At 42.1% G+C, this 144,179-nt stretch overlaps 2 protein-coding genes across 2 annotated transcripts; one reads left to right on the forward strand and one right to left on the reverse strand.

Moving 5' to 3' along the window:
- Window positions 1–31,188: 31,188 nt before the first annotated feature.
- On the reverse strand, window positions 31,189–31,980 carry LOC121858967 (fibrous sheath CABYR-binding protein-like). The gene has a single exon (XM_042355625.1). It carries the CDS (start codon window positions 31,978–31,980, stop codon window positions 31,189–31,191), a length of 792 nt encoding a protein of 263 aa, XP_042211559.1.
- A 6-nt stretch (window positions 31,981–31,986) lies between these two features.
- LOC121858968 (aspartate and serine-rich protein-like) lies at window positions 31,987–101,432 on the forward strand. Its single transcript, XM_042355626.1, has 4 exons — window positions 31,987–32,027; window positions 100,228–100,503; window positions 100,768–100,870; window positions 101,163–101,432. The coding sequence occupies exons 1-4, from the start codon at window positions 31,987–31,989 to the stop codon at window positions 101,430–101,432; spliced, it is 690 nt and encodes a 229-aa protein (XP_042211560.1).
- Window positions 101,433–144,179: the final 42,747 nt, after the last annotated feature.

Here is a 144,179-nt window from a genome sequence, read left to right on the forward strand (position 1 = left end):
AACAAAGACAACAGCATTATGAACAAAGACAACAACAGCTTTATTAACAAAGACAACAACAGCTTTATGAACAAAGACAACAACAGCTTTATGAACAAAGAAAACAACAGCATTATGAACAAAGACAACAACAGCATTATGAACAAAGACAACAGCATTATGAACAAAGACAACAACAGCATTATGAACAAAGACAACAGCTTTATGAAGACAAAGACAACAACAGCATTATGAACAAAGACAACAGCATTATGAACAAAGACAGCATTATGAACAAAGACAACAGCATTATGAACAAAGACAGCAACAGCATTATGAACGAAACAACAACAAGCACATTAACAAAAGGAGCAACAACAGCTTTATTAACAAAAGAAGACAACAACAGCTTTATGAACAAAGACAACAACAACAACTTTATGAACAAAGAAAACAACAGCATTAAAAGACAACAAGACAATTATGAACAAAGACAACAACAGCATTATGAACAAAGACAACAACAGCGTTATGAACAAAGACAACAACAGCGTTATGAACAAAGACAAGAGCATTATGAACAAAGACAACAGCATTATGAACAAAGACAACAGCATTATGAATAAAGACAACAGCATTATGAACAAAGACAACAACAGCATTATGAACAAAGACAACAACAGCATTATGAACAAAAGACAACAACAGCTTTATGAACAAAGAAAACAACAGCATTATGAACAAAGACAACAACAGCATTATGAACAAAGACAACAACATTATGAACAAAGACAACAGCATTATGAACAAAGACAACAACAGCTTTATTAACAAAGACAACAACAGCTTTATGAACAAAGACAACAACAGCTTTATGAACAAAGACAACAACAGCTTTATGAACAAAGACAACATCAATAATCATCATCACCACAGCACCACAATAACAGCCACCATCCCACTCACCATTTCCAGGACCAGTTTCAAAAGCACACTACCACCACAACCACTACCACCTCCACTACCATCACTATCACACACCATCACCACCACAATACTACCGCAACTACTACCATATGCAACACACCACTACTCTAAGCCTTAACTCACCACCACACACCATCTCCATTTCATCCACCACCCCATTGCACAAAGCACCACTACCTCCTCCTCACCCTACCACCGTCCCTCACCACCTCCGTCCCTCACCACCACCTCCTCACCACCATCACCACCCCCTAATCACCACTTCCCCCTCAACTCCCAGCTGCCAGGTCTAGGACTCAGCGCGACAAGACCAACAGTTCAGCTTCTGCCGCCGGCCGGGCCACACGTGTAGCACCAGCCTCTCTTCTGTGGTCAGTGGTGACGCGGGAAGACGTGTTGACGTGTGGGCGCGTGGTATGGGCGTGTAGCAGCAGTATATGGTGGTGATGCTATGGAAGCCACGGATGGCAAGCCTAACAAAGGGGAATTTAAAGCAACAAGTGTTGAAAAGTGAAATTCTTATTTGAAATTACCAAGTCTGGGGTAACGTGACCAGGCTGACTATGTTGTTTATGAAAATATTCCTTCAGTACAACGTGGATGTGTTGCGAGGCTTCGACCTTGTCTGGTACCAAGGATGAACACAAATCCTGTGTCTTCAGGAACACACCACGTGATTGTTGTCTCACCTGAGGAAACCTTATATATATTTTTGGGGGCATTACATGTAGTGAAACCTTACCTTTCTTAAAATCAATATATATATATATATATATATATATCAACAGTCCATATAAACGCGGACTTCCATAAACAAACAATACCTCAGTAGTCCACGACACAACTGGCCTTATAATTAATACGTAATTTGTTATAGGCATCTGTTTACTAATATTATCGATATCAAGTTAATATGACGTGTATTACTCAGCCAATTAATACAGGAGGACAAACTGTTCTTTACCATATTACTTGTCGACAAAATATTGAATATTATTGACGTGTTCATAGTCACTTAAGTGTTTCAATGGATTTAGCACAAGAAGAATTGGAAAACACCGTCGGATTCTTTTTCGTCATTGGTTTCTTTCAACTAAAATTAAATTTAGGATGCTTAAGTCGAGTCGAGGCAGCTCTTATACCCGACGAGAGACTAATTACATTCCTACTACAGCTGTCAGCCAAGTCCGCCCTGTAAAATATAAACAAATATTTCCTTTGTACTGTTGCGTTCTCTTATTGTTTCTATTATGCATATATTGAGTCAGCTCCCCCCCCCCCTCCCCCCGTGTTGTATTGTAAAGTTAGCGCCCCCTGTTTTGTGTTGTAAAGTTAGCAGACCCCTGTTTTATGTTGTAAAGTTAGCGCCCCCCTGTGTTGTGTTGTAAAGTTAGCAGACCCTGTTTTGTGTTGTAAGGTTAGCGCCCCTATGTTGTGTTGTAAAGTTAGCGCCCCTGTGTTGTGTTGTAAAGTAAACGCCCCTGTGTTGTGTTGTAAAGTTAGCAGACCCTGTAATGTGTTGTAAAGTCAGCAGACCCCCGTGTTGTGTTGTAAAGTTAGCAGACCCCTGTGTTGTGTTGTAAAGTTAGCACCCCAGTGTTGTGTTGTAAAGTTAGCAGACCCCTGTGTTGTGTTGTAAAGTTAGCACCCCAGTGTTGTGTTGTAAAGTTAGCAGACCCCTGTTTTGTGTTGTAAGGTTAGCGCCCCCGTGTTGTGTTGTAAAGTAAACGCCCCTGTGTTGTGTTGTAAAGTTAGCAGACCCTGTTTTGTGTTGTAAGATTAGCGCCCCTATGTTGTGTTGTAAAGTTAGCAGACCCCCGTGTTGTGTTGTGTTAGCACCCCAGTGTTGTGTTGTAAAGTTAGCAGACCCCTGTTTTGTGTTGTGTTAGCGCCCCCTATGTTGTGTTGTAAAAGTTAGCAGACCCTGTTTTGTGTTGTAAGGTTAGCGCCCCCCGTGTTGTGTTGTAAAGTAAACGCCCCTGTGTTGTGTTGTAAAGTTAGCAGACCCCTGTAATGTGTTGTAAAGTCAGCAGACCCTGTAGTTGTGTTGTAAAGTCAGCAGACCCCATGTTGTGTTAAAGTCAGCAGACCCTGTGTTGTAAAGTTAGCACCCCCCGTGTTGTATTGTAAAGTCAGCAGACCCCTGTGTTGTAAAGTAGCACCCCCCGTGTTGTATTGTAAAGTCAGCAGACTCTGTGTTGTGTTGTAAAGCCAGCAGATCCCCGTGTTGTGTTGTAAAGTCAGCAGACCCACGTGTTGTGTTGTAAAGTCAACAGACCTGTGTTGTGTTGTTTAGTTAGCGCCCCTGTGTTGTTTTGTAAAGTCAGCAGATCCCCGTGTTGTGTTGTAAAGTCAGCAGACCCCCATGTTGTGTTGGAAAGTCAGCAGACCTGTGTTGCGTTGTGAAGTCAGCAGACCCCCATGTTGTGTTGTAAAGTCAGCAGACCCCTGTGTTGTAAAGTTAGCACCCCCGTGTTGTATTGTAAAGTCAGCAGACTCTGTGTTGTAAAGTCAGCAGACCCCTGTGTTGTATTGTAAAGTCAGCAGATCCCGTGTTGTGTTGTAAAGTCAGCAGATCCCCGTGTTGTGTTGTAAAGTCAGCAGACCCCCGTGTTGTGTTGTAAAGTCACAGACTCCGTGTTGTGAAGTCAGCAGACCCCGTGTTGTGTTGGAAAGTCAGCAGACTCCGTGTTGCGTTGTAAAGCCAGCAGACCCCTGAGTTGTAAAGTTAGCACCCCTGTGTTGCGTTGTAAAAGTCAGCAGACCCCGTGTTGTGTTGTGAAGTTAGCGCCCCATGTTGTTTTGTAAAGTCAGCAGACCCCCGTGTTGTAAAGTTAGCACCCCTGTGTTGCGTTGTAAAGTCAGCAGACCCCCATGTTGTGTTGTAAAGTCAGCAGACCCCGTGTTGTGTTGTATATTCAACAAAACCCATAAAGTCAGGAGATCCCTGTGTTTAGTTGCAAAGTCAGCAGACACCGTTTGTTGTAAAGTCAGCAGACCCGGTGTTGTAATGTAGTCAGCAGACCCAATGTTGTGTTGTAAAGTCAGCAGACCCAGTGTTGTGTTGTAAAGTCAGCAGACCCAGTGTTGTGTTGTAAAGTCAGCAGACTCCGTGTTGTGTTGTTAGGTCAGCAGACTCCGTATTGTGTTGTAAAGTCATCAGACCCCGTGTTTTGTTGCAAATTCAGCACACGCCGTGTTGTGTTGTAAAGTCAGCAGACTCCTGTGTTGTGTTGTAAAGTCAGCAAACCCCTTAAAGTCAGGAGATCCACGTGTTATGTTGAAAAGTCAGCAGACCCCGTGTTTTGTTGCAAAGTCAGCAGACACCATGTGTTGTAAAGTCAGCAGACCACGTGTTGTAATGTAAAGTCAGCATACCCAATGTTGTGTTCTAAAGTCAGCAGACCCAGTGTTGTGTTGTAAAGTCAGCAGACCCAGTGTTGTGTTGTAAAGTCAGCAGACCCAGTGTTGTGTTGTAAAGTTAGTAGACCTCGTGTTGTGTTGTAAAGTCAGCAGACTCAGTGTTGTGTTGTAAAGTCAGCAGACCCAGTGTTGTGTTGTAAAGTAAGCAGACCCAGTGTTGTGTTGTAAAGTCAGCAGACCCAGTGTTATGTTGTAAAATAAGCAAAACTAGTGTTGTGTTGTAAAATCAGCAGACGTAGTGTTGTGTTATAGAGCCAGCAGACCCAGTGTTGTGTTGTAAAGCCAGCAGACCTAGTGTTGTGTTAAGATCTGTAGTGCGTCAACTAGGTCAAACGTAGTACCGATACATACGTCCCACTAATACATTCCCTATATAGTGAAATATTACAATGATGGTGAGATGGTTAAGAATGACTGAACATTGAAAGTCCAAGAAAATTTATTATCTTCCTTGTCCTCGGAAATAAACTGCCATTACACTTTGACAAGTAAATCGTTTGTGAAAAATTCTCGGTTTTAGGAAAGGTGTTCAGGAAAATCTCGCGAAATTTAGAGAAAAATAAAATTATCCAGTAAATTTTAAAATTATTCATAAGAATTTTACAAAAAGTGTGTGGAAGATGATGGTGTCAGCGAAGAGTGTTTAGTGTCAGTGAAGAAGAGAGAAAATATCAATATCTGAAACATATAAGTTTTAGGGTATTGTTGATGTGATAATTAACGTGTTCATATACCTGCTGAGGATAACTAGCTGTTACAAGAGAGAAAAGCATAGATTGACAGTCAAGACGCACGAGAATATTACTCGCCCTTTAAACATCAAAAGGTAAGTACAGTTCGCTAACTTGTTTATCATACATTATTAAATACGTCATACATTAATATATACACAGTATACTTTAGAGCTTTACCACCTTATGCGCGAGTGTTGTAAGTTGGGTCATTGTGTCGCGTAAACAACTTGAGGTATTATCACTGTACCTAAAATTCAATATAACTAACTATATGTATTTTTGTATTTTGAGTTATATTGATTATAGATACTATGTGAAACTATCTCCTTTTGTGAGTAGCGATAAATATGAAGAGCCGAGTTAAAAAAACACAAAAGCAAAATGCCACCATAAATAATCATGAAACAGTCGGCGATAAATTTTACCTTCGTTACATCTATAACCAGAAAAACACTGCGAGGAGCCGGGGTGTAAGTTACATGCTTTTGTGGAGTTGCAGCCAGTTTCTGAGTGTTAGTAAGTGTCTCAGATACAGAAAAATGTAGAGAAAGTTGCCGCCAATAGCCTATATCCAGTCATATTAAGAAAGTCGGCTTATAAAGGACGATCTCGGACCATTTATCGTGCCTTTAAGACTCAATAAAGGGTATTGAGACGCTCCCAGGGGTAATATAATCAATTCCTCGCTTTTCTCCCTCATTTTGTTTTAGGGGAAGACTCTAACTGTATCCATTGTTAACTTTCTCACGTTATTATTCTTAAAACATCCAGACTTATGTATAGTATATGTCGACGTGAGACTTTGTTAACAAACACAACATATAATTAATAGTCACTTTCTATGTTAACAAACACAACATATAATTAATAGTCACTTTTTTGTTAACAAACACAACATATGATTAATAGTCACTTTCTTTGTTAACAAACACAACATATGATTAAATCACTTTCTTTGTTAACAAACACAACATATAATTCTTTCTGTTAACAAACACAATATATAATTAATAGTCACTTTTTTGTTAACAAACACAACATATAATTAATAGTCACTTTCTTTGTTAACAAACACAATATATAATTAATAGTCACTTTTTTGTTAACAAACACAACATATAATTAATAGTCACTTTTTTGTTAACAAACACAACATATAATTAATAGTCACTTTCTTTGTTAACAAACACAATATATAATTAATAGTCACTTTCTGTTAACAAACACAACATATGATTAATAGTCACTTTCTATGTTAGCAAACACAACATATGATTAATAGTCACTTTCTATGTTAACAAACACAACATATAATTAATAGTCACTTTCTATGTTAGCAAACACAACATATAATTAATAGTCACTTTCTATGTTAACAAACACAACATATAATTAATAGTCACTTTCTATGTTAGCAAACACAACATATGATTAATAGTCACTTTCTTTGTTAACAAACACAACATATAATTAATAGTCACTTTCAATGTTAACAAACACAAATAGGGTGGTTCACAAATAGGGTGGTGGACGAGTGGAACAAGCTTAGCAACTTTGTAGTAAGTGCGGGAACTCTGGAAAGTTTCAAAAGGAGGCTGGATAGATTCATGGATGATAGAGAGTGGTAGTAACTCTCGACAGAAGCTGCCATGCACAGGCCAACCGGCCTATTGCAGACTCCTTATGTTCTTATGTTCTTATGAGAGGGGGAGACGAAGAGAGGTGGGAGACGGAGAGGGGAGAGACGGAGAGGGGAGAGACGGAGAGGGGAGAGACGAAGAGAGGGAGACGGAGAGAGGGGGCGACGGAGGGAGGGAAAGCAAAGAGGGGAAACAAAGAGGAGAAACAGAGAAGGGAGATAGGGGGAGGGGAGGCAGGAAGAGAGGGGAGACAAATAGGAGAAAAAGAGCGAGGAGTCGGGGAGGGAAAACAAAGAGAGGAGACAAAGGGAGGAGAGAGGGACATGGAGGCAGGGAGAGGGGAGGCAGGCAGATGGGAGGTAGAGAGGGGGGAGAAGATGTACAAGCTGGGGAATGAGAGTGAGTGTATTTGTCAAAGGAGAGAGAGAGAGAGAGAGGTGAATAGAAATAGAATACGAGAAAATGAATGATAGATAAAGATAAAAAGACAAAGAGAGAATAAAAAGAGTGAGAGAGAGAAAGTAAAAGTTCGACATGTTGGGAGAAAGAAGAAAAGGCGGGGAAGAGAGGGAGAAGAAAACAGAAAAGTGAAAGAGAATGAATGAAGCAGCAGAAGACAAAGACAAAGAAAAAAAGGAGTGAGAGAAATAGAAGAAAGAAAGAAGGAGAAAGAAGAAAAGAAAAGATAGAGTAACTCACACGGAACACCAATTAAGGAATGAAACAAACAAATCGCAATATAAGACTTTTTGGGAATATATTGTACACGGAAGTGGCAATATACGGAAGATACGATCCTGACACCTGCCAGAAACTGACATCATAAATATGTTTAAATTTTTCATATGAATGTTTTTTATGTAAATATATTTCAATATTTTAATTTCGAAACGCATGTTCATATATATATATATATATATATATATATATATATATATATATATATATATATATATATATATATATATATATATATATATATATATATATATATATATATAATTTGTGTGTGTGTAAATATATACAATGAAGAAGAAATGACTTATTACATACAAAGACCTGTGGTGGGTGAGTCGTTTAACAAAGTCTTTCATTGCTAAAAGAAGGAACATTAATTGAACATACAAATTATTATAGTTTACAGTTGATGGCCCGGACTGGTCTCTTGCCCTCCTGTGTGAGGTCACGTAGGCCACGTGGTGCAGACAAGGAAGAAGAGGAACGAAGAGAGACACAGAAACAAGGCAGAGAAGAGGAGGGTAGAGGAGAGAGACAGAGAAAAAGAGAGGAGACAGACAGGGACATGAAAGAAAGATAAAAGAGAGAGAAGAGAGAAAGAGAAGAGGGGAGGAGAGAGAAAGAGAAGAGGGGAGGAGAGACACAGAGAAGGAGAGAAGAGAAGAAGAGAGGGGAGAGACAAAGAAGATATATTTTTTTTTTAGTTTAACAAATCTATTGACAAAGTTTGGATTACAGTGCCTATTCTGAGTCCTATCCTGCTCGGATATTATAAGAACTTTATCTATATCCCCTTTATTGATTCCTTTCACCCACTTAAATACTTCTATCATATTTCCCCGCACTCTTCGTCTTTCTAGGGAATGCAAGTTTAGTTTCTTTAACCTATCCTGATATGGAAGGTTTCTAAGTCCCGGAATCATTTTCGTCATTCTTAGCTGCACCGACTCTAGTGAATTGATATCCATTCTATAATAAGGGCACCAGAACTGAACCGCATAATCGAGGTGCGGCCTGACTAGCGCAAGATATAGTTGCAATAAGACCTCTGCACTCTTATTACTTACACTTCTAGATATAAAACCCAACACTGTTTGCCTTATTTCGAACATTAACGCACTGTTTTCTAGGCCGTAGGTCCGGGCTTACAAGTACCCCTAGGTCTCTTTTACAAGTCGACTTCTCTAGGTTGATGTTGTTAAGGCGGTATACATTGACAATATTTGTTCTTCCAATATTAAGTACGCTGCACTTGCTGGTGTTGAATTTCATTTGCCATTTTTCAGACCACCCCTGCAGTTTATTTATATCCTCCTGTAATGCATTTGCATCCTGCCCTGAATTAATCTGCCGCCCTATTTTGGTGTCATCGGCAAACTTGCTTATGTCACTGCTGATCCCAGTATCTAGATCGTTTATGTAGATTATGAACATGAGTAGGCCTGGTACTGACCCCTGGGGAACCCCACTGGTTACACGGCCCCACTCAGATTTAACACCATCTACGCTGACCCTCTGCGTTCTATCGGTGAGCCATGATTTTATCCAATTTAAAACTTTCCCCTCGATACCATGAGCCTTAATTTATCTCAGAAGCCTCTGATGCGGTACTCTGTCAAATGCTTTGCTAAAGTCTAAGTAAATAATATTGTAATTTTCGTCATTATCTACTACCTCGAAGACTTTCCTAAAAAACGTCAGCAGATTTGTTCGACAAGATTTTCCCTTTGTAAACCCATGTTGAGAGTCGTAGATTAATTTGCTTCTCTAAATGCGATCGGATGCTATCTGCTATAATTGATTCAAGAAATTTCCCCACTACTGATGTCAAACTGATCGGCCGGTAATTTGACGCTGATGCTCTGTCTCCCTTTTTGAATATGGGTACTACATTTGCCTGTTTCCACAAGTCTGGCACAACTCCGGTGTCTAATGATTTTGTAAATGAGTTTACGAGGGGTCCGCTAATCTGTTCCCTACACTCTTTCAAGACTCGAGGGAAAATTTCATCCGGCCCTGGGGATTTTGTCTTCTTTAGTTTATTTATCCTCTTAAGAACATCCTCTTTTCTGATAGTGATATTCATTAATTTCTCTTCTTCCTTTCCCCTAAATATCAATTCCACCTCTCCGTCTCCACCTCTCCGTCTCCCCCTCTCCGTCTCCCCTCTCCCACACGTTCAACTAAGCTATCCTCGCCTTGGTGTTAGGTCACATTGGCCCCAGTTCAAATACGACTTAGTCTGATCAATCAATTAGAGTTGAGGTCGTAGTCTTAACGGGTCATGGCTATATAATGGGTGAATTAGGTCAGGTTAACTTAATTTGGGGTCTGTTAGGTTAGGTTAGGCTAGGTTAGGTTAGGTTAGGTCTGTTAGTACTAGTGCCGAACTAACATATTAGCACTTTCTTTTTCCCCTTCTGCTCCTCCTTCTCATTTACTAAGAGTTTCCCCTGCTTTGACCTTCGTCCATTGTTCATTTTCCTCTCGATCGGTTTTCCAGCGTCTTCACATTCGCCTTTTGATCAAGCGGCCAATATCTCCTCCCCCTGAACACACGCCTTAGACACGATTGTTGATAGGGTAGTTGCCTCAGTGCCGCTTCCTTGTTACGCCCTTTTGTGTGTGTGTGTGTGTGTGTGTGTGTGCGTGTGTGTGTGCCCACCCGGGCAAAGGTCACTGACCCACATCAGGGCCCAGGGGTGAAAATATAATAATAATAACAACAATAAATTTATAAAAATAAATACAAATGAATACAAATATAATACAAAAATCAATAACAATAAAAACAATAATAATAATAAATAATAATAAATAATATTGGTAATAAAAATAATACTAATACTAATACTAATAATAATAAAAAACCATAAATAAAAAAAATGAAAAAAAAATAGTGAGAAGCGATATACAGTATGTACTGTATGTTGTGTTGTCAATAGTAAGAGAAACAATTGAGACCCTGCAACAGTGTGTAAATGAGGCAGAAAATCAGATCATCAACCTGGGACTTGGTCACATATTCTCGTGATGCTATATGGCAGCAGGGTCTACCATTAGACAACACATTATCTTCCCAGGCTATGTTATGTTATTATTAGGTTACATTATGTTATATTACGTTAGTTTATGTTAGTGTTTGTTTGATTAATCATGAAGTGAAATAAGCTTGAAGTACTAATCCTCAGGTGAGTGAAATAAGTAGAACAAGTAAACACACAGAGAAGATTCCACAATGAAATACCTGAAACAGACCAGAATCAAGCGTGTTAAGTCGAGGCCTGTGTTTACTGCGGGGAACTCTCAATACTCGACATGAACAGACATACAGGCGGACAGATGGAGAGACAGACAGACAGACAGACGGATAGACAGACGGGAGGATGGACGGACAGCCAAACAGATGGATGGACAAACAGAGAGATGGACAGACAGAAAGGCGGATGAACAGTCAGGCAGACGGATAGATACAGGTGAACAGACAGGCAGATAGATAGACAGGCAGGCAGACAGGCAGATGGACGGACAAACAGATGGATGGAAGAACAGACATACATGAACAGAGAAGATAGATGTACACATGGACATACAGACATACGGATAGACAGACAGGTAAGGAAACAAGCAGATGGCACGGATGGACGGACAGACAGATGGAGATAGACGGATGGACGGACAGACAGATGGAGATAGACGGATGGACGGACAGACAGACAGGTAAGGAAACAAGCAGATGGCACGGATGGACGGACAGACAGATGGATGGGCAGACAGATAGACAGAGGGAACGGACAGACAGACAGACGGGCAAACAGACGGATGATAAACATATGTACGGAAGACAGACGAACAGACGGATGGGCAGACAATCAGACAGAAGGACGGACTAAGAGAGAGAGAGAGAGAGAGAGAGAGAGAGAGAGAGAGAGAGAGAGAGAGAGAGAGAGAGAGAGAGAGACCTATACTATATGTAAATCCAACCCTGATCATAGCTCCCCTAGGTTCAGATCTTGCTTGAGTTGCCGGGTTAACACCGCCAATAGCTGCTAACGGAGTCTGATAGTAACTAATTAAGAGGTGGGCCAAATCCCAGCATCATCAAAGAGGAAGATCCGAGACAAATCAACTCCCCTCGGAAGAGATTCACACCTTCATCCGCTCCGTTAATAGGATACACGAAGATAAGGCTCAGAGGATCGAAGTGGGTTTCCAGTTGATGTTCTAAAGTGTTGAACGTGTTTGGAAGAGAATCCGATCCTCTTAGTGTTTATTTGGGGTTCAGCTGAGATAAGAAAAAAAATGAAAATTCAGTCCCGGATCATATTCCTTATTCTATATATATATATATATATATATATATATATATACAGTATGTAATATTCAGAAATTCAGTGTAATTTCAAACGCCGCGCCATTGGAGCGACTGAGTTCAAGGCCGTCTGAGGGAAGACCGCGACGTAGCGAGAGTTTGTGGAACTAGGCCTATATGATATTAAATGTAATTTACCGAGTTAATAGGGAAGCAAATCATGAAATTAAATATCGGTTATTAAATTGAAAATAATTATAGATCGTTTCCCAGTCTGAAAATGTTGCGTACGTCCTAATTAAGCTGTTAGTCGTGTGGTAAATAAGTCACTCCTGGAAAGCGTGAACCAGTGAGCAGGCGTGGCTGGGGAGTTGTGAGAGAGGTCAAGGACCACCTCTGTGCTGTACCCAGGAGAGACGGATCGCGTGACCTGGTTCCTTCGTTTATTTAACATCAGTATTAACAAGTAAGTTTTATTCAATCTCAGACAAAGCTTGATAGGGCGGGAGGAACAAACGGTGATGTGAGACAATAGCTAACAGCCCGGGTTTTTCAGGGTTCTGTAGACCCCACGCGGTATGATAACGTCCACTGGCGGTATGAGACACGAGTGGTGAAGCGAGCGGTATGACCGTCCACTGACCTGGGTTTGAGCCACCTGTTGAGTATGGTGAGAGTTGGAGTGAACCCAGCTGTCTAGGTGCCTAACTAATGACGTGACGATCGTTTGGGGTCATCAACTCTCCTCTACCTCGGCTCACAATACCACATATCTTCAAGCAGCTTAGTGAAAACCTTTTACTAACGGGAAGCTGAAGCTTCTCTCAACTGTACAAGGTCTGAGGGGCTCACTCCCTTCCGTTTCATGGATGTACTGGGGGTAAAGTGAAGCCAGCTGAGTGATACAGGGTCACACACTGGGACCAAGAGTCCAGTGGACCTTAGAGGTACATTTCCAAGGTTGAGAAAGGCGGGTTTGGGCCTTAAACTACGGGTGCCTGTTGGTTGTGCCTTAAAAAACTACGGAGTGCAGGTGGAACCTATGTGTTAGGTTAGGAAGCATGGTTCACGGGTATTGGTGGACTCAGTAACTTCTTAATAATAGTGATAATATTTTTGTGTGTACTTAATACTATTTTTTCAGTTACTAATGTATGCTGTGTGCATTTAATATTTCCTTATAATTTCAATCTCAGGTATAACCTTTGTTCCCCAGAGTAGTGTTTAAGTTAGCTTAGGAGGTGTGTATCTGTTGGGGTAATATAAGGCCACAAGGCCATGCAGTGTTAATGTATGTACCTTTGTTTTATTGTAAATATAATAGTTGTTAATTGTTATAAATTAGTATTTCTCAGATCTGCCTCAATATCCACAGTATGGTGAATAGTGTTCCTTGTATGTCTTCTCAGTATGTTTATATTAAGTGTCACCATCAACTGTCAGCCAGAGGTAGCAAGGTGTGTGTACATGATCCTGATCTGTTAACCAAAGCTGTTATTTCAGAATGTGAGTCTGATTAATGGACCTAGTATTTGGAGCACTGCTGAAACACCAAGGTCATTCAGTGGTGGTCAGGACAACACACACACACACCACTTACACACACACACACCACTTACACACACACACACACACACACACACCACTTACACACACACACCACTTACACACACACACCCACACATCAACAATTTCAATACACTTATCACTTGCAACACGGCCACATATCTCTGTTAGACTGGATAATACTCTCATATGTATATTGAAAGTTACCTCTGTATAACGTGGCATTGTAAACTCAAGATATATTCTCAAAACTATATATATTTCTATAGCAGGAGGGGGGGGGGAGGTATTGTCTATAATGGTCATATTTCTGGGTCAGCCTCATATATATACTAAGAACAAATATAAGGGATAATTTTTGTAATATTTCCGTCAATTATTGTATTTATCGTTTTTATTTCCTCTTCAGACAAGAGACAGTAAATTAAATTAAATATACCTCACCTAACCTAACCTGAAGCTAAGTTAACGTAACATAACCTAACCTAACACTTACCTAAGCTAACACTTACCCAACCTAACACTTACCTAGCCTAACACTTACCTAACCTAACACTTACCTAACCTAACACTTACCTAAGCTAACACTTACCTAACCTATCACTTACCTAACCTAACACTTACCTAACCTAACACTTACCTAACCTAACACTTACTTAACCTAACGCTACCCTGACACTAAATTAACCAAACCTAACCAAACGCTAACATAACGTAACGCTAACCTAACCTAACCTAACCTAACCTAACCTAACCTAACCTAACCTAACCTAACCTAACCTAACTTCCCACTGTATTGTTAAGGTATTTACATGTAATCATCAGGTGATAATCTTCAGTTGATCCAATTTTCTCTCTCTCTCTCCTTAAGAAATAAAGAAAACACAAATATCATCAATTCTGGAGTCAATCACGGCAGTCTTAGCGGGGAGTGATTTATACAGGCTGCAAGTGATTTGTTTTAGTAGTTTTCAGACGATTTTTGTGTTTAGTGATGTTCCTGTGTCGGTTGTTAAAGGTCAAAAGTCAACTACTGAACACACGTTTACCTCATTGGCTGGCCTCTTAACTATCTATCAAGATTAGACAGACAGACAGACAGACAGACAGACAGACAGACAGACAGAGAGAGAGAGAGAGAGAGAGAGAGAGAGAGAGAGAGATAGATAGATATATTCAATGAAATCATCACACAAATTCACGTTGATTCAGCCTGTACATAGACAGTGCAGCTATACAATGTACATAATGTGTGTGTGTGTGTGTGTGTGTGTGTGTGTGTGTGTGTGTGTGTGTGTGTGTGTGTGTGTGTGTGTGAGTGTGTGTGTGTGTGTGTGTGTGAGTGTGTGTGTGTGTGTGTGTGTGTGTGTGTGTGTGTGTGTGTGTGTGTGTGTGTGTGTGTGTGTGTGTGTGTGTGTGTGTGTGTGTGTGTGTGTGTGTGTGCTCGTGTTTGTACACTAATTCCTACATATATATGTAAATAAATCACATAACTATCAGCATATCTGCAATCTATTTCATGCACGCACTTTACACATAGTCAGACAAGCACGTAAAACACAAGTATAAGTACACGCGTGTCCTCATACAGTGAGTAGCCTACATAGTCACACATACATGCAAATACACTGCCTTACACAAACAGCCAAGCATATTAATAAATTATACACAACCATTCAGATATGTATCAATATTCATCATAAGAGATGCTCATTATACAACGGTGAACTTTGTCCTTCAAAGAGAGTTTCCCTCACACTGGACAAAGGAACATTTACTGTCCTCTGAAAGGTTTACAACTTTTCAAATGATGTCAAAATGCGCTTATTCAGAACACATCTTTGACAAAGTTAAATAATTTGTTCTCATTTTTTTACCTCTCAACTGTGTACTGTTTTATAGTGTCTTAAATGACATTATAGTGTGTCACATTGTTGTACTAGTGTGTTCAGTGTCATTATAGTGTGTCACATTGTCGTACTAGTGTCATAATAGTGTGCCACATGTCATAATAGTGTGTCAAGTATCATAATAATATAGCAAGTGTCATAATGGTGTGTCAAGTGTTATTATAGTTTGTCCTGTGTCATTATGGTGTGCAAAGTGTCAATAGTGTCAAGTGTCATGACAGTGTCACATGTCATTATAATGTGTCAGGTCTCATAATAGAGCTAAATGTTACTATATTGTGAAAGTCATAATAGTGTCTAGTGTCATAATAATGTCATTATACTGTCAAAATGTCATAAGTGTCAATTGTTGTTAGTGTCAAGTGCCATTATAATGACAAGTGTCATTACAGTGTCGTCTTATAATAGTGTCAAGTGTCATTATAGTGTGTCAAATGTCATTATAGCGTATCAGGTGTCATTATGGTGCATCAAGTGTCATAATATTATCTAATGCCATTAATGCAGAACATATTTTTTTGACAAAGTGTATATTAAATTTTATGGTAGGTAGAGGAGGATATATATTTTTTACTGTAAATAATTATTATATATTGTTGACAGGTTTTACCTCACCTGAAGATTAACCACCCTGACGCTATTCGGGAGATGACGTTAGGTTAGGTTAGGTTAGGGTGACTAATCTTCAGGTGAAATTTGTTGTAGTGGAGATTCTTTGGATGATCCGAAGTTTAATAAAAATATGATTAAGTCTTATTATTGGAATAGAAAAAATTACTACTTTTCCTGAGACTGATTTTCTATAATCCAAAGAACTTATTAATTCAAGACCATTCATGTGTGAAGAATTGAAGACCTCTCTCTCTCTCTCTCTCTCTCTCTCTCTCTCTCTCTCTCTCTCTCTCTCTGCTCACATGCCTCCTTAACTCAAACTTTCATTCTCATATACAATTAAATTCTGCCAAAATTCATGGAAAGTTTTCGCGTGCAAAAAGCAATCCAGATTTATTAGATATTAAATATTGATGAGAAAGATTTTTAACTTCCTGGTTAATGGAATGAACGTTTTACCCACATAATTTTGAATGGTGTTTAGTCCTGGTTAAACCTATGAGTCATCACGTCCACTGTAGACAAGATGTAATGTACGTGTTTTAATATTAACTCACGCAACATATTGGTAGTAGTTTTGTATTATCTTAATAACAGTTCCCCAGTTTATATCACTTTAAAATTAATCAACCTAATGCTGACCTAACCTAACCTAACCTAACCTAATCTAAACAAAACTAAACTAACCTAACTTAATAACTTAACCAATATCTGACGTACCCTAACATATCCCAACCCAACTCAGCCTAACGTAACCTAACCTAACCTAACCTAACCTGAACCCAACTATAGCTAAGCTAACCCAACCAAACCCAACCAAACCCAACCTAACCTAACGTAACCTAACAACATAACATAACAAAAGAAAAGATAACACAACAATGGGGTGAAATAGGTCTGGGGTTACACTGGATGTAGCGTTAGTCCGTCATATGATGAGACTGCAATACTTTTATACATTGCTGCGATTATAGTTGAGTATTACATCGTTTACTTATACTTATGGATATCAGACTCTATGAGGAGATACTATACACATATATCATTATGGACGTTCACCAAGATAACGGTATACCCGGTACAGTATATCCTACAGTATATTCTAAACAGATCCTATTACCGTAACCATCCAAGTTTTCTTCAGCATGTTTACACCACTCCCCGGAGTATGTCGTGGTTGTGGGCGGAGTATGTTATAACGTGTTGTATGTTTGTCAAGTATATCTTCCTCTCCCTTTCCTCTCCCTCACCTTCCCTTCCCCTATCTTTCCTCTCCCCTCCCCTACTTTCTCCCCTTCCCTCCACTCCTTTTCCCTCCTCTCCTCTCTCCTACCCCCCTCGTCATTTCCCTCCTCTCCTCTCTACCCACTCATCCCTTCTCCTCCTTTCCTACCCACCCGCCCACCTCTTTTATTCCCTCCCCTACTTACCTCCCTTCCTTCCCTCCTTGATAAGTAAACAAAAAGCGGCTATCCATGTCTCCCTCCCCACCCTTTCCCTCCCCACCCTTCCCCAACCTCCCCCTCCCGCCTCTTTCAGTCATCTTATCAAGGGATCTTCTCCATATTGATACCGAGAAACCCATCTAGGACCCCAAAACTTATCTACCTATTGCCAAGCTTGAGTCATTCCCCGGGGGTATTCTTCACGTTAATTGGTCGATTAATTTCTGGGTATTTTTCGAAACGGATAAACGAATCTTCTTTAAATTTTAGTATGAAAGAGAGTTCGACGCTGGGGGGAGGGGGGGATATTGTTGGGGGAATGGATGGAAGTTGGGAGAGGGAGGGTGAGGAGGGTAGGGGGTGAGGAGTGAAATTCTCGACCCCCCCCCACTCACATCTGGATGCCACCAATACTACCATAAAACCAATGCTCGGATCTTGCTATATATTAAACACCAGCGTCCATAACCTTACCAAGTGTTGCTACAACTTCTCAAGTCACACAATTGTTCCAATAGTAATTAAATCTTTATATGTTTTAAAAATGTGATATTTCCACTGTTGTGAAAATTTGAGTGAATATATACTGTACAAGTTCTTTGTCTTCTAACTGACGTTTATATTATTTATATATTCAGTTAATTCACGAAATGACTGAACAAATAGCTAAATAAATGATTCACTCGTGTTAGGTTATGTTTGGTTAGATTCTGACCTAACCTAACCTAATCTAACCTAACTTAACCGAAATTTATCGAACCTATCCAAACACAACCTAATCTAACCTAAGCTAAAATCGAAAAAAATTCTCAAGCGCCTCTATGTTAAAATGTCCCCCATGTAGAGATGCCAGAACCGCTTAAAGCGACTTGTTCAACCTGCCCCACCCCCTTTAGAGACCAAGTCGGCAGAACGATAATATTACTCACAATTTGTCTTTAGTTTTTCCCATTTACGAGGAAAAAATTAGTGTAGGAACCACAATGAATCTAAGTACGGCGAGACATTAGCTTATCTTATATCATAAACCACAAACAATTCCTTACACTTTAAATCATAATAACTAAACCATCTGAGAAGCGTAAAGTTACTCCATCTCACAAGGTCAATAGTATCCCAGTGACAATGAACAACATCACCTTACAGACAGACAAACACACTATACACCCCTCATAATCTAGGGCGGGATACAAATAAAAAAAATGCAAAATAAATTTCAAATGATAAATGGAAGACTTTCATTACGGTTCAGTAGGCAGGAAACTATGGAATTGATGTTCCGGCATTATTGCTTCATAGGTAACTGTGGCCAGCACCTGACTCCCTGTTGTAACTCACTCATACTACCTGTTGTAACTCACTAATACTACCTGTTGTAACTCACTCATACTACCTGTTGTAACTCACTCATACTACCTGTTGTAACTCACTCATACTACCTGTTGTAACTCACTCATACTACCTGTTGTTACTCACTCATACTACCTGTTATTACTCACTCATACTACCTGTTGTAACTCACTCATACTACCTGTTGTTACTCACTCATACTACCTGTTGTAACTCACTCATACTACCTGTTGTTACTCACTCATACTACCTGTTGTAACTCACTCATACTACCTGTTGTTACTCACTCATACTACCTGTTATTACTCACTCATACTACCTGTTGTAACTCACTAATACTACCTGTTGTAACTCACTCATACTACCTGTTGTAACTCACTCATACTACTGTACTACCTGTTACTCACTTACTACCTGTTATTACTCACTCATACTACCTGTTGTTACTCATACTACCTGTTGTTACTCTCATACTACCTGTTGTTACTCACTCATACTACCTGTTGTAACTCACCATACTACCTGTTGTTACTCACTCATACTACCTGTTATTACTCACTCATACTACCTGTTGTTACTCATACTACCTGTTGTTACTCACTCATACTACCTGTTGTAACTCACTCATACTACCTGTTGTTACTCACTCATACTACCTGTTATTACTCACTCATACTACCTGTTGTAACTCACTCATACTACCTGTTGTTACTCACTCATACTACCTGTTGTAACTCACTCATACTACCTGTTGTTACTCACTCATACTACCTGTTATTACTCACTCATACTACCTGTTGTTACTCATACTACCTGTTGTTACTCACTCATACTACCTGTTGTAACTCACTCATACTACCTGTTGTTACTCACTCATACTACCTGTTATTACTCACTCATACTACCTGTTGTAACTCACTCATACTACCTGTTGTTACTCACTCATACTACCTGTTGTAACTCACTCATACTACCTATTGTTACTCACTCATACTACCTGTTGTTACTCACTCATACTACCTGTTGTAACTCATTCATACTACCTATTGTAACTCACTCATACTACCTGCTGTAACTCACTCATACTGCCTGTTGTTACTCAATCATACTACCCGTTGTAACTCACTCATACTACCTGCTGTAACTCACTCATACTACCTGTTGTTACTCACTCATACTACCTGTTGTAACTCACATTACCTGTTGTAACTCACACTACCTGTTGTAACTTACTTATAATACCAGTTGTAACTCATACTACCTGTTGTAACTCACACTACCTTTTGTAACTTACACTACCTGTTGTAACTCACACAATCCGTTGTAACTCACACTACCTGTTGTAACTTACTTATAATACCAGTTGTAACTCACACTACCTGTTGTAGTTCATACTATTTTATGTAATTCATCTTAGCGCAAGTAACTCTTACTAACTCGTGTATCTCACACGCCTGTTCTACCTCATACTACCTCATGTAACTCATGTTACTCATACTACCTCATGTTACTCATACCACGTGTTTTACCTCATACTACCTCATGTAACTCATATTACTCATACTACCTCATGTTACTCATACCACGTGTTTTACCTCATACTACCTCATGTAACTCATATTACTCATACTACCTCATGTTACTCATACCACGTGTTTTACCTCATACTACCTCATGTAACTCATATTACTCATACCACGTGTTTTACCTCATACTACCTCATGTAACTCATATTACTCATACTACATCATGTTATTCATACCACGTGTTTTACCTCATACTACCTCATGTAACTCATATTACTCATACTACCTCATGTTACTCATACCACGTGTTTTACCTCATACTACCTCATGTAACTCATATTACTCATACTACCTCATGTTACTCATACCACGTGTTTTACCTCATACTACCTCATGTAACTCATGTTACTCATACTACCTCATGTTACTCATACCACGTGTTTTACCTCATGTAACTCATATTACTCACACTACCTCATGTTACTCATACCACGTGTTTTACCTCACACTACCTCATGTTACTCATACCACGTGTTTTACCTCATGTAACTCATATTACTCATACTACATCATGTTACTCATACCACGTGTTTTACCTCATACTACCTCATGTAACTCATACTACCTGGGATGCGTTTAATTAAAAGTTTCAGGTTGAATAAATGAATAGATATTTTAATCCCGTAATTTGCATAAAATCTTCGTCAGCAACTAAAAAGTCACAGACGAAAAAAATACTAATTAGTGGTAAATAAAGTTATTATAATTATTGACTTAATTATCTATTTATGTGGTGAATTATGAGTGGTAAAGCTTTTTACTGAGCAACAGGAGTGGTGAAGCTTTTTACTGAGCAACAGGAGTGGTGAAGCTTTTTACTGAGCAACAGGAGTGGTGAAGCTTACTGTTTACTCTGATGTAAGTTATGGTTTACTCTAGTACAGCTCTCACTGTACCGGTGGGTGAAGTACAGACTACACCATTACAGCTCTCACTGTCCCGGTGGGTGAAGTACAGACTACACCAGTACAGCTCTCACTGTACCGGTGGGTGAAGTACAGACTACACCAGTCACTGCTGGGAACGGCTTAACTTACTACACTAAGATCACGATAACAAGATATAGTTTGTTGCCCTAACTGTCCTGACAATGTGAGCCGTGGCATAGACAGGGACGTCGGCTGTGTCGTGGCTGTGTCCTCTGTAGTGACGTGGCCTTTGGACATAGACTGTGACGTAGGTTGTGACGTCGATTGTCACTTATGTTGTGATATGACCTTTGACGTGGGTTGTGACGTTGCTGTTACGTGCACTGTGACGTGGACTGTAACGTGAATTGTGACGTGGGTTGTAACGTGGGTTGTGACAAGGGCAAGTGAAGAGTGAATACTGGTCTTGTTCACCACCCTCCTGTCAACGATGCCCTGATACTGACGATACAAGGTAATGTTTCCCTTCGTTGCCGCTTCTTCCTCCTGTACAGACCTAAATATATTTCACTTTTATAACACTGGAGGTTCAGCTTTCATAATATCAGTTTCCTAAAGCTTAATAAATATAACGAGAACATGTGAAGACAAACACCAACAACATCTCCTGCGTAAAGTCAGTTTTAATCTGATAATACTGACACGTGTAAATAAATCTCCGCCATGATACTAAACGGTATTGGCCTGTTACTGAGTGGTGGGGCAGGGTGGGGCTGAGTGGTGGGTGGCCAGCTGAGTGGTGGGTCAGGGGTGGCTAGCTGGTGGTGGGTCAGGGGTGGTCAACTGGTGGTGGGTCAGGGGTGTGTCAGGGGTGGCCAGCTGGTGGTGGGTCAGGGTGGCTAGCTGAGTGGTGGGTCAGGGGTGGCTAGCTGAGTGGTGGGTCAGGGGTGGCCAGCTTGGTGTTGGGGCAGGGGTGGCCAGCTGAGTGGTGGGTCAGGGTGGCTAGCTGAGTGGTGAGACAGGGGTGGCCAGATAGGGGGTGGTCAGATGGGTGGTGGGGCAGGGTGGCCAGTTGGTGGTGGGGCAGGGTGGCCAGTTGGTGGTGGGGCAGGGGTGGCCAGCAGTGTTGGGGCAGGGTGGCCAGCTGGTGGTGGGTCAGGGGTGGCTAGCTGAGTGGTGAGACAGGGTGGCCAGATGGGGTGGTCAGATGGGTGGTGGGGCAGGGGTGGCCAGTTGAGTGGTGGGGCAGGGGTGGTGGAGAGCTCTTAGTATGTTGATCGACCATTTCTCTGCCTTATATCTACACGTAAATTCTTCACCGTAGAGACATTGTCGTGAGTAAAATCGATTTCCTTGTTTACGAAAATAAACGAGTTAATGTCCAAAGTGAAAAACACAAGATACAAACAGGAGAGAACTATTAAACGTCGTCACGAACTTTAGGGGAGGGGGGGGGGTGTTCCTTTCCAGCTGCAATAATGCGGCTGGGGCGAGGTGGGCCATCTTTCTTATTTCTTTGGGGAAGAATATAAGTTTAGGTGATGAATGTTCCAGTGATCAATTATTATCCTGAGATGTACGAGATTTTATTATTCATTCACAGACAAAAAATAATAATTTGTAACTCCGGTGTTTTTTGGCATAATAGAAAGTGAGTAACGATCCACTGCTGAAGTCTATCTTTGAGGAGAAACATTAACTAATTATAACATTACTCAAACCTATAACACACACGGAGCTTAAGGATCAGATAACCGCACGGACAGACCAGTGGATCACTTCCTACGTTCCTCACGGGGTCGATGGCTCCAACGGGGGAAAAAATAATTGGAGTTAAGTTTAATAATATGAACAAATGATTGTTTTTTGTTTTTATATATCTATAGCACAAACATCCTAGTGGTACCTGGGGGAGTTAGGTTAGGTTAGGTTAGGTTAGGTTAGGTTAGGTTAGGTTAGCGTTAAGGTGTTTAATTTTCAAGTGATCCGTAGATTTGTTTTGGAAAGTTAAACAAAAATATTCTAGACATCACAGCTTCCCTCTGCCGGGTATGTAGACAAATTTCACTGAGATCTGTTGGTTTATTTTTTTTAAGGAATCAACTGAACCAAAAAAAAGGTTTATAACGATTCTGTTTCTATGAGATAAAAATTTCTCAGGATTACATTCGTCATAGCTCCCCCAAAACACATACACACACACACACACACTCACACACACACACACACACACACACACACAGGGGCAAATTTGCATACGCTGGCCGGGTCAGATATACGACCGCCTTAACTTCAACCTCAGTGGCTGCCATATGCTGGCTGTCCTTTGTAAAAATCGTGTCTTTGTGATAAACTCGCTGACCAAAGTATTTCCACTCGGCCCATTGAATATTTAAGCTTTACATTTTATTTCTCACTGGAAGGAAAAAAATCACATTTATTCTGTCATTTATATTCTACTTATGTTTATTATTTGAACGATGTCCCCAGACTTTGTTTATATATACAGTATATACACGGTAAGTATATATAATTATATACACGGTAAGTATATATAACTATATAAAGTAAGTATATATAACTATATATACGGTAAGTATCTATAACTTAATATCAAATAAATCTTTTCTTAACACCTTTTGAATACGATGTCTTAAACCTCAACAGTTATGCTATCATACTGAAGGGGTTAAGATATTATACATTGTCATGAATTTATGTGGGGAGGATATATGTGTTTTTATATTCTTGCCCTAGAGTTCAGGTGCAGTACCTTCATACTCACCCAGAGATTATGGTGCATTTCTACCTAGAAATTCACTCCACCGCCCGACATTCCATGGAATTTATACTTGATAAATGATGATTTAATGAATTCCATTAATTTCAAACATCCATCTAAGTTATTGGTTATACTTTATCAACACCAACCAGTCATTACCTTTAGTAATAATAAGAAAGGTATTACAGATAAGGGCAGATGATGTGCACATACTGTACATTTACAATTTGCATGGATATATGAGTGACTCACATTCAGGTCATCATAACAGTAATTTTGTAAAGAAGGAGTTTTCAACCTGGTGACCACACATTTAATTACACTACTCTGGTATGACTTAACAGAGCCTTAATTCCTCAAGTGATACATTCACTTTACTGGGGAATATAACCACTTAGGTTCACTAGGCCAGCCTGGATCGCTCTTGTTGCAAACAGGTTTCGTAAGTGATTTTCTTTTCACGGGGAATAATAATATTAAGACCTTGGGGTTGACACACACATATACACAGTCTCTTTTCACTGACAGTCCTCAGGACGGTGTCATGGTAAAGGACTTGGCGTAGCGTCCCGTTCCCTTGAGGCAGGGGAGCAAGAGGTCTTAACTAACCCATGGTCTGGGGCCTACTGGCTAAAATGTGGTTTTGGCGTTCTATCGGTGAGCCATGATTTTATCCAATTTAAAACTTCCCCTCGATACCATGAGCCTTAATTTTTCTCAGAAGCCTCTGATGCGGTACTCTGTCAAATGCTTTGCTAAAGTCTAAGTAAATAATATTGTAATTTTCGTCATTATCTACTACCTCGATGACTTTCCTAAAAAACGTCAGCAGATTTGTTAGACAAGATTTTCCCTTTGTAAACCCATGTTGAGAGTCGTAGATTAATTTGCTTTTCTCTAGATGCGATCGGATGCTATCTGCTATAATTGATTCAAGAAATTTCCCCACTACTGACATCAAACTGATCGGCCGGTAATTTGACGCTGATGCTCTGTCTCCCTTTTTGAATATGGGTACTACATTCGCCTGTTTCCACAAGTCTGGCACAACTCCGGTGTCTAATGATTTTGTAAATAAGTTTACGAGGGGTCCGCTAATCTGTTCCCTACACTCTTTCAAGACTCGAGGGAAAATTTCATTCGCCCCTGGGGATTTTGTTTTCTTTAGTTTATTTATCTTCTTAAGAACATCCTCTTTTCTGATAGTGATATTCTTTAATTTCTCTTCTTCCTTTCCCTTAAATATCAGTTCCACCTCTGGAATTTCATCGCAAATTTCTTCTGTGAAAACTGATAAGAAGTAGCTGTTCAATGCTTTGCTTATTTCTTCTCTGCCATTTATCACTTCTCCCCTCCCTGACTTTAAAGGCCCAACTTTGTCCTTGACCTTTGTCCTATATACCTAGAAAAATCCCTTGGGATTCGCCTAGGATTCTTTTGCTATTTTGATTTCATAGTCTCTCTTTGCTTTCCTTACATTTTTCTTATCATTCCTAGATAGTTCATTATACCTATTTCTGAGCTGCTCCTCCCCTCCCTTTAATTTCTTATATATTCCTTTCTTTATTCCTATGTCATGTTTAAGTTTTCTGGTCATCCACCTTGGCTCATTCTTATTTGACCTAATTTTTAAGTGGTGTAGTTACTCCCTCACAGATGGCATTACGTGGTGGAGTAACGCATTCACTACTTGGCGTCGTAGCATCATGTGTTCACTACGACCAGTCCCAGGCCTTCTTATCGTGCATAGATTAACACATTGTCGGCTGTTGTTGGGTCTCACTGAAGGTACGTACCGCACTGTGTGAACGACTCTCAGCTGTTACTGCTTAACGTTGCCTTCATTGGGCTAAGCACTATTCATCACTAATCAACACTGGGCTCCACTCCTCTCCGAAATGATTTTGTAACTTTTGGCAAGAAGTTGCCGATAATCCGGTGGGAAGGAGGGGTTAAGGGGAGGGAAGGAGGGGTTAAGGGGAGGGAAGAGAGGGTAGGACCAACAGGCTGGCCCAATCGGCCCAAGGAGCGAGGAGCCGAATAGTCGTGACTCTCTGGTGGTAAGGACACAAGTGTGTGTGTGAAGGCAGTGAGTGGTTGACAACAGAGAAGTTAGATACAACCTTAATATTACTCACAAGAATCACAATAAAAAGATAAGATTAACAGACAAACATGGTGAGAAATAAAAGACCAATGAAAGTAACAAAAATAAATAATATAAAATTTCAAATGAAAAGGTGAAAAAATAGTGTAAATAAAGTCAAATGACAAGAGAGAGAGAGAGAGAGAGAGAGAGAGAGAGAGAGAATGAAGACAGTGAGAGGTGAAGGGTAGATGAGAGTACTGTAGATGAAGACAGTGAGAGGTGAGTACGAGAGAGAGAGCTTCGGTTACTCTCTCAACAGGGGTATGAGAGCTACAGTGATCTAGAGGAGATTATAAACAAACGCGTTAGCGTAGTAAAAAAAAACTCTTCGCTAGCAAGCGCAATAAGCAGCGCCTGGTGATCCCATCCATCCTACAATGACACGGTCATGGTCGCTACGCCAGACGAACGATCGCTCGTCTTGTACACCTGCAAGGGTGGTCTTTTATGGTATGAGCCAGAGAGAGAGAGAGAGAGAGAGAGAGAGAGAGAGAGATGAAACACACGGTAGGCTGAGGTGGTAGGGTGAAAGGTTGTGTGTGTGTGTGTGTGTGTGTGTGTGTGTGTGTGTGTGTGTGTGTGTGTGGTGTCAGAGCAGCAGCAGCAGTATCAAGTGTGGGAGGCAGTAGTGATTGTTCTGCTTTATTGAGGTGAAAGGATTAAACGTGATTACACCAGCATAAGGTCCATACCATAAACAAACGCTAGTGTGGGCATTCACTACTCTTCACGTCTCCTCCCACCACACCACAACGCCAGACGCACCATCGCCGGGATTCTCGTGGTGGCGGTGGTGCTTTATGGTATATACCAGAGGGTGTTGTGAGCAAAGTTTGTAAGGTGTAGGGCAGCACGAGGGAGATGGTGTGGAAAGTATTGTGCAACTTAGTGTGGCTGAGGCGTTGGCAGGGAGGAAGGGAGATGAAAGGAGAGAAGGGTGAGAGGAGACGAGGATGGTGAGAGGAGAGAAGGGAGAGAATAGGAGAGAATAGGAGAGAAGAGTGAGAGTGAGAGAGAGAGAAAGAGAGAGAGAGAGAGAGAGAGAGAGAGAGAGAGAGAGAGAGAGAAAGGCTAGAAGAGGAGGGGTGGTTGTAGAGGAGAGGAGGAGGAGGAGGAGGAGGAGGAGGGAAGAGAGGAGTAGGAGAGAATGAGAGGAAGGTGACAGGAGGAGAGGATAATAGGAGGTGGAGACAGAGCAAATGGGATTGTGAAGGAGGTCAGAGAAGGGAAGGGGAAAGAGATGAAAGGAAAGGGGGTAAAGGGAAGGAAGTAGCAGAGAGAGGGAGGACAGGGAAGAAGATCGGAAGAAGGGAAGAGAGAGTAAAGATGGGAGGAATAAAGAGAACGATAAAGAACAGGGAAAGAAGGGAGGTTAGGGAGAGAGGAGTAGGTAAGGAGGAAGGGAGGGAGAGAAAGAGAGAGAAAGGTAAGGAAGAAGTTATAGGTAAGAGAGACGTGGGGAGGATAAGAGGTAGGCAAGGTGAGGGAGAGAAGAAGGGGTCGGTGAGGGGAAAGGGTGGGTGAGGGGAAGGGGTGGGTGAAGGGAAGGGGTGGGTGAGGGGAAAGGAGTGGGTGAAGGGAAGGGGGGTGGAGTGAGGGGAAAGGAGTGGGTGAAGGGAAGGGGTGAGTGAGGGGAAGGACCACAATACGTCCTGGTTATGAACAAACTTGGGGCGTCAGGATAAGAGACGGCCGACCCTTATCCAGATACACGCCATTCACAATAAAGTCACTAAACAGTACAGTTTCCTGTATCACACTTGTCAGTCACTCACTCCTACAGCAATGAGAGAAATCCATCATGATCTTGTTTACCAACACCTGATACACTGTCACACACTATGGGGGCCTCCGGCTCTACCAAAACATATCCCCTGATCATTGCACAGAAGAGAGTTGAATGCACAATGACCTACTTGAAAAAAAAATGATCACACTAACGAACAATTTGCAAAATTGAAAAAGCTAAGACTCGAGGATATTAACACCTACTGATGTGCCCTGTTTATGACGTTCTTGTCTATGGCTGCGAGCATGGAATATGTTCAATGATTTTATTAGCTCAATAACACTGCCATCGGGATATCTGTTCCCATGCTTTAAACTGTACAAGGCACGCCTGGAGTACGTCACTGGTGGACATCTGTTGATGTGTGTTGTTGTGGTCAGACAGAAGTGCTTGTCCGTGGTGGCCATAACCTCAATGGTGGCGCTTTGAGGGCCACTGACACTGGTAGACATCCGTTAATATTTGTCCTGTGGCAGACCCCGCGAGTCCTTGTCTCTGGCTCTTAAGGGTCGCCGACACAGTACCCACGATATATGTAAACACCGCGGTGGTCCTTGTCTCTGGCACTTTACAGGTGACCAACAAAGTGCCCACGGCCTGGTATTACACTGCTGTGAATCACGCTTGTGTTTGTGTTTTTCCTTGGAATACATTATTGGGTCACTGTTTGGTAACCAATCACCGCACTGATCACTTGAATGTTTTGCTGATAAATCCCGGTGTAGTGAGGTTGGTAGGGAGTCGGGATGGAGCAGAAGGGGGGGAGGGGAAATAGACTTGGCCTGGCAACCAATCAGGAACACCTACAGGACCTGTCTTGTCTCACTGAAGGAAAACTGCGCGCGCGCGCGCGCGCGCGCGCGCGCGTGTGTGTGTGTGTGTGTGTGTGTGTGTGTGTGTGTGTGTGTGTGTATAGAGTAACAACAACTCTTTTGTCATTTCACTTAACCTGACCTGACCTAAACTAATTTGACCTGACTTAACCAAATACGATTTCAGTCCCATGGCTTTCTCACCTTACCTTACTTAAGTTAACCTAACCTAACGTAATCTCACCTAACTTAACCTAACCTAACCCAACTTAACTAAATATAACCTAAACTAACTTAATCTCACATCACCTTAGTCCCACGGTATTTTCATCTCATCTAAACTAATCTAACCTAAATAAACATAACCTAAGCGAACTTAACCTAACCCAATCTTAGTCCCATGACTTTTTCATATCACCTAACCTAACTTAAACGTAGTCAATCGCCACAAAGTTGACCCAAACAGACACTTCATCTTTAACGTGACAAACCAACACTGCTTCAGTCTCCCCTGATCACTGAAGGCGACCCTTGACCTAACCAAAAATTTTGTCATTACCAGTGTTGTAACTTGGTGTTTTATTAAGGCCGCCATCTTTAAAGGGGTTGTGAAGGCCGCCATCTTTAAAGGGGTTGTGAAGGCCGCCATCTTTAAAGGGGTTGTGAAGGCCGCCATCTTTAAAGGGGTTGTGAAGGCCGCCATCTTTAAAGGGGTTGTGAAGGCCGCCATCTTTAAAGGGGTTGTGAAGGCCGCCATCTTTAAAGGGGTTGTGAAGGCCGCCATCTTTAAAGAAGGCCGTTAAAGAAGGGCCATCTTTGTGAAGGCCGCCATCAGGCCGCCATCTTTAAAGGGGTTGTGAAGGCCGCCATCTTTAGGTTGTGAAGCCGCCAAAAGGGGTTGTGAAGGCCGCCATCGCCGAAGGCCATCGCCAAAGGGGTTGTGAAGGCCGCCATCTTTAAAGGGGTTGTGAAGGCCGCCATCTATCTTTAAAGGGGTTGTGAAGGCCGCCATCTTTAAAGGGGTTGTGAAGGCCGCCATCTTTAAAGGGGTTTTGAAGGCCGCCATCTTTAAAGGGGTTTTGAAGGCCGCCATCTTTAAAGGGGTTTTGAAGGCCGCCATCTTTAAAGGGGTTGTGAAGGCCGCCATCTTTAAAGGGGTTGTGAAGGCCGCCATCTTTAAAGGGGTTGTGAAGGCCGCCATCTTTAAAGGGGTTGTGAAGGCCGTTATTATTAGTGACTCGTGACATACGTACGGAGGCACGATTTTGATAATACTGCTGCTGATGTAATATATATATATACACTAATCATGGCTGGTAGCAGTTTCTTGAAGAGCTTTTTGCTAAGATTTTTCTAAGTTATCTTTCCTTTGGAGAAGTTATGTTAATAATTCCCCTTAACGTATCAGGCAGCGCCCAGGAGAAACTATCCCAAAACAAATTATGAAACTTTCTACATGCAAATTAAATTAGAATTTTTCCGGAGTGATTTCAAATTTCATTTCATTTACGAAAGATTGTTTTGAGAATTGTCGGGAAACACCAACAGCGAGGAGCTATTCACTTCGTAAAGGTACCATTGTCTATATTACTGTATGTGCCGAACTGTATACCTGCATTGTCTAGATACATGATGAATCAATATAAATGTATATAATAATTTCACTTAATAATTATTATGAGAACAATGTTATCCTCCATCACACTCAACGATGGTTCAGTAAAAAAAATATTTTTTTCTCACAACAGAGACAGACTTTCATCTCTCACAGTGAACGTTGTCCTTCAACTGGGATTTTTCTCTTTCAAATATCACCAGTGTGGGCGAGTTGTGTCTCTTAACCATCTCTGCCGTAGTAGTTTTATGGGTTTCATCTTCTATATAAGATACATTAGTACTAGCGAGGGGTGACATGTTGCCCTTTGTTATGAGTAACCCCTCTTAGGTCAGGTCAGTATGAAGGCCAATGTCTTTCCATGGCTTCTGAGAATATTTGGCGGTAACGATAAGCCTCCTTGGGAATGCTGTCATTAACTTTATATATTTCTTCCCTTAAGTACACAGATTAAAACGTGTGCATCTACAACAATACAGTAATTACAGTATGTTTGTACAACAGGAAATATATCGTCTGTGTGTGACGACCAGAGACTTACTGATAAAACAAGTATTAGTCAAGAAATTATATCTAGAGAAGTATTATGAACTACGAGAGAGAGAGAGAGAGAGAGGTAAACACGAAGCACAAGTTTTGCAAAGTAAATCTTGGGACTACTGTACTCTGGGACCACTGTACTCTGGGACCACTGTACTCTGGGATCACTGTACTCTGGGATCACTGTACTCTGGGACCACTGTACTCTGGGACCACTGTACTCTGGGACCACTGTACTCTGGGGCCACTGCTCTGGGACCACTGTACTCTGGGGCCACTGTACTCTGGGCCACTGTACTCTGGGATACTGTACTCTGGGATCACTGTACTCTGGGACCACTGTACTCTCCCTAGAACCACTGTACTCTGGGATCACTGTACTCTGGGACCACTGTACTCTGGGACCACTGTACTTCTGGGGCCACTGTACTCTGGGACCACTGTACTCTGGGATCACTGTACTCTGGGACCACTGTACTCTGGGACCACTGTACTCTGGGACCACTGTACTCTGGGGCCACTGTACTCTGGGACCACTGTACTCTGGGGCCACTGTACTCTGGGGCCACTGTACCCTGGGGCCACTGTACTCTGGGACCACTGTACTCTGGGACCACTGCTCTGGGACCACTGTACTCTGGGATCACTGTACTCTGGGGCCACTGTACTCTGGGACCACTGTACTCTGGGGCCACTGTACTCTTGGACCACTGTACTCTGGGGCCACTGTACTCTGGGGCCACTGTACTCTGGGACCACTGTACTCTGGGACCACTGTACTCTGGGACCACTGTACTCTGGGGCCACTGTACTCTGGGACCACTGTACTCTGGGACCACTGTACTCTGGGACCACTGTACTCTGGGACCACTGTACTCGGGGCACTGTACTCTGGGGCCACTGTACTCTGGGGCCACTGTACTCTGGGGCCACTGTACTCTGGGACCACTGTACTCTGGGGCCACTATTCTGGGGCCACTGTACTCTGGGACCACTGTACTCTGGGACCACTGTACTCTGGGACCACTGTACTCTGGGGCCACTGTACTCCTGGGACCACTGTACTCCTGGGACCACTGTACTCTGGGACCACTGTACTCTGGGACCACTTGTACTCTGGGGCCACTGTACTCGTCCCTCATTATACGATGGCCATCAAGCATAATCTGGCAGCCGAAACTGAGGACTGGTAAGCAGAATGGGAAGTGACACACACACACACACACACACACACACACACACACACACACACACACACACACACACACACACACACACACACACACACACACACACACACACACACACACACACACACACACACACACACACACACACACACACACACACACACACACACACACACACACACACACACACACACACACACACACACACACACACACACACACACACACACACACACACACACACACACACACACACACACACACACACACACACACACACACACACACACACACACACACACACACACACACACACACACACACACACACACACACACACACACACACACACACACACACACACACACACACACACACACACACACACACACACACACACACACACACACACACACACACACACACACACACACACACACACACACACACACACACACACACACACACACACACACACACACACACACACACACACACACACACACACACACACACACACACACACACACTTTATGGATCATTCACATATGCATAAATATCAATAATTCCAAACTAAAAACAATGTAAAAAAAATCACAAAACTTTTAAAACTGACAAATTATATAAAACAACCATGGAATAACATAAGTATCAAGAGCACCCCGTTACAAGCACTGTACGATACTTCCCTATGACGGGGTTACAATTTTGCTCATATTAAAACAACGAGCTTAAGTCTTGAAAATTAACTGAATAACATCCCTAAAGTCGGAGTTCGTCCCTGTTACCATGACAGCACGACGGTCCATAATTCACCCAAGTTACGGAGGGAAAATACGTATTATCTAACTTGTCCTAAATATGAACACGAACACACATCGGTTATAAAGGGAGATAGTGTAGCAAATAAGAAAGTTTGGATAGGTTATATTAAGTTAGGTTTTATAAAGTTAGGTTAGATTACATTAACTTAGGTTAGGTTATATTAGAATAGGTTAGGTTAGGTTAGCCTTTGGGTGATTCATCTTCAAGGTGAAACAACCTGAGGGTCAGATCCTTAAGTGATTCAATAACCTTAACTGTGCACATTATTATTCCTGGAGACGAGACATAATTACAGGAAGTTATATAAAGAGGTGAAGATTAATTAAGTTATCCTCGTGTGTGTTATTAAGTGCTTGTGTTGTCATTAATGACTGGTTATTATCGCTTAGCGTGTGTGTGTGTGTGTGTGTGTCTGTGTCTGTGTGTGTGTGTGTGTGTGTGTGTTTTTATCAATTGGGATCGATACTGCTTCACTTTGGGAGGCCCCAGGGAGGGACCCAACTACTGTATGTGTACTGAACAACGGACGGGACAAAGGGATACGTCTTAAAGCCACGGAGCTGTGTACACATCCATGAAATAAATCAGTATTACAAACCCACACTAACCTGCAAGAGAGACTTCCCAACACTAAATAATCCTCTTACGCGAGTATGCGTGACGTCATGCCAGCTGTGACGTCAAAGATGAAATGGTCTTACCAATATTCGTGTCTAAATTCTACTTGGACTTTGAACTATGCTACTGGCACTGTGTTAATGTGACTGTTTTCAATCAGGGGTTTAATTCGTCATTTAAGTCGTCATATTCATGAGTTTCAGTCGTCGTACGCAAGATCCTTTAGTTGTAGTAATCAAGGAGCTTCAGTCGCCATAGCCAAAGGGCTTCAGTCGTCGTACTCAATGGCCTTCAGGTATCGTACTCCAAAATTCACCTGCCACTCTCTACCAAATTTCATCAGTCTATGTTGAAAACTGCATAATTCTATATGGAACACACACACACACACACACACACAACACACACACACACACACACACACACACACACACTACTACTACTACTACTACTTTGCTGTCACTCGGAATCGAGTATGACGATCATCCACCTATGATACAATGATACGAGTTATTAAGGATGCCACCTAGGTTGGCGAGCTTTGAGGTGACTAAAGCGGCCGATACGGGACCGGCAGGGTCGATCACAGATGTTACACATGTGGGGGCCTACATTTAGTGCGGGAGGGACGGCAGCATCGCTTTCCGGCATTGGCGCTTGTCTGCCTCATTATGCAGTCAGGCTAACTCGGAAGTATCGACACCTTGTGTGGTGCTCCTCCAAGAGTTACGGTGTGGAGTGATCGTCTCCCAGGTGAGGGGGTCGATTTGGCACTTTTTCAGGTTTGTCTTAAGACTATTCTTATACCTGTTCAGTTGCCCACCAGCGTTACGTTTACTATTCATTAGGTGACTGTAAAGTAGCTGCTTTGGCAGTCTACTGTCGTCCGTGTGGGTAACATGACCAGTCCAACGTAGTTGTTCATGGAAAATGGTAGCCTCGATGCTCCTACAGTTGGTGTCAGCAAAAATACTGGCAAGCACACACACACACACACACTGTATCTAATATATATATATATATATATATATATATATATATATATATATATATATATATATATATATATATATATATATATATATATATATATATATATATATATATGTGTGTGTGTGTGTGTGTGTGTGTGTGCTTCAACAACTGCGTCTTTAATCACGGAAACCATAAACCGTGGGTCCCATAGGCGTGACAGCCTCTACAGCACACTGTACACTAGATCTTCGGTACACAACGAGGCAGAATGGTCGGCTCTGCATTCTTCCCATCTTGTAAAGTCAGGTACCTATTTACAGCTGGGTGGACTGGGAGTGCCCCATGATGGAACCAGCGACCCCTAAAAGATTGTTAGACGTGTTAAGAGTATGAAGTGCGTCACCACCACAGGAGGGACCGTCGTTTGAAAACACTTGAAGCAACACGTATTAAGTGATCCTGGAGACGTATGTAGGTGAACCCGGAGTTATAAGCACAACAGTGAATGCTCATTAGCCTTTGATCCTGAGTTTCAGCCAAACACAAGAGGCAGCCGAGGACAAAATTACTTCGGGAAAATTCTTTACATCAAGTCTGGGAATCTAACGCTGCAGTCTGAAGAGCAACAACTTGTAGTTCACTAATGACCTATTACTCTGTGAGCTTCAAGTTGACGACCTTGATCACGCACAGCAAGGTCAGGGACAGATCCCTTAATATGGCAGCAAGGTTAAGAACAGAACCTGTATTAAGATTACCACAAAGATGCAAGCTACAGTAATTACAGGAGGCAGGCGGTACCCGACAGGTTCTGCACCACCATAACTGACCTTTAGTGTCATGGGTCAAGTGTCATGTTACCTTGACTTATGATCAGTCTTGACCAAAATAAGTGATTTTTTTCTTAAACTTTCAGAATTGTAATTTGAAAGTTTGAAAATATCTGCTTCAAACGTTAAATATAGATTTAATCAATTAAACTAACTAAATAAATAAAATAAATAAGTAAATAAATAAAATTAAACAAATAACTAAATAAATTACACGAAAAAACAGACCAATTAATAAATACTGTACAATTAATGTTTGCAAAATATTGACCTTGTTATGGCCCCAAAATCAATGACTTGGCAACTACAAATTTCAGTGTTAAATATCACAAATTTCTAGGCCCACAGACGCACAGTAACAGTGTTGTTTACATTATACAGATCTATACAAGGGCCTCGTAACCACAGTCCTCCCTTCAGCTCGACCAGCGGAGTACAGAAAAAACTTCCACCTGCTGTAAACTGACGTAATACTGTTATTATCGTACAATAAAGTAATCCCATTATAATACCCAGACAAGACGACAATAAACTTATATATAAAGTTTTTAAGGATCACCTGAAGATTAGCTCCCCCAGCTTATTTCACCTGATGATTTACACAAATTAACGTTGTCATTGGAGGTTAGGTTAGGTTAGCATTAGGGTGGTTAATCTTTAGGTGAAATAAGCAGGTGAACCTTTTTAATCTAACTTTATCAATTCAGTAACAATAATTTTCTGCATCGTTGGTTTTAATTTCACAAATTATTGACGTGAAGTTATTATTTTATTTACTCATAAGGCTCCATTAGTCTTATTATTTTCCAATCATGCGGAGATTAGGCACCTCAGTTTATTTCACCTCATGATTAAACAACCTAACTCTAACTTAACCTAACCCAACGAAACCTAACTTAACCTAACCTCACAGTTAGTGTTAGGTTAGGTTAGGTTAATGTTCACGTTATCTTTTTTTTTTTTTCGAGGACGTCATTTAACGGAGCGTGTTTTGGTTGGTGATCTGTCAAGACTATTACCCAGTGCGTCTCCTGCCTCTGTCACCTGGCAGCCTCATCACCTCCGTTGTGTTACCATAAATGATGAAACAAATACTAATCTTTCTTATTTTCCTACTTTTGTTTCTTTAATCTATATTTTATCCTGTTTCTCTTCATTTCGTTCTCTTTCTCTCTATCTTCTTTTCTATCTTTATTTTCCTTTCTCTCACTTCTCTGTCTTTCCCTTCTTTTCCTCCTCTCTCTCTCTCCACTCCCTCGGTCTCTCTCTATCCCTCTCTTCTCAGTGTAGTAGGCAACATTCACTACCTTGGGACATACAAATATCTCCTCTTCTTTTTCACCGAGTTTTTCAGGCCATTTGTGAAGGTGCGGGCGGAAAATCTTACCATTGGTTAGGTGAAAAGCCTTATTATTTGTTAGGTTAGGTTAGATTTGTTGTTGTTGAAGGTCTCTAAGCGAGTATTCTACATTACTAAACACACGAGTCATTAATAATTAAACATTAAGATAATTACATTTACCTGGATCTCTATGTACGTACATTCATGCACATATGTAAACACAAGAGAAAAGAGGATTATTTTCGTGTGTGTGTGTGTGTGTGTGTGTGTGTGTGTGTGTGTGTGTGTGTGTGTGTGTGTGTCACAGCAGGGGCTTGGAGCGGAGTCACTAACAGTTTAACAACAAATGATTTACCGACAAACAATCCAATCTAACTTTACCATTAGGATTGTGGCGGAGTCCTAATGAGCCCCAGTTCTAATGGGCCCTATAGTAATGGATACCTGCACCAATGGACCCCAGTACTAATGGATTCCAGTTCTAATGGGCCCCAGTACTAAAGAATTCCAGTTCTAATGGGCCCCAGTACTAAAGAATTCCAGTTCTAATGGGCCCCAGTACTAAAGGATTCCAGTTCTAATGGACCCCAGTACTGAAGGATTCAGTTCTAATGCCCCAATACTAAAGGATTCCAGTTCTAATGGGCCCCAGTACTAAAGGTTCCAGTTCTAATGGGCCCCAGTACTAAAGGATTCAGTTCTAATGGGCCCCAGTACTAAAGGTTCCAGTTCTAATGGGCCCCAGTACTAAAGGATTCCAGTTCTAATGGGCCCCAGCACTAAGTTCAGTTCTAATGGCCCCAGTACTAAAGGATTCCAGTTCTAATGGGCCCCAGTACTAAAGGATTCCGGTTCTAATGGGCCCCAGTTCTAAAAGGATTCCAGTTCTAATGGAACCCAATACTAAAGGATTCCAGTTCTAATGGGCCCCAGTACTAAAGGATTCCAGTTCTAATGGGCCCCAGTACTAAGGATTCAGTTCTAATGGGCCCCAGTACTAAAAGGATTCCAGTTCTAATGGGCCCCAGTACTAAAGGATTCCAGTTCTAATGGGCCCCAGTACTAAGGATTCCAGTTCTAATTGGCCCCAGTACTAAAGGTTCCAGTTCTAATGGGCCAGTACTAAAGGGTTCCAGTTCTAATGGACCCAGTACTAAAGGATTCCAATACTAATGGGCCCCAGTACTAAGGGATTCCAGTTCTAATGGGCCCCAGATAGTAAGGATTCCAGTTCTAATGGGTCCCAGTACTAAAAAGGATTCAGTTCTAATGGGCCCAGTACTAAGGGATTCCAGTTCTAATGGACCGCAGTAGTAGGACCAGTTCTATGGACCCAGTACTGTAGGATTCAGTTCTAATGGGTCCCAGTACTAAAGATTCCAGTTCTAATGGGCCCCAGTACTAAGGGATTCCAGTTCTAATGGTAGTAAAAGGATTCCAGTTCTAATGGGCCCCAGTACTAAAGGATTCCAGTTCTAATGGGCCCCAATACTAATGGAGCCCTGTCCTAATGGGCCATTGCACAAACAAAACCCATTTAATAGTCCAATTCTAATGGGTGGCATTCACAATGGCTCCCAATGCTAATGGTTAGCTAAGGGACATAGTAAGGTATCTGATATCATACATCTTATGCTTAGTAGAGTATTTCACTAAACACTAACTTTATTTTCACATTCTTACAAAAAGTCAGGTACATAAATTGATCAGAAGTCGTCCACCAGGAATCCATTACATTTTAATAAAGTTTTGTAGGTAATTTTACACACAAGTTAAATTGACTAACACACATGGGTTAAAGTCTCTGTACCTGATAGTGGATTAATATGTGTTTAGTGTCAGGATTTATTCACAGTCGGTGTAACTGAAGGGTCACCTGTAGCTTAATTATTGTAAGATTATCCTAACCTAACCTAACTTAACTCTAACCTAACCTAACCTAACAAATTATCCTAACGCTACTGAACTAACTTAACCCAACTTCACCTAATCTAACCTATCCTAAGTTAACCCAATGCTCACTATTTCACTGTCATGTCAAGATAATAAATCACTATTTCACTATCACCTTAAGATACTAAATCACTATTACACTATCATGTTAACATGATAAATCACTTTTATACATCAACATTTCAGTTATATCAAGATAATAAATCACTGCTTCACTGTCACATTAAGTATGACACACAAACCCTCAACACATCAATGTCTCGTATGATGTTGCAGTTTGCTTCGATTTTCTTGTGTATATTTCCACCTTAAGTATTGACTCGAATACTTCTTCGACTGACTTCCCCTCGTCGTTTCACCAAAACCCGCCTCTCACCCGGGTCAACCACGATTTTATGACGGAGGGAATCAGAGGCTAGGTTTTTTACATTATAAAATTCATTTACATACTTAAGTGATTTCGACAAGAGAGTATTGCCAATAATTATGTATTTTATAGCGTTGAATCATCTTGTCAGTATTTAATATTATACAAATAGACAAAAAATCACTTGAAGATTAGTCCCCAGCTTCATTCACCTGATAATTAAACACCTTAACGTTACTTGGGGATTAGGTTGGTTAGGTTAGGTTAGATTAGGTAATATAATGTTAGGTTAGGTTAGCTTTAGTGTTTAATCATCAGGTGAAATAAGAGGGTCTAATCTTCACGTGCCCTAAAAAATTCATTCACTCAAACACAAATTTGTATCCAACTTGACCAATTTAATGATTATCACAATTTATATCATTGCTTTAATATCACTAATCATTTCATACACAAACTTTCCATTACTGCTGCACATTTTCTTGTATTCATTCTAACTAAAAAAACTCTCGAAGTTGTTTATGTCAAAGAGTGTTGTGTTGTGTTGTGTTGTGTTGTGTTGTTATGCTGTGTTGTGTTGTGTTGTGCTGTGTTATGCTGTGTTGTGTTATGCTGTGCTGTGTTATGCTGTGCTGTGCTGTGTTATGCTGTGCTGTGCTGTGTTATGCTGTGCTGTGCTGTTATGCTGTGTTGTGTTGTTGCTGTTGGCTGTGCTGTGTTGTGCTGTGCTGTGCTGTGTTGAAGCGTGTTGTGCTGTGTTATGTTTGCTGCGATTGTGTTGTGCTGTGTTATTGCTGTGTTATGCTGTGCTGTGCTGTTGCGTGTTGTGCTGTGCTGTGTTATGCTGGTGCCAGGTTGTGCTGTGCTGTGTGTTGTGTTGTGCTGTGTTATGTTGTGCTGTACTGGTTATGCTGTGTTGTGCTGTGTTATTGTGTTGTGTTGTGCTGTGCTGTGTTGTGCTGTGCTGTGCTGTGTTGCTGTGTTGTGTTGTGCTGTGCTGTTATGCTGTGTTGGCAATGCGTGTTATGCTGTGCTGTGTTGATGCTGTGCTGTGTTGAGCTGTGTTGTGCTGTGCTGTGTTATGCTGTGCTGTGTTGAGCTGTGTTGTGCGCTGTGCCTGCTGCTGTGCTGTGCTGTGTTGTGCTGTGCTGTGTGTGTTATGCTGTGCTGTGTTGTGTTGTGTTGTGCTGTGCGTTGTGCTGTGTTGTGTTGTGTTGTGCTGTGTTGTGCTGTGCTGTGTTGTGCTGTGTTGGTGCTGTGTTGTGTTAAGTTGCGTTGGTGCTGTGTTATGCTGCTGTGCTGTGTTGCTGTGCTGTGTTATGCTGTGTTGTGTTGTGCTGTGCTGTGTTATGCTGTGTTGTGGTGTGCTGTGCTGTGTTGCTGTGTTGTGTTGTGCTGTGCTGTGTTATCTGTGTTGTGTTGTGCTGTGGGTTGTGCTGTGTTATGCTGTGCTGTGCTGTGTTATGCTGTGTACTGCTGTTAAATTGTGTTGTGTTGTGTTGGTTGTGCTGTTTGTGTTGTGCTGTGTTGTACTGTGCTGTGTTGTGCGTGTTGTGTTGTGTTGTTGTGCTGCGTTGTGCTGTACTGCGTTGTGTTGTGGTGTTGTGTTGTGCTGTGTTATGTTGTGTTGTGTGTTGTAGCTGTGCTGTGTGTTGCTGTTGTGTTATGTTGTGGTGTTGTGCTGTGTTATGATGTGTTGTGTTGTTTGTGCTGCGTTGCTGTACTGCAGTTGTGCTGTGTTATGCTGTGTGGTTGTGCTGCTGTGTTGTGTTGTGCTGTGTTGTGCTGTGTTGTGTTGTGGTTGTTGTGTTATGTTGTGTTGTGCTGTGCTGTGTTGTGTGTGCTGTGCTGTGTTGTTGTGTTGTGTTGTGTTGTGTTGTGTTGTGCTGGTTTGCTGTGTTGTGTTGTGCTGTGTTGTGCTGTGCTGTGCTGTGCTATAGGTACCGACTTTCAGTGTCTATTCGCTACCAATAACACAATTACACTTATATCTTCTTCACCCGTTAATGATTCGTAGCCTGGTATGAATCGTGCCTGGTATGAATCGTCCTGGAATCATCGTGGCTGGATGAATCGTGGCCTGGTATGAATCGTGGCCTGGTATGAATCGGCCTGGTGTGAATCGTGGCCTGGTATGAATCGGCCTGGTATGAATCGTGCCTGGGATGAATCGTGGCCTGGTATGATCGTGGCCTGGTATGAATCGTGGCCTGGTATGAATCGTGGCCTGCTACGACCGGCCTGGTATGAATCGTGGCCTGGTGTGAATCGTGGCCTGGTATGAATCGTGGCCGGTGGCGAACGTCGGTATGAATCGTGGCCTGGTATGAATCGTGGCCTGGTATGAATCGCCTGGTATGAATCGTGGCCTGGTGCGAATGTGGCCTGGTATGAATCGTGCCGTATGGCTTCTCTTGTTTACTTTAAACTGGTGTTATTCGGTTGCATGGATCCTCTCTCTCTCTCTGTCGGTCACCTTTAAGAGTTTTGATTTTCTCAGTTCGCTCGATGACTGAATATATTACTACTTTGTCTCTCATCTTTAAAAAGTTTTGATTATCTCTGGCTTTTTTATGTAACTAAGGAAGTTGATCTAATCTCATTGTAATCTCTCTTTCCTCAATGTACAGTGTATGTATGTATATGTATGTATGTATGTATGTATGTATATGTACTCTATTTTAGCTATCATCCTTTATTTCTCTCTCCTCTCTAGCCCTGCCCATCCCCACCTGGACATGTAGACCTCAGACTAATTTGCTAGTTTGATGACAGACAGTAAGTTGAGAGAGAGAGAGAGAGAGAGAGAGAGAGAGAGAGAGAGAGAGAGAGAGAGAGAGAGAGAGAGAGAGAGAGAGAGAGACTCATATCAACCCAGAACTATGAACAAAAAGAAAAAATTGAAGGTTGTCGTTCTTAGCTCCACAATTTAATAATTAACAATAACTATTGACACCGGCGGAACATATTGAATCTCTCACCTTAGGGCGGAGATTCTCACACAGGAGACATTTACTAAGGAAAACAACAACACGAAACTGGCTAGAAGCACAAACAAAAAGTGAAGACCAAGGGAAAAAGTTCAACACGTAGCCATAACCAATAAAAAAATAAAGGAAATGACTTAAACAAATAAAACAAGGAAAAAAGATAAAGTTAGCAAGCGATAATTATTGAATGAAACAAACACGAAAACAAAAAAATAATAATAACGAAAAGTTAAAGGAAAAGAATCTCTCGACAGCGTCCTTCTGTGCTGTAAACTCTCTTCCTCGCTTACTTTACTTTTTAAACAACACAATATTAAATTCCTTTACGTTCTAATGTTTAAAATATGGAATACTTATATAATAAACAAAACATTAAAACCTAACCTAACGTAACCTAACCTAACCTAACCTAACCTAACCATTTCTCTACCGTAAAAATAATCATAAATATTTTCTACCTCTTGTGACGTCATCAATCCTCAGGTAAGATAGACACATTATCCTCAATTTCATAAATATTCTCTCAATTACATTTTCCAAGTAGGTGTTAAGTTCATATCAAAGAAGACAGTAGTGAAGATGAGAAACGGGAGAGTAGAAATGTCGTTGTCCTCCTTCTACTTCCCTCCCCCACCTTTTCCTCATCTCTCTTTTCCTCTAAAGTCTTTCTCTAAATACTTTCCTTCTATTCTTCTTCTTCTTCTTCTTGCCTTGTTTTATTTACTCCTCTCTCTCTCTCCCTCCAGCAGCCAAGGGAAGTGAGAGAAGGGACTGAACACTTGTCTCCCACTGCTCGAGTCATGACCGGACGACGAGACGGTAGGGAGAGACAGGAGAGAAGAAGAGATAGAGGGAGAGACAAAGGAGAATGGGAGAGAAAGAGAAAGGAAGGAGGTGAAGACGCAAGAGGGAGAGAGGAAAGAGGAAAAGGAGAGAGAGAGAGAGAGAGAGAGAGATAATACATAACATGTTTCAATGAACTATTAATTTTCCCAAACTTAAAAATTTATATATAAAACTCCTTATTATTATTATTATTATTGTTATTATTAGTCAATATGTCCGGCACCTGTCTCAATGGTCTTCCTTCCTGAAAATCACAAGAAAATTTACGGACCAGTTTTTTAGATAAATTTCCTTTGAGAAAAATACAATAAAATAAGGTAATATACAAGTAATTGGAGGTGGTAAACCCTTCACCTGCATTATTCTGACACTAATAGTCTTGCCTCTAAATGAAAATAGATTTTTTTTTAATTCCAATGGTGATTTTTTTCTGGTTGATTATCACGTAATAATGTTTATATTAATGATAATTGCAATGACAACACTACTACTACTACTAATAATAATAAAAATAATTATAATTAATACTACTATTACCAATAAACGCTCACATCTATGGTATGTTCACTAAGTTCACAACTGGGCCTGAGGTCAGTTTTAGCGTAAGGCTGACACCTAGTAGTTCTTCAGTATTTAATCTATCATATTTATATTATGATACTTTAAAGGATATTAAGTTATCTATGTTGACCTCTGATATTTTCCTCACTTAAGGAAGTAATGATCAGCCTGTGGAACCTACTGGTAACAAAGCATCATAAATGGTACACGAACATAACCAAGTTCAGTAACGTAAGCTCCCTGACTCACGCAGCACAGTGGCGGGGTCGTTGATGAAATCCTGGTAATATTTCTCGTGTTGTCTTTATGACAGCTTTGTTACCAGAGCATTTAACAAGTGCGGAAATTATCACAGATCACCACTAAATAGTTATTATTCTTTAAAATTACAAAATATACGTAAGATAAATGAAATACTAAAGACCAGATGAGTGGGACTTTGCAAGTTTTCCTGTCAGCCAATCAGTTGTCTTGTTACAAACGGGTTTAGGACTCATCTACTACAGCCACTGGTCTAACCACCTGTACTACCATGACCCCCAAGGACCTCAACGTGATATTAACTAGCACCAGCTAGGTAAAGAAGACCTAGTGCAAACAATACAATCTCTCGCTTATTTTCAATACATTTAAAAGTCTATATTATCATTTTATTATTTTAAAAGCCATTTATTTAGTCTATATAGTCGTTTCATTATACTCCAGAACCGTATCAAGCTAGATTAAGTCTTCTTTATAATGTAAAGCCTATCATGATGGCCAACTAGGGACTGTTAAGGGCACAAGACGCAGCAAGACCGGCTACCTTCCTCAACGGTGTAATGTGAAGTAATTAAGCCACCATCATGAGGATTAACTTGGAGTGTCATTTACTATTCGCCGTTATATTATCTTCTAACGTGAATTAGTTTGATGGGGAAATATTCATGGTGTCTGTGTAATGATTTGTAAAATATAAATAAATGAATAAATAAAAAAACTCAGTCGGACAGCATAATTATCAGTGATTTATCTGTAATGAGAAAATTAAGGAAATTTTTAACACATGGACAGACAAACTACCACACGGACGGACAAACTACCACACGGACACAACACACGGACACACCACGGACCAACACCCACACAACACCACACAACACCACCAACAAACTACCACACGACAGACAACTACACAGACGGACAAACTACACGACGGACAACTACCACACGGACGGACAAACTACCACACGGACAGACAACTACCACAGGACGGAAAACACCACGACAACAACACACACGGACGGACAAACACCGGACAGACAACTACCACGGACGGACAAACTACACACGGACAACAACACCACACGACGGACAAACACCACACGGACGACAGACTACCACACGGACGGACAAACTACCACACGGACAGACAGACTACCACACGGACGGACAAACTACCACACGGACAGACAGACTACCACACGGACGGACAAACTACCACACGGACAGACAGACTACCACACGGACGGACAAACTACCACACGGACAGACAGACTACCACACGGACGGACAAACTACCACACGGACAGACAGACTACCACACGGAGACAGACATATAGACAAACAGACAAAAAACCATTTAGTAGTTATCTCTGACCAAAGAGGAGGTGGCTCATTGCCGATGCTATAATGAACTAAAAATACCAGGTAATGGGAGAGAGGGGAGGCAGCATAATCTGAATAAATAACGATGGAAGGAAGGAAGGAAGGAGGGTAGTGAATTAGAGGAGGCAGAGAGAGAGAGAGAGAGAGAGAGAGAGCAAATAAATGATAATTTTGAGGGGAAGAGTTGGAGGAGAGAGAAGAGGAACAGGAACGGAAGGGGAAGAGGGGAGGGACAAGAAGAGGAACAGGAACGGAAGGGGTAGAAGAAGGAGGAGGAAAAGGACACTAAAAGGCATAATAAAGAGGAATAAAAAGATATTCAATAAAATAATCACAAGAAAAGTACGAAATAAAAATACTGAAAAGCGACAGAGGAAACACAAAATACGTAATAAATATCAACACCAAAAATGAAAAGTATAATATGAGTAAAAAGAAAAAAATAAAACATTGGAAATAATGAGGAAAATACAGACAGATTGAGAATAAAGATAATGAATAGATTAGTGGAATAATAATAGTAATAATAATAATAATAATAATAATAATGATGATGATGATGATGATGATGATGATGATGATGATGACACAACAAACACTAACAGAAACAAAGACACAACAGAACACTAACAGACACAACAGAACACTAACAGACACAACAGAACACTAACAGACACAACAGAACACTACAGCACAACAGAACACTAACACACAACAGAACACTAACAGACACAACAGAACACTAACAGAACACTAACAGACACAACAGAACACTAACAGACACAACAGAACACTAACAGACACAACAGAACACTAACAGACACAACAGAACACTAACAGACACAACAGAACACTAACAGACACAACAGAACACTAACAGACACAACAGAACACTAACAGACACAACAGAACACTAACAGACACAACAGAACACTAACAGAACACTAACAGACACAACAGAACACTAACAGACACAACAGAACACTAACTAAGATTGACAATAGAACACTAACAGAACACTAACAGACACTAACAGACACAACAGAACACTAACAGACACAGCCAGGAAATTCACTTAAAGGATTTAGCTAAATAAGTATCACTAACAGAACACTAACAGAACACTAACAGAACACTAACAGGTACAACAGAACACTAACAGGATTACAACAGAACACTAATGGCAACAGAACACAACAGATAGCCAACAGAACACTAACAGACACAAACAGCAGAACACCAACAGACACAACAGAACACTAAATACATCACAACATAAACACCAACATACACAACAGAACACTAACAGACACAACAGAACACTAACAGACACAACAGGTTCACCAACAGAACACCAACAGACAACAGAACACCAACAGACATAACAGAACACTAACAGACACAACAGAACACTAACAGAACATCAACAGACACAACAGAACACTAACAGACACAACAGAACACTAACACAGAACACCAACAGACAACAGAACAATTAAGACACACTAGAATTACCAACACAACAGAACACACTCAACAGACACACAACAGAACACCAGAAGACACAACAGAACACTCAACAGACATGAACAGAACACTAACAGACACAACAGAACACCAACAGACACAACAGAACACCAACAGAACAACAAAGCAACAGAACACCACCAGACAACAGAACACTTCACACACAACACAGAACATCAATAGACACACAGAACACCAACAGACACAACAGAACACTACACAGACACAACAGAACACTAACAGACACAACAGACACAACAGAACACTCAATAGACACAACAGAACACCAACAGACACAACAGAAATACTCAACAGACACAACAGAACACTAACAGAATACAATGAGAACACCTACCAGACAACAGAACACTAAGAGACACAACAGAACACTCAACAGACATAACAGAACACTAAGAACAGACACAAATAGGAACACTCAACAGACACAACAGAACACCAACAGACACAACAGAACACTAACAGACATAACAGAGAACACTAAAATGCGACAACAGAACACTAACAGACACAACAGAACACTAACAGACACAACAGAACACCAACAGACACACGAAGGCCCACATACAACAGAACACCAATGCACACAACAGAACACTAACAGACACAAATAAGAACACCAACAGAACACCAAAAGACACAACAGAACACCACAACAGACACAAACAGAACACTAACAGACACAACAGAAATTCACCAACAGACACAAACAGAACACCAACAGCATCACGAAATAAGAAATTTAAGATAATTTAGGAATTAACAGGATACTGGAATAGAATTATCTAGAGATGGAAGAGGGGTATTAGAACTCTCAGATAGAGTCCACCACAGATCCAACATTTAGAAACTCAAGAATAGCCACAACAGAACACTAACAGCCACAACAGAACACTAACAGCCACAACAGAACACTAACAGACAACAGAACACTAACACACAACAGAACACTAACAGACACAACAGAACACTAACAGCCACAACAGAACACTGAAGCTACAACAGAACACTAACAGACACAACAGAAACACCAACAGACACAAATAGTAAACACCATACAACAAATTAATTAACAGGCACAACAGAACACTAACAGACACAACAGAACACTTTGGTCATGGACACAACAGAACACTAACAGACACAACAGAACCCTAACAGACACAACAGAACACGAATAGATGACAACAGAACACTACAGACACAACAGAAATACCAACAGAACACTAACAGACACAGAACACTAGCTAGAGTCATCAGAACACTCAACAGACACAACAGAACATCAACAGCACAACAGAACACTAATAACATCAACAGACAATAACAGAACACCAAACAGAATACCAACAGACACAACAGAACACTAACAGACACACAGAACACCAACAGACACAACAGAACACTAACAGCCACAGCCAGAACACTCAACAAACAGGTACCCACTACAGACACAACAGGAACACTAAAAGACACACAGCCACCACAGACAGCACAGAACATCAATAGGCACAAACAGAACACCAACAGACACAACAGAACACTAAATAGACACAACAAACAACAACAGACACAACAGAACACTCTAACAGACACAACATAACACCAACAGACACAACAGAACACTAACAGAGCGTTAACAGGAACACCAATACAACAGAACACTAACAGAACACTAACATACAACAGAACACTAACAGAACACTAACAGACACAACAGGAATACTAGTTGGACACAACAGAAACACTAACAGACACAACATAACACTAATAGGACACAACAGAACACTCAACACACAAATAACACAGAACACTAACAGGCACAACAGAACACTAACAGAACACTAACAGACACAACAGAACACTAACAGAACACTAACAGACACACCAACAGAACACCAACAGACACAACAGAACACAACAGACACAACAGAACACTAACATACAACAGAACACTAACAGCCACAAACAGAACACTAACAGACACACACAGAAATACCAACAGACACAACAGAACACAACAGACACAACAGAACATCAACAGGCACAACAGAAATACCAAGAGACACAATAAGAAATTAACAGACACAACAGAAACACTAATAGACACAACAGAACACTCAACAGACACCAACAGAACACTAACAGACAACAGAACACTAACAGAACACTAACAGACACAACATAACACTAACAGACACAACAGAACACTAACAGACACAACAGAACACTAACAGGCGCCACCAGGACACTAACAGAACACTAACAGACAACAGAACACCAACAGAACACTAACAGACACAACAGAACACTAACAGACACAACAGAACACTCAACAGACACAACAGAACACTAACAGACACAACATAACACTAACAGACACAACAGAACACTAACAGACACAACAGAACACTAACAGACATACAGAACACTAACAGGCACCAACAGAACACTAACAGAACACTCAACAGACACAACAGGGACACTAACAGAACACTAATACACAACAGAACACCAAGAGACACAACAGAACACTAACAGACACAACACAGAACACTACTGACACAACAGAACACTAATAGGACACTAACAGAACACTAACAGAACACTAACAGAACACTAACAGACACAACAGAACACTAACAGACACAACAGAACACTAACAGAACACTAACAGACACAACAGCCAACAGACACAACAGAACACCAACACACAACAGAACACCAACAGACACAACAAACACTAACAGAACACTAACAGACACACAGAACACCAACAGACACACAACAGAACACTAACAGACACAACAGAACACTAACAGACACAACAGAACACTAACAGACACTGAACAGAACACTAACAGACACAACAGAACACTAACAGACAAGAGAACACTAACAGACACAACAGAACAGACTAACAGAACACTAACAACAGAACACTAACAGACACAACAGAACACTAACAGGCACAACAGAACACTAACAGAACACTAACAGACACAACAGAACACTAACAGACACAACAGAACACTAACAGACACAACAGAACACTAACAGACACAACAGAACACTAACAGGCACAACAGAACACTAACAGAACACTAACAGACACAACAGAACACTAACAGAACACTAACAGAACACTAACAGACACAACAGAACACTAACAGACACAACAGAACACTAACAGACACAACATCTGAATAATTACCTGCCATTAGCCCCATTATCTCATGGAGTTAATGGTATTCCCTCCCATTAATCGTTTTGTTAATTGGGACTGTTCAAATTGACCCCAGTCTAATTGGTTCCATATCTAATTGGCCCCAGAACTAATTGGCTCAATAGCTAATTGGCCCCAGATCTAATTGGTCTTAAATCTAATTATCAGATATAATTGGGCCTGGATCTCATTGGCCCTACAACTAATTGGCCCCGGAACTAATTGGCCCCGGAACTAATTGGCCCCGGAACTAATTGGCCCCTTTAACAATTGGGATTCAAGTGTGCATTTATTTGGATAGGATATATGTTATGTTACGTGAAGTTGTAGCCAAGTATAACTCCGGTCTATTAGAATTGTAGTTTATCGACACTGGGGTCTATTAGATTTGGTGTCTAATAGGACTGGGGGCCATTATGATTAGAGGATTAGACCTATTGTGATTGGCTCTATGGCTCTATGAGGACTGCTGTATCTTGGGATTGTAACCTATTAGGATTGTCGACTACTTAACGTTTAACTATTTCAGCAATGATCTGTCCAATGAAATAACCAGATCATATTCCCCTACCTCCCTACCTGTGATCCTCCCTCACTCACCCTTCTCACTTCACCCCTCCCTGCCATCCTCCACACCCCCTCATCACCCTTTTTCCCCCTCCCTTCACCCCCCATAAAAAAGAGAGTCCCATTGAATAGTGTCCTGCCGTCATGGTCCCATTCACAAGCTCCGACACCATAAAAAAAATACCTGGTCTAATGAAGCCATGGGGAGAGGGAGGAGGAGAGAGGGAGGAGGAGAGAGTGGGGAGAGGAGAGAGGGAAGGAGGAGAGAGGGAGGAGGAGAGAGGGAGGAGGAGAGAGAGGAGTGGGAAAAAAGGAAGAATAGAAGGAAGAATTTTTAGGAGTTGTAGAATGAGGAGTAAGACGAAGAGCAATAGGAAGAAGAAAAGGAAAAATAGGAGGAGGAGGAGGAGAAAAGAGATGAAGGGAAGGAGTAAGAAGAAAAACGGGAAGAATGAGGAAATAGAGGAGGATAAAGAGGAAACGGAGAAGAGGAGGAGGGGAAGAGAAGGAGGAAAGAGAGAAGGGTGAGATAGAAAAAGATGACGACGCCGAGGAGGAGGAGGAGGAGGAGGAGGAAGAAGAGAATATAAAGAAAAAAGGACGAGGAAGAGGAGGTGAACGACTTCCGCTCAGATAGCTAGAGAAAATGCTAGTCCTGGTTGGATGCTGATGATGCCACGAGGGGCGGCTGAGATGAACATGCGAATGAGAGAGTCGCCGCACTTTCATCATCATTGACAAGGCGAGACTCTTCCTCACTTTCATTTCCGAAACTTTTGTCATCATTTTTTTGTGTTGTGTTGGTCTTTATGTGGAGTTCTGACTGTATAACCTAACCTAACCTATCCAATCGCTACCCCAAGCTAACCAATCATAATGTAAACAAAGTTATTCCTCGTAAACCTATCTTGCCTGCAACCTATTCTAATCCACGTTACCTCTAACTGAAACTAATCTAACCTAACACTAACCTAACCTACCTCTAACTAAATCTAACATAACCTAACCTAACTTAACCTAACCTAACCTGCCACTATTCTAACCCAACCTAACTTACCACGAACCCAACCTAACCTACCACGAACCCAACAGTTAATATGAGGCAGTAGCAGGTCACAACAGCCAACAAGCGGCAGCAGCAGCAGGTCACAACAGCCAACAAGAGGCGACAGCAGCAGGTCACAACAGCCAACAAGCGGCAGCAGCAGCAGGTCACAACAGCCAACAAGAGGCAGCAACAGTCCTGTCGTTCAATTTAACTCCAAAGTGTCGGATCCTCCGGAGCAAATCTTGGTACAGGTTATTATAAGTTGGGGACGATATTGCTCGGAGAACCTTCGAACCTCCCGGACATTGCTTCAAGCTATTCTGTTAAGTGCTTCAAAGATGCTTCGAACCTCCCGGACATTGCTTCAAGCTATTCTGTTAAGTGCTTCAAAGATGCTTCGAACCTCCCGGACATTGCTTCAAGCTATTATGTTAAGTGCTTCAAAGATGCTTCGAACCTCCCGGACATTACTTCAAGCTATTCTATTAAGTGCTTCAAAGATGCTTCGAACCTCCCGGACATTACTTCAAGCTATTCTATTAAGTGCTTCAAAGATGCTTCGAACCGCCCGGACATTGCTTCAAGCTATTCTGTTAAGTACTTCAAAGATGCTTCGAACCACCCGGACATTGCTTCAAGCTATTCTATTAAGTGCTTCAAAGATGCTTCGAACCGCCCGGACATTGCTTCAAGCTATTCTGTTAAGTACTTCAAAGACGATTCGAACATATTCCACTTGCTTTTTAAGACGGAGATAAACTAGTGGAAGTACATAACAGTATTACTGTGAGGGTTAGTCCTTCATGTTTACGTGTGTGATGAGGTGTTGAGATGCACAGTACTGTAGGTAATAAGTTAATGGAAAAGTGAGACTGGTGGGAGAGACTGGAGCAGTGTGAGGAGTGAAGGACGTGAGAGACTGGTGGGAGAGACTGGAGCAGTGTGAGGAGTGAAGGAGGTGAGAGACTGGTGGGAGAGACTGGAGCAGTGTGAGGAGTGAAGGAGGTGAGAGACAGAAGGATGGTAATACTCGATTTAAATTTGCATGAATTAATAAATATACGAGTGTTAGACCAGTGTTATAGGAGTGGTAAGTATCACTATAGCACCTACAGTTTTCCTGGCTGGTAAGTGACGACGTCGTTCAAAACGAAAAATAAATAAATAAAAATTATTATTGTATTTGAAAAAAAATACGTTCCCAATTATCATTATTTAAGCCTTAATTCAAATGCAAATGAAATTAGATATTTCTTAAAAAAATAATCTAATTATCACGCTATCGACACAGCGCCTGTTAATAGTATAGTATACATGTTTACTGAACTTTTAGGTAAATTAATTTTGTTATCACACTGTCTTCATGTCGTATCTTTCCACCACTACAATGATTTACCTACTTGCATATATATATATATATATATATATATATATATATATATATATATATATATATATATATATATATATATATATATATATATATATATATATATATATATGTGTGTGTGTGTGTGTGTGTGTGTGTGTGTGTGTACGTGTGTGTGTGTGTGTGTGTGTGTGTGTCAACGTCATCATCACATCCTCTGTTCATCATCTTTACTGTCATTATCCCATTAATATTCACTTTTATTCCCATTACCCCGGCCAGGCCAGGCCAGGCCACCAGTCCGGGCGGTGTTAGTGGCGGCCGTTACCATGAGAAAACCCGGATTATGGTGCCCCCTCAACACCCACCAGTTCCCCAAGTTTAATTCTTATCTCTCAGCAAAGATCTACATAATCTTGCCTACCCAGTACTAGTTCGTAGCGCTGACACAGTTTATGTTGTGGATCATCATCTACTGAAATACATACATACATATATACTTCAGACAGCCCTCAGTGAGACTAGACGTGTCCTGTAGGTGCTCCTGATTGGCTGCCAGGCCAAGTCTGTTTGCCCCCCCCCCTGCTCCATCCCGACTCCGGGATTAATCAGCAAAACATTCAAGTGATCAGTGCAGTGATTGGTTACCAAACAGTGACCCAATAATGTATTCCAAGGAAAAACACAAACACAAGCGTGATTCACAGCAGTGTAATACCAGGCCGTGGGCACTTTGTTGGTCACCTGTAAAGTGCCAGAGACAAGGACCACCGCGGTGTTTACATATATCGTGGGTACTGTGTCAGCGACCCTTAAGAGCCAGAGACAAGGACTCGCGGGGTCTGCCACAGGACAAATATTAACGGATGTCTACCAGTGTCAGTGGCCCTCAAAGCGCCACCATTGAGGTTATGGCCACCACGGACAAGCACTTCTGTCTGTCCACAACAACACACATCTACAGATGTCCACCAGTGACGTACTCCAGGCGTGCCTTGTACAGTTTAAAGCATGGGAACAGATATCCCGATGGCAGTGTTATTGAGCTAATAAAATCATTGAACATATTCCATGCTCGCAGCCATAGACAAGAACGTCATAAACAGAAGGCCATTACGACCATCACCTCCACTAGAAAACCAGAGAAATCTACTCCTGACAGACCGTACCAACACACTGAATTTCCCCGAATATGGTAAGATTTCCCCTCCTTACTGCCCGAATTCTCTTATCTCCTTCCTTCTTCTCTCTCGTACTACTGTCTCCACTTCTTATTCTCAACCCTGTTTCTCTCCTTCTGCCATCTCTCACTCTATCTCTCTTCTTTTTCCATCATTATTCGTCTTTTTTCCTGATGCCTTACTTTCCTTATTTGCTTCCCTACTAACTCTTCTTTCTCTTTTCTCCTTGCCTCCTTATCCTCCCCTTTTTTCCCATTTCCCTTTCCTTTCCTTTCCCTCATTTTCAGCTTTTTATTATTATTTTATCACTTATTTTACTCCCCTCCCTTTAGCTCTCCCTTTTCCTTCCCACTCCCAACCTCTTTATCCCTTCCTCACCCCCATTCCTACCCACTCCCCCTTTCCTCCTCCTTCAATCTCATCCCTCCCTCATCTTTCTTATCAATCCCCCCTCCCCCATCCTCCCCTACCCACCGTACCTTCCCCTCCCCCATCCTCCCCTACCCACCATACACCCCCCATCCTTCCCCCACCACCGTACCCCCCTCCCCCATTCTCCCTACCCACCATACACTTCCCCTCCCCATAGTTCCCTACCCACACACTTCCCTCCCCCATTCTCCCCCACCACCGTACACTTCCCCTCCATCCCTCCCTACCCACCACACTTCCCTCCCCCATCCTTCCCCTACCACTGCACACTTCCTCCCCATCCCCACCCACTGCACTTCCCCTCCCCCATTCTCCCCCCCTGCACACTTTCCCTCCCCCATTCTCACCCCCACCCTTCCCCATCAACCCCTCCTTCCCCCACTTACCCCAACATCCGGGCAGCATCTTACAAAAGAAAAAAAAACACACAACTTGAGCTAATATACTTAAAGGCGTCGACCACTAATTAGCGATGAGTCGGTGGCCTCAGGATAATTAAAACTTTTTTGATTGTCTTAAAGTAATGACACACTAATTTTCACTATTACGATTATACTCTTTTTAGGATAGAGAGCGAGCGAGAGAGAGAGACTGACTAATAACGCTTTCTTTACACACTTAAAACACACACAGTTAGCGTCTCCTGTACACACACTGGTTCGAGAATTAGTATAGTTGAGCTCTGATCACCCGTACAGAACCCTTAATTGAAACAGATGGATTCGAATGAAACGGGGAATAAAGATGGTAGAGAGTGACACGAGAGAGAAAGAAAATAAAAAGAAAGGAAACAGAAATAGAATATAATGTTAGAGTTTACTAAATGATTCTAAAGGAAAAGAAAAAGGCCAAGAAATTTAATGGAATAAATTTGCATAGAACAGGAGAAACTGATTGTATAAATCTTTTGCATTTTTCCCGAAACAAAATTTTAATAAAGAATATCGGTAAGTGTTTTAGAAGTTTATAAAGTGTGGGAATATATTTAGTTGTTCTTGTACGGAGTAATGTAGGTTTTGGCTCCCCACTTCATTCTCCCCAGTCCTTCCCCACCCCTCCCCGGCGCGCCCCCTACCCCTAATTCCTCCTCCCCAGCCCACTCTTTCCTCACCTCACAACCCTCTTCTCCTTCTCTTCCTCTTCTCTAACACTTTTCTTCTTCCTTTCCCATCTATTTCTTCACTTACTTCTCTTTCTTTTCATCTCCACCGAATTATCTCTTCCTTCTATTACCCTTCCATCATCGCCTTACACCTATTCCGTTTTCTCTCTTTATTCCCATGACGGAAGAGTCCATGGGAAGGAGATGACACAAGTGGCGTCTCTCCGCCTTCCATCCTTCCCTTCGTCCGTCCCTCTATCCGACTGATCGCGAGTGTGTGTGTGTGTGTGTGTGTGCGCGCGTTCATCTTTGAGTTCGCCTGTCAGTCTGTTCGTGCGTCCGTCTGTCATTCCGCCATTTCGTCGGTCCAAAATACTAACACTTTACTTCCAATCCCTCCATCATGACTCCCTCCTCCTTCCCTCCATCATGACTCCCTCCTCCTTCCCTCCATCATCTCTCCTCTCCTCCTCACCATCACTCCCTCCTCCTTCCTCCATCATCTCCCCTCCTCCTTCCTCCACCATCCTCCCTCCTTCCCTCCACCATCACCTCCCTCCTCCTTCCCTCCTCCTCCCTCCTCCTTCCCTCCACCATCACTCCCTCCCCTCCTCCATCCTCCCTCCTCCTTCCCTCCACCATCCTCCCTCCTCCTCCCTCCCTTCCCTCCCTCCTCCTCTCCTCCATCCTCCCTCCCTCCTCATCCTCCTCCATCCCTCCTCCTCCTTCCCTCCTGCTCCTCCATCATCTCCCTCCCTCCATCATCCTCCCTCCTCCTTCCCTCCTCCATCCTCCCTCTTCCCTCCATCATCCTCCCTCCTCTTCCTCCTCTTCCTCCTCCTCCCCTCCATCTCCCTCCCTCTCCTCCTCCCACCATCCTCCCTTCCCGTTTCCCTCCATCATCATCCATCCCTACTAGTTTAATATCTTGTTGGTCATATTTTTCCTCGACTGTGGTAGGAAGTTCTGCCAAGGGAGGGGAAGGTGAGGAGGGAGGAGGAGGAGAGGAGGAGGTGAGGAGGGAGGGGTGAGGAGGAGGGTGAGGGGAGAGGAGGAGAGGTGAAGGAGGGAGGTGAGGTGGGGGAGGGGTGAGGGGTGAGGGAGGGGAGGGAGGGTGAGTGGGGGTGGTGGGAGGGCGGCGACAGGAGGGCTCTATAGAGGGGTTGAGGGGAGGAGGTGAGGAGGTGAGAGGGGTTGAGGGAGGGGTGAGAGGGGGGAGGAGGGGAGGAGGAGGAGGAGGGGAGGGGGAGGGAGGGGTGAGGGGAGGAGGAGGAGGGAGGAGGGTGAGCAGGGAGTGAGGAAGGTGGAAAGATGGAGAGGTAAGAGAGAGAGGAGAAAGAGGGTGAGGGGGACAACAAGAGGAAGGAAGAGAAGAGGGAGTGAAGGGATAGGTTGAGGGGTAATGAGAGGAGATGGAAGATTTTAGACTGTACACACAGAGAGAGAGAGAGAGAGAGGAATAAATAAAGCGAAAAGTTAACACATAAATGAAAGACAATTGACAATGAATTAATGTATAAGAAATTTTGGTCGAAATAGGAATAGAAGAAAGTGCAATAAAAACAGAAAGACAAAGAAAATGAAAGAAATAACAAAATAAATAGAAATAATGGAAATACAAAACCAAAGAGAAAGATTGAGAAGAAGAAAATGACAACAAATAAACAAACGAAAGTAAAACAAAAGAAAGCGATATACAAAAGAAGAATAACTAGAGATATGAGGTAAAACATCTGTAAAGACGAAACAAAGATAAAAGAAAAGTTGAAGAAAGAGAAGGAAGAGGAAATGATAAATTTACAGATGAAAGATAAACAAAAGCAGAGAAAACCAGAGAGAGGAAGAAATGATGAATGTATGAAAGAAACTAAATATTCTAAAAAATAAAAAGGAAGAAAGAGAAGTAGGAAATGAAAACAACGTATAATGACAATAAAACAAAGGAACAACAAAACAAAGAGAAGAGAGAAAGGGAGAGAAAAACTAACAAAGGGGTAAAGATCTAGAAAGAAAAACTGAAAAAATCCTTCAAGAATATATATTTTTTCTAGCTAGGGAGAGCAACGGCCTTACCACACACACAAACACCATCACCATCCTCCACACACACACACACACACACGTACACACGCACACACGCACACGCACAGACAGACACACACACCATCCTCGACACCGGCTCCTACTTCCACCCGAGATCCCTCGTCGGCGAATTGCTGTTCAACACCACAACTGCATCCAGCCCATACGAGCACGAACTGATCGCTACAAGAACAGCCCAGTCCCAACCATTGTAAAAATTATCAATAACTTGTAATCAACCAGTGTAATCACTCCCAGTCAATCTTACCTTTTTGCACTGTCACTATGTTGAAATGCCCTGTAGTATAACCTTCTCCCCACCTAGTTATTATATATCATATTTGTATCACTTATGTTACTTGTACATTACGTATCAATCAAGTGACAAATTCCCCAATATTTTCAGCCTTCCGGCTGCCATGCTCTTTTAATAAACCGTTAATTATTATTATTATTATTATTATTATTATTATTATTATTATTATTATTATTATTATTATTGTTATTATTATTATTATTATTACACGTTAATTAAGGTGCTTTGAATACTCGGGATTCACGTGTCTGAGTCGGATTTAGTTGCTCAGATTCCCGTCAATTATTTGTTTTCATGTTTTTCTTAACCTTCCTTGAGCTAATTTACAATAGATTTTCTTGCGAGACTTACTGGCAGCTCATTTAAAATTAATTCCATTTGCTTATGTTTATTTACATTCATAAACATGAAAAGATAATGTTGGGGGAATATTTTCGGATTAACTTATAACAAAGTAAACAGATTTACACAATCATTTATAATTATTTACAGTTAAATTGATTTTAGCCATAATATTTACGTATCATTTCAAATTTGCTTTACACATTATCCAATGATATACCCACTGATGAAGACCAAATATGTTCAACTATTACATAAAATAATTCATGGTAAACCTGAACAGGAGGCACCCCAGCTTATTGCACCTAATTATTAGACTCTCTAATGTTAGATCTAATTTAACCTAACCTAATGTAACCTAACATAATCTAACCTAACATAAACTAACCTAACATAAACTAACCTGACAAAAACTAACCTGACATAACCTAAACTAACCCAACCCGGCAGGTAGCGCTAGGGTGTTTAATCGTCAGGTGAAGCGGGGGACTAATTTTAGGTGATCCAAATTGATTCCTTTAAATACGATTCACCTTTGCCTGTTAGTCCTGTTGTCATCAGTGTGTTGATAAATATTAACAAACTGACAGACAGATCAATGCCGTTAGATGGACGGACAGATACAGGGACACACAGTTAGAGGAACAGACAGACGGATAAACACGCAGTCAGATGAAGAGACAGGCATGCAGGTAGATGGACAGACACACATAGATAATCAATAAGAGAAGCAGATAGAGACAGATATACACAGATAATGGAAAACAATTAAAGACAATATGGTAGACAGATAGGCAATCAAACAAAGAGCCAGAATGACAAACATATAAACAGGTAGAAAATAAGTAGGAAAGACGCATTGACAGACAGACAGATAGACATTAAATTGGAAAAACACACACACACACACACACACACACACACACACACACACACTACTCATCGCTACAAGGCAATCTGGACAGGCTACAGGCATGGACTACGGAGAACAAGGTCACCATCAATCACATCAAAACTGTAGTCATGCACATCAATACCGCCACTACTCCAGTGCAAGCCCCAGCAGTCACAGTGGGTGCCCATCCTCTCCAGTTAGTGCAGTCTGTCAAACTCCTGGGTGTAACTATAGACCACAAACTGGACTGGAAGGCCCATGTAAACAACACAATCAAGGCAGCCTCGTATCGTCTCTACATGCTACGACGACTCAGGTTCACTTGGGGCACCCACGCCAGAGTTGAGGACTATTTACAACGCATGTATTCTCCACAAATTAACGTATGCGTCACCAGCCTGGTCGTCTTCTCTCAACTCCACCCAACAACGTCAGTTAGAGAAGGTACAGAAGAGGGCCTGCAGAATCATGCTTCGCGCAAACTACTCCGGCTACAACAACGCTCTCTCCACCCTGGAAATGCCACCCCTCAGTGATCTCCACCACCACGCACTAGCAGGGTTTGGCAGTGGACTACTGCACCATCCTCGTCATCGCCACCTACTGCCACCTGCAATACCCCGCCCACCTCGCGCAGCCCGCCACTACAACAAAATTCAGCCCATAAGAGCCCGCACTGATAGATATAAGAACAGCACCATCCCATCTATTGTTAAAATAATAAACAGCTCCTGATTTATGTACTGTACAGCCCTGTAAATGTATTAAACGTATATTATGTCTAAATCACATGTAAGTCTGTAATTTTCAGCCACCGGCTGCAACTCTATTAATAAACCGTTTATTATTATTATTATTATTTTTATTATTACACACACACACACACACACACACACACACACAGCCCATACACTGCCCATACACTGCCCATAAGAGCCCGCACTGATAGATATAAGAACAGCACCATCCCATCTATTGTTAAAATAATAAGCAGCTCCTGATTTATGTACTGTACAGCCCTGTAAATGTATTGAACGTATATTATGTCTAAATCACATGTAAGTCTGTATATTTTCAGCCACCGGCTGCAACTCTATTAATAAACCGTTTATTATTATTATTATTATTTTTATTATTACACACACACACACACACACACACACACACACACACACACACAATCGCTTAGACAGACAGAAAGACATGCAGAAACAGAAATACATACATACATACTTACATACCCTGTACATACATACATACATACGAGATGAAAATCCCGATCACAATAATTACACCAAAGTCAAATTATCAGGTTGTGGTCATCAACTTCAGGTAAATAAATCCACTATTCCTTAAGTATCAGGTAAGTAAAGCCACTAATCCCTTAAGCATCAAGTAAGTAATCCAGTAATCCCTTAAGTATCAAGTAAGTAGTCCACTAATCCCTTAAGTATCAAGTAAGTAATTCAGTAATCCCTTAAGTATCATGTAAGTAAATCCAGTGATCCCTTCAGTATCATACTGTATATGTAATCGCCACAATACAGTCAATGACTCGCAGTTAATCCATTCATTCACGATCGGGATTTCATTACCAAATAAATCCCCCAAAAGATTTCAAATAGCCTTTGGTACTGTATTTAATCTCCATTTTGTAAAATCCCACCACAATCTCTCGGCATTTCTCTTCATATACTGGTATTAAATTCTCACTAATTCCTCCTATCATTTAACCTCAATAATTCTCTAAATGTGCGAGAATTATTAACCATTAATGCCGTCCGTTAGTGGTTCAGAGGGACCAAATATTATTGACGTATTCACTCGCTCACTGACGCAGTTGAGCTTGTCTACTATTATTATTATTATTATTATTAGTAGTAGTAGTAGTATTAGTAGTAGTAGTATTAGTAGTAGTAGTAGTAGTAGTAGTAGTAGTACTGTTATTATTATTGTTATTCTTCTTCTTCTTCTTATTATTATTATTATTATTATTATTTCTTTTTTATTATTAGATTTAAAAAAATTTTCCCCATAATTTTATCAGGTAAAATCATCCCCCAATATCACTTTATAATTATTGAAGAGTTCAGGTGTCTTAAGTTTATTGCCGCCTCCTATCAGGTGTTACGGTGCCTCAGCCAGGCTTAACGACCTTGTTCGACGTTAATTGGTAGTTATTAATACTCCCACACTTAGACCTGCCTTCTGGGTAATCTCCCCCAACAACCCAGCCATCTTCTCTCCCCAATAATCTCCCCTTCCTGTCTCGCTTCCTGCCACCTCCTCTCCCTCACACCTCTCCCTCACATCTCTTCTACTTCACTCCTCTTCTTTCTCACACCCCTCTTCCTCACATGTCTTCTCCCTCACGTCGCTTCTTCCTCACACCTCACCTTCCTCACACCTCACCTTCCTCACTTACTCTAAATTTTCCTCCCTCACAACCCCCCCCCCTTCTCTCCCTCATCCTCCCTCCTAACACCACCATCTAGCTTCCCTTGACACTTAAGACGTCTGAAAAATTATGTTAAGAAGCGTTAAGTGTTGCTTGAGGGGTTGGGTTAGGTTAGGTTAGGTTAGGTTAGGTTAGGTTAGGTTAGGTTAGGTAGGTGAGGTTAGGACGAGATCTTACGAGTGCATGATTTCAGTCCGCCCGTTCATGTGTTCGTCGGGAAGAAGTTGTGTTGAGGATAACCTTGAGGGAGAAACCATAGACTCTCACTTGACTTAGTATGTGGATATATCACTGAAGATCTGAGAATATCCGATAGTCTGGATATTGTGTCATTAATAGTTAGAGTTATTTGTCAGTGGCCCAAGGTTAAAAATGCTTTGAAAACCTTTGATCTAGATGTATGATAGTTATTTAGTGGGTCCCTTATTTTTGACCTGACCTGACTAGTCACGTCACCCCCCTTCTCTTAAGCTCCTCTACGTGTGTGTTGGTGTGGGGATTAGTGGATGACATCATTATGACCTGACTTCATGTTTTTAAGGTCACCCTGTATATTTAAGCCTCTCTCTGTCCATGTAATCCAGTTGCCTCTGAAGATGTCCTGAATAAAGACGAAAGCTAAGGTGCTCCGTTGTTTCCGGCAGGTATATATCATGCAGATATATACAGGTTATCCGGCAGGTATATATATATATATATATATATATATATATATATATATATATATATATATATATATATATATATATATATATATATATATATATATATATATATATATATATATATATATATAATTAAATTAGAGCCAACGATGGAAGGTGTGCTTTTGTTGTTGGTGACAGGGAGGTAGAGGGAGGGAAGGGGGTGGTGGAGGAGAGGGACTGGACGACGGTGAGGAAGAAGTAGTGGAGGAGGTAGAGGAAGTGGTGGAGGAGGAGGAATGGTAAGTGAATGAGGAGGAGGAATGGGAAGTGGAGGAGGAAGGAGGAGACGCACAAGAGGGTGGGGGGATTGTACCACATTTGATTCAAAATAGTTTATTTGACTCAGAATTTATATAGACTATAAATTAAGGTTCCGTTAATTAAAATTCAAAATAGTTTATTTGACTCAGAATTTATATAGACTATAAATTAAGGTCTCCGTTAATTAATATCTCCAGTAATTAAGGTCTCCGTTAATTAATATCTCCAGTAATTAAGGTCTCCGTTAATTAATATCTCCAGTAATTAAGGTCTCCGTTAATTAATATCTCCAGTAATTAAGGTCCCCATGAATTAATATCTCCAGTAATTAAGGTCTCCGTTAATTAACATCTCCAGTAATTACAACTTTACACCGGGTTATTATTTGGGTGGAATGAAAATTAACTTAAACTTATCTATATTATTTGTCACACCCACACACCCACACACACACACACCACACACACACACACACACACCACCCACACACACACACACACACACACACACACACACACACACACACACACACACACACACACACCTTTCAGTCACTCACCTGTGGCGTCCCCAAGGCACCAAGATGGGACCACTCTGCTTCCTTATGCTCATCAATGATGCCCTAAGAGAAACCCTGCTCGCTGGAAATATGTCGACGACTCCACCATTGGGATCAGCGTCAACAATTCTGCTCCAACTATACCGCCCTTCAGGATTTATTGAACAGTCTCTCCAAAACTGGGCCACCAACAACCATGTCACCATCAACCATACCAAGACCATGGTTATGCATCAACCTCTCCTCCGACATTGTCCCACCTCCCTCCATTACCCTAGGTCCGAACACACTCCAGGTTGTAGATTCCACGAAGCTCCTCGGCGTCACCATAGACAACAAACTAAATTGGAAACCACACGTCAGTGAAGTTGTCAAATCCTCCAGTTTCCGTCTCCACCTCCTCCGCCGACTCAAGTCCCTCGGAGTTCCCGCACACGAGCTCCTCAGTGTATACACAACATTCATACTTCCCAAGCTCACCTATGCCTCCCCCACCTGGTCTTCCTCTCTAAATGCCACACAACGTAAACACCTAGAAAAAGTGCAAAAGAGGGCATGCAAGATTATTCTCTCCCCTTCCTACACCACATATCAAGAAGCGCTCAACACACTGACCCTTTCGACTCTCACTGACCATCACCACGGCCTCATCTGCAAATTTGGTAAGAAGCTTCTACACCATCCCCGACACCGGCCCCTACTACCACCTGAGATCCCCTGTCCGAGAATTGCTGTTCGACACCACAACCGCATCCAGCCCATACGTGCACGAACTGATCGCTATAAGAACAGCCCAGTCCCAACCATTGTAAAAATTATCAATAACATGTAATAAATCAGTGTATTCACTCCCAGTAAACACTGCTCCCTACACTGTCACTATGTTGAAATGAACTGTAGTTTGAGCTGATCCCCATCTAAGTTACTATACATCTAAGTTACTATATGTCTTATTTGTGTCACTTATATCACTTGTATATTATTTGTAATTCGTAACCCATTCCCCAAATATGTAACTGTATATTTTCAGCCTTCTGGCTGCCAAGCTCTTTCAATCAGCCTTCTGGCTGCCAAGCTCTTTCAATAAACCGTTAATTATTATTATTATTATTACACACACACACACACACACACACACACACACACACACACACACACACACACACACACACACACACACACACACACACACACACACACACACACACACACACACACACACACACACACACACACACACACACACACACACACACACACACACACACACACACACACACACACACACACACACACACACACACACACACACACACACACACACACACACACACACACACACACACACACACACACACACACACACACACACACACACACACACACACACACACACACACACACACCACACACACACACACACACACACACACACACACACACACACACACACACACACACACACACACACACACACACACACACACACACACACACACACACACACACACACACACACACACACACACACACACACACACACACACACACACACACACACACACACACACACACACACACACACACACACACACACACACCTATCTAAATGCACAAATAGGCAAACCACAACAGACATAAATATGCCATTCATATTTATATACATAATATATAGGTATGAATATACATGAGACACACATTACAGAGAGAGAGAGAAACCAAACCGACAATAAATGTGTGTTTTCCTCTAAGAGATGATGAACATTAGTAATTGAGAGACCATAAGAAGGCCCCCCAGCCTCTCTCTCTCTCTCTCTCTCTCTCTCTCTCTCTCTTCCCCATTGGCCTGGCACTAAACTCTAAATCCCAGTCTGAGGGACGGTGCACCTAGGAGTGTTGCTAGGAGTAATACTAGATCGATATTAAGGGTATTGCTGGGAGCATGCTAGTCCTTTATCCCAGTCCTACCTTTATCCTAGCAATACTATCCATCACTTCTCTATCCTTTTAGCACACACCTATCCCAAACACCCCCCACCCCCCCCAACACCCAGGCCGCTGGTTGGGGTAATAGTGTGGCCTTCACTCAGGGTATGTACCTCTCTCCTAGCAGTGACGTCACTCTTCAGGGTCCATCACGTTATTTTTGTGTTGTCTTACTCCGAGAGAGAGAGAGAGAGATACTACCCCAGTACACACAACATACATACATACACGTCCTTCCCCTTACACACACACACACACACAATCTGACAAAGGAACTGGCAGATAAAACATAATCTCTTGTTCTCCCACAATATTTGACAACAGGGAACTCTTTTCGATGGCATCTTCATCACCCTCCAGATGATGGTGATGTGAGGTGTGGGGTGCGTGAGGGGTGTGAAGGGTGAGGTGTGTGAGGGGTGAGTGCGTGAGGGTGAGGTGTGTGGGGTGAGGTGTGTGGGGTGAGGGGTGAGGTGTGTGGGGTGTGGGGTGAGGTGTGTGGTGTGTGGTGGGGTGGTGTGTGGGGTGGGGTGTGTGAGGTGAAGGTGTGTGGGGTAGAGGTGCGTGTGGGGTGAGGTGTGTGGTGAGGTGTGGGGGGTGGTGTGGGGTGTGGAGGTGAGGTGTGTGAGAGGGTGGTGTGTGAGGGTGAGGTGTGTGTGGGGAAAGGTGTGGGGGTTGGGGTGTGATGGTGAGAATTGATGGGTGTGAGCGTGGTGCACATCTTCACCCCTCCCCCCGATGGTGGAGGTGAGGGTATGGTACCCTTTTCAACACCTCTTCCTCCTCTTTCATTTTCTCTTTTTCTTCCCCTCCCTCACCTCCCTTCCTCCTCACCTCCCTTCCCTCCCTCACCTCCCCTTCCCTCCCTCACCTCCCCTTCCCTCCCCTCCCCTCCTCCTTCCCCTCCTCCCTTCCTCCCTCACCTCGCCTTCCCTCCACCTCCCTCACCCACCCTTATCCTTCTCCCCGTCAGAGTTCCAGCAGCCTCAGATCTTTCGTTTATTGAGGCTGTTGTCGGATTAAACCACGACCCGCTGCTTTAATCAGCCATTGATAACTATTTGATCAATATTTATACACAATTAGGGACCAGTGATCAATATCTTTCATCATACTTTTGATCTTTCCCCACCGAGGTGTTTAGTGGAGATGTTGAAGTCATTTGTGTTTAGTGTTTGTGTTTACTTATAGAATGAAGGAACATAATTCTCGATGAAGGAAAATATAGGAAGTAAGAGTGAAGGAGATATTGGGTAGAAGGAAGGAAGGAAGGAAGGAAGGAGGTATTGGGTAGGAGGAAGGAACAGAACACATCGGTTATAACAGTTGTAGAGAACATGTTATGAGGTGCTCTAGATTTTAGTTCATTGATCTGCCCCGTGTAGGACGACTCTTGTAAGAAGGAAGACTAACTATTTGTATATTGTGTGCAGTCAGAGCCAAAAGTTTGTTCCTTATGTAACTGAAGCAGTATCGACCCCAAATGAGATATAACAACATACCCACACCAGATGACAGTCAAGGTAAGTCAGTTTGGAGATTCATTCCGTTACACCACAGGAAGAGAACTTTTGTCTGCGATTTTATATGGAACCTTTGGACCACTTGTATATAGAAACCCTAGCTGAAGTGACTTGAAGATTACTCACTCTAACTCTACGTTGGAGGGTTAGGTTAGGTTAGTGTTGGGGTGGTTAAGCTTCACTTCAAAAAACCTGATCTCCTGGTGATCCCATTTTCCCGTATTATTCGGATTATCTTCATGACTGAGGGTAAAACCTGTCTACGGTTATTCTAAGTTGTCAAAATAAACAAACAAATGAGTACATATATACGTACTGTACATAACTCAGCGCCCTTCACCTCTATACTGTACAACCTTACCAATTATTGTCGCTTAACAATGAACACTAAAGAGTCCTGTTCGACAACTTGGACTTGTGATTGTAAATTACAACTCTTGAAACGATTTTCTGCCCTCCAGGACAAAGACGTCAACAGCATATCGTCGAAATTGTTCATCAAAAGTCCTGCTGCATTTGTCTTACAAATATATTCACAGTTATTATTATTATTATTATTATTATCAACATTATTATCATTATTATATTTGATACAGTTATTATCATTATTTAGGGTGGTGGATATTACCAATTGTGGTCAGGTTAAAAATAGTTGTAGTTTCATGTTAAAGTAGTAGACTAACATTACTATAAGTAGTAGTAATTCTACAACCAGTGAATATAATTATATCACAGCCTTAATTATCTCCAAGACAGAGTTAAGAAGCGAGAGACGTGAGCCTGTAAATATTCAATAATATTACCATATAGACAGGGAGATATTTTTATCTAATGCCCTCCCCTTATACCAGCCCCCACCACTAACCCTCCCCTCCACCCCCACCACTAACCCTCCCCTCCACCCCACCCCCACCACTAACCCTCCCCTCCACCCCACCACTACCCTCCCTCCCACCCCCCTAACCCTCCCCTCCACCCCCACCACCTAACCCTTCACCTCTCACCCCCCTACCCACACTAACCCTCCTCCACCCCCCACCACCTAACCCTCCCCTCCCACCCCCACCACTAACCCTCCCCTCCACCCCCCCACCACCTAACCCTCCCCTCCCACCCCCACCACTAACCCTCCACTCCCACCCCACCACACCCTCCCTCCACCCCCCACCACCTAACCTCCCTCCACCCTACCACTAACCTCCCCTCCCACCCCACCCACTAACCCTCCCCTCCCACCCCCACCACCTAACCCTCCCTCCACCCCACCACACTAACCTCCCCTCCCCCCCCACTAACCCCTCCACTCCCCCCACTAACCCTCCCTCCCACCCCCACCACTAACCCTCCACTCCACCCCCACCACTAATCCTCCCTCCACCCCCTGCTAACCCTCCACTCCACCCCACCACCTAACCCTCCCCTCACACCCCACCACTAACCCTCCCCTCCACCCCCACCACATCAAACTCAACACACTAACTGCATCATGCTTCGTCGATCTGTTTATCTTAGGCGAAGATGCAAAAGCTCAGCACATCTCTATATAATTCGTGATGAGAAGTGGAATTGGAATGTCCTAAAGAACTCTCAAAAAATCCCGAGTGCCAATTTGCATTTGAAAATTAACAGCATTGAGTTTTGACTTTCCCAAATAAATGAGGATGTGTATTTTACTAGTGGACACCCTCCTACTGTCCTCTGTGCTACTGTTGCTGACGATGTAGTAGTAGTGTGGTAGTAGTAGTGTGGTAGTAGTGTGGTAGTAGTGGTATTATTATGTGGTGGTGGTGGTGGTGTATTAAACAATAAACATCAATACAAGGTCAATGATTAGTATCAATGATAAATAAAAGTTTTAAAATGGCGGCTGACTGAACACTTGGTCAATAAGCTCCTGACAGTCAACCAAAACAGCTGATGACTAAACACATAAGTTTCTTTTTCACATTCACACAAAGACACTACAATATCTAGAATGTGAATTAAAAACAACGGAAATAAACAGACATGACGTTAGCGGTTTTCAATATCACGAGTTTTGTGAAAGGTTAAATAAATAAAACATGAGGATATATTAACTAATGTCTATGTAAATTTCCGTTCATTTTTATTTTTTATTATGAGTTATTTTTTACACACAAAAGAAACTCAATTGTGGATCATTATTTACTAACATTATCAAAGGTGGAGAAATTTCTGATAGATTTGGAATATTTACCTTTTCATGAGAACAGCAAAACGCAAAACAATTATTATCACGTAATTTCTCACAGTAAAGAACTTCAGCGGATTATACCTGAAATATACATAACCAGTGACCAGATAATGTGATACAATATTTCATGTGACCGAAAAGTATTTGCAGATTATACCAAAAGTATTTTATGAATAACAAAAAAATGGGTATTGTACCGTCTCAAAAAATATCATTAATATTCTTAAATTATTAAAGGAAGTAAATAATTAGAGACTGATACATTATTACAGATCAGATAATTTTTTGTGTGTTTATTGGACAAAAACATGATAAATAGAGGACCTTTCATCACTTCCTATTTCATTTATTTTTTTGATGAAGTGGAAAAAAAAACTGAAGCCCCTTTGTTGCCCAGAACAGAAAATGACAAAAATGTTTTAATTAAGCACAAAAAAACTTATTTACAGTTACTTCATATTATACATGAATTTGGATAATTAATCTTATATAACACACGCACGCACACACACACACACACACACACACACACACACACACACACACACACACACACACGCACGCACACACACACACACACACACACACACACACACACACACACACACACACATCCTTTTATTTACACAACAAATAATCTCTCTATCGTAAACATCATCATCTACTTTTAACATCTAGTTAACGTAATTTAACTTTATATTCAAACACCATTTTTCTAATATTAATATCAGTTTATTATCGTAAATACATTGTAATTTTATTTTATTTTGTCGCCTGTATTTTTCCTTTGGTTTAATGAGGTGACATTTCCCTTATGGTATATCCAAAGAACTAGAGGTTATTTATAAACACCAGTAGTCTCTGTAATCACCTAACTTAACTAAATCCTCGACACACTATGGATACAATAATATTAAATACAATAAGAATAATGTTACCTTTACCATCAGTGTTTCTATTCCCGTTTTAGACTTTAGTTAATTATTTCACCATCTTCGGTTCTTCATAGTACCAAGAACTCGATCACATAAAGAAAACCCAACATTCCTCTCACGAAATAATTTTACATTGATTAAAGGAAGAAAGGGAGAAGCCGGAGGAGGAGATGAAGTAAGAAGGGAGGGAGGGAGGTGCGTAGGGAGGGAGGGAGGTGCGTAGGGAGGGAGGGAGGAGCGTAGGGAAAGAGGGAGGGTAGGAGGAGCGTAGGGAAAGAGGGAGGGTAGGAGGAGCGTAGGGAGTGGGAGGAGACGGAGGGTAGGGAGGGAGGAAAGCGTGAGGAAGGAGGGAGGAGGAGGGAGGGAGGAGCGTAGGGAAGGAGGGAACCATTATTTACACGGAGGAACATAAACCCTTCATAAGTCTAATTTATATATTGTTAGAGTCAATACTCCTCTGAACAGGTCACACTGTTAGTCTCCGAGACCCGCTAACTGTAGCGAAGGCTTTTACTATAACCAGCTGACTGTTTTCCTCACTCACTACTATGAAAAGTTAAAGTGGGTCTCATAGGTAAGACTGGCTCGACCGGAAGAGCCCAAGGATCGAACTAGTGACCATTAGGCCAGAAGCCGAGCGTTTTATCCACTCTGCCACCACACCCCACCAATGCTATAATCTTCCTTTCCCCCTCCTCCCCCTCCCCCCAAAAACCCAGCTGGGTGGCCTTGCTGTGTTGGTTATACTCCCACCCACAACTGATCCGTCCCTGTTCCAGTGGTCACAAATGTGTGTGTGTGTGTGTGTGTGTGTGTGTGTGTGTAATTGACTAGTTAAGTTTGGGTAAGGAAGTATTTTATGTTGTTAGGTAGGATACGTTACATTAGTTTAGACTGGTGTTGTTAGGATAGGATAAGCTAGGTCAGCGCCAGGTTGTTTAATTTACAGATATAATAACCTTGGGTATTTAACCATCAGGTGATCTGAAAAGTAATATAAAATGAAGGTAAACGAGACGTATACCCGTACCTTACATGTTCTCACGTGAGGTAACTGAAGTGCGGATTAGAGATTGGTAAAGCGCGGATTAGAGATTGGTGAAGCGCGGATTAGAGATTGGTGAAGTGCGGATTAGAGATTGGTGAAGCGCGGATTAGAGATTGGTGAAGCGCGGATTAGAGATTGGTGAAGCGCGGATTAGAGATTGGTGAAGCCGGATTAGAGATTGGTGAAACGCGGATTAGAGATCGGTAAAGCGCGGATTAGAGATCGGTAAAGCGCGGATTAGAGATTGGTGAAGCGCGGATTAGAGATTGGTAAAGCGCGGATTAGAGATTGGTAAAGCGCGGATTAGAGATTGATAAATGTGTGGGAATAGAGTTGTCGGGAACTAATGTCAACATAAACCTGGAGGCTTTAGCGCGACTCAAGAGATAATATTCAGTGGAGTGTTGCTGAATGCGTTACATAGACTGTATCAGGCGAGTTAGTTCACTGTATAATAGAAGTAAATTGAACACCAGGAGTAAGTTGTGGAGTTTTTGAAGCGGGTGGTTGAGTGTGTCTGAGTGTATGTAGATCAGTATAGCCTGTACAGTTGAAGCGGGTGGTTGAGGGTGTCTGAGTGTATGTAGATCAGTATAGCCTGTACAGTTGAAGCGGGTGGTTGAGTGTGTCTAGTGTATGTAGATCAGTATAGCCTGTACAGTTGAAGCGGGTGGTTGAGTGTGTCTGAGTGTATGTAGATCAGTATAGCCTCTGTACAGTTGAAGCGGGTGGTTGAGGGTGTCTGAGTGTATGTAGATCAGTATAGCCTGTACAGTTGAAGCAGGTGGTTGAGTGTGTCTGATGTATGTAGACTGTATAGCCTGTACAGTTGAAGCAGGTGGTTGAGTGTGTCTGAGTGTATGTAGATCAGTATAGCCTGTACAGTTGAAGTTGAGGGTGTCTGAGTGTATGAGATCAGTATAGCCTGTACAGTTGAAGCAGGTTATGTGTCTGAGTGTATGTAGACTCAGTATAGCCTGTACAGTTGAAGCGGGTGGTTGAGTGTGTCTGAGTGTATGTAGATCAGTATAGCCTGTACAGTTGAAGCGGGTGGTTGAGTGTGTCTGGAGTGTATGTAGATCAGTATAGCCTGTACAGTTGAAGCGGGTGGTTGAGTGTGTCTGAGTGTATGTAGACTCAGTATAGCCTGTACAGTTGAAGCGGTGGTTGAGTGTGTCTGAGTGTATGTAGATCAGTATAGCCTGTACAGTTGAAGCGGGTGGTTGAGTGTGTCTGAGTGTATGTAGATCAGTATAGCCTGTACAGTTGAAGGGGTGGTTGAGTGTGTCTGAGTGTATGTAGATCAGTATAGCCTGTACAGTTGAAGCGGGTGGTTGAGGGTGTCTGAGTGTATGTAGACTGCATAGCCTGTACAGTTGAAGCGGGTGGTTGAGGGTGTCTGAGGTATGTAGATCAGTATAGCCAGTACAGTTGAAGCGGGTGGTTGAGGATGTCTGAGTGTATGTAGATCAGTATAGCCTGTACAGTTGCTGGGTGGTTGAGGTGTCTGAGTGTATGTAGATCAGTATAGCCTGTACAATTGAAGCGGGTGGTTGAGGTGTCTGAGTGTATGTAGATCAGTATAGCCTGTACAGTTGAAGCGGGTGGTTGAGTGTGTCTGGTGTATGTAGATCAGTATAGCCTGTACAATTGAAGCGGGTGGTTGAGGATGTCTGAGTGTATGTAGATCAGTATAGCCTGTACAGTTGAAGCGGGTGGTTGAGGGTGTCTGAGTGTATGTAGATCAGTATAGCCTGTACAGTTGAAGCGGGTGGTTGAGTGTGTCTGAGTGTATGTAGATCAGTATAGCCTGTACAGTTGAAGCGGGTGGTTGAGTGTGTCTGAGTGTATGTAGATCAGTATAGCCTGTACAGTTGAAGCGGGTGGTTGAGGGTGTCTGAGTGTATGTAGATCAGTATAGCCTGTACAGTTGAAGCGGGTGGTTGAGGATGTCTGGTGTATGTAGATCAGTATAGCCTGTACAGTTGAAGCGGGTGGTTGAGTGTGTCTGAGTGTATGTAGATCAGTATAGCCTGTACAATTGAAGCGGGTGGTTGAGGGTGTCTGAGTGTATGTAGATCAGTATAGCCTGTACAGTTGAAGCGGGTGGTTGAGTGTGTCTGAGTGTATGTAGATCAGTATAGCCTGTACAATTGAAGCGGGTGGTTGAGGATGTCTGAGTGTATGTAGATCAGTATAGCCTGTACAGTTGAAGCGGGTGGTTGAGGGTGTCTGAGTGTATGTAGATCAGTATAGCCTGTACAGTTGAAGCGGGTGGTTGAGTGTGTCTGAGTGTATGTAGATCAGTATAGCCTGTACAGTTGAAGCGGGTGGTTGAGTGTGTCTGAGTGTATGTAGATCAGTATAGCCTGTACAGTTGAAGCGGGTGGTTGAGGGTGTCTGAGTGTATGTAGATCAGTATAGCCTGTACAGTTCATAGTTCAAGTAGGATTTATGTGTCTTGGGAGTGTATCAATGTTGGTTCTGAAGACAGGATTCTGATCTAGTATTCTGAGATCACTTGAAGATTATTAGCTGCCAGTTTAATTCACCTGGGGGTTAGGTTAGATTAGACTTAGATTAGGTTAGGTTAGGTAAGATGAGGTTAGATTAGGTTAGCGTTAGGATAAGTTAGGTTAGGTTACATTAGGTTAGCGTTAGGGAGGTTAATCATCAGGTTAAGTAAACTGGGGTGTCTAATCTTTAATGTGACCCGATGTTACAAGCCTTCGATAAATTTCTCAATAAAAAAGATAACATTTTCCTGGCTCGATAATTGACATTTCAGATTCCGCATTGGATGATTTCCTACTTAACTTACTAATTACGCAAGTATAAAATTAGTGCTATCATTATTTACAAGTGTTTAATGCCACCAGCCAAGAAGGTCTACAATCCATCACACACTTGTCCGACATGCTGGCCAAGAAAATCGCCTCAGCACGACTTCATATATTTTATTTTATTTGCTCATATTCGTCTGTGTTCCTGTGTGTATTATATGTATCAACAAGATTCCGTAAGCGAGAAAAAAAAAAGACCGGGTGAAATGGATGTAGAATAAGCAGTTAGGATGAAAGGGGTGGACGGAGAGGTAGGGACGATGACAATCCGGGATGGGATCGCCTAGGGGATGAAAACTTATCAGTGAACGAAGCGGCGGCCGCCTCAGAATCCAATATGGGTCCCTGTGCTCCCGATACCTTACCAGGTGGAATTGGATCCCCTACTGCAGGGTTACGACTCGCGCTCACGATTTAACCGAAGAATGATTATAACTCTTATTACACAATATTACTTATATATAGTTTTGACAGAATATTACCTTTATAGTTTATTACAGAATATTACCTGTTGGATAAACGATAAGAATTGTTGACATAAATACATTGTTACGTACAAGTTATATAAGAGCTTGATGATGTAATAAATGGTGATATTATTACTACTCTATTTAGTGATGTTTGATTTGACGAAGTTCACTGTCATATATTGTTAATCTCTGTCTCTGTCTCTCTCTCTCTCTCTCTCTCTCTCTCTCCCCCCTCTCTCTCTCTCTCTCTCTCTCTCTGTCTCTCTATCTCCTTTCTGTTTATCTCTGCAGCTCAAGTTGTTCTCTGTCTTTCTGTCAGTCTTTTCTTAAGTTCAAATACTCTTTTTTCTCCTCGCTTCTCTCTCGCCCCCACCTTCTCCATCTCACCCTACTCCCATCTCACCCTACCTTCTCCCATCTCGCCCCTACCTTCTCCCCATCTCGCCCTACCTTCTCCCCATCTCACCCCTACCTTCTCCCCATCACCCTACCTTCTCCCATCTCACCCCTACCTTTCTCTCTCACCCCCCATCTCGTAAAATCTCTCTCGTTACTCAGTATCTCTCTATAACTCTCTCTCCCCTTCACCTCCACTGTCTCCCCTTCACCTTCACTGTCTCCCCTTCACCTCCACTGTCTCCCCACTCACCCTCCCCGTCACAACATCCTCAGGCCACAAGTTACCACCACTAATAACACCGAAATCAGTGGAACAATTTCTACCCTCTCTCTCTCTCTCTCTCTCTCTCTCGTCCTGTTGCTCATCGCACCGGTAACCATACACGTGCGCCTCCCTCTGGCTCAATACTGATTTAATTACTACCTGCATATGGCATTAAAAATGATATAAAAGAGGGGAAATAGTGATTTAAATATTGCTCAGTTGTAAATGGTATGAAGAGGGGATAAAGAGGGGAAGTAGTGATTTAAATATTGCTCTTGTAAATGTAAATAAAAATACATATTCCAGAAACCTGTATTTAGTATCTTTTCTTAATTTTGTACATTTATTTTATATATCGTTGTGGCTTTAAAGATTATAAAACAATAAGAACAGTACTGGTATATAGACAATCATACTGTATATATTATAAAAAGATCATTTATCAATATTTAGTTATTTTAGTTTCATTCTCGATTTTTCTTCACATTTATTGTTTGTTTTTCACTTTATGTTTTCGCTTTAAATGTTATAGAAGACATAAACAAAAGTATAATGTATTTATTTTAAATTACTCCTAATGTCATAAATAACGTGATTCAGCTGTACGTAAGTTACCAGTGTTTAATAACCACATCCCTGAATCTCTATACCAAGGACATAATGATTGGCTGGACGCTTGGTATTGTCATAAGAACTGTGGTCAAGAGTACAGTCCTTCCAGCCAATGATTATATCCTTGGTATAGGGATTCAGGGATGTAATTGGTGGAGCTTCAGTACCAATGACTTAAGTAGTACAGGTAAGTCTAGTATGTATTAAAGAGGTAGTTACTTGGTCCACAACCGGGTATTGTGTCTGTGTGTGTGTGTGTGTGTGTGTGTGTGTGTGTGTCTGTGTGTGTGTGTGTGTGTGTGTGTGTGTGTGTGTGTGTGTGTGTGTGTGTGTGTCCCCAAAATAACTCGAGAACGGGTTTAAGGATTTGTGCCAAACTTGGAAGATTTAATCAACACGTAACAAGGTCCACATGATAAACTTTTGGTGTAGATCCCGCTAAAATTTACCAAGTGTTGTCATGGTAACGGTTCACAGAATGATAACAGGGTTTTTTTTTCCGGGGGTTAAAGAAAACGATAATATAAGACAGCCTCCAGCGGTGACTATATTAATTTACACAACACTCACTAGTTCCACATTTATCCTACGAAGGTTACGGTTCGCGGGCAAGGTTTGCATTCACTCGGGAGACGTTTAATTCTATAATGCTTTTATTTTCGCTTTTACACATTTTTCTATGTTTGTACCACTAGTTCTGCTATTGTTTATATATTGTTAAGTAGTAGTAGTAGTATATTTATAGCGTTTTCTTGTAATTAGTTTCAGAAACCTCCAATTTTGATTGTTATTTCCATTTAAAAATAGCGCCAACTCTCCCTCACCCCGCCAACTCTCCCTCACCCCCGCCAACTCTCCCTCACCCCACCAACTCTCCCTCACCCCGCCAACTCTCCTCACCCCCGCAACTCTCCCTCCACCCACCAACTCTCCTCACCCCGCCAACTCTCCTCACCCCCGCCAACTCCCCCTTCACCAGTTACTGTAGGTCTTGGATTACTCTCACCTCGTATCGACCTGTACACCATCCCAAGACAGGCATTAACTATGTGTTTAAAGGCTGGACGGAGGGGAGGAGGAGGAGGAGGAGGGAGAGAGAAGAAGAAGAAGAAGAATCTCGGGGTTTCCTTTCATCTCATACAGTATACCTCAGGCGCTTATATAATTTCTTTCCAATTTCTCTCCTTCCATTCTTCTTCAAATCTTTCCTCTTCGTCTCTTCTTCTCATTTCTACTGTTCCTTCTTCCCCCCCTCCTCCTACTCTCTCTATCTCAATGATTGTCTCCTCTTTTACTTCCATTTGCTTTCTCCCCTTTCTCTAGAGCCAGGACTATTCTCTCTCTCTCCTCACAACCATTCTTCATCACTCATTCTTCCTACTAACTTACGTGTTTTCTCTTTATTTCATTCCCTTTTCCTTTCTACCTAACCCCTCTCCCTTTTTCACTTATTCTTCTTTCCATTCTGTCTCTCCTCTCATCACCTCCCTCTTGTCCTCTTTTCTTTTGTATTTACCCTCATTCTTTTCTATCCTTCTCTTTAACGCAATCACTCCTTCCCTATGCCTATTCTTCCTTCAGTTTCAATCTCTATTTCCTTGTGGTGTTTTATTGAACTTTTTTGCGTATCTCTACTTTCCTTCCTTCCCTGTTTCCTTTTTGGCCTTTTTTTTTCGTCTCATTTCGCCAATTGTTCCCTCTTTTCTTCATCTACTGTTTATTCTTCTTTCTTGCCCTCTGTGTTTCTCCTTTTTACTTTTCTCTTCCTTCCTTACTCCTTCTTAACCTAACCTACCTCTTCCTCGCACATCTCTTCTTCCTAATTCTCCTCTCTTTTTCTTTTCTTTTTCTTCTTCTTCTTCTCCTCCTCGGTCTACATTCCATCTCGCCTTTCGCCAAGTTTAATATCAGATGTTCCTTCAGTATTGATTCCCAGATATTGAATCCCACGGCTATTTTTCAGGCCGCGGGTATTGCTTGCACTGGGACGTTTTTTGACTCGTTATTAAATCTTGTTATGCTTCAGCACGCACGTGTATGTGTGTTAATGTGTATGTGTGTTAATGTGTGTGTGTGTGTGTTAATATTAATAATAATAATTAATAATAACTAACGATTTATTGAAAGAGCACGGCATTCGGAACGCTGAAAATATACAGTTACATAATTGACAAATTAAATGCAATTAACATAAGTGATACAAATACGATATACAGGGCATCCATAAATGATTACCCTGATTAAAACATGAGAGCATACTGTTTTTAGGGTAATCGTTTATGGACACCCTGTATAATAACTAGGTGGGGAGAAGGTCATACTACAGGACATTTCAACATAGTGACAGTGCATAAAGGTAAGATTGGCTGAGAGTGAATACACTGGTTGATTACGAGTTGTTGATAATTTTTACAATGGTTGGGACTGGGCTGTTCTTATAACGATCAGTGCGTGCTCGTATGGGCTGGATGCAGTTGTGGTGTTCAACAGCAATTCGCGAACGAGGGATCCCGGGTGGTAGTAGGAGCCGGTGTCGAGGTTGGTGCAGCCAAATTTACATATGAGGACGTGGTGAAGATCAGAGAGAGCCTAGAGGGTCAGTGTGTTGATCGCTTCTTGATATGTGGAGTAGGAAGGGAGAGAATAATCTTGCATGCCCTCTTTTGCACTTTTTCTAGGTCTTTATGCTATGTGACATTTAGGAGGAAGGCCAGGCAGGAGAGGCAGTGAGCTTGGGAAGTGTGTGTGTGTGTGTGTGTTCTGAGACCGCGCAATGCGTCTAGTGTGGCAGCATTATGTTAGTGTTAAGGTGCAAGCACTGCTTGCTTCCTCTCGCTTTCAGCTACCGCCGCTGGCTAGCCCTCGTGGTGAACAGGGAAGCAAATTGCGTAAGTCCTCCGCTGCCAGTACACAGCCTCTTCACCATCAAGACTCCTGCTGTGCCTCCTCGTGGCAACACACGGTAACTGGGTGCCTCGTGGGCTCAGGCTAGACCAGCAGGGGATCTCGGAGCAGCAGTGGACCCCAGAAGGACGGCGCATAGGCCCACTGGCATGTGGACACGTCCTGGTGCCTACCAACCACTGCCCCACTGCCTTGCAGATTAACCTTGGTAGGAACAATAAAGCTACGGTAGCAAACCCCGAATGAAAAATCTGCGGTGTAGCCCCGCACCAGGCAGACATGCTTACAGAGCTCCAACAAGACCCAAATGGTGGTATAGGCGGAAGAGGTAACCACCACGGGAACCCAACGACTACACCGGCGGAAGAAGGTAATGCATGATGGACAGGCTACTAAGGCACTCGTGCCTCAACTCACGCACAGCCATCAACCAGTTCATCATACTTCTCATTATCATCAAATCCCTAACCCCAAAAGTCCTATCGCAACGGACGAATTGCGACAGGGACAGGCAGAGATGACTGTTGGGAGTCTCTAGTCACAACTCTGCACATGGGTGGCATGGATAAGATGGTCGTTGTACACTGGGAACTAGGCAGCAGTGCAATCCGGTCCTGTCTGTGCGACTGAGCAGCCCTTTCGAGGAGCCACTCTGCTCACCCCAAATGGGGAAGGAGCTAGAAAAGGTGCCCCAAACATAGCCTGCCTAAAGAACCAACCTGGCTGGATAACCGCACACAGTAAGGTCATCCTTATTCGGTCGAAAACACAATCATAATCACAAGTCAAAGCAAAAACAAACTATACAACCTCTTATGGATGCTGCATGAAATGTCAGGACCCTTCTGGATACTGGCACAAATGAGCGTCCTCAAAGAAGAACCGCCCTTGTGGCAAAAGAGCTGGATTGGTATAACATCGACATCGCAGCCATTAGTGAGTCCAGGAGCCCAGACGATGGTCGACTCACAGAACGGAGGTCTGGCTATGTTTGTTTTCCATCCGCTAGCGCATTCTACATAGGCGAACTGAGGCCTTTTACGCCGCCCTTGACAGAGTGCTAACCTCTATCCCCAGAGAATACAAGGTTGTGCTCCTTGGTAACTTCAATGCCAGAGTGGCAGATATGCTGACATTATGCAGGCAATCATAGGGAGAAATGGACAAGGTAAGTGTAATCCCAACGGCCTACTCCTCCTCAACAAGGTCTGCACACAACCTCACTGTCACCAATACCTTGTTTAGGCAAGCCGACAAGTTCAAGGGTTCGTGGCAAGAAAACTTGGAAACAAAATGCGTGTGGGAAAAGTGTCTCTGGCGGTAAGATCTCTCACAGAGGAAATCTCCGGTGGGGTGATGCCAAAACAGAGACATTAAAACTACTGAAAGAGAAACATCCCCCTGCAAGTGATGAAGAAGGCATCGGGTTCGAGGGTGTCTATATCCCACCAAACGCTGTCCTGTTCGAGAAAATAACAGGAGAGATGGTGTGCCTTTTTCCACTCGAGGAGGAGCCGGCCCTTCAGGTCTGGATGCAAACGGTTGGAGAGTCATCCTCAGCACAAACAAATTTGGCCCTGTAGCAAGCGATCTCTGCACTGCCATTGCCGCCCTTGCAAGAAAGCTTGCATCCTCTTGCTGCCATCACCTCCAGGCCCTGACGGCTACAGTCACTGAATGCAATGCCGCATAGATCTGCGGCTCAACTAACTCAACACAGATAGGATAGCTACATATGTATTAGGATATTTAATATTAAGGTAATAAAATGGTGGCGAAGGTGTGTTATTGGGGGAGGCTGGAGGCCACGTTTTTTATAAAAAAAAGAAAAAAGTAGTAGTAGTAGTAGTAGTAATAATTAACGGTTTATTGAAAAAATTCTGCAGTCCGAAGGCTGAAAATATACAGTAGTAGTAGTGTGTGTGTGTGTGTGTGTGTGTGTGTTAAATTATCCACTTTGTGTAGAGTTTCAAGTCCCACGCCTCTTCATTAGCCGGGTTGGCACACTCCTGCAGGTTCTTGAAGGAGTCTCTGTTTACCTCCAACATGTTTGAGTGCTTACACAGAAACACAAAGACATTTCTTTTTGTTGTTAGGTTAGGTTAGGTTGGGTTGGGTTGGGTTAGGTTAGGTTAGGTTAGGTTTGGTTAGGTTGGGTTGTGTTGGGTTAGTTTTAGGACAGAAGAATTCATGGAGGAAATATGGTGCTATAATATGCTAAGTATATGAGCTGCTCCGAGCAAGGACGCAACAAGTGAGTAAGTGACGAGACATGTTTTTATTTCTTTGAAATTTCTTTTAACTTTCGCAGTGATTTATGGAATTATTTCTTTTATTTTGATCGGTTGTCGTGTTCTCGCCCGGTACCGTCTCTTATAACGGTAAAATAAACGACTTTCAAGCTAATTTATTCCTTAAATGAATCGATATGACTTATGGTGTTTCTTTATGAAGGTGATGGTTGTTTTGATTGGTAACTAATTTAAAGATAATAAAAGCGCAGCAATTCCTAGTTCAAGTGACTCCCCTCCCGTTGGGAAAAAACGCCAGGACTTTGTTTTAATGGATACCATTTTATACGAAATTAAAATATAATAGTACTGTATGTACAGTCTCTCGTTCAAGAGTCTTCGAACACTACTGGAAACAGCTGGCAACTCAAGGCCGTTTGTTTACTATAGTACGTAGTATAATATAATACGATACTACAGAGCCCAACCATTAATTAACCAACGGGGAACTAAGCAACCAATCACCGATAACCTTTTACATTCATTCACAATTTTTACTACGTACTACAGTAAACAAACGGCCTTGAGTTGCCAGCTGTCTTCAGCAGTGTTCGAAGAATCTTGAACGAGAGACTGTACATTTCATGAAAAGCATATACACCGCAAAAATGTACAGAAACCTTAAGGTAATATAATACAGAATTTGAAACAAGTAAAGTAGAGAAATCTCATGAAAAGTATACAAACGAGAGGCAAAGTTTAGAAACCTTGAGAAAAGGATAGAAAACTTAACCATTGAAATATGGATTGAGTTCCGCCCACTTTAACCCTCCCTTAGCAACCGCGGCAACTCAGACAAGCGTAATGGTTGCTAAGGCTGCAGTATACCAAGAAACATGTAAACAAACCACTACAATACACCACTACAATACACCACTACAATACACCACTACAATACACCACTACAATAACGCCATACTTATTCACAACATATACAAAAAAGCTAGTTTCTGACATTTGTTCATAAAATTTACTCTACAAATGACAACAATAATCCAAAAAGACAGAAAGAGGCGTGGCCAAGCTTGAGGATAAACAAAGGGCGTGAGCTGGACATTTCATTGGTTAGACGTGGGCGTGGCCAGCCTTACGTCACATCCATGCCACTATGAGGGGCGACTAACATGTAGAGGAGTTTTATAGCGGTTGAGGTGAGTGGAGGAGGAGGAGGGAAGAGTGGTGAGAGCTGAGCGAGAGGGAAAAGTCAGAGGTAGATGAGAGAAAGAGATGAGAGGGGAAGCGGTAAAGAGTAAAGGTGTATAACGGGAAGAAGTTGAGAGAGAGAGAGGGGAGAGAGAGGGAGGGGATAAATTTAGAGTTGAGAGAGTAGGTGATAGACTGAAGAAGGCCAGGCCAGACATAGAAATAAAGAGAGAAATGAGAAAGAGAGGTGAGAGAGAGAGGTGAGAGAGAGAGGCGAGGCGGACCAGGTGATTGAGGCGTTGATGAAAGATCTAGGTTGTTTGTCTTAATAGGAGGAGGGAGAGGGGTGGGCAGGGAGGGGTGGCAGGGAGAGGGTGGGAGGGGAGAGGGGTGGTAGGGAGAGGGTGGCAGGGAGAGGGTGGCAGGGAGAGGGTGGGAGGGAGAGGTGGGGAGGGAGAGGGTGGGAGGGAGAGGGTGGAGGGAGGGTGGCAGGGGGAGAGGTGGAGGGTGGCAGGGAGAGGGGTGGGAGGGAGAGGGGTGGGAGGGAGAGGTGGGAGGGAGAGGGGTGGGAGGGAGAGGGTGGGAGGGAGAGGGTGGGAGGAGAGGTGGGTAGGGAGAGGGTGGGAGGGGAGAGGTGGGAGAGGGTGGGAGGGAGAGGGGAGGAGAGGGTGGCAGGGGGAGAGGTGGCAGGGAGAGGGGTGGGAGAGGGCAGGAGAGGGTGGCAGGGAGAGGGTGGCAGGGAGAGGGTGGCAGGAGAGGGTGGTGGGGAGAGGGGTGAGAGGTATAGAGAGAAAGGAGTAGTGAGAAGAGGGAGATGGGACAGGAAATGGTGAGAGGTAGAAGGGAGGGAGAGAAGGGAGGAGATCACAGTTTCATTTTCACGTATTTTTTTCTTCTTCTAATCTCTCGGAGTGTATTGCTCTGTTTATTCTTGTTTTTTCTTTTGTTCTTAGTGTGTGTGTGTGTGTGTGTGTGTGTGTGTGTCATCATTAAGGTACACACAGGCACCACCTCCACGAGACGGAAAAAAATAGAGATGTTTTCCCGCGTGGGACGATTTATAGGCGGCACTAGCCGGCTGGCGTAGAGACTCATCATCTCTCTTGTCTGACAGCCGTGTCTTCCATCCCTCTTTCCCTCTTCTTCCCGTCTTGTCACCCCTCTTCCTCCCGTCTCATCCCCCCTTCCCGTCTCGTCCCCCTCTTCTTCCGTCTTGTCACCCTCCTCCCTGTCGTCCTCTTCTTCCCGTCTTGTCACCCCCTCTTCCCCCCGTCTCGTCCCCCCCTCTTCCTCCCGTCTTGTCACCACCTCCCTTTTCTTTCTGTCCTCTCACACCCCTTCTTCTCCTTCCCTATTCCTCTTGTTATTCGCTTTTTTTCTCCCCTTCCTCCTCCTCTTTCACTTCCCTCTCCTTCCCTCTCGTCCTCTTCCTTCTTATTAACCCTCTCATATCTATCCCTATAGCTATCTATCCCTGGCATCAATATTCATCATTCTATCCCCATTTCCATCTATTTAGACAGTCTCTCTCTCTATCTATACATCTGCCTATGTATCAGAGTATCAATAGGTTAATACATCTATCTATGTATCTACTTAACAATATATATATCACGTTACAAAGGAAAAAAAATCACTTTCATTAACCAAATTGTAGGGTCAGAATCTTAAATATTTACTCTTAATTGTGAACGACATAAAGGTTGGAGTTGTTTTTGTCGTGTTGTGTTATCAGTGAAGTCAGGAGAGGCGGAAAATGAGTTCTCTATATAACCCCAAAAAACGGAGAAGGTCACCTGAAGGTTAGCTCCCCCACCTTATTTCACCGGTTGATTAAATACCTTAACCTAACCTAACCTAACCTAACAAAACAAAACCTAATCTAACCTAACCTGGATTGGCTAATCTTCAGATGATCCGGCATAAATTATCTTAATCCAAGTATCTTGATTAAAATCGTCGAATAACAATAGGTGTATTATATAGTGACGTGACACATTGTCTTATGAAAGTAAATACTAGGAAATTGTTCTCGTATTGTCAAATTAATGATAATAATTGAAGGTATTTTTCCGTCACTCACCATCAAACGTGTTGTCTAGTGCAGCAATTATTAGTGAAAGTTACCTGAAGACTCTAGCCAATAAAGACCTTGGTTACCTGAAGACTCTAGCCAATAAAGATCTTGGTTACCTGAAGACTTTGGCCAATAAAGACCTAACAATGGAGATTTACAGAGAAAATTTAGGTTATATTCAGATTTCGACTTATGAAAAGATTTAAAGCTTCTTGTTATGTACTGTCTCACTCTAAGGGATTATATAGTTGCAGTAAAACTCTCTAAGGTATTATATTTATCCAGAGATGCCGGAGCAATATCCTGTGGTCGTGGATGTCCGTAATATCCTGTTCCGCCCAGCGCTTGTCCAGTCGTCTGAGTGCCTACCACCTACTCTGTTGTTTATCTGGTTATTCTGGACTAACACTTGAGGCGTTATATATCACTAATGGTCAGTACAGGAAGCTGACATAATGGAAGGTCTATTTATACGAGTCTCAAGTATTTACGAGATAACCTTACGTTTTAATCTGAAAAAACTTGGATCACCTGAAGATTAGACCCTAGCTTATTCACCTGATAATTAGGATAATTAGAAACTGGCGCTAACCAAATTTAGAAAATCTGATGCCAACCTAATTTAGACTAACCTAACGCTAACCTAATTTAGACTAGCCTAACGCTAACCTAACCTAACCAAACCCAACGTCCATGACCAGGTATACAGGACGTAAATATACATTGTTTTCTTTGTAATTTTTACATATATTTTTATGTATAACTATGAATAACTTTTAATGATTGTTTATGTATAACTGTGTATGATTGGTGTCGAGGTCAGCCAAGTGTTACACTCAGACCCAGCTCCCATGCCAAGTCACCTCAAGTTTTAATTAAAATTCGCACCTGGGTAATAATTAGCTTCACCTGCTTATTATTTCTTCTTCCGTTTTCACTGGGCGGTGAACCGGTTAATACCTGTTGTGTTATATTAGTTAAAATCATCAAGTTTATTGGATGTTAAATTAATCAACAGGTGTCACGGCTCTTATTTCACTCATTAACGGATACAATAAACTTACCTGTCACAAAGGGCTGTAACCTACGACCTGTGCCCTTATCAACCTAACCAAATCTCACCCAACCCAAGCTAACCTAACTTATAACAACCCAACTCAACCCAACGTAACCTATCCCAACCCAACCCAACCCAACCCAACTCAACTTAACCTAACCTAATCTAACCTAGCCCACAACCCCACTACAACCTTCGTAAACTAACCGAACATTTATCCAGCAATACTTGACTAAATCTAGGTGTGACAGCAGCAGTATACCTGTTGATAACACTCACACCTACTGAACATAATGTGATATAGACGCTGGCCTTGAAGCAGCATTGTACGGGTCCAGCTGTTTGAAATACTTTATTTTTAACACGAATCACAGCAAGCCATTCCTCCTCTGTTCCTGTATCAGCCCCTCTCACTATTCCCTCTCTACCTCACTCCTCCTCTCATCCTCACCCCCTCTACCTCACCCTCTCTACCTCACCCCCTCTACTCACCTCTACACCCCCCATAAACAAAGAGACCCAAACAATGGTGACTGTGTGGTCATCAAGGAAGTAGTGAGCAAAACCGCTCCATCAGGCAGATCAGAGACACACACACACACACACACACACACACACACACACACACACACACACACACACACACACACACACACACACACACACACACACACACACACACACACACACTCTCTCACACACACACTCTCTCACACACACACACACACACACACACACACACACACAAAGGTCGCTGGTAATGGTGGTGGGAACATCATCACACTGAACACATTATCATTTGTCTGGTTGTAGGAGAGAGGAGGTGGAGGATGGAGTGGAGGGGTGGGAGAGGGAGGAGTGCTGGAGGATGGAGGTGAGGTAGGGAGGAGGAGGAGGGAGGGAGGAGGAAGGAAGGAGGGTGGGGAGGATGGGAGGAGAGGGAGGAGGGAGGGAGGGGAGGAGGGAGTGATGGATTTATTTTAAATTCGGTCATTGACAACGGCTAGTTTATTGTGCACCCCATACACATCCTGCGAGTGGTAACGCAAAAAGTGATCAGGATATTGTGGTGTTGAGTGTCACAGATAATGTCCAACACACAGGTCGCTTAGTCTTGTAAGTCGGTAAATAAAAAATATCTTTATACTGTGAGAAACAAAATGACACCACGAAAGAAGATTTTTGATAAAGTTTATTCACCAATCATAATGCAACGAACTATTTTTATATTTTGAATGAAACAACTACAGCAAAATAGGCCTACCAAATAGGTAGGAAATGTCTCACAATCACGCCTACCAACCCTGGCAAGACAACAGGATTGTTCACTTCCAAATTCATCGACTCCTGAAAGATAATTATTTTTCCCCGAGTTTGAGTTTACTTACCTACAGGGCTGAAATATGCATCCAGTTTTAATGTCGACTTATTGCTGGCGGAGATAAAGTGCTGCGCCAGTGAACACACAGTGTACTTGGACCTGTCCCTAAAAGGTTCTACCTTCAAACAGACTAGAACGTAGCGTTGGAGTGTGTGGCCATATGTCTGGCCACACACTTTACATTTAGTTTTGTTCACATCTGCCTGAGGGACATACTGCCAGAGTGTGTGGCCATATATCTGGCCACACACTTTACATTTAGTTTTGTTCACATCTGCCTGAGAGACATACTGCCAGAGTGTGCCATATGTTCCGCACAATTTAATTATTTTTACATCTGCCTGAGGACATACTGCCAGAGTGTGTGGCCATATATTCCAAACACTTTACATTTAGTTTTGTTCACATCTGCCAGAGACATACTGCCAGAGTGGCCATATGTCTGGCGCACAATTTACATTATTTTTTCACATCTGCCTGAGGGACATACTGCCAGAGTGCCATATATCTGGCCACACACTTTACATTTAGTTTTGTTCACATCTGCCTGAGGACATACTGCCAGAGTGTGTGCATATGTCTGGCCGCACAATTTACATTTATTTTTTCACATCTGCCTGAGGGACATACTGCCAGAGTGTGTGGCTCATATCTGGCCACACACTTTACATTTAGTTTTGTTACATCTCTAGACATACAGAATGTGTCATGTCTCGCACAATTTACATTTATTTTGTTCACATCTGCCTGAGGGACATACTGCCAGAGGTACATATCTGGCCACACACTTTACATTTAGTTTTGTTCACATCTGCCTGAGGGACATACTGCCAGAGTGTGTGGCCATATATTCCGTCAATTGCACTGGCTAACCATAACCCCCGAATACGATCCGCAAATCGATTAGCATCCAGGTATCCAATTACTGCTTTGTAGACAGAGTCAAATGGCTTAAAGAACTTGCCCATAGTTTCACCCTGCACGGGGATCGAACCTGACTGTTCGCTTGCGAGGCGAGCATGCTGACTATTACACCACAGGCCACAAGTTGGCGAAGTGTCCGGCCTCGGACTATTCCTTGACACTGGATCATGCAGCTCGTTAACTTAGGGTGTGGTTGTTGTGTTGGCGACAGCTTCTACACCTTAAACACTGGGTCATACAGCTCGTTAACTCAGGGTGTGGTTGTTGTGTTGGCGACAGCTTCTACACCTTAAACAAATTCACGCCTAGTGGGCCCTTGGGCCGGCCATCCTCGTATACGAGGGGCAACCCTTATTATGTCTGGCCGCACACTTTACAGAGGTCCCTTTATCCTAACCTTAGTCAAGCGGTTACAACATCTTGTAATCTGGTGATCTTGTTACTTGTTCCATATACATGTTTCACTTGATACATCATCATGGTATACTGTGGATTGAGAAAAGAGTGGTGGAGGGTGTAGGAGGAGGCTGGGGGTGAGGTAGGGGGAGGCTGGGTGGGTGGAGGGGGGAGGCTGGGGTGATGGTGGGGAGGCGTGATGGAGGGTGTAGGAGGAGGCTGGGGTGATGGCGGGTAGGGGGGAGGCTGGGGTGATGGAGGGGGTGTAGGGGAGGGAGGCTGGGGTGATGGAGGTAGGGAGGAAGCTGGATGGAGGGTGTAGACGGAGGCTGGGGGTGGAGGGGTGTAGGGGGGGGAGGCTGGAGGGGGGGAGGCTGGGTGATGGCGGTGTAGGAGGAGGCTGGGGGAGAGGAGGGGAGGCTGGGGATGCAGGTGAGGGGGGGTGAGACAATAGTGTAAGGTGAAATAGAGATGAAGAGATGGTTAGGGTTAGGTTAGGTTAGTTAGGGTTAGGTTAAGAAGTTAGGTTAGGCAAGATGAAGTGTAGTTGAGGTGTACACAGAGAAGACGAAATGTGAAAGGAGGGATTAAGTGTAAGTGTGTAAGTATAGTTGTGTGTGTGTGTGTGTGTGTAAAGATCAATATTCGGTTAATCAGGTTATTAAGTGGGATATTGCAGGTTATCCGGATAATCTAGTGGCTGTTTCTTTGGCTAGTCGGATAATCTAATGGCTGAATCAACGGATGGTCGGATAATCAGGTGGATCATTGGCCTGACAGTCGGATTATCAAGTGAAATTATGGTCGGATAATTAAAAGTGATCGGATGGATGGTCGGATGATTGATTGGTCGGGTAATCACATAATCCAGTGGACAATTAATCGGATGGTATCGGGTTGTTCGGATGAAGAAATATTCGGAAAATTGGACGAATTATATGTTAACCGATAAAGTAGAGAGATAACGAGATAGACGAGATAACACGGAGATAGACGAGAGATAACGGGAGATAGACGAGAGATAACGGGAGATAGACGAGAGATAACGAGAATAGACGAGAGATACCGAGATAGACGAGAGATAGTGGGAGATAGACGAGAGATAACGGGAGATAGACGAGAGATAAGGAGATAGAGATAACGAGAAATAGACGAGAGATACCGAGATAGACGAGAGATAACGGGAGTAGACGAGATAACGGGAGATAGACGAGAGATAAGGAGATAGACGAGGATAACGGGAGATAGACGAGATAACGAGAAATAGACGAGAGATACCGGGATAGACGAGATAGTGGAGATAGACGAGGATACGGGAGATAGACGAGAGATAACGATAGACGAGAGATAACGAGAAATAGACGAGAGATACCGGGAGAGGACGAGATAGTGGGAGATAGACGAGAGATAACGGAGATAGACGAGAGATAACGGGAGATAGACGAGAGATAACGGGAGATAGACGAGAGATAGTGAGATAGACGAGAGATAACGGGAGATAGACGAGAGATAACGGAGATAGACGAGAGATAACGGGAGATAGACGAGAGATAGGAGATAGACGAGATAACGGGAGATAGACGAGAGATACCGAAGATAGACGAGAGATAACGGGAGATAGACGAGAGATAACGGAGATAGACGAGAGATATGGGAGATAGACGAGAGATAACGAGAGTGAGGAGATAACGAGAGGACGAGAGATAACGGGAGATAGACGAGAGTAACGGGAGATAGACGAGAGATAACGGAGATAGACGAGAGATAACGGGAGATAGACGAGAGATAACGGAGATAGACGAGAGATAACGGGGAGAAGACGAGAGATAGGGGGACTAAGGGGAGTTCGAGAAGATAAACAAAAGGAGAAAGGAAGAGAACATAATAGGAGAGAGAGAGAGAGAGAGAGAGAGAGAGAGAGAGAGAGAGAGAGAGAGAGAGAGAGAGAGAGAGAGAGAGAGAGAGAGAGAGAGAGAGAGAGCTATTGATCAATAATACTACAGAAGGCCATCAGTGGTAAATATACACAGATACAGACAGCAGCCCCTGTGTGTATATGTGCTTAGAGGTCGTTATTGTGTGTGTGTGTGTGTGTGTGTGTGTGTGTGTGTGTGTGTGTGTGTGTGTGTGTGTGTGTGTGTGTGTGTGTGTGTGTGTGTGTGTGTGTGTGTGGACATAGGTTACAGATCACGCCTCAGAAACAAACAAACTTTACAAATATTTCGTTCTAATGTTATGTGTTCATATGACACTAAGAAACATTACATCTGTTATTATCCATGAAGGTGTTGAAGGCTCCCATAAGACCACATCCTAAACGTAAACTATCCAAGAAAAGGTTATGTTCGTATCGTTCAGTATGCTAGTGAACCGTGCACCCTCCAGCTGCCTCAACACGCAGTCAACCTACACCATCAAGACTCTGGCACGTCTCTTACAATGCTTTATATATTTTAACTGGGATTTCTTCCAAAAGTTCCCATTAATATTTGTTCCTAATATTAATCAAAGTAACATCAGCGTGTCTGAGGGTTGGCCACCACGATCCTCTACCCCAAATATTTTCAAAGGCTGTTTTTATTAATCCTCTCAGACTTTGCATCTCTCTGGGGATCGCTGCTCTTAATTCCATTCATCCGACATTGCCTCTGCCTTCCCCTTCCCCCTTCTCCTCAATTAACTCTTTATTTATAACATTCTCCTCTAAGTCTAAATTTTATGCTTGGTATATATAATTTTCTTTATTATATATATTTTTATATTATTTCTCTTTTTGTTTTTGCCAATCTTATTTATTTCCGGGTCACCTCAAGTTTAGGCCCACACCTTTCACCTTAACAATGCTCACCTAACCTAACCTAACCTAACCTAACCTTTCACCTTAACAATGCTCACCTAACCTAACCCCCAGCTAGAGTTAAGGTGTTTAAATCCTCGGGTGAAACAACCTTGGGCCAAATCCTCAGGTGATCCTTCATCTATAGTGGAAAGTTTAGAGGATTGAGGAGCAGTAGAAGTAATAGTAGTAATAGTAGTAATAGTAGTAGTAGTAGTAGTAGTATATTTTATAGGGCTTTCTTTCAAGACATCCTCAACATCCAACAGGTCGTCCTCGGGTAAAATCATCCTCGTGGACCCACAAACAAACCCCATTCGGACACACAGCTCACCACACCACACAACTCTCTCTCATGCCTCAGTATTGTCACAGGTTATAGCTTCTTGGTCACGAGGATATCAATACTCTAACTGTTACCACCTTCTACGGTACTGTTGTCTTATGTGTAAAATATAAATGTATAAAATTTATGTAACTAAATAATTATCACACACACACACAGTATCTCCATTGTTAAAAGAAATTACTTAAGTTTATTATCATCTAAGCCTTTCAGCGTCCTGTTTGGGCCAAAATTGTGGTATTTTTGCTATCAGCCCCTCCTCCTGGCCACCAAACCCTCCTCCTGGCCACCAAACCCTCCTCCTGGCCATCAAACCCTCCTCCTGGCCATCAAACCCTCCTCCTGGCCACCAAACCCTCCTCCTGGCCACCAAACCCTCCTCCTGGCCATCAAACCCACCTCCGGGCCATCAAACCCTCCTCCTGGCCACCAAACCCTCCTCCTGGGCACCAAACCCTCCTCCTGGCCATCAAACCCTCCTCCTGGCCAGTATTTTGTACCCTAGTCATCAGGAAAGGAAGCACGGTGTAAGGTTTTGTCTGGACGCGTATATTGATTATCGCTGTGAAGGTCCGAGGTGGCCAGCATACATAAAGCCTTCATCTGTCTCCCCTCGAGTGATACAACAGCCTCCTATTTACTCCAACTCTGGGTGAAAAAATAGTCACCGTTTATTCCGAATTTGATGAAACAGCGTTATCCTTCATTACCTCTCTGTTCGGGGACTGAAAAAAAAAAGTAATGGTGTCTAAATAATGAATATATTTTTGAACAAACTGATAGCAACTCGTGTCTATAAGTCCTTCATTATTTACACACTAAGCGACATCAACTTCTCTATTTACCTTAAGCTGACTAATGACTCATTCACTAAACATATCTAAGTCACACATTAACCTTAAAATTGTATCAGATGGAGTTGGGTTGCGGGTGGGTTGGGTTGGTTGCTGGGTGCGTTGTGTTGCTGGTGGGTTGGGTTGGGTTGGTGGTGGTTGGGTTGGTTGCAGGTGGGTTGGGGGTGGCTGGGTGGGTTGGGTTGCGGGTGGGTTGAGTTGGTGGTGGGGTGGTTGGGTTGCGGTTGGGTTGCGTGGCTGGGTTGGGTTGCAGGGGTTGGCCAGGTGGGTGGGGTGGGGTGGGGTGGGTGGGTGGGTGGGGTGGGTGGGTTGGTGGGTGGTGAGTGAAGGGGGAAGAGAGAGAATTTTCCGAGGGTGTAAAACTGTAAATTGTGAACGTCATTGTGAACGCACCAGGTCTCTCGTATACTAAATCCTTCGTTTGTAACATATTGGCCAGACACAACTGGACAATATTTCCTCTAATTTTTAGGAGGTAAATTATTCAACGTTGTGCTCAAAAATAGATGACTCATTCTTCTTTTTTGCAGAAAGAGAAAAGAGAGAGAGATAAAGAGAGAGAGATAAGGAGAGAGAGAGAGAGAGAGAGAGAGAGAGAGAGAGAGAGAGAGAGAGAGAGAGAGAGAGAGAGAGAGAGAGAGAGAGAGAGAGAGAGAGAGAGAGAGAGAGAGAGAGAGAGAGAGAGAGAGAGAGAGAACTAAATTTGCTGCAGTACGACCGGGATATAGCGGCTATTTATTTTACGTTAGACAAAAGCTGCTCGCGATTTTTTTTTCCACGTTGGAGGAAAAGTAATTGATTTACTTGACTGAGAGTAGAATTTACTCATAACTTACTTTAACTTACTTATTACTTATCTGTTTTACTTGCAAGGATATTAACTGTTCTTCATTTATTGTTTGTGTAGAGAAGATAGTCCATATTTAGTCCGTTTTGTGAAGGAAACTTGTATTTTTGTCCTCAGTGATGTCATGTACAGTTATTTGTTTAAGTAATGTTAATAATTTAAGTAATATTTCTTCTTTAAGTAATGGTAATTGTTTAAGTAATGTTAATTGTTCAAGTAATATTTCTTCTTTAAGTAATGGTAATTGTTTAAGTAAAAAAAAATGCCTCAATAATATTCATGGCTGAAAATAAAACCTTCACTACAACAAGCATCAAGTCTGGTACAGTAATAATAACCATACAACTATTTTTCTATATGCATTGCCACCCATGTGTTTACTACAGTGTGACGCCATAAACAATAAATTCATTTTTTGTATACCTACACGGCTTATTGTATACCTGCATTGTCTACATACTCGTACGTGTACCTGAATTATCTACAGTATATACCTGCACGGTCTAGTCTATGTACATGCTGAAGTAATGTATCGATCTATCTATCTAAAAACTAATTATTAATAAATTCAAATTCCACCCATTAAAGTTAATTGCAGTACAGGTTAGGTTAGGTTAGGTTAGGTTAGGTTCACAGTCAGTGTTATGGTCTGTAGTTTCAGGATGTACAGTATAATGCTGGTTAGGTTAGGTTAGGTTAGGTTCACAGTCAGTGTTATGGTCTGTAGTTTCTGGATGTACAGTATAATGCTGGTTATATCCCGTACACATACAGTATACGTCGGATACTGTTGTTAAAGCAACATTATACTCTAACTATTGTATATTAGAATAGTTTAGTCTGGCTTGTTAAGTACTGTTGGTTATCAGCGAGTGTTCTCTGTTGACAGCAAGGGGTTGACACAATTGACGCGTGGTGGGTTTTTACCATATTCGCTAAAATGTTCGTACATATTAATATTATATTTCTCTAAGCAATTTCTCTATATCAGTACAGTAATGTTCTCTATGTCAGTACAGTAAAGTTATCAGTTTTAAGTAATGTTCTCTATGAGTACAGTAATGTTATTTAAATAATGTTCTCTATATCAGTAACGTTCTTCACTATTGACGTAGCGTTCTGGGGATGATCGACTACACCCTTGTGCTTTACGTTCCAGTTCACCACATTGTAAGTTATGACGTAAGTGTGCCGAGGTTTATGGTGGTCTCAAGAGGGTGTTTGACTCCGAGAATTATGGTGGCAGATCACCCAGCTCGGTGCTACTCTCATAAAAATTATCATCTAGTGCCCAGATTCTTAAACAACTTGTATAATCCACATTTTAGAAGCCGTGGACACAAGGACGTACAGTACAGTATATAATCGCGGTCAAGTCTCGAAGCAATTTTGATACTATCCTAAGTACTGCCTTCAAGTCTTCGGTTAAGTGACTCGTACAAGATACATTATCACTTCTTTGGTAATCTAGTCCAGTGAAATAGAAAAGCATCTATTTTCTCCCTGATATATTTGGCATGAGGCAGGGCCGTCTTCTCTCCTACAGTGTTTGTATTGTATGGTGTAATGGCATGAGGTGTTATTCTTAGGGCGCTACACTCGGTCTAAATCCAAGCATTATAGTTTTAGCTCATGTTGTACACTGTGGGAGAGACACTCAAGTCTTGGGTTGAGTCAGTCGCCATCACAGTATGATACTATGGCGGACTGCTGTCATAGATAACGCTCTCCTTGGTGACCTCGTGGGTCAAGATTCCAAAACAGTAAAGTAACACTAAACAACTGCTTCCTTATATAATAATATAATATAATATAATTAATATAATAATGCAATATAATATAACATAATATAATATAATTAATATAAACTTCCCTCTTATAGTTTCTCTCCTCCACTTTGTTCTCTAATTTCTAGCTTCCTTGAGTACCGATCCATGGCAGTTGTTGTCGAGGGATTGATCTCTCGCCGTTTCTCTACCAATAGTGGTGTCCCACAGGGTTCTGTTCTTTCACCTTCTCTCTTCCTTCTTTTTATCAGTGATTTACTTCACACTACAACTAATTCTATTCATTCTTATGCTGATGATTCTACTCTTCACTCTTCTTCACATTTTCCCTTTCCCCTAATTCTCAAACTAGATCTGTTTCTAGAGCTGATATCACTACATCTACCAATGCGGATCTGTGCAGCATCTCCGAATGGGGAGGCAGAAACTTGGTTAAATTCAATAGTAATAAAACTCAGTATTTACCAATTACACTTTCCAAATTAGATGATCTCCCACCAATCACATTTCAGGACGCAATCACTCTGCCAAGTTCTAAAATAGATGTGCTAGGTTTCACCATTTCCTCTAATATGTCATGGAAGCCACACATCCACATCATTGCTAAAGCTGCCTCCCGAAAGCTGGGAATGCTGTACAGATGCCGTAGCTACTTCACTCCTGAGCAGTTGCTTCAAGTTTATAGGTGATTCATTCGTCCTAACTTGGAGTACTGCTCTCATATCTGGGGTGGCTCTTCTTCTGTCCAACTGTTAGACAGGGTGGAATCAAAGGCATTTTGTCTTATTAACTCCTTTAGTTGATAATCTCTCTTCCCTTTCTCTTCGCAGAAATTTTGCTTCACTCTCTCTCTTTTACAGGTTCTTTAACGGTCAATGTTCAGTGGATTTGGCATCCTGTGTACCGCCGGCAAGGCCGTGGGTTCGTAACACTCGTCTTGCCCGCGGTGCCCACCGTTTCTCTGTGGATGTCGGTCACACTATAATAACCCGTTACAGTACCTCCTTCTTTCCTCACACAGCCAAACTGTGGAATGCTCTGCCTTCTTCTGTGTTTCCATACTCATACAATCTGTCTCACTTTAAAAAGCTTGTTTTCCGGCATCTTTTCTATTTTTTTTACTCTTATGTCGTCGTATATTGACAGAAAATAGATTCCTATAGACATGACTGTCCGTTACGTACACTGGATGAATCGCACTGTACTCGACAACCTTCACTTCCTTAACAGCAAACTTAGGTATCTATTTACTGCTGGGTGGACTAGGAGTAACCCGTGATCGAACCAACGGACCTTAGGACATGGGTGAAAGCTGTAACCACTTAGTCATCGCCCCCACCCCCTTCCCCTGTGTAGTACGAATTTGTTGTAATTCTTAAAAAAAAATCTTTGCTATAAATGCTACAGTAAACAGTTTATTATATCAATACGATTTTATTAATATAAGAAATAACAATTGAGCCTAATAGAATCTTTAACATCTTCTGAACCTAACTTAACCCTTCTGAATCTTTGGATGCAGTAGTATCTTACTGAACCACTGAATCTAGAACCAACCCTTCGTGAATCTTTCAACCTAATACCCTAAATATTAAAAAAACCTGTCGAGTGAATTATAATTATTTACGTCGGTGTTTCACTAACTTTCGAAACGCATGTGACCAACACCTTCAAATACAACAAATTAAGTTACTTACCTCAGTAGGTGCGATGTGAAGCTGCTTCTTCCGCTCATCTGTAAACATCATTTGAAGCATCATTAGTGTGACATATATAAGAAAATAATATATATCTATTACATATATGATATATTTAAATCTCTGACACTAAGTTTAAAACTATCCTAAGGTATCTAATGGAGGATATATTAAAGGGTGAGTTAAACTTTACGAAAGACGTCGGTAAATGTGTAACTGTTTAACTTATTTCCTCTGTTATTTTTCTTTTAGCTTCATATTTTTCCTTTATTCTTGAGTCACTCCTTATACTGGTGTGAAATAACCCAGGATCAGAGCCTGAATAACTCACACATTGTACGTAATGTGTTATGGAAGGTAGTGTTTATTAGAGCACTAGTGTGGGTTGTTGTGGTTATTACTGTAGTTGTGGTGGTTGTTGTAGTTGTCGTGCCTGTGGTTGTTGTTGTGGTTATTGCAGTAGTTATTGTTGTAGTTGTTGTGGCTATGTTTGTTAATGTTGTGGTTATTGTTGAAATATAGTTGTTATTGTTGTAATATTGTATTTATTGTCTTTGTTATGCTTGATACTTTTGTTGTTATGGTTGTTGTTGTTGTTAATGATTTATTTTAGGTACTTCAAAAGCTAAGGTTATTAAGCAGTGACAACAGACACTTTAAGTTTAAGGGGTAGTGTGTGTGTGTGTGTGTGTGTGTGTGTGTGTGTGTGTGTGTGTGTGTGTTTACGGGATTAACCCACCAGGGCACAGGTTCAGTGACCCACATCAGGGCCTGGGGGACGAAAATGTAATAATAATAATAATAGTAATAATAATAATAATGATGATGATGATAATAAATAAAAATTATAATAAAAAACAATAATAATAATAATAATAATAATAATAATAATAATAATAATAATAATAATAATAATAATAATAATAATAATAATAATAATAATAATAATAATAACCACAAATAAATACAAAATTGAAAAAAAAAACCAAATCAATAGGTCCAAACGATATATGCAATTGTGTGTAAATGTGGCAGAAAGTCAGATCATCAACCTGGGACTTGGTCACATTTGGCAGCAGGGTCTACCATTAGACAACACATTATGCTTCCAATATCTTCCCAGGCGGTAGTACCACCCTGTTTGGTAGCTGTGTGTGCAGTGTGTGTGAGGCGCGGGTGTGGGTGGAAGGCGGGGGAGGAACTGCCTTTGGACACTCTACTTTAACTGTTGCAAGTGGTGATCCGCTGTGCACAATGACACAGCTGCTAATGCGTAGGTGACCAACTAGTTAATATAGGATATACAGTATCAGTAGTCGCCGCTGATTGACTGAAATAACTAATTTTTACAAGCTCCTCGATGTTCATTGGCTGATCAGTATATTGGCGCGTCTGGCCCTTGAAAAATGATCTTTAGTATTAATATATTAGTACCTGGTATTTTTCCCAATCTTTCTGCAAGGTATTTTGTCAGCCATCTACAGTATATGTAAACACACACACACACACACACACACACACACTAGAGAGAAATTAAACCTCCACATTCAAAGTATTTACTTTTACTATAAAACTGTACTATAAGACTCAACGCTATTATAAGACCACTATAAAATTCAACACTACTGTAAGAATCGACACCACTATAAGACTACAATAAGACAACGTCGCACTATAAGACTCAACCCTGCACTATAAGACTCAACACTGCACTATAAGACTCAACACTGCACTATAAGACTCAACCCTGCACTATAAGACTCAACCCTGCACTATAAGACTCAACCCTGCATATAAGACAACCCTGCACTATAAGACTCAGCACTGCTAGGCCTCAACACTGCACTATAAGGCCTCAGCCACACTATAAGACTCCAACCCTGCACTATAAAACAACACTGCACTATAAGACTCAACACTGCACTACTCAAGACTCAACCCACTACTATAAGACTCAACCCTGCACTATAAGGCTCAACCCTGCACTATAAGACTCAACCCTGCACTATAAGACTCAACCCTGCACTATAGACTCAACCCTGCACTATAAGACTCAACACTGCTATAAGACTCAACCCTGCACTATAAGACTCCTTCCTGCACTATAAGACTCAACACTGCACTATAAGACTCAACCCCTGCACTATAAGACTCAACACTGCACTATAAAGACTCCTTCCCTGCACTATAAGACTCAACCCTGCACTATAGACTCAACCCTGCACTATAAGACTCAACCCCACCACTATAAGACTCAACCCTGCACTATAAGACTCAACACTGCACTATAAGACTCAACACTGCACTATAAGACTCAACACTGCACTATAAGACTCAACCCTGCACTATAAGACTCAACACTGCACTATAAGACTCAACACTGCACTATAAGACTCAACACTGCACTATAAGACTCAACACTGCACTATAAGACTCAACACCGCACTATAAGACTCAACACTGCACTATAAGACTCAACACTGCACTATAAGACTCAACACTGCACTATAAGACTCAACACTGCACTATAAGACTCAACCCTGCACTATAAGACTCAACACTGCACTATAGACTCAGCTACCCATAAGACTCAACACTGCACTATAAGACTCAACACTGCACTATAAGACTCCAACCCTGCACTATAAGACTCCTTTGCACTATAAGACTCAACACACTGCTATAAGACTCCTTGCTGCACTATAAAAGACTCCAGCTTACTGCACTATAAGACTCCAACACTGCACTATAAGACTCAACACTGCACTATAGACTCAACTTGCTACTTTCTCAGGACTCCAACCCTGCACTATAAGACTCAACACTGCTATAAGACTCAACCCTGCACTATAAGACTCAACACTGCACTATAAGGCTTCAACCCTACTACTTAGACTCAACACTGCACTATAAGACTCAACACTGCACTATAAGACTCAACACTGCACTATAAGACTCAACCCTGCACTATAAGACTCAACACTGCACTATAAGACTCAACACTGCACTATAAGACTCAACACTGCACTATAAGACTCAACACTGCACTATAAGACTCAACGCCGCACTATAAGACTCGACACTGCACTATAAGACTCGACACTGCACTATAAGACTCAACACTGCACTATAAGACTCAACGCCGCACTATAAGACTCAACGCCGCACTATAAGACTCAACGCCGCACTATAAGACTCAACACTGCACTATAAGACTCAACACTAGAGGAAAATTGTCTTGTTTTGGTCTCAACTTATCATAGAAATAATGAAACAAATATATTAAGTTCTGTACTATATATTGATCCCGATCTTAAGTTAAGCCTACTTAACCTACCTTAATTTAACCTTTGTCTAACCTAAGTAAACCTAACCAAACCTATCTTAAGTTAACCTAACCTAACCTACCTTAAGTTAACCTAACCTAACCTACCTTAAGTTAACCTAACCTAACCTTCCTTAAGTTAGCCTAACCTAACCTATCTTAAGTTAACCTAACCTACCTTAAGTTCATCTGGCCTAACCTACCTTAACCTAACCTTCCATAAGTTAACCTAACCTAACCTACCTTAAGTTCATCTGACCTAACCTACCTTAACCTAATCTTCCTTAAGTTAATATAACCTAACTTATTAAGTTAACGTAACATAGCCTACACCAAGTTAATTTATTCTAACATAAACTAAGTAACCTAATCCAACCAAAGCAAATCTACCCAAGTTAGCCAAACCTAGGTTAATTTAACCTTAACCAAGTCAAATCTAACATACCGTAACTTAATTTAACCTAAAGTAACCTAATTAACTTAACCTTACCAACTAACCACAAAAGAAGTAAACTTAAGCTAATCAAAACACAACAAACCTACACACAAAATGTCCATCCAAACAAAATTACGAAAAATTTCAATTTTTACGACTGGACTTAGACATTTATTAACATGTTTATGACGTCATAAACCCTCGCTGGTTCCCTCATTTTCAAGATGATGCGAAATTTTCTCGAACTCATAAAACAGAAGTAAACAAATATTAAGGTAAACAAGGGGATACAACAATTACAACGATATATTGTAAAAATCTAACGTACATTTTAACAATACGCATTAATATATAAAACGAAAATCTGTCCTCGTGTTATACAGCAACATAAACTTTAGCGTTACGTATTGTAAAGTTAAAACATTATGAGTGTACAATACAAACTAGTCCAAATGTTGACGTAGCAGAGTTATATAGTTCAGGTATATAAACATTGTATACCTATCTCCTCCCTTCCAAGAGCATTAACTTCATAAGAGCATAACATGAAACGGACAGTGACATCAAGAACAACAACATCAAGGACAGTGGCATCAAGAACAATAACATCAAGGACAGTGACATCAAGAACAACAACATCAAGGACAGTGGCATCAAAGACAGTGACAACAAGGACAGTGACAACAAGGACAGTGACATCAAGGACAGTGACATCAAGGACAGTGACATCAAGGACAGTGACAACAAGGACAGTGACATCATCAAGGACAGTGGCATCAAGAACAATAACATCAAAGACAGTGACAACAAGGACAGTGACAACAGGACAAGGACGTGACAGGGACAGTGACAACAGTGACATCAAGGACAGTGACAACAAGGACAGTGACATCAAGGACAGTGGCATCAAAGACAGAGACATCAAGGACAGTGACATCAGGACAGTGACAACGGGACAGTGACATCATCAGGGACAGTGGCATCAGAACAATAACATCAAAGACAGTGACATCAAGGACAGTGACAACAAGGACGGTGACATCAGGACGAGTGACATCAAGGACCAGTGACAACAAGGACAGTGACATCAAGGGACAGTGACAGCAAGGACAGTGACATCAAGACAGGTGACAACAAGGACAGTGACAACAAGGACAGTGACATCAGGACAGTGACATCAAGGACAGTGACAACAAGGACAGTGACATCATCGGAACAGTGGCATCAGAACAATAACATCAAAGACGGTGACAACAAGGGACAGTGACAACAAGGACAGTGACATCAAGGGACAGTGACATCAGGACAACAACAAGGACGGTGACATCAAGGACAAGTGACATCAGGACAGTGACATCAAGGACAGTGACAAGCAGGACTGTGACATCAAGGACAGTGACATCAAGGACGGTGACAACAGGACAGTGACATCAAAGACAGTGACAACAAGGACAGTGACAACAAGGACAGTGACATCAGGACAGTGACATCAGGACGGTGACAACAAGGACAGTGACATCATCAAGGACAGTGGCATCAAGAACAATAACATCAAAGACAGTGACAACAAGGACAGTGACAACAAGGACAGTGACATCAAGGACAGTGACATCAAGGACAGTGACAACAAGGACAGTGACATCAAGGACAGTGACAACAAGGACAGTGACATCATCAAGGACAGTGACATCAAGAACAGTGACAACAAGGACAGTGACATCATCAAGGACAGTGACATCAAGAATAGTCATGAAGGGCTGTGACATCATGGACTTTATCTATCTAAATACAAACACTCCATCTATCGTTATTACCTCCTAACACTCCTCCATCTATCGTTATTACCTCCTAACACTCCTCCATCTATCGTTATTACCTCCTAACGATTCTTCTCTCTCTCTCTCTCTCTCCTTCTCTCACTTTATCCTCTTCTTTTCCGTCACCTCCCTCTTTCTTCCTCTTCCCTCATCCTTTACCTCGCCTTCCCCCTCTTCCTTCCTTCCCTCACATACCATCAGTCAATCTTCCCTCCCATGGTCACTACGTTACGGCACTTATTACCCTCTTGCCCTAGGAAGAGCAACACAGATTTCGTTACTAATCTGTATAATAATATCGAGAGATATTACTTCACTCACTACACCTTTATTCTACCATACACACACCTGTTTCTCAATCACCGTACCTCTCTAAACCTGTGAAATAGTCTCCATACTTTTTTTTTTAATTTTTATGACTCAAAATAATTGAATAACTTTTAATATTTTTAAAGGCTTTTGAGATGTCTTGTTATGCCTTAAAACATCTCTCACAGCGTTAATAAGTCTCGCAGCGCCTTAAAACATCTCTCACAGCGTTTATAAAAGTCTCTCAGCGCCTTAAGACATCTCTCACAGCGTTTATAAGTCTCTCAGCGCCTTAAAACATCTCTCACAGCGTTTATAAAAGTCTCTCAGCGCCTTAAAACATCTCTCACAGCGTTTATAAGTCTCTCAGCGCCTTAAAACATCTCTCACAGGTTTATAAATCTCTCAGCACCTTAAAACATCTCTCACAGCGTTTAAAGTCTCTCAGCGCCTTAAGACATCTCTCTAGCGTTTATAAAGTCTCACAGCGCCTTAAAACATCTCTCACAGCGTTTGTAAGTCTCTCAGCGCCTTAAAACATCTCTCACAGCGTTTATAAGTCTCTCAGCGCCTTAAGACATCTCTCACAGCGTTAATAAAAGTCTCTCAGCGCCTTAAGACATCTCTCACAGCATTTATAAGTCTCTCAGCGCCTTAAGACATCTCTCACAGCGTTTATAAATCTCTCAGCACCTTAAAACATCTCTCACAGCGTTTATAAGTCTCTCAGCGCCTTAAAACATCTCTCACAGCGTTTATAAATCTCTCAGCGCCTTAAAACATCTCTCACAAGGTTTATTTGCATCTCTAAATTCTTCAACATCATTCTTGACTTCCCCCCCAAGGCGCCAACAGCATGCCCGCCTTTCATCACCCTCTCAGATATCTCAACATCGATTCCTCCATCTTTCAATGCTGCCTAAATATTTGAGTGTGTGCGTGGGCCAAGCCTCCCCCTTCGGCTGCTGATGGAAACCCTGTCTTATATAATCACAGACTTTCAAGAGGACGAGGAAACAATAGCCATTTTTATACTAGTCAATGTAATAAAATAAGTTATTAGTTCTTACGGATCACCTGAAGATTAGTCACCACAGATTGTTTCACCTAAATATTTACGAATCTAACCTAACCTAACTTAACTCCACCCCCCCCCCCCAAAAAAAAAAATAAGTAACGTTAGTGTGGTAACTCTTCACGTAAAATAATATATTGGTGTCTAACCTTCAGGTGATCCGTCTAAACTACACTAAACGTTTTGCTATAACTTATTTACTAATACGTTTCATTAATAACGCTTCAGGGGAAATTCTTTATTTATTACTTTTTAATCTTAGTTTCAGCATCTTAAATTGACTCCCAACAAGTCTTGTTAGAATTTAACATTAGCTACCAGCGTCTGATGTTAGCTACCAGCGTCTGACGTTAGCTTCCAGCATCCTATCCTCCGCAAAAAGGTAAAATCCACGCGTATTTGGGCAGGACAAGTGCTGAGTGGTCCTCGCCCAGGTATGACGTCAGTAGGTATACATTCCCGTTTCTAAGTTAGTGACTCCCTGACGACCGGATAAGAGAGTGGATATACCCCACTGTTAACGAAGACTTTTTATACCGTACACCAGGAGACAGTGTGGCGAGCAGTGTACACGAGCGCCTTCACTTCCCAAACATGAGGCCTTTGAGCGCTTACCAACTATCATTTACACAGGAGGAGGTGAGGGTTATATCCACTGGGCCACCACACCGCGGAAGTTAGGTTAGTTTAGATTAATATCGCGTTAAGGAACTTTCGGGATGGTGGTAGTGGGATGGACACTGCCTGACGTCATGGTCGACAAGAGCCTATCAGTGCTAGTCACGGGTGGACAAAGACCAATCAAGGCGGGTGAATCCTCCCCTCTCCCCGCCAGGCAGATAGCGTTATCTTGAGTGGCTGAATGTGCAAGCACCTATAGCCTGTGTGACGCTCTCTTCAGTGTACTGTTGTATCGGCAATGGTATATTATGTCTGGTTAAGGTAAGAATGTGATAGAGAATACAATATATGAAAAACTTTAAATTATGCTCTAACCATAAACCCCTATGCTCCATCATCAATGCTTCTCTCAGTCAAGCCAGATGCCCAGCTGAATGGAAGACCTCTTATGTATCACCAGTGCCCAAGTCAACCAGCCCACAATCCTTAAATCAGCTACGACCTATTGCAATCACCCCAATACCCAGCCTAATCTGTGAAAGTTTTGTGTTCGACTGGGCTTATGCTGATATTGCAGGAGTCGTAGACCCTCAGCAATTTGGCATCATGAAAACTTCCTCCACCACTCACTGTCTTGTCAGCTTTCTCGATTACATATACCGCCATCTCGAGAAACGAAAAACGTCTGTAACTGTCGCCTTCATTGATTTCACTAAAAAGCATTCGACCTAGTCGACCACAATATAATCATCAACAAAGCTATTGACCTCGGGCTTCGGAGAAGTCTTATACCATGGCTTACAGACTTCCTCAGTGACCGACGCCAAGCTGTACGCTTCCGAGGGGCTGTCTCCACCTTTCAGTCACTCACCTGTGGCGTCCCCCAAGGCACCAAGATGGGACCACTCTGCTTCCTTATGCTCATCAATGATGCCCTAAGAAAAACCCCTGCTCGCTGGAAATATGTCGACGACTCCACCATTGGGATCAGCGTCAACAATTCTGCTCCCGACTATACCGCCCTTCAGGATTTATTGAACAGTCTCCAAAACTGGGCCACCAACAACCATGTCACCATCAACCATACCAAGACCATGATTATGCACATCAACCTCTCCTCCGACATTGTCCCACCTCCTTCCATTACTTTAGGTCCGAACACACTCCAGGTTGTAGATTCCACGAAGCTCCTCGGCGCCACCATAGACAACAAACTAAATTGGAAACCACACGTCAGTGAAGTTGTCAAATCCTCCAGTTTCCGTCTCCACCTCCTCCGCCGACTCAAGTCCCTCGGAGTTCCTGCACCCGAGCTCCTCAGTGTTTACACAACATTCATACTTCCTAAGCTCACCCTTGCCTCCCCTACCTGGTCTTCCTCCCTAAATGCCACACAACGTAAACACCTAGAAAAAGTGCAAAAGAGGGCATGCAAGATTATTCTCTCCCCTTCCTACTCCACATATCAAGAAGCGCTCAACACACTGACCCTTTCGACTCTCACTGACCATCACCACGACCTCATCTGCAAATTTGGTAAGAAGCTTCTACACCATCCTCGACACCGGCTCCTACTACCACCTGAGATCCCTAGCCCGAGAATTGCTGTTCGACACCACAACCGCATCCAGCCCATACGAGCACGAACTGATCGCTATAAGAACAGCCCAGTCCCAACCATTGTAAAAATTATCAATAACTTGTAATAAACCAGTGTATTCACTCCCAGTAAATACTACTTCTTGCACTGTCACTATGTTGAAATGCACTGTAGTTTGAGCTTTTCCCCATCAAGTTATTATATATCTTATTTGTATCACTTATGTTACTTGTATATTATTTGTAATTCGAAACCCATTCCCCAAATATGTAACTGTATATTTTCAGCCTTCTGGCTGCCAAGCTCTTTCAATAAACCGTTAATTATTATTATTGTTATTTATTATTACAACAACATTCCCTGGGCACAACAGATTCACCTTCATCACCCTAACAGTCATTTACTCTCTTAATAACCATAAAACTTTTAATAATCCCAAATGAAGTTGAAAAATTGTGACTCGCATTATTGTCTTTTGTCCAAACGACCACTGCATCACCAACACTAACAATGGTGCATTGAGTCTTTTACCTTCACTGTTACGCAAGTCAATAATGATTATGATAATGATAATGATAATGATAACAATAATAATAATAATAATAATACTGATAATAATAATAATAATAATAATAACAACACAACTAGTTACCCAGCATCGCTCGGGTGGAGGGACGGTACTGCATATCATCCCCAAGGACTCAGTCCCTACCACATTTCAGCTCTGTCTTGAAAACTGGAAATGCATCCGACCCGTGGGTGGGGGGGGGGGGTCATGGTCGTACTCCTAACCACATTTCAGGAACGAACACACACACACACACACACACACACGCCTCACCTCTTGGTAACCTTCAGATAAAATACAATGTGAAACTTAATGTAGGAGGCTGTGGTGTTGGAGGGGACTGGAAGGCCATTTCTGACTTCAAGGGCCATTCTGAAATTTCGTGGCCATTTGGGTGTTTATGGGTAATTTTAGAGGTTCATGGCCATTTATGAGTTTAAAGGCTACTGTGAAGTTTCAGGGTCATTTATGAGTTTAAGGGCCATTTTGGAGTTCCAGGGCCATTTATGAGTATAAGGGTCATTTTGAAGTTTAGGGCCATCATTGCAGTACAGACCCATTATTAGAGTACAGGGACATTACCAGAGTACAGGGTCAATATTAGAGTACAGGACTATTATTAGAGTACAGGGCCATTAATAGAGTACAAGCTATTATTAAAGTACAGGGCCATTATCAGGGTACAGGGCCATTATCAGGGTACAGGGCCATTATCAGGGTACAGGGCCATTATCAGGGTACAGGGCCATTATTATAGTACAGGGCCATTAATAGAGTACAGGGCCATTAATAGAGTACAAAGCCATTATTAAAGTACAGGGTTATTAATAAAGTACAGGGCCATTGTTAGAGTACAAAGCCATTATCAGAGTAAGGGCCATTGTTAGAGTACAGGGCCATTACTAGAGCACAGGGCCATTACTAGAGCACAGGGCCATTTAAACCATGGAGGAGGTCATGAAGGGGTGAACAGTGACCCCCCCGGCCATCACTCTGGATCAATAACAAACTTGGAAGTGTTCACACAGGTTTACCCTCACTATCGTTTCGTTTCGTTTCGCTTCGTTAGGTTAGGAGTTGGTTAGGTTAGAAATGGCTATGTTATGTTATATTAAGCTGGTTAGGTTAGGTTGTTTAATACTGAGATGAAATAAGCTGGGTGGAGAGAATTTTCAAGTCATACTAAAGATTTGCAGCTAAATCTAATCTACAGGTTGTTGGCACTTACACTGTCCCTCGACCAATCACTGTGAGGGCCTTAACTTCATATCTACTCTTAGAAGACTAATTTGTTTACCTGTGTGTATGTAGGTGAGGGGGTGAGGGGCGGAGTGGAGGGGGAGGTGTGAGGGGTGAGGGTGGAGGTGTGGGGGTGAGGGGCGGAGTGTGAGGGGTGAGGGGGGGCAGGGGGAGGGGGGGTGGGTGTAGGTGTGCATCTGCTACTTAAGACACAAAACAACCTTAAGTGCCTGTGATATTAGTCTCCGTCCGTCCCACCGAATGAGAGTCAGTCTGTACACACACACACACACAACTAAACTAATGACGAAGTGTTATAGTATCCAAGAGAGTAGCCGCGGTGGTAACTGTTTGGCGGTAATCCCAACACACTTAAATAAAACCCAGTATACTTAAATAAGTCCCAGCACACTTAAACTCATCCCAGCACAGTTAAACCAATCTCAGCGCACTCAAACCAATATCTATACACCCAAACTATTCTCAGCACAATCATAATAATCACGCCTCACTTAAAGCAATCTCAGCGCACTCAAACCTCAGTAGGAGCCCAGGCCATTAACACTGCACTCAAACCAATCTCAGCGCACTCAAACCAATCTCAAGTGTGTTCAGACCTCATGGGCCGGTGGATGGTCCGTGTCAGCAAGCGGACCACGTTTGTCTGTTAGTGGTGAAGCTGAGATGTCGGAGTTTTATAAAGGGAGAGAGAGGCTGCTAATTCTTCGTGTTAATCTCGTTACTAAGACGCCGACGTGACTCTCTCTCTCTCTCTCTCTCTCTCTCTCTTGTCATTATTGGCTGACTGACGGGAGGGAGGGTAGGCAGAGTGGGGAGGGAGGAAGAGAGAGGGGAGGAGGAAGAAATTGAGGTAGAGAAGGGCGGAGGAGAGCAGAGGGAGAAGAAAAGGGGGAGGGGGAAGAGGTGGTGTGGTTGAGTGGGGGAGTGAGTACGTGAGAGGGAAGATAGAGTGGGTGAGAGGGGAGGAGTGGGTGAGTAAGGAGAGAGGGTACGTAAAAAGGAAGAGGAGGTAACAGGAATTGGGTGAGTGGGGAGAGGAAGTGGGTAAGTGGGGGGAGGGATTGGTGAGGAGGTGGGATTAGAGAACAGAAGGTGGGTGAGGGCAGAGAGAGAGAGAGAGAGAGAGAGTGGAGTGGGTGTGAACATTGCAATAGTCTTTATAGCAACAGGTGAGTGTGGTACTGTGTGAAGTCTTGGTAGCTGTTGGGTATGATGTAAACAATGGAGTGGTGAGGAACGGCTGAGCTTGGGTTGTAGTTATCACCCCCCCAACCCCCTCCTTCCCCCCCAACCCCACACACACACACACACACACACACCAAACTGTATTACTAGAGATGCCATTAAGATAAGTTCAGTGGCTGGCAGGGTAGACCAACACAGGTGGACGGGATACTAACCCTTGATGTCAGATGTAAACTTAATCATGGCCAAGGAATCAGGAGGATATAATTGCTCTTATTAATGACCATCGCTTGATATCTTAACAGTGTGAAGTAATACATGACAAGAAGACAATGTGATCTACAGTGGTAATGATTCTACAAACAGTAAACATTGTTACCTCAGGTCAACAATTTACGCCGATTTACATCACAATTTACATTTACATCACAAAAAACTCTGGATACAACGTTTACAATATATGGTGTGTGTGTGTGTGTGTGTGTGTGTGTGTGTGTGTGTTGTGTGTGTGCGTGTGCGTGTGTGTGTGTGTGTGTGTGCGTGTGCGTGTGTGTGTGTGTGTGTGTGTGTGTGTGCGTGTGTGTGTGTGTGTGTGTGTGTGTGTGTGTGTGTGTGTGTGTGTGTGTGTGTGTGTGTGTGTGCGTGTGCGTGTGTGTGTGTGTGTGTGTGTGTTAGTGGAGGTTATGGGTGGGGAAAGTTTGTGTCACATGGACTGGTATGTGGAGGTTGTGGAATATGGAGGGTTCGGTATGTGGATGATACCGTGTGTGGATGGTATGAGTGGATTGTGTGGTATGTGGATGGTGTGGTCCTATGTGAATGGTATTTTGTATGGATGGTGTGTGGATTGCGTGGTGCGTGGATAGTGTTGCATGTGAATAATGTGTTGTTGTATGTGGATGGTGTGGTGTCGTGGGTCGGTAACATCTGCCTGGGTGGACTAATCCTCGACAAAAAAATATAACATTCAATTCTCTTATCAATAATATCTAAGTAATGATGATAAGGCGGCCTTTTATACATGCATTTTGGGATACGTTTTGATTCATTTACTGTATAGGACTTTTTTGAGAGTAAATGTCTTAAATCCCAAACGTAGAGTATTAATGAAATCAAATGCCTTAAGAGTATAGATCAAATGCCTTAAGAGTATAGATCAAATGCCTTAAGAGTATAGATCAAATGCCTTAAGAGTATAGATCAAATGCCTTAAGAGTATAGATCAAATGCCTTAAGAGTATAGATCAAATGCCTTAAGAGTATAGATCAAATGCCTTAAGAGTATAAATCAAATGCCTTAAGAGCATAGATCAAATGTGGCAAGAGTATGAATCAAATGCCTTAAGGTAATCAAATGCCTTTGGAAGCATAGTCAATCTCTGTATGAAGTATAGATCAAATGCCTTAAGAGTATAGATCAAATGCCTTAAGAGTATAGATCAAATGCCTTAAGAGTATAGATCAAATGCCTTAAGAGTATAGATCAAATGCCTTAAGAGTATAGATCAAATGCCTTAAGAGTATAGATCAAATGCCTTAAGAGTATAGATCAAATGCCTTAAGAGTATAGATCAAATGCCTTAAGAGTATAGATCAAATGCCTTAAGAGTATAGATCAAATGCCTTAAGAGTATAAATCAAATGCCTTAAGAGCATAGATCAAATGCCTTAAGAGTATAGATCAAATGCCTTAAGAGTATAGATCAAATGCCTTAAGAGTATAGATCAAATGTCGTATAGTAGTTGATGAGATATACAATGAACACGGTCTTATATACCAGGCGTCAACATTGCTCTGGTATTCGCCTTTAGCCTGTGTTTACTTCATGCCAGGAAGAGCTTCAGAAGCGTCTAATCCAAAACCATTAATGCGATCCAACTCCAAGACGTTGATTAAATGCGAGGAGAAGAGGTTAGGAATAAATTATAAGGAGAAGGATAGATTAATAAAAAGGGAATTACATCAGTGAAGGATAACAGGAATGAGAATTAGACCAAGATGGAAGAGAAGAGAAGAGAAGAGAAGAGAGAAAGATGATAAAAAAGCATAGATAGAGGGAGTACCAACAGATATTATAGATGAAATGCATAATAAAAATGATGGTAGTAATTTCAGATAAACGAAGATAAGAAATAGTAAATGTAAGATAAATAGATATTGAAGTGAACACAGATGAAGGGAAGATATAAATGGAACTGAACAACAACAACTGAAGAACAACAACAACTGAAGAACAACAACTGAACAACAACAACAGACAATAAAAAGGAGGAGAGGAAGGAAATGAAGAAAGAAATGAGAAGCAGGTTAGGATGAGAGAGAGAGAGAGAGAGAGAGAGAGAGAGAGAGAGGAAAAAATCTCGATGATGGATGGGATGAGAGGAGGGAGGAAAGGTAAGAGAAGAGAGGAAAGGAAGAGGGGAAAAAAAAGAAAAATATCAGAGTGAGAGGAGAATTACGTGAGATGAAGGAGAGGAGTGGAGAGGAGAAGAATCGATTAAAAGATGGGGAAAAAAGAAGAAGGGAGGAAGAGAAGTCGTCTAGATGGAAGAAGGAGGAAGAAGACTGGAATAAAAGATGGAAGAAGGCGGAGAGAAGGATAACTGGCATGAGATAGAAGAGAGAGGAAAGTAGAAGAGGAAGGAGGATGATATGGTGAGGAGGACGATGGGAGAGGGAGGAAGATAGGAGAGGGATGAGGAGGAGGAGGAGGAGGAAGATAGGAGAGGGAGGAGGAGGAAGAGGGAAGATAGGAGAGGGAGGGGGGAGGAGGAGAGAAGATAGGAGAGGGAGGAGAAGGACGATAGGAGAGGGAGGATGAGGAAGATAGGAGAGGAGGAAGAGGAGCCAAGGGAGGAGGAAAATAAGACGGGGAGGAGGAAGATGTGAGAGAAGAAGAAAGGAAGATGGGGAGATGGAGGGATGATGGTAAGTAGTGGAGAGAGGAAAGGAGACTCAACAGTATTAGGTTTTAAGAATTTTTAGGTTGCTGGGGGTTACCTCCACCCCCGCCTATCCATCTATCCCCCATTCTGATGTTAGCTAATTTAACTTCTTCTATCCACTCATTCTCACTTCCACTGCTCCATCCTTGCTCCCATCCACCAGATTCACCCTCCCACTCACTTTCCCACCCACCCCACTCTCTACACCCACCCCACCCCACTCCCATCTTGCCCCACTCACACACCAGCAGACGCCCTCATAACCAGACAGCTTACTTAAGTTTGAAGCTTCTTGCTGGGTGAACAAGTTTGCCTCCTTAACCCAGGCCCATAGTCGTTTCCTGGGCTCTTACGAGACTCGCTAGTTTGAGCAAGATGGTTGTGACGTTTGGGAGACTTGTAGCCGCTGTGTGAGTTGTTTTCATGTGGTCTATGGGTGGTAGGTTGATAGCTGTTGTGGTTGTAGAATTGATAGTTGTTATGGTTGTAAGTTGATAGTTGTTGTTGTTGTTGTAAAGTTGATAGTTGTAGTTGTTGTAGAATTGATAGTTGTTATGGTTGTAAGTTGATAGCTGTTGTGGTTGTAAAGTTGATAGTTGTTATGGTTGTGAGTTGACAGTTGTTGTTGTTGTTGTCGTAAAGTTGATAATTATGGTTGTAAACTCAAGGTAATTTTTCCTTGTTGATCGAAAAAAAAAATGTTAGGAGGTTGTGAATAAAAAGTTTTGGTTGTAAAAATCGGAAATATTTGGTTGAAAATAGTTAGTTGTAAAGTTGTTTGTAAAAGTTGTGTGTTAATAGTTTTAAATTTGTATAATGAAATTTTAACTGAAAATTTGTGGTTGTAAATTGCGATGAAAAGTTGTAGTTGTTGAGTGGTTAAAAAGTGTTGTTAAAAGTTGTAAAGTTATTGTTATGAATTTTTAAGAGGTCAGAGGTCAGGACATTAGAAACTCACAATATGGTGATTAACTTAACATACACATTATTGACTCTCTCTCTCTCTCCTCCTCCTCCTCCTCCTCAACAACCACCACTATCCCTCCTCCTCCTCCTCAACAACCACCACTATCCCTTCCTCCTCCTCAACAACCACCACCACTATCCCTTTCTCCTCCTCAACAACCACCACCACTATCCCTTCCTCCTCCTCCTCCTCCTCAACAACCACCACCACTATCCCTTCCTCCTCCTCAACAACCACCACCACTATCCCCTCCTCCTCAACAACAACCACTATCCCTTCCTCCTCCTCAACAACCACCCACCACTATCCTTCCTCCTCCTCCTCCTCCTCCTCCTCCTCAACAACAACCACTATCCCTTCCTCCTCCTCAACAACCACCACCACTATCCCCTCCTCCTCCTCCTCAACAACAACCACTATCCCCTCCTCCTCCTCAACAACCACCACCACTATCCCTTCCTCCTCCACATCCTTCCCTCACAATACACATTTAGTCTCTCCTTCCTCCACCTATTCTTTCCTCCAGTATAGTGTTAAGGCATCACTCACCGCCCACAACGCGCGTCTCACGGCTTCAACACCCTGATTTTTTCTCACAATTTCGACAATGTTTTCTCAAATGTTTGCTCATCCATTGATTTTGATGTTGTTTATACGATCTCTTCTCCTCTTTCCCGAGTATCTTAGGCAGACAATCCATATCAAGTGCTCTGAGTTGTATTGGTAGGAGGGACTGTATGAAGACTGTCTTGATAAGAATTTTGGTCGCCAAGCAAATTTTGGTTAAGTCTCCCTGTGGTAGGTGTGGGTGGTAGTGCTCTTCATCTGTCGTGCTCTGTTATCAGCCGAGTGAAGGGTATTAATGACAGTGAATCAACAAAGTTAATGTGATTCAATTGTACTCATTTTGCGAGTCCGAACTAATGTAAAGAAACTGTAAATTATCGCCTGTCGATGTGAGTGCGATATACAGTACACACCAACTAACATTTGTGATATTTATAAGATATACATTTCGATATAATTGAAAGTGACATTTCTGTCGCTTAAAGCTAATTGAAGCCAACAATGTTTGTAATGTTTGTTTGGAAATAATAGTGTGAGGTGGGTGGACCTTCACCCCAGCCCTCCCGCCACCTCACTACACAGTTTACACCGAGTTACATTACACTTACAGATGCCGTAGCTACTTCACTCCTGAGCAGTTGCTTCAAGTTTATAAGGGATTAATTGGTCCTAACTTGGAGTACTGATCTCATATCTGGGGTGGCTCTTCAACTGTTAGATAGGGTGGAATCAAAGGCATTTCGTCTTATTAACTCTCCTCCTTTAGTCGACAATCTTTCTTCCCTTTCTCTTCACCACAATGTTGCTTCACTCTCTCTCTTTTACAGGTACTTTAACGGGCAATGTTCGGTGGAGGCAAGGGTGAGCTTGGGAAGTATGAATGTTGAGTAAACACTGAGGAGCTCGGGTGCAAGAACTCTGAGGAACTCGAGTCGGCGGAGGAGGTGGAGACGGAAACTGGAGGATTTGGCAACTTCGCTGACGTGTGATTTCCAATTTAGTTTGTTATCTATAGTGACGCCGAGGAGCTTAGCGGAGTCTACGACCTGGACTGCGTTAGGGCCTAAGGTAATGGAAGGAGGTGGGACAAGGTCGGAGGAGAGGTTGATGTGCATAATCACGGTCTTGGTATAGTTGATGGTGACGAGTTTGTTGGTGGCCCAATTTTGGAGACTGTTCAATAAATCCTGGAGGGTGGGGGGTATAGTCGGGAGCCGAGTAAGCGACATATTTCCAGCGAGCAGAGGTTTCTCTTAGGGCATCATTGATAAGCATAAGGAAGCAGAGTGGTCCCATATTGTTTCCTTGGGGGACGCCACAGCTGAGTGACTGAAAAGTGGAAACAGCCCCTCGGAAGCGTACGGCTTGGCGTCGTTCACTAAAGAAGTCTGTAAGCCATGGTAAAAGACTTCTTCGAAACCCGAGGTCGATAGCTTTGCTGATGATTAAATTGTGGTCGACTAAGTCAAATGCTTTGGTGAAGTTAATGAAGGCGACAGCCACAGATGTTTTTCGTTTTTCCAGACGGCGGTATACTATATGTAGTCGAGAAAGCTGACAAGACAGTGAGTGGTGGAGGAAGTTTTCATATTGCCAAATTGCTGAGGATCTATGGCGCCTGAAATATCAGCTTAAGCCTAGTCAAACACGAAACTTACTCATATTAAGCTGGGTATTGGGGTGATTGCAATGGGTCGTAGTTCATTTAAGAACTGTGGGCTGGTTGACTTGGGCACTGGTGACACATATGAGGTCTTCCAGTCAGCTGGGCATCTTGCTTGACTGAGGGAAGCATTGATGATGGAGCAGAGGGGTTTAGCTAGTTCCGGGGAGAACTCCTTGAAGAGTTTTATTGGTAAGTCAATGGGGGTGGTGGAGCGCTTTAACTTCAGTTTGTCCAGACGTTTTGCTACTTCAAATTCTTCCACTAAGTCGTGGGAAAGGGGACTGGTAGGTAAGCAGGGAGACAGCTTGTGTCAAGCCGGAGGAGCGCCTGGATATTTGATTGCTCAGCTGCGACACCATTATTAAGGTGGCTAAGGAAGGGGAAGGGGTGTGTCTTATTTTTAAGTCCACAGAGTTCTTTAAGCTTACCATACCATTGACTACTGTTGGTCTGCTTCAGGTGTTGCAACTTGGTTGGGTTGTGGGATTTATTTGCATTGCATATTTCACGGATAACTTGGTTGCGAAGGGACCTGTAGCAGTTGTGGTCATTGAGATAAAAGGCTCTGTCACTCTGTTGCAGAAGTCTTTTGGTCCGAGGTGTGATCCAGGGCAAGTCAGCTGGGTGAGATCTGACGGACTTCTCGGGGAAGAAGTGGTGGTGAGCTTCCGTGGTGGTGTTGGCGTAATTTATCCATGTGGTGTCCACGTCATCCACACTAAGTACTTCAGTCCAGGGATGGTGTGAACTATCCACTGGCCGAAGAGACGCACTGCCGAGTCAGTATTCCCCGCTGCGTTGCGGATTAACCTTGGTAGGCATAAATCTACAGGAGTTAACCCTAACATAATGCTGCACACACACACACACACACACACACACACACACACACACACACACACACACACACACACACACACACACACACACACACACACACACACACACACACACACACACACACACACACACACACACACACACACACACACACACACACACACACACACACACACACACACACACACACACACACACACACACACACACACACACACACACACACACACACACACACACACACACACACACACACACACACACACACACACACACACACACACACACACACACACACACACACACACACACACACACACACACACACACACACACACACACACACACACACACACACACACACACACACACACACACACACACACACACACACACACACACACACACACACACACACACACACACACACACACACACACACACACACACACACACACACACACACACACACACACACACACACACACACACACACACACACACACACACACACACACACACACACACACACACACACACACACACACACACACACACACACACACACACACACACACACACACACACACACACACACACACACACACACACACACACACACACACACACACACACACACACACACACACACACACACACACACACACACACACACACACACACACACACACACACACACACACACACACACACACACACACACACACACACACACACACACACACACACACACAGCCTGATATTAACAAATTAAACCAGAACCATTTTTCTGTCATAAGCAACTTTGACTATTGGCCTGAAACTGTGGATTATGATTATTACGCTTGTGAAGATTAATCAAGATAAAGGTCAAAGAAATAAAGACCACCTGAAGATTAGCCCACCAGCTATATTATATGATGATTGACAAACCCTACCTCAGGGGGTTAGGTTCGGTTAGGCCATGGAGAGTGATAGGAGAGATGACGACGACGACGATGATGATGATGATGATGATGATGATGATGATGATGATGATGACACTACAACCATTACGAATAATAAAAGTGATGATAATAATAACAATGCTGATGACACTATCACCATCGAGGACAAAAATAGTAATAAAATCACCCATAACGATACTATTACCATCAAAGGGGTGATGGTAATGATGATAGTGACAACTCCGGGTATAATGACACTGTTACCACTAGGCATTCCTGACCCCGGGGTAGAAGAGAGAACATTACACCACCATCACCCTTGTCGACCTATGCTACAGAGGTCATATTAACAGGCTCTACCCCTAAGAGTATATCCCTTAGACCTGACCATTAAGGCCATAGCCACGTCATGTTGTAATATAGATACGGCTTACACACTGGCTACGCGTAATACTACCTTTAACAACCCGGAAATACGTACGTGCTTCCTTGTTTTGGTTAGGTTAGGTTAGGTTGCTTTTGCATGTGTACGCAACATTTACTCCCTTTATCAACCCGGATATTAGAAATATTCTTTATTTTTATTCATGTTTACGAGGACACACACACACACACCCACACACACCCACACACACCCACACCCACACCCACACACACTGAACAGTTGATATCCTGTTATTTACATGTAAATCTTGGACACCAAATTCAATGTATATGAAATGAGTACAAATCCACAACACCGCACATACTGTACAGTGGCCGGGGTTACTGAGTCGACACAGTACATCATCATTGACTCATAAGTACCTCGTGTTAAGTTTATTTATTTATATTATAATGTGTTGTTACCATAGATACAAAGGCTGACATGAAAATTAGGCACCCTAGCTTATTTTACTTGATTAAACAGCCTATCACTACCTGAGAGAGGTTTGGTTAGGTTAGGTTAGCATTAATGTGTTTAATCATCGGAAGAAAGAAGCTGGGGTGCCTAAACTTCATGTGAACCGATATGACACTAAAAAATCTGGAAGTCTCTTATACCCGGTTCTGAGACAGCACTAAACCATTAACTAAAACAAATTAGTGTTTCATTCCTCCTTATGGACAATTCTTGTTGGTTTTAGCTCTGATTGGTGGAAGAGGCGAGGTGTAGGTTGGTGGGGTAGGCGAGGTGTAGGTTGGTGGGGGAGGCGAGGTGTAGGTTGGTGGGGGAGGCGAGGTGTAGGTTGGTGGGGGAGGCGAGGTAGGTTGGTGGGGGAGGCGAGGTGTAGGCTGGTGGGGAGGCGAGGTAGGTTGGTGGGGAAAGTGAGGTGTAGGCTGGTGGGGGAGGCGAGGTGTAGGTTGGTGGGGAAGGCGAGGTGTAGTTGGTGGGGAGTAAGGAGGTGTGAGGTTGGTGTGGAGGCGAGGTAGGTTGGTGGGGGGAGGCGAGGTAGGGTTGGTGGAAGAGGCGAGGTGTAGGTTGGTGGGGGAGGCGAGGTAGGTTGGTAGGGGAGGCGAGGTGTAGGTTGGTGGGGAGGCGAGGTGTAGGTTGGTGGGGGAGGCGAGGTGTAGGTTGGTGGGGGAGGCGAGGTGTAGGTTGGTAGGGGAGGCGAGGTGTAGGTTGGTGGGGGAGGCGAGGTGTAGGCGAGGAGTCACTAAGGCTCTGATGGAAGGTTTCTATTTGAAGAGAAAATACTAAAGCTGCTGAGATACTGTATACACAACTCTCCTCTTTGGCATGTATGTGTGAGTAATGTATATAACTCAATACATAAGACAATATACATAAATACATGTTCATACACCTCATATATAAGACAATATACATAAATACATGTTCATACACACATACATAAGTCCAGTTCCTCTCCTTGGTTAGCTGTTGGTCCGAGTTACCATCAATTTCACCAGAGACCGCAAGAGGATGGTGGTGGGATGGTTGTGGTGGTGGTGGGGTGGTTGTTGGTGGTGGGGTGAAGGTTGTGGTGGTGGGGTGAAGGTTGTGGTGGTTGAAGGTTGTGGTGGTGGGGTGAAGGTTGTGGTGGTTGGGTGGAGGTTGTGGTGGTGGGGTGAAGGTTGTGGTGGTGGGGTGAAGGTTGTGGTGGTGGGGTGAAGGTTGTGGTGGTGGGATGGTTGTGGTAAGGTGGTGGTGGGGTGAAGGTTGTGGTGGTGGGGTGAATGGTGGTGGTGGGGTGAAGGTTGTGGTGGTTGGGTGAAGGTTGTGGTGGTGGGGTGTTGTGGTTGTGGTGGTGGGGTGAAGGTTGTGGTGGTGGGGTGAAGGTTGTGGTGGTGGGGTGAAGGTTGTGGTGGTGGGGTGAAGGGTTGTGGTGGTGGGGTGAAGGTTGTGGTGGTGGGGTGAAGGTTGTGGTGGTGGGGTGAAGGTTGTGGTGGTGGGGTGAAGGTTGTGGTGGTGGGGGGTTGTGGTGGTGGGTGGTGGTGGTGGTAGAAGGTTGTGGTGGTGGTTGTGGTGGTGGGGTGAAGGGTGGGGGGTGGTTGTGGTGGTTGGGTGGGTTGTGGTGGTTGTGGTGGTGGGGTGAAGGTTGTGGTGGTGGGGTGAAGGTTGTGGTGGTGGGGTGAAGGTTGTGGGTTGGTGGTGGTGGGGTGGTGGTGGTGGTGGGTTGTGGTGGTGGGGGTTGTGGTGGTGGGGTGAAGGTTGTGGTGGTGGGGTGAAGGTTGTGGTGGTGGGGTGAAGGTTGTGGTGGTGGGGTGAAGGTGGTGGGGTGGTGGTGGTGGGGTGAAGGTTGTGGGGTGAAGGGTGGTGGTGGGTGAAGGTTGTGGTGGTGGGGTGAAGGTTGTGGTGGTGGGGTGAAGGTTGTGGTGGTGGGGTGAAGGTTGTGGTGTGGGGTGAAGGTTGTGGTGGTGGGGTGAAGGTTGTGGTGGTGGGGTGAAGGTTGTGGTGGTGGGGTGAAGGTGGTGGGGTGTGGTGGTGGGGTGAAGGTTGTGGTGGTGGGGTGATGGTTGTGGTGGGGTGAAGGTTGTGGTGGTGGGGTTGTGGTGGTGGTGGGGTGGGGTTGTGGTGGTGGGGTGAAGGTTGTGGTGGTGGGGTGAAGGTTGTGAGGTGGTGGGGTGGTTGTGGTGGTTGTGAAGGTTGTGGTGGTGGGGGTGGGTTGTGGTGGTGGGGTGGGTGGTGGTGGGGTGAAGGTTGTGGTGGTGGGGTGAAGGTTGTGGTGGTGGGGTGAAGGTTGTGGTGTGGTGGTGGGGTGAAGGTTGTGGTGGTGGGGTGAAGGTTGTGGTGGTGGGGTGAAGGTTGTGGTGGTGGGGTGAAGGTTGTGGTGGTGGGGTGAAGGTTGTGGTGGTGGTGGGGTGAAGGTGTGGTGGTGGGGTGGGGTTGTGGTGGTGGTGGGTTGTGGTTTGGGTGTGGTGGTGGTGGGGTGAAGGTTGTGGTGGGGTGAAGGTTGTGGTGGTGGGGTGAAGGTTGTGGTGGTAGGGGTGAAGGTTGTGGTGGTGGGGTGAAGGTTGTGGTGGTGGGGTGAAGGTTGTGGTGGTGTTGGAGATTAAGGTGGTGGGGTGCAGCACGAAATGTATTATTGGTGGAGGCGTTATACGAGTGGGGGGATGGGGTGATGGTGGAGATGTATTGCTGGGGTTATAAGAGGTGGAGTGATTGGGTTGAGTGGGAGGGGGATATATTGGCGAGTGGGAAAAGAGGGAAAAGCACAAGATGGAGGACTAGTGGAATGGGAGGCTGGTGTAGGTGTTGTGTGAGGGGGGAGGAGGAAGAGGGGCTGGTTATGGATGGTCGTGGTATGCAAATCAGCACAATGCACTCCCATTTAACTCTCTCTCTCTCTCTCTCTCTCTCTCTCTCAAATCTGTGGCAGGGAATCACTTATGTAGTCTCCAACACTCCAATACTTAAACTACACTTACACACCTTTACCCTTATATTTATAAACCCTTAAGTCCGGTTTACTGTGCAATATGGCTGTCAGGGTACAACACCTTCCAATACGTGTGTCATAGTTAAAGCGCCTTCACTTTGTATTAAATAAATATATGACCACCATAGCTAAACACACTAATATCTATGACATATATATATACGTTTTTTGTGTTGCAGTAAGACATGATTATCAATTTTAATCATCGCCAACTGTAGCTAAGACATGTCAAGCGATATACCACTTAAAGTCCCTCAAAACTCTGTATCCAGACCACAGAGGACTTATTAGCCCATACTAGGCAGCTCTGTTTACACCCAACCTCTATCACTCATATATCTGTCTAACTTATATTTGAAGTTTTCCAGCGAGTTCGAGTTAATGATGAAGTTCTGTAACTTGTTCCACTTATCTTCCACTTTATTCTCAACCAGTGTTTGCTCATCTCGTTCCTAAATCTAAATTTGTCTATTATAAAACCATTGCTACAAGTTCTCGCCTGGTTTGATAGTTTAAGTACCTGTCTCAAGGTTCCTAATACCCGGGATTAATCTTGGCATCCTCCTCTGAATGCTTTCTAGGGAGTCGATATCCACTACTGACGTCAAATTAATCAGCCGGCAATTTGACACTGATGCAATAGTTTAAAAAACGCGTTACTGTAATCTTATACGAAAAAAAAATCACAGTAATAAACAGCTATAAAAAATATTCTGTATCATATAAAAAAATCACATAATCGTACATAAAAAGTTAAAAAAAAGTATTGTGGCACAAACACACAATAAGAAGAGATATTGTCAATCACATAAGAGGAATTACTACCTTGGATCACCTGAAGATTAATCACCCTAATGCTACCTGGAGGGGTTAGGTTAGGTTAAGTTAGGTTAGGTTAGGTTTATGTGTTATATTATGCTAGGTTAGGTTAGGTTAGGTTATGTTATATTATTATAGGTTAGGTTAGGTTAGGTTATGTTATATTATGCTAGGTTAGGTTAGTTTTATGCTGTGTTGTATTAAGTTAGGGTAGAGTAGGTCAGGATAAGTTATGCTTGGTTAGATTAGGTTTATGTTATGTTGTAGTATGTTAGGTTAGGTTAGGTTTATATAAGCTTAGTGTTAGGGTGTTTAATAATCGGGCAAGATAAGCTGGGGTGTGTAATCTTAAGGTGGTCGGTTGCCTCACACGGTGCCAATAAACTAAGACGTGATCACGACAGACTTACGAGACTTTGGGCTACAGACTCGTGAATACAGTCTTAATTTAATCTCTAGACAGGATCACCATATGTTAAGTCTTGATCCATCTGATGAATCCTGTCTAAGGCCTTTGTCTAGGAAATACGATAAGGAAATTTGTGCGAATCCTCTTGTGTGGGATAGTGACGGTTGAGTGTGATTAAGCGCTGAGGGTTGATACTAAATTCTTGGGTGTGACAAAGAACACATGGGAGCAATATTGAACGTTTATTTGAATCGTGACAAATTTCCAGATGCGAGCGAGCGAGAGAGAGAGAGAGAGAGAGAGAGGTGTTAGATGATTAGAAGCTTCCGAATTGTGGTATTACATGTTAATGCTAAGAGAATCAATGTACAGTCGCGGTCGTTAAGTCTTGTCGCCTCTCGTACTGCTTCACGAACTCTAAGCAGTACACCCGAAGCAGTGAACCCGAAGCAGTAGACACATGCATTATTCAGTCCATAAATGCTTCGGATCCACGAGTGTTAATCTCGGGGTTCGTGGAGCAGCAGAAGAGACGACAGGACCTTTGTTCCTCTATATCACATAAAGAGAAAAACAAACAAAATGTGGTAATGAATGGCTGGGACAACGAGACCAATAATGGATTTGTTTAAGATAAGAAAAATGTGATACGCCGAGTTATTTTGGAGTCCCAGATAGTTTAGGCCCGATATATTTGGGTCGTGAGATATTAAAACATAAATAAACGAGATCCAAAGGGAAAAAATTCACACACACACACACACACACACACAGCCCATACACTGCCCATACACTGCCCATAAGAGCCCGCACCGATAGATATAAGAACAGCACCATCCCATCTATTGTTAAAATAATAAGCAGCTCCTGATTTATGTACTGTACAGCCCTGTAAATGTATTAAACGTATATTATGTCTAAATCACATGTAAGTCTGTAATTTTCAGCCACTGGCTGCAACTCTATTAATAAACCGTTTATTATTATTATTATTATTATTATTACACACACTACCGAATTCGGAGTCACATTCCGTTCATAAATCTGTAAATTACTTTCTTGTTTGTAAATTTTAAATCTCCTTTACATTTACCTTCTTAATAAAACATTTATGAAACACCCAGAAGGTGAGTAACACAGTTATCCGCTGTTTGGTTCCTCTCAAGAATTGTGTGTGTGCGTGTGACACTGATGACGTCATCCGGCACAAACAGGACATCTCCCTGATATTTGTTCCTCGTTCATTGTTCTTTATTTTGACAGCGATGAGGCAAGATTTCACGGCAAGGGCTTTTACCTGGACTCCCTTGTTCTGGGCGTATAGTGTGTGTGTGTGTGTGTGTGTGTAAAGTACAGTGACTCAGAACATGTAAACATAATAAGAAAAACACACACATATATACCTGACAGTATATATGTTTATCTTACAACATTTCTATCATGGTGTTAATTCACCTGGCGAGCGATACACAGTTGATCAACAAGAAACACCCAATATTTACCTTCACTTGTGGGTTAATTACACAGTCTTGTCTCTCCTCTCGTTGCCTGCACCGTGTACGGGAAACACTTAATAAACAAACTATTACCAGAGCTTCGAACATAAACACTGATACACCACAACATCGAGGGGATCGGGTGAAGATAAGTTATTACAGTTAATTTCAGCTGATGATCAACACCCGAACGCTACCTGGGTGAAGAGTTGGGTTAGGTTAGGTTAGGTTAGGGGGTTTAATCCTTCCTTATCCAGGGAGTGTCTAACACCGATCGAAGCTTTAGTCGAATATGGTCGAGATATCACCTCCTAAAAGCAAGAATTTATATTGGTTCAGGCTTCACCTACCACTGGTCGAAGCTTCGGGCGGAGGTGGTCGAGATCTCACCCTCGAAATGTCATGATCACAGCCCTCCTCCCGCTCCCCTGACGGTCGAGATGCCTCCTCCCGCTCCCCTGACGGTCGAGTTGCTACTTAGTCTCTCATTTATCACCTAATCAACGTGTACTAAACCGCTCTTCTCGGATCTTTACTGAGATTCAATTAAAGATCTTCCTCTCTCTTTCTCTTAGACTCTCTCTTTATCGATTATTCACTTTTCTCTCAGAGTTTCTTTCACTTTATTTCTATGTTCTTTCTTTATTTCGTTCTTTCTCTGCTTACTTTTTTCTTTCAGTCTCTCTCTCATTCGGCGTTTCTAATATTCTGTCTGCTCTCTCTCTCTCTCTCTCTCTCTCTCTCTCTCTCTCTCTCTCTCTCGGCGTAACACTATCGCTGAAGATGCAAAAATCTCTCTTCAGATGAAATAATTCACCAATTTCACGTCTTTTCCCAACGTAAAAAAAACAAAAAAACATTTAAATTTGTCGCTGGAAGAAAGTGATTGAGTTAATTTCAGATAAACCCAATTTAAATTTTACTAATCCTTCTTCTTGTCTCAATTGATGCTGTTATCCTGAAGCTGTTATCTTATGTTTGTTATCTTATGCTGTTATCTTTTGATGTTATCTTAGTTTTTATAATTTATGCTGTCATCTTGAAGCTTTATCTTATGTTGTTACACCGACACTGCTGTTATCTTGTTCATGTTACCCTGTATATAATGTCGAAGCTAACTAATGCGGTTATCTTCAAGCTATTAACTACAAATTTACTTAAGTTACCTTGAAAAGCTTATATAATGAACATGTTATCTGCCTCCCTGACATTGTTCTCGTGAAATTGTTATAGTTCAGCAGAAAACAAAATCAAAATGGTAATAAACTATGAAAGTTTCGACAAGACACATTTACACTTGTAATGATATAAGATTATGGCCTTGAAAGATTCTCACTTTGTAACATCATTTTGGGGCAAAAACCTGAAGAAATTATATAATCCATGTTTTATATTTTAAAATTGAATTATATGGACGAGTGTCATGAAACATAACATCATGAAGCATTAAAACAGGACATGTGACCCTGACCCGCAGTAGGTCTTTCTAATAGTGACAACAAGTGAGGGGCCGTCAGGGAAACACTGGATGGTGCAGTTAACACAATGAAACCTGATATATACAAAATATTTGATGATGTACCTCTAGTATTGTTACCTTATATCAAGACCCAAGTACACACTGATAAGTGACTGGCTTAAGAGACAACAGGTGTAAGGGCCTGGCAGACCTTTACCTGTTATACAGTAGTTGTCCTCACGAGTTAGCGGCAGCATTTATAAGGATAGATGACAACAAAACATTTTTGTTCCCCTTTTTTGCAGAACATTTAGGAAAGTTAACTGTGCACGGAGCAGACATCATTAAGAAAGGGTTACGAGGTTCACATTAATTTGCAAGGATTGGTCTTGCACCTTGCAGCCACGAGGCAGCAGATCCTAGACTCTTCCTTCATGTTGCAAGACAACGATATCAGAAATGTCGACTATAATGTTGCTATCCGGTCATTGTTTATTTCCAAATATTGGACACACAAGAACGTTTTGTTGCATCTGGAGAGAAAAAATGAAAGTCATGGTAATTCATAGTGATCAGTTGTGTAGGAGATAAATATAACGATTTAACAGATGTAAAAAAGTATCGTCTTCGAGGAAAGGTAACACTATGGAAGACGCCCACACGATACCGCTGTATTCACTCTTCTTCCTTCAGTACCAGGATCAGTCACGGAACAACATTACCGAGTCCTTATGTTATGGTTTAGTGGAACATGTTCACCCAGGAGTGCACACGAGGCTGGCCGAGTCTTATTTACCCAAAGTAACAGAAACACTAAGAATATTTTACCGTCTGAAGCCACATTTTGTAAACATAAAAAGCGAGCTGCTTATCACGGTGATACAATACGAGGACAAACAGGTGCGTCGAGTTACGGAGACCAGTTGTATGGGGTGGAAGTTGTCAGGTGCGTCGAGTTACGGAGACCAGTTGTATGGGGTGGAAGTTGTCTGGTGCGTCGAGTTACGGAGACCAGTTGTATGGGGTGGAAGTTGTCAGGTGCGTCGAGTTACGGAGACCAGTTGTATGGGGTGGAAGTTGTCAGGTGCGTCGAGTTACAGAGACCAGTTGTATGGGGTGGAAGTTGTCAGGTGCGTCGAGTTACGGAGACCAGTTGTATGGGGTGGAAGTTGTCAGGTGCGTCGAGTTACGGAGACCAGTTGTATGGGGTGGAAGTTGTCTGGTGCGTCGAGTTACGGAGACCAGTTGTATGGGGTGGAAGTTGTCTGGTGCGTCGAGTTACGGAGACCAGTTGTATGGGGTGGAAGTTGTCAGGTGCGTCGAGTTACGGAGACCAGTTGTATGGGGTGGAAGTTGTCTGAAAAGGATGGGTACCTCTTGGTGGCAGCCGAACTGATTCCTGGTGGCGGCAAAAGAGCAGCAGAAGCTTTTCTAAATATTGCAACCACGATAATTGTTGATTTTCGGGCGAATGTTATTCATATATGAATGCAAATGATGTGTTGTAGCACAATACATCAAAGCTTGTAGTTAAATTTTCTTCACGTGAAATTATCAATCAGGCTGTTAAGTTCGTGTTTATATCGTATTCGTATTGTTATAAATTAACATAAAATAAACGATGAACCTAACATTTGTGTTGGTTGATCAACATAACCGTTCTATTAATTTATTGCTTTACTATATCATTATGGTCACGATATGAAGTGATTTTCCGGTTGCGTTTTGTTAATCTATACACAGTCGGGAGCTTCCACTTAACTCAAAGTGAACCAAGATAATCACAAACACTTGGATTCACTTTACCACCAAAACAAATAAATAAGTGGAATAATTAAAAAATATATGGTAACTAGTTACTGTAGGTATCATAAGAGGAGTCCAAAAATTACGAGTACACAACAAGGCGCGAGGCTGACGGGCGTCGTGTTGAAGACAAGATATAAACCTATCAATTAATGACCCACAAATCAAAATTTTTCGTCGCCATCTTGAAAACAACATCTAAGTGTGAATTTTTACATCCTTGGCGTAAAAGATATATTTTAAACACCCAGTTGGAGACTTTGGGGTTCATAGATCAGAAAAAAGAAGAAATTCAATCGCAGAACAAAATATTTACTAACTTAAGATGTGTGAGTGTGTGTGTGTGTGTGTGTAGCCCTCGGGAAGGTTTCGAACCAATGTCTCGAAATGTCTGAACCGAGAATCTTAGTCTGCTGAACCATCTCCACATCCAATTATAATAACTTAAGAGCAATGTTTTTCCACCAACTCGTAAACTCTCAAACAATTCACAAACTTTCTTAAATGCGAAAGTATTAATTTGATGAATACAAATATGCAGAGTTGCGATTTGTTGAATGTAAAAATATTCAAATGACGTTACTGCTCCACACCGACGCATTTGTGTTATACATCTCAGGGCCTAAGTATGTAAAACTGGACCAGAATTTTCAACGTAATGCAGCGGGTGTGGTTAGGTTAAGTTCCATTATATTAGGTGAAAGTTTGGTTAAATTTGTTTAGATTAGGTTATATTAGGTGCGAGATTTGATTAAATTTGGTTAGGTTAGGCTAGAGTAAATTTGATTATATTTCCAATCGGAGTTCTGGCCAGTGGATTAGTGACCAATTTCATTATCATCGTCTTCAACTGAGGTCAAGTGAACCTGAGAATACGAATATAATTCCTGGTTAGACAAAACGACTCACATTTGGAGATCTCAGTTCCATATTCAGACTTTATCACGTCCTAAAGAACCCAAGAAACTCATATTGAAAGACCCTGGTATTATTGAATGCAGTTTCCAATATCCGTCCTCGCGATTACCTAAAGATTAAGCACCCCAGATAATTTCACCTAATGATGACATACCTTATAACGCGAGGTGGAAGGGTTAGGTTAGGGTAATTAATCATGAAGTGAAATAAGTTTGGGAGCCTAATTTTCAGGTGTTTCTCTTCCTCTTAATTAGATGGCAGGAACAACACCAGAGGCGATGGTCCCTCAGACAGGAAAAGTAATTATTGACGACGATGTGGATAATGTAACTGGTGGATAATGTAACTGGTGGATAATGTAACTGGTGGATAATGTAACTGGTGGATAATGTAACTGGTGGATAATATAGATGGTGGATGTAAAATATCTTATAGAAAAATAGTTACAGAATTAATTGGTTTTTAACTTTTTTGCCGAGATTAACACTTTATAGTTTTATTCTGGCTGTCGCTAGAAAGTTAATACCTTATGGAAAAAAATTCTTTGTGGAAAAAAAAATTAGGAAAATTACCTTGTGAAATTTTGGTTGTGATTAAAATAGCTTCAGATAAAAAGTAGTTTGTGGAAATAGAATATAAAGAAAAAATGCTTATTAAAAATAGTTCAATGAAAACTAGTTGAAGGGAAAATATCTAATAGAGAAAAAAATAGTTTAAAAATTTACATTATCGAATTACTAGTTTAAGATCAGGACACAACGAGCTTCCTTCAAACATATAACACACTGTATCCTATCTAACCACCCCCTCTAACCACCCCCTCTAACCAGCCCATCTACCCACCCCATCTACCCACCCCATCTAACCACCCCCCTAACCACCCCTAACCACCCCATCTAACCACCCCATCTAACCAACCCCTTTAACCACCCCATCTAATCACCCCATCTAACCACCCTCTAACCACCCCATCTAACCACCCTCTAACCAACCCCTTTAACCACCCCATCTAACCGACCCATCTAACCACCCCATCTAACCACCCCCTCTAACCACCCCATCTAACCACCCCCTCTAACCACCCCATCTAACCACCCCTATCCCTTATACAGCTTATATAATGGAACGCCGACCACATACAGTATACAGACATTTGAAGTGCCATAAACAACGCCACTGTATAGTTGTGCATTGGGACCTTTCACCAATTCTTCATTCATATACAACGATTTATGAATTATGAAAAATATACTATATAAACTATACAACAATAAAATATTCACTTGTATCAAAATCATGCAGGGAATACAAGTCACTGTCGATGTGTATACTCGTGTGTATTTTTATGTTAATACACTATATTGATATTTATCTATGGATCACCTGAAGATTACCCACCCCAACTTATTTCATCTTAAATTACCTGGGGTTAGGTTAGGGTGAAATAAGCTAGGGGGTTTAATCTTCAGGTGATCCCTTATGAACCTTAACATAAAAGTATAACTAAAGTATAATTTTATTTCACCATCATAAAATATTCTCACAACTACTAATTCTGGGTATAATTTTTCCAACCAATAATCCTGAGTATAATTTTCCTACCCAATAACTATAATTTTTAAACTGATTATATTTTTTCTCTGTTTCAGTGTGAGAACTTTGAGACGGTAGGTTGTGTGCAGCTGTGGGGAAGGTGGTGGTCATGTAGTGAGGGGCTGTTGTTGTTGTTATGGCTATTATTATTATTATTGTTATTACTATTGTTGTTATTATTATTAATATTATTGTTATTACTGTTGTTGTTATTATTATTATTATTATTAATATTATTGTTATTGTTATTATTGTTATTATTGTTATTATTAATATTATTATTATTATTATTATTATTATTATTATTATTGTTGTTGCTGTCATCTTTACTATTATTTTTGTTATTATTATCATCATCATCATCATTACTACTATTATTATTACATAAATGCCAAAAGCAATCATCGGTAAAGCAACAGGAAACAAATCAGGATATCATATGAACCGAGTCTCACCATCTCACGACACAACGAGACGCTACCGAGTGAAATACGGGACACATCATCATGTAAACTAACGGACCAGACATGAAGCGAGAGAAGCAGTCTAGGAGCCCAGGGGATGGCAGCCAATACTAGCATAAAATATTCCAGCGGTGGTCATTGTCTTTACTCTGTGTGATAGTGGGCGACACGAACGGACCAGCCAGGCAGACCCCACGTGTGCACCCACCATGTAAATAAATGACTCACGACTACGCTGGAATATCGAGTACAAAGGTTCGGGGATACGAAGCCCCGGAACAACGAGCCGGAATATCGGTTCGCCAGTGCCAAGTGCGTTTTGTTGTACAGTCAGTGTATTTCTTGGTGTTTTTTGTCCTCTTTCGTGAAATTCTCATTTTGTATTGTTCACAACATTTCGGTTCCTCCCAAAACCCTTCTGAAAATCACTTTACGGGAAACGGTACCTTGACAATCATCACCTATATCTTTAATTATAATGATAAATAATTTTAGTAGTATTTTTTCTTTATTTATTTATTTAAATTATTATTATTATTATTAATATAAGTAATAGTAGTAGTGTTGGTGAACGATACTATCAGTTTACAACCTAAGAATACCAGTTGTGTGATAAATATACTAAGAAAGTATTGTACATGAGCCACTCACTACTGTTACCACCAGACTGTACTCTATAGTTTATGAAGACCAGTGCAGTTCATGGGGTGCTTATAACACTGATGGGTTCCTTAAGCCCCTGACTCCATGTGTTCTCGAGTACAACAACACACGAATCACCTGGAGATTAAGCACCTCAGTTTATTTCACCGGATGATTAGATAACCTAACGATAACCTAACCAAACCTTTCGCTAAACTAACCTAACCCAACCTAACCTAACCTAAACTAACGTAACCTTACGCTAAATTAACTTAACTTAACCTAACTTAACCTAGCCTCCCGCAAAATTAACCTATCCCAACCTCACTTAACCTAATATATCCCAACCTAACCTAACTTAACGGCAAACTAACCTGACCTAACTTATCCTAATTCTACAAGATAGCGTTAGAGCATTTCATCATTAGGTGGAAAAAGCTGAGTTGTCTAATCTTCAGGTCCTCCCGACAAACGATAATATCAACAGCTATACTTAATCTGTGTATGTAGAGGTTTCTTGTTGTTTATGCAGCTGTGAAGTTAAATACAACATGTGAGAAGGTCAATATAATAATATAGTTATGAGTAATTAGGCCTCTGACACACTGAGACAGTAACATTAGTAACTATAGTGAACCTTCGTCATTATAAACACTGACTTCAACCTCAGGTTAGATACCCTGAACAAGTTCACCCTAGACTAACACGGCTTAACAAGTTCACCCTAGACTAACACGACTTAACAAGTTCACCCTAGAATAACACGGCTTAACAAGTTCACCCTAGACTAACACGGCTTAACAAGTTCACCCTAGACTAACACGGCTTAACAAGTTCACCCTAGACTAACACGGCTTAACAAGTTCACCCTAGACTAACACGGCTTACTCCTAGACTAACACGGCTTCAATTCACCCTAGACTAACACTGCTTAACAAGTCTCACCTTTAGACTAACACGGCTTAACAAGTTCAATTTTAGACTAACGCGGCTTAACAAGTTCACCCTAGACTAACACGGCTTAACTAACACGGCTTAACAAGTTCACCTAGACTAACACGGCTTAACAAGTTCACCCCTAGACTAACACGGCTTAACAAGTTCACCTAAGACTAACACGGCTTAACAAGTTCACCCTAGACTAACACGGCTTAACAAGTTCACCCTAGACTAACACGGCTTAACAAGTTCACCCTAGACTAACACGGCTTAACAAGTTCACCCTAGACTAACACGGCTTAACAAGTTCACCTTAGACTAACGCGGCTTAACAAGTCTTATCCCAAGTCGAAAAAATACACTATTTTCTTTCTTCAGAAGGAAACGGAAAAAATAGCGTATGTCGTGGATCTGTGTACAAGTGTGGGTAATGTGGGAACTATAGTGTGTGTTGTGGCGCTGTAGTGTGGGTAATGTGGGAACTATAGTGTGTATTGTGGCGCTGTATACAAGTGTGGGTAATGTGGGAACTATAGTGTGTATTGTGGCGCTGTAGTGTGGGTAATGTGGGAACTATAGTGTGTTGATCCGCCAACTTGTGACTGATGGTGGCGCTACCTGACGTCCCCTTAATTGAATCAAGACTCGCTGCCACAACGTCGAAAAACTGTAATTTGTACACATAAAAAACGTTCCTCTTGTCTGGTAGGAGAGACGCCCTTCTTGTTCTAAGTTTGATGCCTTACAAGAAGAGCTCAATTTTATTAATATTTTTATTCGAGTGGAAATGTGTTTGTTTCTTTACTGACACTCGTACAGATCTCTCTCTCTCTCTCTCTCTCACAGAAACCTTCCTTGACCACTCAAACATCCTTTCTCACACACACACACAGTCCTACTCTAATCACCCACTCACTTCTTCGCTCTCCCTATCAGCAGCAGCTGTCAAGTGGCAGCCACTAGCCCTAGCCATTAGCAGGGTTGTGGCCGGCGGAGAAGAGCGTTCCACCTCCCACAATACTCCACCCGCTGCAAATGAATCTCGTTACCACTTGCACTATGGCGCCTCCTGCCTCCACATTCACACGCTCACTAGTGCCGTTTTCTCCCGCTATTAATCACACAACTCCTATTTTCCCTCACCAGCAATTATTTACTGTTTTCGTTACACAAAATAGATGGATATATAATTGAATATATCATAAATAGTGATTATATAACAGGAATTATTTACATTAATCAGGGCAGGTAATAACAATGATGATTCATATATTTTATGACGAAATTTTTATTAAACCTCATGATACACATACACACGCGCACGTACACACTACATCCTTGACCGCCGTAGGGTCGAGACCTATTCAGGCGCTACTCCTGCCGAGCAGCTGCCCCCCTTGGCTAATGTTCCGCGCATTCCCCAAGTCCCTCTCCCCGACCCATCCTCACCACCGGGATATCAACATAATCAAAAGTGACAATTTCGTTTCGGAAAGAAGTGGGATCAGTGTTGAACAGTGATGGACAGTGTTTAAGTCAGTGAATTCAGCACCAGACAGTACCAGTGAGAGCCGTGACCCACCAGTGAGATAAGCACCCCTGGGAACTGACCACCGTCTTCTGACCAGGAGGTGCTACTCCGTCCACCCTGGGAACTACAGAGGGCCGGCCGGCTATGCACCTGACTACGAGATAACACAACACCACCCAGCACGGCGAGGCACTATGACACCACCCCACACCACCTGGTGTCTCCATGACCACGTGAGGTCCTTCATATCAACACCCGAGGACGAGTTACTACACCACGTGAACACCACACCACCTGGTGTCTCCATGACCACGTTAGGTCCTTCATATCAACACCCGAGGACGAGTTGCTACACCACGTGAACACCACACCACCTGGTGTCTCCATGACCAGCCCAGGCCGGGCCCATCAACTGTAAGCTATAATAATTTGAATGTTCAATCATTGTTCCTTCTCCTTTCAGTAATGAAAGCTTTTGTTTAAAGAACCCATCCACCCCATGTCTTTGTATGTAATAAGTCATTTTTGTTCAATGTATATTTTCAGCCTTCGGGCTGCCGACTTTGTCAATAAACCGTTAATTATTATTATTATTATTATTTTTTTTTTTATTATTACACACGCGCACACACAAAACCAACCTCTGCCGGGATGTTTAAGAGTGTGTGGAAGATGTGATGATACACACGAAGTACTGTTATTTTCACCATATATATATACACATCAGTTGCTGCGAGTTCGGTGCCTGCTGACTGTCTCCCCGACACGAGGGTAACCCGATCCGCGCTTCCGCCTTGGGGTTTAATCGCCCGCGCCTTGCCCAAGGCGTGCCCTTTAACACAAATCTATCACTAGCAAGTCTACGGACTTGGCGCACCCATATTCAACTACAACAAATGAAAGCCGGGCATCGTGTGTGTCCCGTCCCGACGACAATTGTCGAGTCGTAAATGACTGAATCCTCGCAAATAATTGGAGGCTCTCTCTCTCTTGCCTGCTGCCCGCAGACACGAATGGCCGTCGGCCGCTCATGGCTGCTGCTGCACATGTTCTAAGAGGCGCACGTCCTCCTCCTCTCAGGGAAGAAGCACTCCAGTCCACGAAAAAAAAAAAAAAATTATATATATATATATATATATATATATATATATATATATATATATATATATATATATATATATATATATATATATATATATAGTGCCTATAATTTATTCACCTGATTATGAAGCTCAATTAAAAATTTACTGTAAAAGATATAAAAAAAACAGTTTGGTGAAATTAATAAAGCAACTCGGGTAATCTTTCGACTTGTATAAGGAGCACATAATTGCACTTCAGTTAACCTCCACGTCGGCCCGTTTGGTAGCACGTAGAATATCAAGACGGGAGCTGATTTCATTTTATTCTACTTCTCGTAAGCAGTATATTAACACAGCTTCATCATCACTACAGTTGGCCAATACTCATATTAATATCCTTCCTATCTCTTTTTGGTCAGTCTTCGTTCGAATCAAATTCTACAGTTGTCGGTTCCACTGTGTGTGTTGGTGTAGTGACCTGCCGTCCAGGAAGGGTGCAACAAGCTGTGTCCCCTTTACCGCGGGTGTATAACGAACTTCTGAACGAACCTATAAGATAGAGCAGAAGAAGCCAACTATTCAACACAACACAAAAACTTAGCTTGGAAAGTTTTCATTGGTTGGACAATTTTAGTCTTGAAGAATCACAAGGTTAGAAAACCTCACACGTCCCTACCCTAACGTAACCCCGGAGATATAGAGAACTGATATCATTTTGATTGGTATCTTTCACGTTAATCAACCCGGGATGCTGTTAAATCTACAGTTACAATGAAAAACACCAATGAATTCACGCACGGCTTCAGGGTGGGAATGGGAGGCAGGAGGAAGTGTGTTACATGAACAGGGTCGCAGAGGATGCCACTGGCAGTCTGATGTGCGAATTATGCGAACGTCTCTATTACGCTCAAATGTGGCGCACAGTCTCGGTGCAGGTGCAAGAAATGATAACCAAACCTTACAGAATATTTATCTTTAGGTGTCGTATATAGAAGAGTAACTTTCTCCTGTAAGTAACAGCCGAGGGACCTGATCATTACATTTTTAATAATAAATGCAAATTGATAATAAAATCAATCAACATCTTATTAAGCATCAAGTCGAGAAACGTACAATACTTACACAAATAATTACAATACATACAAATATCTTAACTACGTCTTACTACTGTAGGTAGAACCACCAGTAACAGCACGACTATTGCGAACAATCTAATTAACCTTCAACAATGTTCTCGGCGATGAGTTACATAATAAACAAGGTAATTAACAAATGAATAACAGTATAAATAACAGAAGTATAGAGAACGATAAACTTAAAAACCAAACATAGGCGTTAAAAAGAAACCTCCAAAGGATAGAAACCAGTACAGGTAACAAAGAAACCTATTAATGAAGAACAAAATAAAATGGAAAAGACAAACAAAAAGAAAACATCCTGTAAAGAAACCGCAGTAGTATTAAGGAACATAACTAAAAATAAACCAACCAAGACGAAACCACAATCACAAAAAACAGACGAGAAAACTCAGTCAATAGAAACCAAGAGACAAAGAAACCACAATGACATCAATTCAAAACCACTAACTACACAGAAACCTTGACCGATGCTCCAGAAAACTTCAAGAAACCCGAAATATACTCCTACGAAAACACACACACAAAAACAATTGAAACCCTCATGAAACCCAAAGATATGTCCATGAGACCCCCCAAAAAGAAACCCCCAAGAAACCTCAAAGAAACCGTAGAAGCCACCCAGACCATCGCAGTGCGGCAGACACACTCTACTCTGTATGTAAGATTAATGTACACTCTTCCGGACACCATCTGTACTGCCCACATGTCTGAGTTGTTCTGCTCCGGTATTATTCCCTGAAGTGTTAAGTTATGTATACGAGTTCTACGCTTAATGGGTTTTGTTCTTCATGGATTCTACTTACCATGTAGTCCCACCTCCTAATCGGGTCCAAATTAACCTAACCTAACCTAACGAGACAATTAGAGTTGTCCACCATTAACAGCAAGGAGGCAGTCTGAAGTATCTGTCAGGTACTGCTTTACAAACCTACATAATACTACACCTGTGTAGAAATTAGTTAGGTTAGGTTAGGTTAGGTTAGGTTAGGTTAGGTTAGGTTAGGTTAGGTCAGGTTAGGATAGGTTAGGTTAGGTTAGGTCAGTGTCAAGGAATAGTCCGAGAAGACAGGACAACTCGCCAATGCACTAACTAACCATTACCCCGGAATACGATCCGGATCTCGATTAACATCTAGGCCCCCAATTACTGCTGGATAGACAGGGGCAAATGACAAAGAAACTTGCCCACTATCACAAAGGTCAGCTTATGGCTGTGGGGGTGGCAGGGTAGCTTACCAATGAAAGGAGAAGTGGTTTCCTTGTTAAGAGGACCTAACCTAACCCAAGAATGTTTTATCTTGTTCTTGGATAAAAATCATGAAGTTCATCTGTGGGATTTTTATGTCCTTTTGATTCTCTCTTTGTCAACACATATGTCGAACCCTTTGAACTCTGGCATATTGACTATTGAACTGTTGCTTTCTGACAGTCGATCACTGAACAATACAGTATATCCTTCACCATCCACGTTACCTTCCCGGGGTCGAATTCTGTCGACAAAGTAACGGTAAGTTTGATTCCTGACCACTGGGTAGAGTAGCAGCTCGATGACTCGTCCAACAGGTCTGAGTCAGAGGAGTAAAGATACACAACTCATCAGTGTTTTTCCTCACAAACGCTACCAACTGTTACTATGAAACTTTCAGGTTAGAATCTTGAGGATTATGTTACAAACCTCTGTCATTCTTGATTGTCTGTCTGTCTGTCTGTCAGTTAACGCTCGAGCTTCTCAATGCTTCGAGTAATTAACATCAAACCCTTGGGTCACTTTCCCTTTGTAACTTCACCTTCAAATATCAAAACTCCTTGACCTCAAAGGGTCTTAGTCAGAGGTCAAAGTCTGAGGGTGAAAGACCACTCGGCCGGCTTTAACCTTTCAAACTTTTAGATAAGATTCCGGTCTTGAGTTGAGAACTTCTCCAAGACGATTTACGACGATTGACGCCAAAGACAGACCTTCTCAAGACCTGTCAGGATTATTGTTCTATTAGCTCCTATTCTTCATATACAGTTTGTAGGGTTAATATGGCTCTAATAACTTCTACTACAGTCAAGATTTAAAACAGCAATTATTTCCCTATATGTTCAAGAATAGTTGAATGGGCTGACAAACTGTACTTGTACTTCTGCTACATCATTTCACTCTTCATATTTGGACAAGCTAAAGGAGACAAACGGAATAAAAACGATCCAGGATAAACATTGCAAGAGTTTATATTACAAGGTGAGAGAGACAGAGACAGACCTGTGTTGTAAATTAGCAGAATTTCCCTCACAGGTTTAAAATTAAAATAAAAAAACGTAAAAACAATCACATACAAACAGGAAATCGAATTAAATATAAGTGAATAACAATCTAAACAAGAACTTGAGTAAACAACCAATATTGCGTAAGATATGCAATTGTTTGTCGAGGGATGACACACTGCTAACAACAAACAAACAAACACGCTTAAACACACACACATAAACACATCATGTACACACAGGAGGCCCCGGCAATAGAGAAACCAGCAACTTGTTATAATTAAACAGTTAAAAATCTCCCAACCAATGTTATATAATATATTCTGTTTATCCCTTAATGTAACCTTGTGGCACAGTTGAGAAAATCATCAGTTGAAGTAAGCTGGGGAGCCTAATCTTCAGGTTATCAAAAACAATAACAGAATACACTTGTGAGAAAAGGCTGAATAACACTACAGACGAACGGGGTGACCACGATGCCACGGTGAACATCTTGCTGGGTGAAAATTTGGTTCCTATCGAAAATCGGGGAAATACCACAAACAATTGACAAACTAACCAAAACGGCTTCAACACACAACATCAATAAAGTTACAAAGTTCAATTGATCTCCCCTGGATACGTTTTGCTTAGCCTTGATATACACCAAATAATACTAACACACTGAAACGCTCACTGGGATATTCATATTTATAGTTGTAGGAGAGAGACAAGACTGTTACTGACTCAAGGTTAGGTTAGGTTAGGTTATGTTATCACATAATGCAAAAGTTAATGTTCTTATAAGTCTCAATCTAAAATTCAACACTGATTAAAACAATGTAAAATTATCTTGTTTTTAAACCTTAAGAAAAGGAAAACAAATAAAATAATGAATATATGAAGATAAAACGTCGACCAGAGAATGATTGCCAAGAGTAGTGAAGTTTGCTGACAGCTTAAAGGCAAGGACACACACACACACACACACACACACACACACACACACACACATACACACACACACAGCTACACACACATACACACACATACATACACACATACATACACACATACATACATACATACATACATACATACATACATATATATATACATATATATACATATATACATATATATATATATATACATATATATTACATATATATATATACATATATACATATACATACATATTATTACACACACACACACACACACACACACCTCGATGACCTTTCACCCTGTTACCTCGACTGTCAACAGATGCTGACGAAAAAAGGTTAAATTTCCAGGTGTGATCATCAGGAAGGTAATCAACAACTCTGAAGGTTAATGAATGGAAGGTTCAATTAGGTGGACAGGTAACGGATCACTAGCCCCACCTGCTTATTTCATCTGATGACTAAACACCGTAACGCTATCTGGAAGGGTTAGGTTAGGTTACCTGTGACCAAGAAAACCTCCTCACCACCACTACCATCACAAAATCCTCATCACTATAACATCACACTACAACATCACACTACAACATCACACTACAACATCACCATCATCACCACATCTCTACCACATCGCCACCACGACAACATCACCATGAACACCACAAAATCACAACCACCACCACGACATCACCACACCAGCACCACCACATCATCACCATACCATCACCACACCACTACAACATCACCACCACCACATCAACACCACCACAGAACAATCACCACATCTCTCACCACCACCACCACACCACCTCGCCGCCACCACATCACCTCACCACACCACCACAGTTCCATTCAGTGGTTCCAGCTTCACCAGCCTCTAAACCGCCCTGATTGACTCGTATACCAAGATGGAGGCAAATCTCCATTTCAATAACGTCCCCTGCCAAGCTTTTTACTCCTCAATATACCAACTAAACGCCCTGATGCTGCCTTCACCCCCTCACTAAGAGATGACTTCACGCTTTTGCAGATTCGAGATGGTGACGTCAAAATTAACTTAACTTTAAGATAATATAGAAGTTCAATTAAGTTTTATAAAATGAGGGGCGACCTGATCGAGGTGTATAAATGGAAGTCAGGGTTAAACAAAGGGGACATTACAAAGGTACTCAAACTATCCAACCAGAAGCGAACTCTTAACAATGGTTTTAAATTAGACAAATTTAGATTTAGGCGCGAAATAGGTAAACATTGGTTTGGAAATAGAGTAGTGGATGAGTGGAACAAGTTACCAAACATCATCATTAACTGGAACACGCTGGATAGCTTCAAACATAGGTTGGGTGGATATATGAGCGATAGGGGTTGGGTGTAAACGGGACTGCCCAGTATGGGCCAATAGGCCCACTGCAGTTCCCTCCATTCTTATGTTCTTATGTTCATTAGCACCGGGACCCATTAGCACCAGGACCCATTAGCGGCCAATAGCACCGGGACCCATTAGCACAGGGACCCGTTAGAATTGGGACCTATTTGACCTGTAATCTTTCTCTCAGTTTTCTCTCCCTTAAGTGACGTCTTATTTATGTCTTCTTACAACAGAATAAATCGGTGCCTGGATCACCTGTTGCATTGCTCTCGTGATGCAAACTTCCTCTTCTAAAGTATAAATAAAGAGAAAGCGCGGGAAACGTAAAGAAGACAACCAATGAGGATAAAGCGCGGGAAAACATCAGGAATATACCCAATAAGGTGAGAACTACGAAATACATATATCAACAATACAACCAATGAGGGGACAACACGGGAATATCTAAATAAAAATACAACCAATAAGGAAACAGCGCGGGACAACGTAAACAAGAAATATTGTCAATAAAAAGGAAGCACTGGTTTTACTTATCTCCTCACAACACTACGTCTTTTGAAGGAGAGCTCCAATCATTTAACCTTCTAATAAATGCTAGATATACGATGCACACACACACACACACGGTAGATTAGCCCCACATCCTCAAGCTTATTTCACATAATGATTGAACACTGAACAGTACTTGGGGGTGATAGCTAAGCATTAAGTTAGGGCACTTAAATCTGGTACAAGTTAGTGTTACGCGGGTTGCTGGGCTGGGTTAGGTTGTGTTGTGTTGTGTTGTGGCCAGTGTTAGCCATGCCAAGTTTGGTTGAGCTGTGGCTGCTAGGTTGTGCTAGACAAGTGTTGCATCATGCTGCCTGGGTTGTTTTTCAGCTAGCTTGTGTGTTGTGTTGTGACAGTGTTGTGACCATGCCTCAGCTTCCGGGCTGTGGCCTGTGCTGCCTGTGCTGTGCTGTGACCAGTGCTATCATGCTGCTCTGCCAGAGCCAGCTAGCTCTTGTGCTGTGCTGTGATTGCAGTGCTGGATCATGCCAAGCCCGGGTTGCTCGTGGCCAGCTTCCAGGCAGCTTGTGACAGTGCCAGATCATGCCAAGCCTGCCAGAGCTGTGCTCAGCTTGTGCTGTTTGTGTCAGTTTGTGTTGTGCTGTGTTGCATATCTGGTGCTTCATCTACAGCACTGTGGAACAACACAAGTACTACAAACAGTGATACCGTCCCTAACATTACCAGGTGACGCTCAACAACCCAATGACTCGACACATATTGACCATCGAGTTTTTTTTTTTAGGGAAAACTAAATTGTAATATAAATGTGAAAAGTTTTTATAATGAGTTTTAAAAAAAATTGTCGTCGTTGTTGCAATTACTGACCATATTGCTGTAGTGTTTGTGTGTTTCATGTAAATAACAGAATTTATTGGGGATTTTATTTTCGTTATTTTCTTTTTTTAAGTTTTGTGTCAGTTGTTACCAAATATTCAAACCTTAAAAACTATTAGATCAATAATTAATGGCTGAGTAACATGCAAGACAAACATTTTAATACTTGAAACTTTGATTAAAAGATAAGTGGGAAATAAAGGTTAAATTTAATGGCTCAAGTGAAGATCAACCCCAGCTTATTTCCCCTAAGGATTAACCACCGTAACACTAACGTAACCGAACACTAACTTAACCGAACAGTAACTTAACCTAACACTAACTTAACCTACAGTAACCTACCCTACCCTAACGTTACACTAATCCAGCCTGATCTAGGATAACCTAACCTAACTCAACCTAACCTAACCTAAAACTAACCACCTAGCCTCCCCAGGTAGCGTTAGGGTATAATATAATCATCAGGTGAAATAAACTGGAGGGACAAATATTAAAGTGTTATACAAATTGACTCTCGTGGAAATTCGAACCCCAGGAGCTCGGCATTGCTGGGTCAGTATATAACCACTCCCCCACCTTACCCTCATGACATCACTTCTCTTACTCATGTTTAATATTATTTACTTATCCCTCACGGTGCGTCGGTGCGTCATGTGTGCGTCATGTATGCGTCACAAGTGTTGGAGATACCATAATTATATTAAATGACAAAGGAATTTAACCAAACTCTGTGCACAGATAAAATACAATAAGACCTCAATATAGTCCGATAATTAGCCCTTTCTGTCCATAGTGTATAGAGTTATGGCGTCTTGGATGTTGTTATAGAGTTATGGCGTCTTGGATGTTGTTAAAGAGTTATGGCGTCTTGGATGTTGTTATAGAGTTAAGGCGTCTTGGATGTTGTTATAGAGTTATGGCGTCTTGGATATTGTTATAGAGTTATGGCGTCTTGGATGTTGTTAAAGAGTTATGGCGTCTTGGATGTTGCTATAGAGTTATGGCGCCTTGGATGTTGTTATAGAGTTATGGCGTCTTGGATGTTGCTGTAGAGTTATGGCGTTCCTGGGATGTTGTTAAAGAGTTATGGCGTCTTTGGATGTTGGTATATAGAGTTATGGCGTCTTGATGTTGTTAAAGAGTTATGGCGTCTTGGATGTTGCTTATAGAGTTAAGTGGCGTCTTGGATGTTGTTATAGAGTTATATGTCTTGGATGTTGTTGAGTAGAGTTATGGCGTCTTGGATGTTGTTAAAGAGTTATGGCGTCTTGGATGTTGGCAAGTATAGAGTTATGTAGGCGCCTTGGATGTTGTTATAGAGTTATGGCGTCTTGGATGTTGTTATAGAGTTATGGCGTCTTGGATGTTGTTAAAGAGTTATGGCGTCTTGGATGTTGTTATAGAGTTATGGCGTCTTGGATGTTGTTAAAGAGTTATGGCGTCTTGGATGTTGTTATAGAGTTATGGCGTCTTGGATGTTGTTATAGAGTTATGGCGTCTTGGATGTTGTTATAGAGTGCGGCGTTCTGATGTTGTTATAGAGTTATGGCGTCTTGGATGTTGTTAAAGAGTTATGTCTTGATGTTGCTATAGAGTTATGGCGCTTTGGATGTTGTTATGTAGAGTTATGGCGTCTTGATGTTGTTAAAGAGTTAAGTATGTCTTGGATGTTATTATAGAGTTATGGCGCCTGGATGTTGTTATATAGAGTTATGGCGCTTGATGTTGTTATAGAGCGTATGCCCGATGTTGCTATATGCTGCGGCGTCTTGGATGCTGTTAAAGAGTTATGGCGTCTGGATGTTATTATAGAGTTATGGCGCCTTGGATGCTGCTATTGGAATTATGGCGTCTTGGATGCTATGAGTTATGGCGTCTGGGATGCTAGTAGAGTTATGGCGTCTTGGGATGTTATGGTTATGGCGTCTGGGATGTTGCTGTGACGCAATAAGGGAGAGATGGCCACTTTCGAGACAAATTTCTTCCTCGTGGATTGCAAGCATGACGGCAGGCAGGCAGGCAGGCGGGCAGGCAGGCAGATATCTGACAAGCTTTTAGGGAAATGGGTTCCTTGAGGGTTTTAGTTAGTGCTGTGTGTGTGTGTGTGTGTGTGTGTGTGTGTGTGTGCGTGTGCGTGTGTGTCGGTATAGTATATTCACAAGATACATCGCTAGGGCTCCACAATACGCGGCCGCTAGCACTTTAATACACACTTAAACATCTGCCTCCGCGTGCATTAGTGTATACACAGCCACACAAATGAACCGGCGTACACACACATATATACTTACACTCATGCGTGTGTGCACAATAAACACGAATGCAAATATACACATCTATACACGCAAACGAACACGAACACACACACACACACACACACAAAATTAATACATGATCAACAAAAGGTGTTTATTCAACGATAAGCATGAAAGAATTTTAAACAACACAACAGACCTTAAAATTAGTAAAATAATAATGGTTGCCCCTTGTGTCCGAGGATGGCCGACCCAAGGGCCACCTAGGCGTGAATTTGCTTAGGGTATAGAAGCTGTCGCCAACACCCTGAGTCAACGAATCCAAGAAGATCGGACAACTCGCCAACTGCACTGGCTAACCATTACTCCGGTAAAGCTGCGGTCACACGAGAGTTTCTACCCAAAATAAATCCACCATAGTGTTGATTTTTCAGCGAACTCCTCTAGTTGTTTCCGGAGCGACAATTTATTTGTTGTCAAAAGTGGAACGATACAGAGCGTCTGAAAATCCACAGTACGTGGGTTGACCTTAGCTATAGAGAGTATTGTCTTAATAACATTTACACCGATCTTATTTTTTCTTATTAATGTTAAAATGCACAAAATATACAAGAAGTGTATTTCAATAAGAAAACACGAGCGAAAAAAATAATAATAAGATTACGAATACACCACAACGTTACAATCGTTTCCTCTTCGTCCTGGTATTTTCTTTATCTGGACCACACATCTCACTAAAGCGGTTAATGCTGCTATAGAAACATACAATAAAGCAATCTTGCTCTCCAACTGAGCTCAAACTAACCGCGCGAGCTGGGCGCTTGGCCGATGGTTCCTTTCGCCAGTGTGTGGATCGTACCGTTGACTTATTGCCTATTGATGAAATGCTATCATGGATTTATTGCACGGAACACTCTAGTGTGACCGTATCTTTACACAATCCGCAAATCGATTAACATCCAGGTCCCCAATTACTGCTGGGTAGACAGAGGCAAATGGTGTAAAGAAACTTGCCCATAGTTTCACCCTGACATGGTATCGAATCCTGGTGAGCCAAACAGATATACAAACATAAGTAAACGGGCTATGACACAGCTCTTAAATAATTCAACATTAAATAACGTCATGAACTTACCTTACATCAGGTCACACTGGTCCTGGGTGATGGTGATCTGCGAGGAAGATAATGAGTAAATATTAATAAAATGTAAAATAATGAAACTGGTGGAATATCTGCAGAAAGTGAAGGTTTTTTGGGGTCACCTGAACATTAACCCCCCCAGCTTAGTTCACTTGATGATTAAACACCACATCTCTTACCTAACATAATTTAACACACCCTAATCTAACCTAACAATCCCTAACCTAATCTAATCTAAGAAACCTAACCCTCTCCCAGGTAGCATTTGGGTGTTTAATCACCAGGTGTAATAAGCTGGGGCTAATCTTCAGGTAATCCCGTTTTTGAGCCGAGTGAAGGAGACTTAGAAATGCTGTCAAGAAGCTTTAATTAATTCTTAATGACCTTCAGCTGTGACGCTGACTTTCATGTGACTGCTCATTATATTTAATTGATTCATTTGCTTGGTGTGTGTGTGTGTGAGAGAGAGAGAGAGAGAGAGAGAGAGAGAGAGAGAGAGAGAGAGAGATAGAAAAAGCAACAACTGAGCTTGGAGAACAACAATGTATATCTGACTACGCCGTCTTCCTCCCGGACCACCACAAGGACACCTTGTGATGATGTGAACACGAGACACTATACAGTAATTCTCTCTGACAACTTCCGTTATATATGTGGT

The sequence above is a fragment of the Homarus americanus genome, unplaced genomic scaffold, assembly GCF_018991925.1.
Source record: "Homarus americanus isolate GMGI-L3 unplaced genomic scaffold, GMGI_Hamer_2.0 scaffold8226, whole genome shotgun sequence".
Taxonomy (NCBI): domain Eukaryota; kingdom Metazoa; phylum Arthropoda; class Malacostraca; order Decapoda; family Nephropidae; genus Homarus; species Homarus americanus.

What these genes read in the sequence shown, in the direction of transcription:
- LOC121858967 (XM_042355625.1), bottom strand. Translation starts at nt 31,980, where the DNA reads ATGAGGGACGAGTACAGTGGCCCCAGAGTACAAGTGGTCCCAGAGTAC.
- LOC121858968 (XM_042355626.1), top strand. Translation starts at nt 31,987, where the DNA reads ATGGCCATCAAGCATAATCTGGCAGCCGAAACTGAGGACTG. An exon ending in AGTGACAACAGGACAAGGAC is followed by an intron (nt 100,504 to 100,767) that starts GTGACAGGGACA and finishes ATCAAGGGACAG; the next exon opens with TGACAGCAAGGACAGTGACA. An exon ending in GGACAGTGACAACAAGGACA is followed by an intron (nt 100,871 to 101,162) that starts GTGACATCATCG and finishes CAGTGACATCAG; the next exon opens with GACGGTGACAACAAGGACAG.